Source organism: Thermobia domestica, chromosome 16 (genome assembly GCF_964235325.1).
Source record: "Thermobia domestica chromosome 16, izTheDome1.hap1.1, whole genome shotgun sequence".
Lineage (NCBI taxonomy): Eukaryota > Metazoa > Arthropoda > Insecta > Zygentoma > Lepismatidae > Thermobia > Thermobia domestica.
The window spans coordinates 42,269,715-42,413,893 of record NC_137469.1 but is presented as its reverse complement, the minus strand read 5'-3'; the positions used below and the strand labels follow the sequence as shown (position 1 = coordinate 42,413,893).

Below are 144,179 nucleotides of genomic sequence, written 5' to 3'. Positions count from 1 at the left end.
CCCATATAGCCTCAGTGCTGAGAAGCGGCACACAATACAAACAATTGTAGAACAAGTTCAAACGGTCTCATATTAAAACAGAGATCTCTCTCACAAGAGGTACGTGTTTCGGCACAGACTCCGGGCCTTTCTTCTTTACGTGACAATGAGGCCGCGATGGCTCAGTAGTAAACCGTTCAACTCTGTTGCATGGAGTTCTTGGTTCGATCCCAGCTCGCGCGAAGTGAGCTTTGTGGTGGACAAACACCGTATACGTGGGTCTTTTCGGGGTTCTCCCGTTTCCTCCCACTTTATTCATTCCATCATTTCATTAATTCATTTCTCATCATCACCGTCTCCTTTAGCCTAGCCGGTATAACCGTGGAACGTAAAACTTAAAGATTTCATTTCATTTTTTTTTTACGTAATAAGACCATTTCTTTTTGTAATTACGTACAAACAACAACACAGAATTGTTGTTGCAAATGAAGCCTTATATGTAAAATGGCGTTCTTCTTTATTATTTCATTTCAAAATCAAAAAAGAACAACTTCTTACTTATTGCTTTGACTCTTTTCTTACAAATCAAGCTTTAAAATTGGTATAATTACAAGGATTAATTCAGTGCCGGCTTATAAAATTCGTTTTTGAAACGCAACACACTAAATCACACAAGCCAAGCTTAAATTCCAAATTATAACAGGAGATAGTCTGAGAGAGAGAGGTAAAAAGCAGCTTGATAGGATGGTCAAAAACAGTCAGATCCAAATACAGCCGCCATGCCGCCAAGAAATACGTGCTTGTTACTTTGGGAATTTCGTCCTAATTCAGAGCAAAGGAACGAAAGAGAACCAAAATGGATAAGGCAAAAGAGACAGAGAGGGGTGTCTAAGATAAATCTCTCCCTTGGAACTCCCAATGTTTAGAATGAACGTGGGGGCCACTGATTAAAGTGGCCCGAAAGCTGCAACCGCAATGGTTGGTAAAGGTAGCAGACACGAGCAACTGGCACTGTGATTTTCACTGTGGTTAGACCTATAGCGCTTTAGACGACAAAAGAGGGAAATTGCAAAAGGAAATTAATTTCTGTCAACCTACAACGTCTGAAAGTAAGTAGGTTTAGCTTTTTTTCTTTTTGGAAGACATATTTTGTCGTTGTCACCGTTTTTGCTGCTGTTGTTGTTTGAGGTAGTGGTTGCACAAGATAGAAGAAGAAGAAAGTTATAAAGGTTAATTTCATTGTTAAAACAGTCCAGCAATTAACTTCAAGCAGCAATGTAAACTAATTAGACAAAAGGCCTGCTTCGAAAAATAAGTGGATTTTTTTCCTTTCTGTTGAAAGTACATGGAAAACCTAAATAAATGACGTAAAAGCTATTTTGTAACAAAGATACGAACAAACCAGAAGGAAAGTTGGTTATGGTAGTTATTAAAGTTATTTTCCTTCCTGAAAATTAACTGAATTGTAATGATCAAAGAGAATGAGAATCAACAAAATGTAAGTTTCATATTCTGAGCTTAAATTACAGTGGATTTTACGAAGGCTTTTGATACGAAATGAGATTACTATAATTATACCCAGCACAACTTCACAACTTAATTTTATATTCTGTTAGTATTTATCTTTGAAAATAAATCGTTCGATTGTGTTTATTTTATTCTTATAGTTAATGCATACGAGGGCGGGCTGAAAAGTTTTACCTGTTGGTTAATATTCCTCTTATTTCTAAGTAAAGAGATATCGGAATTCGTTGAGCGTTCCTCAATTCCTTATCTACAACAAAACGTAGAAGGAGTTGTCATCTGTCCACGTGATCAGCAGAGCCAAGATGGCTACTACCATGGACGTGCGGTTAAACCAGATAACCGTAATCGAATTTTTGTTGGCGAATTTTGCGCAAAATCGTCACATGCGAAGATTGTGGGCACACGACTATGACCCAATGGTGAAAAGACAGTCCATAGAGTACCGTCACAAAGGTTCTCCCACTCTTAAAAAAAAATCCAAGTCTGCACATCTGTGGGAAAATCATGCTGACTCTGTCTTCCGATGTGAATGGTGTTGTCCACATCTAGTTTCTTCCCAAGGGCACCACAGTAAACTTAAAGCGGTACATCCAAACCCTAAAGAAGCTAAAGACTCGACTAACACACGTCGTCTGGAGCCCTTTTTCGTTTCGACGACAACGCCAGATCTCACACCAACAGAGTGGACCACCAACGCAATATGGATACACTGTACACTCACACACTCCATACAACCCTGATCTTGCATCCAGCCACATTTTCACCTTTCTTATACTGAAGAAACACCTTAAGAGCACCCACTACTCAACAGATGAGGACATCTAGCGTGTTGTACGATCATGATGTCGCTCCAAAGGCAAGGATTTCTATCATGACGCCACGGAAGGATTGGTGTGTCGTTGTAAGAAGTGTGTGAAAGTAGATGGTGACTATGTAAAGAAGTGATGTTCCAGAATTGAAACCTAGATGTCAAGATACACATTGTTTTTAATTTCATTAAATTCTGTTTATTGCAACCCGAAATATTAATCAAGAGATAAAATTTTTCTATCTACTCTCGTATAATAATCAAGAAAGTTTTGATCATGATGCTTTTGCATCAAATTAAATTATATTTTATCGTGCAGTGACTAGTATATTATAACGATATTGTGTATTTTACATGTAATCTTAAATATCATTTCTTGTATTTACGGGCAATATGTGCTATTGAAATATATACAAGCTAGTTAAAAGAAGAAGAAGAAAATATGAAAAGAAGTAAAAATTAATTATTTTCAGATATTATTATTGATATTTTGTTAACATGGTAATCTGACGATATGTGTTATTGGTCGTCATATAAACGAGAAACATAATATATATAACAGAAGATCCATTTTGTAGAATCAACATGTATGGTTTTTAAAAGGTGTAAATGTTTAATTCCTTATGTATTATAATAAAAGGTAATATCAAAATGGTGTGTTCAAGTGAATTTCAGAAAAAGGTAGTAGACTAGATTATATTTATTCGAACTGTGGGCTAAAGTGTAACCCTGAATATACTAAATAAATATATTGATTACAATATCACCTTTTCTATTTGCAGTTCAGTGTATAATCTTTGTTGAAGATTCACAAGTATAGAATTTATCAAGAACTGTAGGTACAGCTGAAACACGATTCTCTGTATATTCGCTAGTTCGAGTCCCTGTTTTTACTCTCATGAGATTATACAGGATATGTATTTAAAGTAATACAATTCCACGTATCACAAATTCTATATTGGATTTACAGCATTTACAACAAATTTATATATCAATTACAATAGAAAATATGAAATGAATTGGGGCGCTTGAAGGAACTGAAAAACGTTTAAGTGTATATCTTGAAAAAGGGTGAGAATTCAGAACTGCAGTTGTTAATAAATACTCTACATAAGAAGTTTACGACAAAATACAAAATTCCAACTCTTTCACTCATAACCAGGCAGATAGCCAGCCCAAAAATGTAGGAAGGACGCGATAGAAATTAGAGGGTCCCGATCCAACCATCATCATATTAAAGTGCATTTGCAAGCCTGCCGTGAAAATTTTAAGGGGGCCAGTAAAAATTTAGGGGGTTCTGGCCCTCCCTAGACCCTCCCAGGATACGGGCCTACTCATAACTGCACATGGTCAGTGTTAAATCACTCATCTCTAGGAATAGATAGTAGTGTTAATCATTCTCTATAGAAAATATGTCGATGGACTTTTTCCCTTTCTCAGTACAAGACTAACCTAATAAGACATTAGTTTTACAATATTTTGGTACAATATTTTCGTGGTAGCGAGAAACTAACTAACAAGAAGATGGCTGCAGACAGTTCAATAAAAGGATTACCTGTATCTATTGTAATACAATGAAAGACGTTTAACATTCAGAGTATAGCTCCTCTTATTGAACTGTCTGCAGCCATCTTCTTATTAGTTTCTCGCTACCACGAAAATACTGCGACTTTTCCTTAAAGACAAAGAAGTCAGTGACTGCTGTTTCCACCTCCTCCTGGTTGGTGAAAAAAATCTTGATTTCAGGAAATGCGCTATGGATCGAAAAAGGTACTAATCCCCCAGGAGGTAATGTCAGAACCGTATGTTAGGTGTGGTATTACTTAGATGCCATCAACTTCCCGAATTTTTGAGCCGAGAGTGATTTTACGTTATCCTCTTGCAGCAGAGCACGCTTTTGATTCACGCACGGTTATTCATTCACTTGCCTGAATCATCTGTCTCCCTTAGGCTAACGGTCGTAGGGCGTAATCGTGGGACGTTAAACTGAAAGTTTTCATTTCATATGTAGTTCTATCGCTATTTCTTTTTGTGCTAAAAAATTTTGGGGAGCAGTGAAATCCACCCCCAACCCCCAATGATGTTATTCTTTGCTCGGTTCAATGGTTCATAGTTCTGTTCAACTAACCGTCAACAAACTGACGATACGAATTTCCTGTTTTGTGTCTTTTTGACTTAAATTTTCAATGCAATTTTCATTCATGAATAGATAGATAGATAGATAGATAGATAGATAGATAGATAGATAGATAGATAGATAGATAGATAGATAGATAGATAGATAGATAGATAGATAGATAGATAGATTAGATGTAGATATAGATATATCAACACTGAGGCTTTAACTTGATTTTAATTTTAGCGTTCTTTTCAACAGCGAGGGCTATATAAGACGTGGACCTACAACTTAAAATTAGATTCGAACTACATGAGCTCCCGCCGATCATTGAACTGGTCTCCCACGGTAAAGGCGACAGTATGCCGCTTGTATTTCAAATGGCATAACTTCGAAAAATGAAATGAAAAGATGCACTAATGCCTTCATTCACCTCTGTACTTGGATTTTATCCTTTTTGAAAAAAAAAAAATTGTAAACAGTAAATTAGTAAAAGCATAAACTACATAGTTATGATTTTGGTCGCCAACATAACAGAAATATGAATTGCTAACGAGATGCTGAAATCCAAATATCTTTCATGGAAAATTTCCATTTTAGACTTAGACCACTTTGGAACCCAACCAGACAACTTGGAATTAAATCAAACAAATATGGATTTTCTTTAGCCAATTAATTAGATCTTTACTCAGGGCCAAAGTATTACAATTTCCTATATACGATTGTCAGTGTTAGAATTTCCTATGTACACTTATGTCCAAAATAATTTTCGCATATCTACCTAGGTATTACTGTTTTCTTGTAAGAATATAATTTAATAATGATTTTGCAGGGTACTTTTAATACTGATACTATGTGTATACTCGGGAAATGTATATTTGGGGTAAATTTCATAGGAAAAGAATTATAAATATGAAAATTAGAATGAGTAAAACAAAATGTTGCTAAATGGACAAGAAAGTTTTATTTTCGTTTAGTTGTTCTTATTTACTGCTCTTTTGACATGAAATTCGCCACATATATGTATTTGCCGATTATACACATACTAACATATTATAAGAAATACCGGGCGATTTCGCTATCAAATTATATTCCTATAACAACATATTTATGGATGTGACAATAATTTGGACACGAGTGTACAATTGCAAGTATTAGAATTTCCTATGTACGATTGCTAGTATTACAATTTCCTATGTACGATTGCCAGTATTAGAATTTCCTATGTACGATTGCCAGTATTAGAATTTCCTATGTACGATTGCCAATATTAGAATTTCCTATGTATGATTATCAGTATTAGAATTTCCTAAGTACGATTGCCCTTCACAAGCAAGATAGTTGATCACGATTTTTTGAACACGATTGTACATTATCCTTAAGAACTAAGAACTATCGTTGTTGCTTGGGACGGAAATTTATCAACAGTAAGGGAATAAACTACCCGACTTAAAAAAAAAAATCGCTGTTACTTCCACTGTGCACAGCTCGACAATCCTGATTATATACATAGTGATGTAAGTTGTTAATGAGCTGTCTCTCTGCATTAAAGTAAAATCCAACCATCAGATGAGACAGTGAATATATTGGTCCGTGTTTCTCCATTCAGCATCACATTTCGAATTCAGTTGGATCTCACGTCTCTGTCGTATATGCTTTTTTAGTTGTTGATTCGACTCAGAACTTGTAGTAGATGATTAAATAGTAATGAACAACACGTGTGCGAAAGGGATGCTGTGTACACCTGAGTTGCTTGCACTTAGTTCTTGTTCTCAAAGAAGTATGCGCCAGAAATTTGGCTTTATCATATTTTAATCATGTTTAACTTGGTGTGATGCATACATAATTTCTTGAATTTGAAACTTTTCTTTCTCTTCCAAGGAACTCAGGTTATTTTTGTACGGTGCAGATAGAACTCACTAACGACAAATGTCAATTATGTATTCTACTCTATAAACAAGGAGTGAATCAATTTACAACTAATATTTTAAAAGACAATATGTAACTAAATCTCTTTTTCCGTCTGGATAATTTCCAATATCATTCGGCGTTTCATGAGTTGATTTAGATGAATATCTCTCACAGCACTTAAGTCATTATGAGTCGTGGATTTACAGATTAATATGGAATCCAAACCAAATGTTCTTAAACCGGGAATCGAAACACGCTCTCCCGTGCCGAAGGAGCGTGTGCTAATCACATAGCCACGAGGGAGTTACGCCACTATCATTCTTTCATAAAACACCACTATAAAGAATTTGTATAACACGTCTTGTAAACTCTCATGAGTTAGAATGCAGTAGATATTCTTTTCATCAACAACTTCTGCAGTCGGAACGATTATGAAGTACAAACTGAAAAGCCCGTTCTTTGCACGGGTAAAATAGGTTTATGAAAAATATTTTAGTCTCTTCCCCTTTACGATACGTATGGGGGATGAATTTGGACTTAAACGGCATCGGGAATGTCACTATTCGACTTACAAGACCAAAAACTATGTATTGGACAACAATATCGGACGTTTCCGATTACTTTTACACGTCACCCCCTTCCCATTTCCATCCTCACTTCCATTTCGATTAGGGATGAATTTGGACATAAAGATCATCAGGAGTGCCACTATTCATCTCAGAGATTCCGAAAACTATGGATTGGATGCTCATATTGGTCGTTTTCGATTACTTTTACACTTCACCCGCTTTCCAAGCCCAACTTACCTCTCATGCCAATAAGAGATGAATTTGGACTTTAACGGCACTGAGTCCAAAAACTATGGAATGGATACTAATAGCAGTCGTTTTCGATTATTTTTAAATGTCACCTCCTCACCCTAATCCCCCTTACCGAAAATGTACTAGAAACCCAAGATATGCCCAGATGCTGTTACGTACGAAACATTATTAGAATGGAAGCAGCGATCTAGTAGAAGTTAGCTAGCAAACACCTATACATTCGTTTCTATTGAACATATATAGATAGATGAAGAAATTGAAAATTAATGTATACTGGTTGAAATTTTAATACCCTAATATGTCAACAAGAAATACTCCTGAACACACATGATCTTACATGCTTATAATATCCCGTAATGGTTCCATTTTCTGAACAAGTTTTACTGGGTCAAAGCTCATAAATACACTAAAATCAGCAACTCTCATTACATCTCAGCACATTAGAAGTACCTTCCTCAGACCATTCTTCTTTCTCCTAAATAGAACTGTATGATATTCTAATTTGGATATTGTAAAATCAATGTTGGCAAATATCGAAAGTCGTCAACAATATTAAAAATATTAACATTTTGGAAACATTAATATATATCGATCTTTAAAATCGTTCTTTATCGATATTTAAAAATATACTTCGATCGATATACCGAAACATAGCAAGCCCTGTTTTCAAACTATTGAGATGTTTATAGAGCATATGGATGTTTCGAAACACAGCAGGTAAATAGTATTGTGTATCTCATAGTGGTTGAAAGTGGATTAATCTCGTTGTAAATCTTTTTATTTAGATCCTATATGCAGTCTTCGATCCTTTATATAAACGTACATTTTCTCTAAATTCAAAAAAAGAAACTTAGCTTCACTCGTTCATCCGAATCAATTCAGAAACGAACTTTTTAAAGTTTGTTGAAAATAAGTTGTACTGTATGTATTCTAAAATGGCATTATTTTTACTATTAAATTAGACAAATATTTTTTAAAAAAATGTTTTCATGAAATTATTTAATTTTCAAAATCTCCCCTTTTCTTAATCACCCTGTATAAACGTCACCATTCGGACTGTGTGTCGGCGTTCGGAGAAGTGAAATAACAATAGACACACTGCTACTCTAAAGTATACGTTTTTTTTAACCTTTACATTTAAAAAGGAGCAGTTTTAGCAGCGCCGTAATTTAGATTTTTTTCTGGGAAGTCAAGCATTAATATTTGGACCCCCTAGAAAAAGCTGTTTGGGTCCTCCCGCAAAATTCGAAAATAGGCCCCTTCTTTCCATCTTTCTCTTACTCTTTATGGGCTCCCGGAACCTGTGGGCCCTCCCGCATGGCAATCTCTGGGCCTGTTCCATACATGACAAATTAATTAAGGGGACAATATTCACAAATCTCAAAGCCATTCGAAAAAATATTGTTTCTAGGACCCCTAATAGTAGATGTGTTTTACTGAAATGGACCCACGACTCATTTCTGTTTTATTTACCTTTTGTGTGGTGTTTTGTTTATATGTAATGTAGTGAACCTCTTTAATGTTTCATTTATAATTTCATGTTTCTATCGTATATGGAGTAAGAAAAATTAGTATTGATGTGAGCTCGTGGAACGGCGGTGAGCTTCCCTAGAGAGGGACAGGCAGCTGCCCCTTCTGCCCCCACAAGTTACGGCCCTGAGTTCCAGGAGAATAAAAATTACCTATTATATTTGGCAACGAACAAATACTTTTAGAGGCATAAAAATTGGATTTTCGACTTTATTAAAAATTACACATGAGAGTTTAGCCACAAGCATCTCATTTTGTTTCACTTTGATGTCATCTGTATGTGGCTTATCTTCAGAAAATATCATAGTTAAACAAAAAGTCAAATTTTGTGCCGTAACACATATTAACCATATTGCGTACTTTCGTCTTAGTATTGGCATCTCATAATGAAGGGCTTGGTTACTGTATACTTCAGGATCAGCTTCAGCTTGATAGATGACGTAGTTATCGTTCATCATCAAGATTTTTTTTAAGTTTACAGAAAAATAATTGTTTTAATTTTCTCGAACACCACGCATGAGGATTTACACTCATCTACATATCATTGTGTTCAGCTTAACGTGATCATTCGATTCGTATTCGTCTCATTTTTGGACATCTTATCGTTAATAGGTAGCATAGTAATTGTACAGCACCATTCTCTATAGATTTACTAAACATTTCATTTTACTTTATTATTCTGGAAAGCTACGTCACGAGGCAGTGGCGGATTTAGCCCACGACTGGGGGGAGAAAGTTTTTTGAGTAACAGAAAATAATTGAAGCTATTATTTATATATTTTTGAAAGTTTAAGCCTTGCCTTCTATTCTTTATTGGGATTTCTTTTTTTTTTTTAAAAAAAAAAACATTAGATATAGTAGCTTTTCCGTTTGCAGTTTTTCTGTTATACAATGTGTAAAACAATACTTGTGGTCCACAGTATTAACATCAAACATATTCATAATATCCATAGAAACAGGGGTAAAAATGGATCTGAAAAGGTGTAGAACGCATGACGTCATGCCATCCCCCATGCCTATCTTTGCCCATTGTATTTTTTAGGAAGTAGGGGACGCCATAGATAATTTTCGGAAGGGAGGGAACGACATCAACGGTGTTCCCCGCCACTTTTACCCCCTACAACGGGAGAGAAATAAGTCGGAACTTCCACACGACCCATGAAAAACTGTAAATTCATGATATACCTATCATAGTCTGGGTACTGTAAATTTATGATATAGTCTGGGTACTGTAAATTCAGTATTATAGTCTGGGTACTGGTTGCCAACCCCCCTCCCCCCAGTTTTTACTTTCTAGATCCGTCGCTGGCATGGGGATTTACACTCAGCCATATTCTTCTCCATCAAACACTATAACATTGTTGTATTCCAAAGGAATATAATATCACCCAGACACATATTTTAGCCCAAATTTAGGGTTAATTTACGAGCACAAATTCAAAAACAAAATATTCACAGTAAAAACAAAAGAAGTAGGTTGGTTGTATGATAATATATTCGTAGAGTACAGCATACGTGACCAACAAAAAACGCTCCCTTCCTTCACTTTAGCCGATTAGATCTCAGGGATTGACAGTCATGGAGAGGCAAACCCAGTACTTATCTTTCGACAGTCAACTAAGGGTTTCACAGAGTGGCGACATGTCGATTGCACATTTACATTGCAAACACTGGCGTTCCACTTTGGAGGTCAACGCGCAGATTACAGTTTGCATGAAAACATATTAAGGAAAAAACCGAGTTTTTTTTTTCCTTAACATACATCACGCATTGCATATCTTTCCTTTTAAAAAAATAATAATAAAGCAGAGATAAAGAACCAACTCGTTACATGTCCTTGACCTTATGTTGATGGTCTGTCATTCCTTTTCTCAATGCTCATAGTATATTGTTGTATGTCTCACGACCTGTAATGATCATGTGTTTAACTATGGTTTGCCTGCGTTACTGGACAAGAACATGGCGCCGTCAGAGTGCATATATATATATATATATATATATATATATATATATATATATATATATATATATATATATATATATATATATATATATATATATATATATATATATATATATGCACTCTGACTTTACACCACACACACACACACACACATATATATATATATATATATATATATATATATATATATATATATATATATATATATATATATATATATATATTAAAATAATTAAATCAATAGTTAATTATGTTTCATTGATTTTTCCTATAAAGTCTGTCTGTCTAGACGTGAGTATGTTTTCAATATCAGCAAAAATTATCAGTATATTTATGCACTTAAATTATCATCAAAATATGGAGAAATCCAGTAGCCATGTTAATTGATCTGCCCGAACAATTTACGGTGCTAATTTTGTGGCGGACAAGTTTCTAACATTATTTGCCGCAGTAATTTCTTTTCTATTTCCCACATTTTTTTGGTTGTTAATTTCAAGTTTGAAGTTCGGTAAAATCAAGAAGTGGTAGTTTACTATTGAGAGTGTAAAAATAAGATTATATAAGGAGAAAAATTAAGATTATATAGGGAGAAAAATTACGATTGTAAAAGAAGGAAATTTAAGATTGCACAAAGAGAAAAATTAAGATTGTAAATGAAGGAAATTTAAAATTGCACAAAGAGAAAAAAAATAAGATTATATAAAGAGAAAAATTAAGATTGTAAAAGAAGGAAATTTAATATTGCACAAAGAGAAAAATTAAGATTGAAAAAGAAGGAAATTTAAGATTGCATAAAGAGAAAAATTAAGATTATATAAAGAGAAAAATTAAGATTGTAAAAGAAGTACATTTAAGATTGTATAAGGAGAAAAATTAAGATCATATAAAGAGAAAAATTAAGATTGTAAAAGGACATTTAAGATTGCACAAAGAGAAAAGCAAGATTAAATAAAGGAAAAAATAAGATTGTAAAGAAGGACATTTAAGATTGCCCAAAGAGAAAAATTAAGATTATATAGAGAGAAAAATTAAGATTGTAAAAGGACGTTTAAGATTGCACAAAGAGAAAAATAAGATTATATAAAGAGAAAAATTAAGATAGTAAAAGAAGGGCATTTAAGATTATATAAAGAAAAAAATTAAGATTGTAAAAGAAGGAAATTTAAGATTGCACAGAGATAAAGACTAAGATTGTAAAAGAAGGAAATTTAAGATTGCACAAAGAGAAAAATTAAGATTGTATAAAGAGAAAAATTAAGATTATTACCTTTTCATAAACACTGACATTCAATCAATACTCAATACCTACTTGATTAATTTTGAACGTCTGCAACAAAAACCTAGGGGAAAATGTAATATTTTAGGTTGTTATTTTATTATTTTACAGTCTGCACACCTGCCAACTGCCAACAGAATTTAAGTTCCAGTTGTGATTTGGAGTCCACGTTAATAGTAGAACCTGTTCTTCATAGCCTAGGTCTTGCATAAGACGTTGAATTATAAAATTCCAACCCCTAGTATACTGACCAAATTTCTTGTTCTTCTTAATATCGATATTAGTATTTGATGGAAACGAATCAATACGTCGAAGGACGTTCGTTTCCTACGAAGTAAGACCTTACATATGACTTAAATTAACCTTGCATAATGTTATATACACGGTTCCATGCACACATATACATTCTTGGCTGCACGATGGGCTCGCTTGCATGCTTAAAATCGAAGCAATACTCCACTAAAGTAAATTGATTCCTGAACATGCAAATGCATTATTTTTACCTGTTACAATCTGGAATGTTATAAATGGTATATTTACTAGTACGAATCTTTTGTCTTTCTTTATTAGAATTAGCGGTTTTGTAATAAGTTATTCTCCGTTAAACAGAAGAATTATATTCAAATAATACGACTCTAATGAAGACGCCAAAAATGAAAAAAAATAGCCAGAAAAATTTGAATTTGATTTTTGTGTTTTTGCGATCATATGCAACCTCAAGATTATGAACGATGGAACCTATTAATAGTCTAGGCTTCGAACCAGAGAAGTCATTCGGAGCTGCAGGAAGGGACAATTCTCAACTCCCTAGGTTTAATATACATGCCTTACTACATAACGCTACAGTCGTCATATTGTAAATTATTCATTGTAGCTTTGGAAACTTCAAGATTGATAATAAAACTCCAACTGACCAAAGCAGTATATATAATTTAAGATTATATATCTGTGTTACAGTTTCGGCTATGTAACAAAGCCTTCCTCAAACACATTATGTGAGAAATAAACACCCAATTTTGACAGGTTGTATACAATCTGAATGCAAGATCTGCCCACTTTCTCTTTACAAAACGTGAACTTTTAATTGGTTCTAAATAGTCAATTTTTAATTGGATGTTGTCACTTTCTCTTTTTGCGCACCTGTTATGAAACTTTTAAGGACAAAACTCTTAATTAGGTGTTTGTCACTTATATTTTCTGTTCACTATTATCCACTTGCTGATCTCCATTGTACACTTGTGTTAATACCTCGTGTTAATCCTTTTAACACTTTCTTTCTGTTTTGTCTATCATCCTCTCCCATAGTTCAAGTCCACTAGACCAATCCATCAGGAAATATGGGAAGGAGAAGTTGATGGCCAAGGTGGGTCAGAGGTAGTGGGTGAGGTCCCTGGTGCGTGAGGTCCCTGGTTCGATCTTTCGATCAAGTAAGTTTCTGGTGGACAACATCCTGTCTGCGGATTTTCTCGGGTACTCTCCTTTTCCTTCCACATTCTCATTCCACCATTTCTTCCATCATTCACTTACCCTAATCATCTGTCTCCCTTAGCCTCAAGGGCATAATCGTGGGACGTTAAACTGAAAGATTTCATTTTATTTTCATTCGTCCCATTAGGAACTGTATCACGGGCCGGATAGAATCTTACAGGGAGCCGCGTCTTGCTCGCGGGGGGCAGTTTGCCCATCACTTCTTAAGGTGAATCAACTAATGAATGCACAACTCAAATATACACATTTTTACAGTATAATAACAATACTACTACTACTACTACTACTACTACTACTACTACTACTAATAATAATAATAATAATAATAATAATAATAATAATAATAATAATAATAATAATAATAATAATAATAATGAAATTAGTGTGACCAAATGTTTAGCGAACCTGCATTTACGCTCATGTTCCTGGATTCAATTCCCGGTTGATGTATAGAAAATTCTCAATATTGATCCTAAGAGATGGTGAACGTTAGCTCCGAAAGCCAAAAGTAACGGAAACGAGAAGCTAAAAATAGTGAATTGACAGGAGAAATAATTCTCATAAACTGGTTTTACAAGTAGTACGTGTATCACTGGTACGAGACGACAAATACCAATTGATACAATCTATTTCGTAACACAGAGTATTTGCTGTATATAGAATGCATAAATATATATATATACAATCTGTTCCAGCAGATTAAATAAAAAATATCAAATAATTCAATACTTTTTAATGCCAAAAAATCAGTTTTTACCGATTTCCTCAAAAACTGCGCATCAGAATGTACCCATTAGTATATTCCAGCTTGTTGTCGTCTATCAATTTATATAGGTCTCATCTTTAGACAATAACATAGTTAAATAAAAAATTAAAATTTAGCACATTATCATAATTTTTAAGCTATATCTTATTAAAAAATACTGTTTACTGTTGTCTTTCTTGTGTCATAGAGTCATAAAGGAAAGATTAAAGACTGATGCTTAACTTCTCTGTAGCTTAACACGATACAGAGAATACTTTACTAACAGTGGCGCGGTTATCGTACAACTTCAATTTTGAGGTTTACAAAAGGAGTTTTATTTTATTTTACTCGGAAACTACGTATAAGGATTCATACTTACCAGTGGTGGATGTAGGCCCCCTTCCCCAGTTTTTTGAGTTACAAAAATAATTGAAGCTATTTTTTATATATATATATATATACGAAGGTGATTCATAAAATACCTCCATTACATGGCCAATAGAATCCAAACATTCTGAACTGTTTATCATTAATGTAGTGACGTGACATTTAAGCTATAGACTATCACTTGTTTGCCTTCCTATCTCTTTTCGTTCCAGAGTAATGGAACACTCCATGGTATCCAGTGGTGACGTGAGGTTGAAACGGCGCACAGTGGTCCGAATAGCGAAAAAGGTGGACAAAAAAGGAAGGAGTTTCTGAAATGTTTTGAAATTGTGTATATGATGGTTTGTAAGGTTGGTGATTACGAATTTGATATCAAAAATGAAAAATTCAAAATGGCGGATCCAATATGGCGGACCAAAAGGTGACAGATTCATGGTATGTATCTGAAATTGGGTACAGAGGGTTTTGCACTGTCACAGATTACGAAATTTGATAATATAATTGTAAACTCCAAAATGGCGGATCCAATATGGCGGAAAATGTAAGAAAATGCATGTTACGGAGCTGAAATTGGTAGAGAGAAGTACGAATTTCAGATTAGGAGTAAAATTAAATATAAAGTATCCAATATAGCGGAGCAAAAGAAGTAGTAGTTGATTATGCTAATGAGCATTCACCTGGTTACAAGCCTAACTCCTCTTCAGACGAAGTATTTGCAGATTCATCATCTTGTGTGGTTATTTTCAGTAGCACAATCACATCCTGAGGCAGTTTCTGGGTTTTCTTCTTTGGGAGTCCTACCAAGGTGGAAATTACTGGATCCGAACTCAACATCAGCCTTTGAAAGAGATCCAAATTACTGGCTACTCTTGATGTTTTTCGAGTGTTGTGTTCTCTGTATTTCCGCACATCCTTGTTTCTGGATTCAAGGGCCTCCTCTGAAAGCTCCCCAATCGGTAAAAGAGCTGCCTGTACAATTACTGACCCGTGAATAAGAACTTTGTGTACGGTGGGTGGCATGTAGTACCAGGGGTATAATCGCACAAATAACTGAGCAGTTTCGATGCAGTACGTGTCGAATTTTGCAACATCTATGTCATGTCCATAGGAAATTGTTGTCAAGATATTTCCGAAACGCGTGATTAACTGCTGATCCACTCCTGTTATCTCCGACGCTATTTGAGGATCTGCAAAGAACCTGCGGGCGGTATTACCGTCATTGGTAGTTCCATAACCAGGTTTGTGAATATCCACACTGAGGCCTAGTATACATCTGAACCTCTCTCGGATAATTTGTTTCCTGCTTTCGAACATTTGACGAGTTCCATCTTTCGTACTCGCTCTCCACTTTTGAAAATCTAATCTATAGGAAATATGAAGGATACACTCAGAAAATCGAATATGTGCATGGAGGATGGAAAGTCCGAACTCCAAATGGGATAGATCTTGTGGTACATGTGTCATTCTCTTAAGATCATTCATTTGTGAAATTTTCGCGCCACAGATGTAACATTTCAGGCTTGATGTATTGGTGATAGCATTGCATATTTTGCCATGAACCATTGATAGTATAAGGGAGTAGTGTACAGTCACGGTATTGTTTCTTAATGGCTGTAAGTTTTCTATCTGTTTGTTCGTATAGTCTCTTTCTTCTTGGGCAACAGTAGTGGTTTCGTGAATCCAACGGAGATGAATCGGTCTGCAGAAACGTCTTGATGACGGTCTTTCATTTCTCCACACGCCCTCTCCTGTTTCATTATCAACCAATCGCAAGGGAACGATCACTGTCATAAATAAGCTTACGTCACTCATTCCACTTGCAGTCCATGTCTGTTTATATTGTGAGTGACCAGAACTCCAGTCAAAACCCCGCTTGCAATGCAATATATTGTCGCTTAATGATGGCTCATTGTCCGACAAAAGTTTCAATATTCTGTTTGCAGTATGGTCTAGTAACTCTTGAACTTTCACCTCACATTCCCTTTCACTAACACTTATATTTTCCGGATATGTTGATCTTTTTGCTTGCAGAATAGCGTAGTAGCTGGGATATAGCGTGTGACCATGTTTAATTGCCATGGTTCTAATTGCCTGATATTGGTTTTTACGTAAATTCGCAGAGACAATCATCGATAACGCTTCGTCGTCTGATAGCTTCGTTGCTTCTTGTCGTTCCTTTATCCAAGTGTCACGAATTCTTTTGCCTCTGGTTGGTGTTGTTGTGGTTACTTGTTGCAACAATTTTGCAGCGTGTTCATCCCCGTCACATCGCAACTTCATCACCGTAGCATATGCAAGTTCAGGCGTACTTGTATTACTTCTTAACGATTGCGTTTTTCTTTCACTTCTGTCACACACTTCGTAAAATTCTTATTATATTGCACAACACTTTCTTCTTGCTGCACACGGGTCTTCCTTCTGTTTTCTTGTATTTTATAATGCAACTCCAGACGCGATATATGTATATCCATTTGTTACTTCCCCACACTACACAATGCTGAAACACACACTTCAAACACTCGATGGCTTTGTGATAACTACCGTACACACGGCTCTGTCGTTTTCAACTAACTCCGCGTGCTTTCACTGTTAAACAAACGCTATTGCTTACGTGTTTATCTTTTGCTCGTCTCGCCACCTCAAGCGGAGACATTCAATATCATAATTCCAAGGTCATATTTCCTGTAGTAGACGGAAGTAGACAATGAAACTTATACAGCTTATTGGCAACTATCGACTGTTATCAATGTTTAAATTTCGTGGTATACATGTGTATCCATTTTTTTAAAACTCTACAAGAAGTCTGTAGTACTCCAATACATACGAGTACTAATATATGTATTTATTATAACTACTACGATGCAATTCACATTGCTCATTCCAATTGTGTCACGTACATAATACTATACCAAGTGCATAATAATTACAATATGGCCCCTCATTCTTATAGCTGCTCGGAAAACAATTTCCCAAACTCAAGTCACACATTTGCCAATTTCCTGCAATGAAGCTTCTGTCATTTTGGGACGTCTATAATTACCGGTACTAAGAGATAATTCAGTCAATATCATGTTATTCTCATGAACTGACCCTCGATGATGACCGTTACATCTTTTTTGTGCCTGTAACTTTCATTTCGTAAAATGACTTTTGTCCACCTTTTTCGCTATTCGGACCACTGTGCGGCGGGCTGACATTGAATTTCTGATTGCGGAAGGCTCTGCGCCCAGAAACATTCATCGCCGGCGACGAGTCGTGGACACACCATTACGACGCGGAAACGAAGCGTTAGTCGATGAAGTACCGCCATAAGTACTCTCCTCTGCCAAAAAAATTCAAAATTATCCCATCTGCTGGCAAAGTATTGTTGACATTCTGCCTCATTCTGCCTATAGTTCGGATCTTGCTCCCTGCGACTTTTGGCTCTTCCCCAAACTTAAGGACCAACTCTACAGTTGTGACGCGGAGGTGGAAGAGGTAGTTGGCCAGCAACCGCCACAATTCTTCATCGACGGCATGAAAAACTTAGTTTTGCGTTGGCGCAAGTGTGTCGCCTGTAATGGAAACTATGATAAATGATGATAATGGATTGATAAATGATCCCACCATTTGTAGCTGATAATGCAAGCTTTCCACTGATACTTGTATTAGTGCTATCTGTCAAACACAAATAAAGGCTTCACCTTGGAGGCATTACTATCTGAATCACCCTCGTATATTTTTGAAAGTTTACAGTAAGCTTGGCTTTTTATTCTTTATTGGAAACTTTTGAACACACTAGATATAGTTTTAGTTGCAGTTTATTTATCATGCAATGTGCAAAACAATACTTGACATCCTCAATGTCAACATCCAAGCTATCCATCATATCCATCGGAAGAGGGTTCAGTTGGAATCTTCTGCAGGACCCACAAAAAAAAAAAAAAAAAATTGTAAATCAATTTGCAGACACTGGCAATCGACGAAATAGATCACGATTATGTGTTGTATGTCTGTGTGCTGGTAGTAAAATATAAGAAAATCAAGGATGTTATAAAAGAGAGGAAACCCTGACTGGTTCACAGTATGATTTATAACTTTGGCGAAACTAAAATTGCCGAGTAGTCACCTAGGCCGCGTTCGCTGCGAGGAGTAACGCATCGGAAATGCATTCTCGTTTAGCCATAGCCAAAATCATTCGCTGTATTGGGTAACGTCGCCCTTTTTGTCCTTGTGGTTGCGCTTCCTGTACAAGGAACAAAATCCGTAAAAGTGAATCCAGCTGTAAGATCATACTTTCATAGATCAAAATACAAGAACTTTCTCTTGAATCCTCTCCGTACATAAAACATTGTTGCTGACACGAGAAGGAAGAATCTTCGGACAAGTTATGACAGATGATATGAAAGAGCGGAAATTCATTTTTCAAACTTTTTTTCTTAATCAGGAACAAACATTTTGTAGTTACACACACGAGTAAAGGGGGAGCAGAGTGTGGTAGAAAGAGAGCAAACGGATATTCGATCCCGATACCTATCATACAAATGTATGTGTGTGTGTTAGGGAAGAGTATAGCCAATAATGTTGATAAATGGTCCCTCCGTATGGGCAGTTATCGGTTTTTGAGGTATTCGTGGGCGTCCAAATGCAGGCACACCAAACATCCCCCGCTATACCTTGTCGCTACCCTATGTTTAAAGCCACATTTGAGTTTTAATCAACCTTTAAAAAAAAAAAAGATGCAACAAAACGAAGCAAATATAGCTTCCGATGTACTTAATCGAATTTCTGTATATCTGATGCTTCTAACCTGTAAAGCTTTGATGTGTCAAAGAGCCAAATGAATGATAGGTTGGCTCGATGAATGAAGTAAATTATAAATAAGCATGGTTGCCAGATCTAATATGGGTAATATTTGCATAATTTAAAAGCAAATTTTCAGTAGTATCTATGTTGGGGTTAAAATTTCCAATCAAAACTACTTACGTACATTTTTTGATGTAGTTAATTACATTTTGACCTCTATTGTATTTATTTCTATCAACTGCGTGCGTCCATCACATTCTCTATTTCGTTTGGAGGGCCGCAGCGACTGAAAAGTGCTCAACTTATCCTTATAATAGCAAAGTCGCGTGCTCTAAATTACATTGAATCTTGATAACTTGGTCGCAGTCTCAAATACCATCCATATATAGTCAATTGGGATTTTCCTAGTTTTCTCACACTAATTTTTTGTTTTAATTTATCAATTGGGGCGTTCAGAGCACTAAGGAATCAAAGCCCAGTTACCAAGGCTGAGAGAAAAAGAGACATGAAGTGTGCATTTTCAACGGTACGATTTAAAAAAATGAAATGAAATCTTTCAGTTTTACGACCCATGGTTATGCCGGTTAGGCTAAAGGAGATGGTGATGATGAGAAATGAATGAAATGAAGAAAGTGGGAGAAAACGGGAAAACCCACGAGTACGGTGTTTGTCCACCACAAAGTCCACAGACGCGAGCTGGGATCGAACCAGGGATCCCAAGCAGCGGAGGTGAACGCTCTACCACTGAGCCACCGCGCCCCTAACTATACGATTAAGTACATGGAAGAATTGATGAGTTGATTTTTCGTTGTGTTCCTTTCAGCAGCGAGGCTATATGAGACGTGGACCTACTGATTAACGTGGAATCCGAATCACATGAGCTTCCGGTGGGAATCAAACCCCGGGTCTCCCAGATGCGAGTACGCTAACCGCTTAGCCACGAAGGAGCTCTTACATGGAAAAGTTAAAACCGTTTTCTTATATTATGAAACTTACTTACAATACCAGGATACCAATTTTTTAAGCTTTGAAAGCCTCTGTAACTCGGGATTCGATATTTTGAACTCTGAATAACTCAGACTCTTTTTGTTTTTACGGTTAATAAATTTTACTTAGCAACACCCTCACTTTACACCCTTAGTAACTCACTTAAGAAATTTACAATTTTATGTAGTCCTAGCGTAACTCATACCAGTAATAAATATACATATTTCTTGTTGGATTTGAGTTTAATTTCCCTTTCATAATTGGGCCTATTTGGAAAATGGACCAACAATTTAACATGAGATCTGAATCTGTATTCTTACTTTCAGACAGTAAGAGCAATAAAATATGAGTCATTCTGTTAGGGGCATGTTAATGGTAAGTAATCAAATACTGTCCCCTTTAGAGAGTATTCACCAGGGAATACCTCTCTAAATAGTAGCTGGTAACTACAGTATTGTGTTACGATCAATGTCTACTCTGCGCGAAATCGCCTTGAAACTTTACATATATTTACAAAATTACATCTAAATGCAAGTACTCTAGTTAGATAGCAGGAACCAGTCCTTACCTTAAGAAATTTAACTACTTTTGTTTCACATTAATACATACTGTATCTTCTATTTTAAGCCTCTATTACAATTTAGACGCCAAGTGAACTTTGTGGTGGACAAACACCGTGTGCGTGAGTTTTCTCGGAGTTCTCCCGTTTCCTCCCACTTTCTTCATTCATTTCTCGTCTTCACCGTCTCCTTTAGCCTCACCGGCATAACCGTGGGACGTTAAAAAATACAATTTAGACATGAGTTATTTACTAATTATGCTTTGTCTACTGACTCTCTCCTAGTTTTACACTGCTATAAGTTAGATCGTGATACATACGTGCTTTAGAGTAGTAGTAATTTATTCACAAATAAACCTATTATTATTACGTACAAAGTTGGAAGCTGTTCACTTACTCTACTCGGAGCAGACATTTGAGACTTTTACAGATGATAAAACAGCCTTAAGAAATCAATTTTGTTCGGTAGTCACGACTCACCTTGTCTGTCACATTTTCAATTATGTCATTGTCATACTACTAACGTAATGGTCATATATTATTCATAATATGATTACTAACCCTCAACCTCAATGTAAACGTTAACAAAAAGAATGAGTTAATTGAAGTCAATCCTCAACATACTACACCTTGTCTAGTTCATTCATTATATACAATATTTCTTTTAGTTTATCCGTTATTTAAATGTCAGACAATGGTATTAGAAACACAAAAGCTGAACTTGTGTATATGATATTATGGCTGTAGAACTGTCAATACCAAATATATGCAAGGTAAATGCATCGGTTTTCCAACTAAAGCAAGACAAGGCTGGTAAGAATCAATAATATTGAAATTTTCCTACGCTGTTATGCAATCCAACAATGCATCAGTATAATGTGTGGTTGCCTATGCCTGATAATAGCAATCTAAATTTTCAATGTTCAATCAAATTGAGAACTATTTGGGCCACTATTTCTCAAGCTCATATGTAATCAGAGACTTCTTTTATCCTAATAAATCTTGTCATTAATGTTCTCGAGTTATAAGTGTACTTACTTTCTAAACGGTTATGAAATATCTCTTAAAACATACAAATTTTGAAATAATCAAAATAACTTTAATTATTATTGATAATATTAGTTGCTTTAGTTATAACAACGGTTTTATAAATATTAGCATCTGTTGTGCAGAAACACTTTTGTGAATATTATTCAAGAGATAAGACCAACTTTCTCTTGACTATGGTCAGCACATCGGTTCTCGTGTTATAAATGAATGAAATGCAAACGTGATGCATACGAGCTGCGAGAAGCAAGTCTCAATCAACTTACCCTCTAAAAGATTTGCGAAATATGTCTTCAAACATATAAACTCTTGTAACATCAAAATAACTTTGAGTATTGTTTATATTAGATATTTGTCTCAGTATCTAATATACTGATATATATATTTGTAGATATAAGTAGATGTATGTAACATTTTTTAAGACTACCATCTGTTGTCCAAACACTTTTGTGGATATTATTTGATCGAAGAGACCAACTTCCCAGCGTGGTTTCAACGTCTATTTATGATATTCGATCCGCCATTATTCTTCATGCAACGCAACGTTCAAACTTTACGTCATTCATAAAGAACAGGAGAGAGAGAGACAGAGGGAGAGGGAGGGAAGAAACATATGACCACATAAAATTCAAAAGCCTAACTTTATTGACTAAATTTTATTGGTTTTGGAAGGGAATGGCATTCAATATGATCACACGGTTTGGCATGTAGTATTGATGTAATTGATGTATATATATGTGTGTGTGTGCTGTTATCATAACAGAGACCTTAAAAAAATAAACTTTGACATAACGACCACCCAACACGAAAAGGAGTACATGTATCGGAACGACAGGCCTTCAAGTAATAATGAAAAAGAGAACTTAATTTTCCTGTGTCAAGATCCGAATGCGATGAATTCTTTTGAACACATATGACCAATCATAAAATGTATACTGTCTCTAACAAAACTTGATTATGTACGAAAAGGATAGAGTTTAATAAAGTTATTTTCTGTTCAAAGTGAAATGACAGCACATAGAAAGTATAGCACGTGGTGAATAGAATAACAAAACTTGATTATGTACGAAAAGGATAGAGTTTAATAAAGTTATTTTCTGTTCAAAGTGAAATAACAGCACATAGAAAGTATAGCACGTGGTGAATAGAATAACAAAACTTGATTATATACTTAAAGGATAGAGTTTAATAAGGTTATTTTCTGTTCAAAGTGAAATAACAGCACATACAAAGTATAGGACGTAGTGAATGAATAACAAAACTTGAAAATGTACGTAAAGGATAGAGTTTAATCCCTTACCATATTTTGACGCGCTGGACGCGTTGCTTTTAAATTTTCACTTCCGTATTTTGACGCGTGTCACGCGTTCCGATTTTTGAGCGACTGTTTTCGTTTGCTGTCAATAGACGGCAGAAGCTTACAGGTTTTCTGTGTTTTGTGAACATCTGTTAGTTTAAGTAAGCGCCAGAAGAGACACAGATGTTTGTTTTTGTTATTTATAAGACAAATTAAACAAGTGAATGTGTCAAGTGGAATTTAAAGATGGCTACGCGCAAGAGACCATACAATAAAGCATACAGCATTGCAAAGAAATTCCGAAAAAAGTCATATGTGAAGGGGTTAATAAGGTTATTTTCTGTTCAAAGTGAAATAATAGCACATACAAAGTATAGCACGGGGTGAATGAATAACAAAACTTGATTATGTACGTAAAGGATAGAGTTTAATAAGGTTATTTTCTGTTCAAAGTGAAATAACAGCACATAGAAAGTATAGCACGTGGTGAATAGAATAACAAAACTTGATTATGTAAGTAAAGGATTGAGTTTAATAAGGTTATTTTCTGTTCAAAGTGAAATAACAGCACATAGAAAGTATAGCACGTGGTGAATAGAATAACAAAACTTGATTATATACGTAAAGGATAGAGTTTAATAAGGTTATTTTCTGTTCAAAGTGAAATAATAGCACATACGAAGTATAGCACGGGGTGAATGAATAACAAAACTTGATTATGTAAGTAAAGGATTGAGTTTAATAAGGTTATTTTGTGTTCAAAATGAAATAATAGCACATAGAAAGTATAGCACGTAGTTATTGTATAACAAAACTTGATAATGTACAAAAAGGATAGAATGAAATAAAAGGATAGAGTGAGAGATTTTAAATCTTTTTTGTTCGAAGTGAAATAACAGCACATCGTGAATGAATAACTGAACTTGATTAGGTACAAAAAGGATTTAGGTGATATGTGGTTCGTTTCTGTTCGCAGTGAACAACATATAGAAAATTGAGCAACAAAGCTTGATATACACGAAAAGGTTTGGTTATAAAAGAGTCCTTTTTTGTTCGAAGTAAAATAACAGTCTATACACCGTGGTCCTATAGTTCAATTATCTTAGAGGCAAGATGGTGTGGTAGGAAACTGCCTTTATCATTCATAATGGTCTGCGATGCACCACATTGAAGATTCGTTTGTAGTTCGGAACCCCCGCTAATAGTAGGTTCTATCCTTGATTACTTTGATGCAGAAGGACGCAAAACCAAAAATCACTTATTAAACATACATATATGAATCAAATGAAATTGGATATGCAAATATGCAACACATATTTGTAACTGGTCAATAAACATATTTTAAAGAAAGATAGATATGCAGTATATGTTATTACTAGTAGAAGTATCATTATTATTAGTTGTAGTAATAATAGTAATGGTGAACCCCTATATATCCAAGTGGTTGATCTCAAGTTCGATTCCTGGTGAAACCCTGGTGATTCCTGGTGCTAATTCGTGAGATCATTTAGAAGTTACTTGTAGTAAGACGCAGCAAAACACTCATCCACAAAGCCAGAAATTATTTTATTGTGCTTCGATGCCCTGATTTTGCAACGTCAAGTAGAATATGCCCCACCAGGGACCAGCCACAGCCCTTCGAAAGACGTAGTGTCTAAATGTTAAGCAAATAATAATAATAATAATAATAATAATAATAATAATAATAATAATAATAATAATAATAATAATAATAATAATAATAATAATAATTAGATATTATTAGCGCCTGGCGAAAAGAAATTATCCAAAGATGAATGTACCAATTAATAGATTTAATTGAGCCGAACAAAATGAAACAGGTGAGTGCAAATCCTTATGAGTAGTTTTCGAAAATAATCATTTTTCGCTTCCAAACCCAAAAAGTTCATGATGTCATCTTATCACGTCATCCTTTAAGATGAAACTTACACTGGTCAGTTTTTATTATAATACTAGCACGATATACCAGTATACAATATGATGCTAGTAAGATATATCGTATTAGAAAGGAAGATATACCAGTATGTAAAATAACATTAGCAGGACATACCAGTATACAATATGATACTTGCAGGATATATCAGTATACAATATGATACTAGCAAGATATGCCAGTATGTACTATAATACTAGCCAGTATACAAAATGATACTAGCAAGATATGTCAGTATAAAAATGATACTAACAAGATGTACTAGTATACAACATGATACAAGCAAGATATATCAGTGTACAACTTGATAGTAGGAAGATAATATAAAAGTATACAAAACGATACTAGCAAGATATACCAACATACAATATGATACCAGTAAGATATACCAGAATACAGCATGGTTAATGAGATATAGATCAAAATTATCATTAATTTTTAATCTTTAACTTTTGTTTTTAACTATAATGTTGTACAGTCAGTAACAAAAGTTCTTTCCTTTTAATGAAATTAGTTTCATAAATACTTCAAATTGGAAGGACAATTTAAGTACAGTTTTCAGTAAATTAAAAAGAATGTAAATTTCTGTGCGTTCCAGCCATACCACCTTGTACATTCTAGCCCTACCACTGTTATTCCACAAAATAAATTTTACCAAACGGAAATAACTTTTGTTGCGACTGTACAAATATAAGAACAATATAGATTACATCAAATTTAAAAAGGTAAGATAGTTAAGGGTAAAATTTTCATACAAAGTTTTCGAGAAAATAGAAAGAAAAAGTAATCTTCTTATTTATTTATTTAATATTTATTTATTTATTTATTTATTTATTTATTTGCTGTATATCAAAAAACATACATTGCAAAGTAGAAGATAATATCTACTGTTGTTTGATTGCTCTTAATAGTGACACACAAATAATATATGTAATAATAATAATAATATGCACATAAAAATAAGTAAATAATATGCACGTAAATAAGTAAATGTTCTGCCTGCAAAAAAAATCATCGATTTTCATCCTTCCATTTGTGGAACGTGGCAATGACAGGCAAATGTGAAAAAAGAAATGAAAAATGACTTCTGAAAGAATTTTTTCTTTAGTTTTCTTTTTTATTAAAAAAGAGAAAAGTTACTTTCTGGAAATAGAATTTTATACATATATATATATATATATATATATATATATATATATATATATATATATATATATATATATATATATATATATGAAACTAATAATTGATGTTGAAATATTGGCTTTTTGAACTTTAAAACTTTCATAACATGCCATTTCCCGTTGTAAGTCATGCCACCGTCTGCTTTCCTTCTCTCGCAATAAATAAGCTTACAACAAGTCTACTGTTTCTTAGTTAAAATTTATATGAAAAAAAAATATATATTTCTTGACTTATCTTTTGTATTTAAACGTAATAAGATTTAGGATTTAGATTTCTGGGCATTTGGCATCTGTGACCATTTAAGACTGTCGCATACGAGGGATGACGTCCTTCGGCGAGCACACTATCCGGCGAAAGGAAGGAACAAAGGATTGGAGAAGAAAGAAAGTGGCCTGGGATCTATAAGTGAGGTACCACCCCGACATTTGCCTGTTGTGAATGAAGAAAAGCCAGAAAAACCTCATTCAGGATGGCTGGCCTGAAAAACCTTTTTACACTTTTTTGACTGAGTACCCTCACCGGAAATCGAACCCGGGACCGCTCGCAACGAAGGCGATAGCGTTAGCGCGGCGCCACTTATACGTAATAAGAGTAGTGATTAAAATCATAAAGTAAAATTCTAGGGTTCCTAGAGAAGTCAATTCTTGGTACCAGTCGTGGAGTCTCCGAAATGTTCTGATGACTCAAAATCAACGTCCATATGTAGTTTGGTCATAGTTTGACTGGGCCTACATGACGTGTCAGACGCTAATGTCTCCAAAAGGCAGTTTGGATATTAAATTCTAAAACCTTAGGATACGATTTGAGCCCGAGTTATCATAATATGAACTATTTTAATGTCTTGACCTGTTAAGGTCTTTTTCCGAACGTATAGACCATTGCAGGCATTATTATTATTATTATTATTATTATTATTATTATTATTATTATTGGCAGATCCTAGGACTAATGATTTTTTTTAGTTTTTTTTTTTTTTTTTTTTTTTTTTTTTTTTTTTTTAGTTTTTTAGTTTTTTAGTTTTGGGCTTGGAAATGTTTCTTCCACGTTTCTCGATCTTCAGCTTTCTCTTTTAACTCCCAATATTTTCTTCTATTTTTAAAATCATCAATCAGTTGTATTCTTCTTTTTCCTATTCCTCGCTTTCCTTCTATCTTTCCCTCTATGGCGGAATGAAGAAGACAATTTCTTCGCAATATGTGTCCAATCCAGTTGGCCTTCCTACGAAGGATGGTGACTAGAAGCGTTCTCTTCTCTCCTATCCGTTTCAAAACATCTTCATTTGTTACTCTTTTTTGTCCATTTTATCTTCTCCATCTTTCTCCAACACCACATTTCGAAGCTCTCTAAATGTTTCTTCTCCAACTTTTTTTAATGTCCAAGTCTCTGAATCATACAGTCCAATGCTTCATATATAGCACCTGACCAATTTCTTCCTTACTCCAATATTAAACTTGTTAATTGAAAGTGATATTTTCTTCTTACCTCAAATAACACAATGAACGACTTCGAGATTCGCTATTAAGAGTCTTCACTACTGCGAAATTAAACTACCGCTAATTTTAGAGCTTTTCTGCAATATCTTCAAAACAAATAAAAAAATATTGGAAAAGCAGAAACGTTATGAATTAGACAATACAATTTTGCATGCGATACCATTATCACTACTCATCTATCTGATTTCGATTTGTAACGGTAGATAGACTTAGCATTTTTTGCGGGTTCTGTTAATAGCGGCATACCAAACACAGATAGGTGAATTGTAGTAAAGGTATCACATGCAAAATCACATTGTCTAGTTCACTACGTTTCTGCTTTTCGAATATTTTTATTTGTTTTGAAGATATTACAGAAGAAACTCTAAAATTAGCGGTAGTTAAATTTCGCTGTAGTGAAGACCCTTAATAGGCAACCGTAACGTTCATATGCAAATTAACGTTGATATCGATATTTCAAAGTAACGTATTAATCCTCATAGCAGTCCGATGATGTATAGAAAGTAACCTTGATCTTGATGATATGTACGTATATACAGGATTATTAAAAAAGAACGAACCTATTTCGTGAAGCTCGTACTGTATATTTTACTAAGGAAAAGTACTTGAAGCTTGCGCACAACCCGCATGTATTATTCTACTCATAATCAAGTTTTCTATGTGGCCACCACTTGCACCACGGACAATATCCAAGCGATACGTGTATTCCTCCCAAAGACGTTACAGCTTATCACGATCCACTGAGTTTATCGCTGTTGCGCGTCAGTGTCTTGAAATTGTCAAGACCACCAGCTCCCTGACACCTTAAGTTGATTATTAGTACGCATGTTTGTAGGTATATATATGAACGCAAGGTGAACTCAAGTTAGCTCCCAGAAAAATAATATCGTCCCCTTGTCTTCGTGCTTTGCCTACAGACCTGGAGTGCAATGTTGAATCGACTTCAAAATAACAAAGTACAATAAGCTAAAGATAAATTCTTGTGGTACACATTTTTTATGATTTATGGCGCGAAATATTTGCGAATAGTCCGCCATAAAAAGAAAATTTAACGGGTATTTTAATATTACACTAGAAACAGTTTGAGGGACTCATTTGGGCAAGTAGCAAAGGTGTAACTATAGTAATAAGGTAGACATTACATAAATAATGAATATGTACTACCATATATGCTTCAATAAGAGATTCACTGCAAACATTATACATATTGCAAGCAAATATGTACGTGACCAAGATATTTTTAATACTCCGTGATTTCAGACCTGCACTTTGCACACCAACCTTTTGTGCTGCTCAACTACCTTAGCTTTTTCTGGCTCTTGCACTTCTCCGTGACTTACGAAATAAATTCCATTAAAGCATACCTAGCAAAAGGAAAAAAAGTGCTACCAAAATGACAGAATCGGACTATTTAACGCATTAAGATATTACTTTTGCCAATAAAAAGACAATTTTGCAGCCATAACATGTATAATGGACAGTTCTGCACGACATTTTTTTTAAAAGTTACTTTGCCTGAAATTGGTAGAAATTATGGACGTTTGTCTATAAGAAAAGTTCCCTTAAAAAGTTCTTTGAGAAAATGTGCAAAAAGGAAAAAAAAAGATGCTGCAATTGTAACTGCATAAAAGCACGCACGGTAAGGGAATAATGACTTTGAATTTTGTGAAAAGAGTAAAGTTACTATAGCGTTAAACGCGACAAATGAGAAATGAAACCAAAATAATAACCGAGATTCGAATAATAATTTGCAGTTTCCATGTTTGGAGAATAGAAACTATGCCATCTGAAAAAAGAGTGAAAAGGGATTCCTACCTGAGTGAGAATTCTGGGATTGACAGGAATCAGTTATGAGTTATGAATTATGTATTGAGAAAACCAATCAGTAATGCTTACGAAATAGTAATGAGTAAAACATGTATGCTGTTTACAAAAGAATATTTATTTATTTATTTATTTATTTATTTATTCGTTACTATCTTCCAGATATGGCCTGTGAGGCCATTTACACCAAAATAAGCACCGCTAAAAAATGAATTGACTTGCAAAGTGGCGTATTTAGGATTGTTTTGGGGGGAGCTATGCACAACACGGGGAAGCAGGAGCGCAACTGCCCACCTAAGTTTCTGAATTAAATATATTTTAATCGATTGTCTACTAATATACTAGAAAAAACATGAAACTCGCATGTTGGTGGAGGATCCTCCCCCCCCCCCCCTCTTTCCCAGGCAAATCTGAAACGACGCTCTTGCAAAAACACGTTTAATATTTGTAATCTCATTTCAACTTAATTGATTTCATTTTAGAAAAATGTAAATATTGTTTTATCTCTGTACGTTTTACCTGAAAGAAAATGTTGAGAAAGTAGAGGCTGAAATATACTGATTGCAGTTTTAATGGCAAGAATTGCAGACTGGTGAATTTTATGTGATATGATATAAAAATTTAGCAGTGAATCTAACTTTTTATTCTATTCATAGAAAAAAAGGCAGCATCCCCTTGGCCTACCTAATTTCCCGGGCTACTTATTCCCCTCCTCCTCTTGATTTTCTTTAATTCAAACATTTACCTTTCTTTATAACTAAACGATGTAAATATTCCTTTGCTATAATAACTAAAGTCCCGTTATGTGGATTTCCGTGTAAGTTGGCGTGGACACCAGTTTCGCTTATCAGCTCCTCTTAGTTTTGGTATTACTGACGACGGCCGACTTGAATCACAACTAACAACGGTCGAAAGTATGATAGGAGAAACGAAAGAAAGTAACAACTAAGAAAAAATAACAAAAAAAAGAACAGAAGAGTAAAAGGGACGAAAGAAAGAAAAAAAAGAACGCAGTTCTTACATGAAATGAAGTTTCACAAATACAGAATTACTTCTGAACATAGAGCATAAAGAAATGGAATATGAATGAAATTCTTGGAAATGGTAAGATGGATTATTATTGTACGTGGAATGCGAAAAACTAACAAATTTATTTCGGAGAGGAGCTGGAGCCCGATAGCCCGCTCCAAATACACCACTGGGCTTGCGTTTACGATATCGATTAAGAATATTTAATCATTTTCGCCTAGATATTTATACAACCCGGAACTCTTACGTGTTTTGACGTATGCATACTAGTGTTACACGAAACATACAATTATGAATGAATGAATGGGATATGGATAGCCATCTTTAAAATCGCCGTTACCCGTGAAGAGAAAATGCTAACAGATTGGGTTCATTAACGAACTTGCCCGTAAAAAATCACTCTAGCTATCTCTTGCAAAAAAGAATTGCTTTTGCACAAGAGTTACTCAGTGGAGTAACGAACGTACGTGTGCACGTACTAAGATTTGTTTTGTAAGACCCATTAGCGTGATTCTAATAAATAACGTTAGAGAAATAACACCACCAGAGGAAGTGGAAATAAGTCCATTAGGTCCTATATTTAACGGTATTATTCTGGTATTTGCCCTGAAGGAATTGAGGAAAAGTCATAGAAAAATTTCAGTTCCGACAGACGGTCAACGGATTCAAACCTGTGATTTCTCTCTACTGTGTAAAATGAAATGAAATTAAATCTTTGAGTTTTACGTCGCACGCTTATGTCGGCTAAGCTAAAGAAGATGGTGAATATGAGAAATGAATGAAATGGTGAAATGAAGAAAGTAGGAGGAAACGGGAGAACCCCGAGAAAAAAAACCCACGCACTCAGTGTTTGTCCATCACAAAGTCCACTTGGCGCGAGCTGGGATCGAATCAGGTACCCACGCACAAGAGGTAAACGCTCTACCACAGAGACACTGCGGCATCTCTCTATTGTGGAGTAATAACCTTACAAAAAGTTAAACTACCGAACATACTTCAGTTTCCCATTAGCATGACGCAGTGAGACTTGAAACACTGTACTGTTACTATATCCGTACGATGTTATTCTACATCATAACTCTTGAAAAAAAGCAAATATTTAAAGTCTGTTTTTTTTTAATACATAGTTATTGTAATTATCTCGACCAGTTCGTTAATGGAATCAACTCGTTAAAACATTCATATCCCATTTAAAATCTATAACATTTCCTAGCTTTTACGCAACCTGCACAGCACCGACGATTTTTTTTTCTTTTCCTTAATGAAGTAATATGGAATCGCGTGATCCTCTCTCTACTATCTTAGCAGGGTTTATTTAACTTCTTCTATTTTGACTCCACCAAACTTGACTGCGACACATACCACTGAGGAATTTAAATTGGTCACGCCCTTTAGTAGGATTCGAACGCACGATGGATTTGATTTCATCTCGATCATCAGCCTTGTATAGGGTGACCCAATAAAACCCTTCCACATTTAAAAGACTAATAAAACAAAAAAGTATTACAGATAGAAACTCATATAGAAACTTTATTATTAATATATATATATATATATATATATATATATATATATATATATATATATATATATATATATATATATATATATATATATATAATGTTATTGAAAACAGTTTGTAATTACTTTGTTCTTATTTAAATTACCCTGGGGAGCACGTGGCTCAGTGGTTAGAGTGCTTACCTCTGGTGCGAGTGGTTCCTGATTCCATTCCAAGCCGAGTGAATTTGTGGTAGGCAACGTATCTTATTCCTGAGTTATCTCGAGAGTTCTCCTATTTCCTCCCGCATTCTATAAATTACTTAATAATCATTCATTTACAATAATCATTGTCTCCTTTAGCCTAAAACGTAATTATTTGTTTGTGTCTTATCATATAAACACACACACTTTGAGAACGATTAAAAATATCCATATTCTCTTTAGCAGGACTTGAGCTCACAATACGAGTAGATTTCGGTTCATAATTATTAACCTAGTGTGACGGACTTATCAATTACACAGCAACCCCTGATGTTAAAAACTCTACCACTGAGCCACCGTACCCCTGATTCGTGTATATTTAGGTTTTTCTATGTTACATCAGTCTCATGAGGTGATGAGGGTTCTTCACAAATTAAGTAATAATGGCATTGAATATCAATGTGCTGATCATATATCATCCACGATGAAAGTACGTCATCTGACCAGCCATATACTCATATAGTCCTCTTTGTAGCAATGATGATTTCGGGGGGTGGCGCACCCACAAGAGTCCACTGGGTCCGGACTTCCCCCCAAAACTTTGTAACTTAACATACATTTGCACACTTTCTCAATAAAACTATAGTAGTTTAACAGGGAAATAAATTGCTGTAGCATGAAAATTTGATCTTATACCTTATCTGTGCTCTTTCTCGTACAAAAGAAAATCTAGCTCTATCATTTTAAAAAAAAAAAAATTGGGTGAAAGTATTTTACAATTGAAGGGTACACTGGATTAACGATCTAAGTCCATTTTTTGCGAATTTCATTGTTATTACCGTTTTATACATTGAATAGTGGCCTTACATACTATAAACTGTGTATTTCGAAAACGTGACCAATGTCCCTGGAATTTAGCTTTGGAAGGATCCAAGGAGTCCTATCAGGGGGGCAAGGTGGGGCGATCTCCCCCCTAGAGGAAATTGTACTTCAGAATATCGAAAATCCAATAGAGTCTTTACATTAGTTACAGCAAAATTTGAAACTTTTTTTGAAACGTCACTTATACTACTTGTCCCCCCTTGAAAGCCACAACATGGGCGCCCTTGGAAGGATCGTGTACTTTGGAAAAACGATCAAAGTCCACAAGTGCATCGGAAAAACGATCGAAGTCCTCAGTCCTCAGTTCCATAGTCCCATTGATTCAATGCAAAGACGAGTTGAGTTCGTGTATCTGCACGTTTCGTTGTGTGTTTTCATGTTTGTGGATAACACAATATCAGCACATAATATTGGTACACCTTTGTTTTGTCAGTTGACTCCTGTACTGCTAGCGTATAACATCGAGTGCTGTGCTTTGCAAATGAACAACTCTACTTCAGATGAACATCTGCACCGAAAACTGGGCCTAGTGGAAAGAAGAAAGCATATGGGCGAGTTTCAGATGTATCAAAACGAATTCGACCCAAGAGTCACATCACTGGAGATGATTGCATGAAGTTTGATGATGAAATCCGGATGGATTTTGCTCCATGTTGTGGCATTACTGCGCGCAAGTTGTATCAAACACTGCCAGTAACTTGTACATATTCTGCGATTCCTGCCTAGGGCAGAATAAGAACTACACAATATTCCGATTTTTTCACTTTCTGTTCCACACAACGAAATGGTTTCAGAACATTCAATTTACATAAGAGGCCATTCATACTTAGAATGTGACAAGAACATGGACATAATAAATACCTGATCCAAATGTGTAATACCTAATGAATGGTGTGAGGTCATTGAACTCATACGAATAGAAAAAACAGAACCTTTCATTGTGATAGACTGTACCCGGAATTTTTCCGGCAATGGACAACAGTTCTTGGCATGAGATACAAGAAAAAAATGCCCTTTCGCACAAAGGACAATCTCACAATTCCTTGTGAAGAAGATGGATACACTGGTTCACCTTCGAAAGTCATACTTTGGTCCGTATGAAACATACAAAATCATAGAAACCTCTCAACTTTCGAGAACTGAAAACAGATCCATTGCCTTCAATAAAGCAGGGACAGTTGATTGGAATTTCCCGTCCAAAATTTGAAGACTCGCAATTCTTGAAGCAATTCTGCGGGCCAGAAGCTCAACAGTTCTTCAGTTTATAGAGAATATGCGAAAATGAGATGAACGAAGACAGTGAATAAGTTTCAGTAAAGACGCTTCCCACAAACAAGAGACAAGGTGAAGTATTATCTCTATGCATGTATTGTTTATTCAAGAAAGGTTCTGTATTTTTGTTCTGTATCTTTTATTTCTAACTGTTAATCATTGTAATTTAAATGTCTGTAGAATTCTATAAAACTGTGTATTACTTAAGAACTGAAAAACAGACATAATAGCTAATTGTCGAGAAAAAACTGAAAATGGTCCTTACACTTTTAAATCGCTTTTTCTCACAAAGTTCAAAAATGGATTTAGATCGTTATTCCTGTGTACTCTTCAATTACTTATCATCTTTTCGAGTGAGATAGTAGCTTGTAGTATTGCCCCCCCCCAAAAAAAAGTTTGGATACCTCCCAACAAAAATTTCTGGGTGCGCCTCCCCTGGGGAATATAAGCTTCAGTGCTACGAAATCTCATCGGGCCATTTCTCTGATTGTGCTCAACCTGGATTACCCTGTTTTGCAGTACTAATTTCATTCCCCCCCTTAATAAAATTCCGCCGAAGAAAATCTGAATTCATCACTGCTTTGTGGACTGTATCGCCAGGGAGTTTCGTTCTTTTATGCTACATGAAAAAAAATCTCCGTCACACAATATATAGTAAAGGGTTAAAGAACGTATACTTGAAATGTCGTTCGACGTACTTAATGTTCTCTGTCCTGGAAAAGTTAAAGACTGGAAGGCAAATTTCTCCAGGTTGGAATGTAAAAGCTAATTAATTACATTTATAGAACATTGCTTTTTAAATCTTTTCTACTGCAAAAGCCTCTGTATTAGGAAAAATAAAAATCCGAATTCCAAGGAAAATTTTTTTAAAAAAATACTACTTTGAAACTTCTTTCATAAAGCAGTAATGAAGCTTTGTCATAGTCGTTTCAAGCACGTTCGTTTAGAAAACAGGTTGGTACGTTTTTTTTTTCTTTTAATGACATTATACGAATACTCTATTTGAGATCGTTATTAGGGAGAAAAAAATTAAGTATCTTTGCTTAATTAAACATTGCTCTTTCTTTGAACGTTCTAATATGATGAAAAGCTTCATTACAAATGTTTGGATTCATATTTTTAAAAAAAGGATTCTGGCAAAATTATAAAGTTAGAAAAGCCAAATAATAGCTTGATTATATACCTATCAACATATATAATGTATAAAATATACTGTATATAGTTTCCATTTCCTTTGAAAAGAGTGCCTCTCCATTCAATGGGTTTTCTGGAATTTGACCCTCACTGTCCTTTATCACTGTTTAACAGCCTCACTTTTAACACTCCCAGTCGGTAAGTGTTAGAAACTATGGTCATTACTGCACACACACATTGAGACAAAATTTCAATTTATTATTATATATATTTAACTTTAGCTTCAATGTATATGCAGTAATAACCATAATTAGGGCCGGATCCAGGATTTTCTGACGGGGGGTGAATCAGTACATTTGATTTAATTTTTTTTTTTTTTAATGTCTTTAAGCACCTGTGGTGTGAATGAGAAATTTCTCTGGAAATGCTAAGTATCTGTTCTCGGTAAATCACTTTTCTTCAACTTTCAGAAAATTGATTTAAACTATTGCTTTTGCAAAACTCCGCTTTCTTTTAAGCCCAAAACGGAAACATGATATGAAATTTTTCGGGAAGTTTTGCTATTTTCACTACTAGTTTCTCATTTTAGATAGTGTATATTCACAACGAAGGGAGAGTGCACGTGCTCCGGTGCACCCCCCTAAATCTGTCCCTGACCATAGTTTCTAACACTGTTTCTTTAAAGGTATTATCAACTCTCACCGACTGGAATTGTTACAAGTGTGGCTACTATACGGTACCAATTTTATAAAACTCGAATGGATCGAGTCGAATCAAGTTTGCTTTCAAGCTCATTGTGAAAGCGAAGAGAAATGATATTAATTAGTCTGGTAGTCACTTTATCCAGTATATAATGAATGGTATATAGTATATATACATGTGTGTGTGTGTGTATGTATGTATGTGTATGTATGTATGTGTATGTATGTATGTATGTATGTATGTATGTATGTGTGTGTGTATGTATGTGTATGTATTATGTATGTATGTATGTGTGTGTGTGTGTGTGTGTGTGTGTATGTGTGTGTGTGTGTGTGTGTGTGTGTGTGTGTGTGTGTGTGTGTGTGTGTGTGTGTGTGTGTGTGTGTGTGTGTGTGTGTGTGTGTTAGAAACCAAAGGCATCTGGTGAGGGAAGATATAAAAGTTAAAGTTTTAACACTTCACACAAAGAGAAAAAACTTACCTAACGTACTAATTAGTGTGTACAATAACTAAAAGATTACATAACTTTTTTCCTTTAGTTTGATACTACGTAACTTTAAATTTTACCAGTGTGATTTCTGATTCTCCCCCCCCCCCCCCCCCGAGAAGCCTCGGTTAGAAATTAATCTCTCAAACAAGGTTTCTAAATGTACTCTTCTTTGTGGCGCTTTTGTATGTTGTGTTCTTTTTTTTTAATGTATAAAGAGGATCTTTTCTCTGTGTGTTTTCTTTGTAAAGGTATGAAATGGCTCTTGTGTGTTGTGTTCTTACTTCTAAAAATAGTAGGTGGCACTTTTGTGTGTGTTGTTATTCTTTGTGAAGGTATGAGGTTACACATTTGTGTGCGTTGTTATTCTTTGTAAAGGTATGAGGTGGCTCTTAGTGTGTTGTCCCCCTTTGTGAGGTATATGTGGTTCTTTGATGTGCGGTGTTATTCTTTGTAAAGATACGAGATGGTTCTTTCGTGTGTTGTGTTCTTTGTAAAGGTACCATCATCTACGACCTTAAGCCAGTTATATAAAAGGATGGCGTCCCTCGGCGAACACTCTAAGAAAGGAAGCGGCAAAGTACTGTATGTTAGGTGTCATCCCGACGTTTGCCTGGTGTGCATAAATTAAACAAAGAAAATCGCCAATTAGAATAACTGGGTGAAAAAGTAGTTACACCGAGAAAAAGCAGCTTACGACCGAGTGTCTCCACTGGAAATTATACCAGAAAAAGAACGAATCTGGTTCTCTAAAGCGAGAAAGTGATAGAGGAAGTTCGGGTATTATGGAATACCATTTTTGTTTCGCTTGTAACTCCGTTAAGAATTGCACATTGAAACAAAAAGGAAAACAAATATACGCCTTATATATTTGGCTTTATTTATGCCTATCTTGATAAAGAAGTTTCGGTACGGGGTGGGAAAAACTTGAAGAAACAACTTTGGAGGGTAATATGGAATAGTTGGGTAATATGAAATACCAAATTCTATATAGAAAAGAAATGAGTTTTCTGTTGAACATACAATGAATACAATGACAATATATGAAAATTCTGCATGCCAAGCCATAACTGAATGTGATTACTTGCAAAAGTCATAAATATAAAACTCTGCTTCAGGATCGGCACAGTCATTGTGTGCTCACATTAAACATGATGAACGTTGGATCCAAGCTCACTTCTTATATCATCAGATAATTTGCTGTAATAAAAAATACACTTAGCATTGTTGTAATCATATATGAATATTTACTTGCCCAATACCGATAGGTATTTTGTACTCGGAATACCATACGGAATACGGAACACCATGCTTTTCTTGCGGGTACTCCATATTGCCCTCCATGCCAACTTGGAAACGAAAGAGCTGTTAAACGCATTCGAAGGTGTATAGGATAATGGCGCTTATCAAACTACCACTCTGTATATCCAACGTCATAGTAAACAAATAATTGTTGTTCTCTTACATTTCAATAGGAAAATACAGGCTTAAAACACTTATCTGTAAAAGTTTTCATGAATAAGAAATCAGATTTTCACGTCTACTAACACAACGAATGTCACAATCACAAGGAGACTGACTGTAGAGCATCATGGGAACGTGAGGTAGTAGTTTCTTTCCTCTCAGCTTGGAAGCAACACATTACAGGTGAGATAATGAGATATTTCATATTATCCGACTATTCCATAATACCCGAACTTTCTCTATAGCTAGATCTAAATTTCGGGAAAAATTATAATTAGTTTCAATTTTGGTACCACGATTTTTCGTTGAAGTAAGGTGATTTAGCTACGTAACTTTCGACTGTAGAGAAAGTCGTTTAGGAATGACTACACTGGAAAAAAAGGTTTGGTCAAATTGACCAAAAAATAGATGCTGATGACCAAATCGTTTGGTCAATATAGCGCCAACCAAACGTTTGGTCACCAGCATGAAATCACTTGGTTATGATTTGTTTGGTTGTAGGAACCTAGTATTTGGTTACTACTACCAAATATGCATTTAGTACTTTTGACCAAATAAATAATATTTGGTTGGGAATAGAAAAATTTGGTTAAAATGATCCATATTTGGTTCTTGAAACTAAATAATTTGGTTGTAAATACTAAACCTGCATTTAGTGAATTTGACCAAAACATTTGGGATAAATTACCAAATACTATTGGTATAAGTACTAAACTGAAAATAATACAAGGGTTATTGTAAAAGTCATGGGAACTTTTTTCTAACGAGAATGGTAACAAAGCAAGAAATCCTTAAACATGCAAATGGAAACTTAGTTCATAGGATATGTAAATATTACGTGTAGGTTGGATGAAAATACACCAGTAGCGTAGCGTGGTATTCCGAAATGGGGATGCCAAAGTTAGTCACTTGTGCGATACAATACTACTAAAATTAGCAATACATAGCTATACCGATGGGAAAAAGGGTTATAAAAAATTTAGAAGGGAGGCCCCCTAATTTGTGGCCTAGTGGGGCATACAGAAGCAAGTGCGTGGATTACGTTAGAAGCCAATAAGCAATTGTCTCAGCTTCTTCTTGCCACTACCGTTGTGACGAGAAAACTCGGCCCCACTGTTGTATAAACATTGTTTCCAGCATAGTTCACATGGGCAGCTTCTTTCTCCCCATACCATACTTCAATCTCGTTCTTGAAAAAGTCGCCAATACAAATTTGTCACCTTGGGTCCGGAACTCAGTCCCCCATTCGTGAATATGGTCCTGAGTGTATACGTATATCATTTGAAGACGCAAATAGAAAGCACTTAAACCAACTCTGGGGGCCTGTTTCTGTGTATGTATTTCGTTGTCAGATATTCAGATACTGAAGGCAGGGGCACAAATCTGTTTTCAACATTCAGGGAACGGGTAAGACCGTTTCCATTCTTTTTAAAGCGATGTTCAAAATATTCATGAAGTTGAGAAACAATGCTGTGGAGGATCAGTAGAGCAGAGTTATCTTCAACATTGGGAGGAGGGCAGATTTGAGGGAGGAGAGCATATTTGAGACTTATTCTGGGGGAGGGGAGATGAGACTCATATTACGGTAGATGAATCTGATTTCTGAGGTGAACCTGTTGTATATTATATACCAGGCGATGTAGATGAAATTGTGATACGTATCAGTATTACAAATCAGTACCGTGAACACATTCTGAAATCTGAATACATGCATATTTACATTTGATATGTTTCTATTTACGCATCCACAATGATATGCATTAAAATTTTAGGACACTTGTTTTGTAAGAATATAAATAATGACTTCCCCAAAACTATGAAAAAAATCAACTATGTATGATGCAACAATACTCTTATTTGAGCAAAATGATGATGATCTCAGTAGCATTGTAGGAATCGTTACAGGAATTAAACAAATAGTTAAAATAGACTAACAATAATTAATGACAATGAAATATTAAAGAATACGATTCTTTTTTTAAAAATGAAACAAGTCAAGGGACCTCAATTTCATCTCACTTTCCTTTGTGGCATTCGGATACAAATCATCACAATTTCAAATCGGATGGAGAGACATGTCTCACTCATCTCTCCGGAATATGTGCCAATGACTGAAGGGCCCAAGCAATCTTTGCGAGGGGCGGGGAATGCTGGCTCTCTTGGTCTACCAGATCGGTGACTGTGATGCTTGTGTGTGTGTGAGCTCCCTCAAAGAGTTCCTGGCCACGCCACTGGACATACTATGTATTTATGATGAAGATTAATAGTTTGCCTTTAATTACGATTAAATTACGATGTGTTTAATTACGATAAAGCATAACTATTTTATACTACTATTTACATAACCGGCATGCTTCAAAAAGGCATTGAAGTAACCATTTCTGGTTTTTCTATCTCCTTGATGTTAGCGCTCGTACGTTCTGTACAGAAACTATAACTTAGTTCAAGATATATAGAGTTGGAAATACTTGAATACGCCAGCGTATATCTAAAGCAAAATGTTGAGTTGCAAGGGGTGTAGAGGAGTGGAAAGGAAGTAGTTGCGCATGCGCATTCGACAGAAAGCAGACGAAAACCCCGTTGCTTGCAGTAGGTCTAGATGCCCGAGGAACATAGCATACGACAAGAGGAAAGACAGAAAATGTGTATCTGGGTGACGCGCATGCGTAGGTTCCGCTTGTCAAAGTAAAGCGAGAGAGAACATCCAGAAGATTGCAGTGGAAGTAATTGTGATAATTACAAGTAAACAATTTATATACAATGAAATACGTATTTTTTTGTTATTAACAGGGGATGCCGGGCATACTGGCGTTCCCTTACGCTACGCCGCTGAAATACACATCCCATAATAACTTTTTTAAGGTTTACACCATTTTTTAAAGCACAAACAAGAAAACTTTAAAGCTAAAAGTCACCAATCGTCTGCACTTCATGGTACGTTTCCACTTATTTCAAACCATCTACCTGAAATGATTCCCACCAGCAAAAAGCCCTAACGTAACCTCCACAAAATGAAATGAAATCTTTGAGGTTTACGTTCCACGTTTATGCCGTGAAGGCTACAGGAGACGGAGATAATGAGAAACGAATGAAATGGTGGAATGGAGAAAGTGAGAGGAAATGGGATAACACCCGAGAAAACTCACGCACACGGTGTTTGTCTACCACAAAGTTCATTGGATTAGCTGGGAGCGAATCAGGGACCTCATGTACTAGAGGTGAACGCTTTACCATTGTATCACCGCTGCCCCTCTCCACAAAATAATTCGTTTCATGAGCTACGTTTGTACCCTTTATGTCAAAGGTGACGGGTTATTAATGGAAGAGAATGGTTGTAAAAAATGGTGGAATGTGAATGTGTGAGAAAGCGGGAGAATCTCGAGAAAACTCACGGAAATGATAATGCCCACTACAAACAATGAAAGAACCTATATTGGTCAGTGGAACACTAATTTGAAAAATACTAGTTAATTATATTTGTTGATTATTTATCACAAACGTAACCCGACAGATTCTTACAATTCTGTAATTTGAACCTAAAAGTTATTTTTTTTTAATTTCAATAATTTCTGACATTGTTCGTTTTGGTCCAATCCAGAGAATTATTTTTTGCAGGTAATACAACATTCTCCGAATATTTTGAAGAATGTAATATTTTCCGTATACCTAAGAGAAGTTAAAGTATACAATTGAATGCTTTTCTTTTGGTACTGATTCAGTTTACGGAACCACAATTTTGTAAAATTTACAGAAATATGACACAGTGTACAGAAGTTGAATTGTACGTTCTACAAGTGGAGTGTTACTAGTATGAAACCATGACAAGTGATATTGAAACTCGTATCAATATCACTTGTCATGGTTTCATACTAGTAACACTCCACTTGTAAACTCGTATCATTGCAAAAACCCACTTCTTTTCACTATCCTTGTTTTTGCGTATACCCGCCATCACTGATACGCCTGCTCTCATTAGACACCTTCTGCGTTACCGACGGGCTCACAAACTTTGCCCTGTCCTGACTCGGTTAGTTAGCATTAGTGCTTTTAAGTGGGACCGTTTTTTTTTTCTCACTTTAGATTTATCCCATAATCTAAAAGTTGTATCTATACGCAAATCGTAAAAGAATTGTGATTTTTCAATTACTTCTGGTAGCCACGTTGAAGTTCACCTATACCAAGTGAGATACAGATGTCATCCAGCGCAAATCTTTTATTGTCAGTACGAAGTAAATTAGTGAAAATTATATTTTTTCAACAATTATTTCGAGTGGTATGCCAAACGTAAACTTGCACGCTTTTACTAATGTATTTCTCAGGAAATATCAATCTCACAGGTAAAGACTCCCATATTTGCATTCCATATGAAATGTTCTTTCAAAATTTTACTTTATATTTCGGATGACATTTAGTATCTCCCCCAAATCTATCGACAGCTCCGGAGCCGGTAGTGTGCCTTAAAGTGAGTTGTTGTTAACTACCTTGTTTATACGAATGCCCACTGTCGCTGACGCCTCTGCTCCCTACGGACGCATCCCGTTCCTAACGCTCGGGTACCCTGCGTGCTCCTGTCCTTAGATAGAGCATTCGTGCTTTTTATTGGCCACTTTGCACAAATTGGTTCATGTTTTATGCACCATAGTTTTTATGCCATACGTTAACACTGAATTTATACCCATGATTACATCATAGTTACAAATAACGAATGGTAACTATCAAGTGAGCCAGAGTCCATACCATAAGTGATCTGGAGGAGAAACTAAATAATACCCTTAATTTCTTCCGTATATTTTAGATTTTGTGCATCTGTAAACTGTGAATGCACCAATTTATTTTGCAAACTTCTGATGTTAGTGTCTTTATTTACCCCTTTTCCGAAAGTTTGTAGTGGGGAATAGAAAATGCCCCAATAATTTGCTCTCTGTCCTAACGTCGTCAATAGAACTTGCCCGCTTCATCTGTATATAAAGGTCTAATTGTATAAATTTACTGCCACTAAAGTAACCAATACACTACAGTGAAATACTATATACGAAAAAGTAAGCTTACCTCGATTTTCGCAATTAATCACATACACTTAGAATATACATTTTCTGCTGCTTAAATAGTCACATTTATTTGTGTTTTTCATGCGCTCAAACTGCTGATTACTGTCATAAAGAATACCCAGAAGTCAAGTCGGTGCACGTGACTTTGTAACTAAACACTTTGTTCAGGAAAAACAAATCTTTACCTAATCACTTCAGATTTAGTTTTGATAACCAAATTAATCAACCAAATGTTCTGACCAAAAAAATAGAGTGTTCATGACCAAACACGTTTGGCATAAATGACCAAATATTGGTTAAACTAACCAAATAAAATGACCAAATGCCTTGACCAAACAAATTTGGTATTCCTGACAAAGTCATTTTTTTTAGTGTATCATAAACATGGGTGTTGTTGAACGTCCGATAATTCGAACTCCTGTTAACAAGTCTTCCGATGAGAAAACAAAGGATAGTGGTGTATACAAAATGGAGACAAGCCCGTATCCACAGGGGGGCTAGAGGCTCCCCTAAATTTTCAGTGCCTCCCCCCTAAAATTGTCACGGTAGGCTTGCAAATGAACTATAATATGGTGATGAATTATAATATGGTTGGGTCTGGCCCCTCCTAACTTCTACTGGCCACCTACATTTTTGGGATGGTTACGGGCCTGAATGGAGAGTGACTGGGTTTAATCTGCTCCCTTCCAGCAGGATATTATCGATAAGTATGAAAAGAAAAAAAAAGAACTAAGCATGTGATGAAGCTATATGAACTTGAATACTTGACACCTTCATTTTGATGACATTTTGCACATGATACTGCAAAAGTTTGTAACTTTCCCATATTTTCAATTAATATTTTATCAGCTACGGGTCAAAGAAAAGCTGTTTCAACAAGTTCAAAAATTGCAAAATAACAGTGATCAATCTGTGGTAGTTTTTACAAACGCGTACAGCACGTAGTAGTTTTCAATCTATATCCAGCATGCGACGAGGAAGTCCGTGATTTTTTTTTAAAATAAGCATTATCTACACGATTATTTTAACATTGTTGTAAAATATTTCATCACACTATAATTAGCTCGAGTAGGCAAAATGCACCTAGAAGTACTCAAATACAGTCTTAGAACAGTTTTCTCTCCTTCAAAGTCTGTATTTGGAAGAAATTCATTTTTGAGCACTTATACCCTACCATATACCCGGGAACAGTGGCATAGTCTTCTAATCTAGATCTCTTGAAGGAGAGATAGTATGGTGGGGAATGTCTTATTATGTGAGGATTGATCTTGCATGATGATCTGTGCATCCGCCAACTAAATCTTATCTAAGTCCAATCTTGATAACCTCGGTACTGCATAAGGATGCACGAAAAACTATTAAAAGAACCTAACCTACTTCTTTTAGTTAAAAAGATTTTTACTAAAACGAATTATTCATAAACTGTTACCATCCCATTGTTATTAACTTACGATGATATTTAACGCTGGGAATAAGGAACGTTTGGTAATACCAATAATTAAACTTTATTATCGTTGTTTTACTATCAATCACCAAGAGTTAAGTTTTTCATTCTAATAACTGACAGCGATTCGCTGTAATTTTACGGTGCGATTGAACCGAAAATAGGTTCAGAGATTCAGATTTAAACGTTTGACTTTTTTTAAAATATATACCTGCTAAACCTACGTCATTTACACAGCGCACAATTCTAATATGAGTATGAATCTTCTTATTTATCACTATATCTGTGCAAGTTCCTTTACGAACACAAGGAAAGAGCAGGAGCACTTTCAAAGGGAGTTAATTGCAATAGACAAGCATATAAATGTAGTATTTTAATATGTAGAATGTTGGGGGAGGGATAGTTCGTGGCAAACTTGGATAAGTAATAGATGATACCAAATGCAAATATTTTTTTTTCTTATAATTCCATATCCGAGTACACGTCATTGTGGGTTCACAAGTCTTCCAAGTTACCAGCTTGCAATATCTAGGTTTTATCATTCACATTAGAGCAAAGCGTCTGAAATGTCCATCAATCCCCTATATGTAGCTCCTCTATTGGTTGCCTTTCATAAGGTTATCAACCTAGTTGAAATATTAAATTAACAGGGCCAAAATGACGCCAAAATGTGGAATAGAAAAATAAAGACTTTTTTTTTTAATTTTAAAAGAGAACTGGCATATTTACACAAAATTTGGAATCTACAGCAAAAATGCCACGTTTCTAGCACTTGTGGTTTTCGAGATTTCATTGTCGAAAGGATTGGCCACAAACATATAAACTTTTCTAGCATTTGAATATATAGATACTCCCAGTGTACCCCTAAAAATGTGATAAAGAAATAACAGCCATTTAAAAAAAAAACATTAAACTAGAACTGAAGAATCTACACAAAATTTGCAATCGATCAGTGAAAACGGCAGCTTTCTAGAGTTTGTGGTTTCCGAGATATTATTGTCAAAAGTATTAGCCACAAACATATAAACTTTTCTTGACCACAAACATAGAAACCTAACATTTTAATATATAGATGCCTAGACACACTTGTATACAGAAAGAAGATTAATGATTCATTAAATAAATAAAGATTTTTTATATTTATTTCGAAGTATTCCATTATTATTATTATTATTATGTAATATACTTCAACGAATGCGAAGTTACAGATCCTACACTTTAAATATTCACTCAAGTGCAAAAAAAAAAAAAAAAAAAAAAAAAAAAGAGCGATGTAAAAAATGCACAATTGCACAGTCACGGAATCAAAGGCAGCAGCCGGGCCTGCTAAACAATCGTATAAAAAGTGCATAATTTACACAAAAACAAAACTTTTAATTATGACCGTACTTGGTGAAGTCACAAGTTTAAAGCACTCGTAAAGATTAATATGGTTCCGTAAGGATTAATAGGGGATGGAGCATGGACCACGAGATGATTGGCACTCTTGTTACTATGATCTACTTAGTTTAGTTTTGCTTTTGTTTAATTTTTGATGATTTTGATATCTGATATGAAAGTGTTCTTAGTCGAAAAAATAAAACTGATGAATAATTGACTTACATAGATAGATAGATAGATAGATAGATATACACTGTATATACAGGGTGGTTCAGTAATGTTGGACAGCCCTGAATAAATCGGAAACCAGAAGAGATATTAGCAAGAATTTGGTGGATCCAGATACTTGTGGAAGGGGGACGTCTTTCGAGGTACCACACAATGTTACCAGGTCAACAGTGTTGCCAGCTCAGTACAAAGTTGTATTTTTTTAAATGGAACATATAGAAGTTTATGCCATCAAAAGAATTAGTACAGAATGTGAATACCAAGAAGCGAAAGCGCATCTGTCAGTGTTGCCAAATAAGGAAGTTATAAAGCTTCAAAGATCAAGACATTAAAGTGTCCGTAGAGCAAAACTAGCAAAAAGGCAAGAAAAATAATACTACGGAATGAAAAGGAGTAACAGAAAGAGTAAACCAAAGAACGCACAGCATCCAGTGAGTAACAGGGTTGCCACAGCAAATGGGGAAAAAATTGAAAATTTTGCAGTTGCTATAGGAGGAAAAGTGCCCATATGACATAATGCAGGAAACACCATAGAAAGTCTATGTAAGAGTCAGGAATCCTAATAGCGTTTATTCGAAAGCGATATCTCTAACCGTTTTCGAGATACACCAAAGGTGTGCGGGGTTTGCAACACTGCATAATTGATTTGACGATTAGACCCGTGTAGTTCTTACATTTTGTTGGGCGTATCATTTTCATTACTCGTTCCTGTAGTTTGGAGGGCGAGGGAATTATTATGCAGTGTTGCAAACTCCGCACACCTTTGGTGTATCTCGGAAACTGTTAGAGATATTGCTTTCGAACAAACGCTATTAGGATTCCTGACTCTTACATAGACTTTCTATGGTGTTTCCTGCATTATGTCATATGGGCACTTTTCCTCCTATAGCAACTGCAAAATTTTCAAATTTTTCCTCCTTTGCTGTGGCAACCCTGTTACTCACTGGATGCTGTGCGTTCTTTGGTTTACTCTTTCGGTTACTTCTTTTCATTCCGTAGTATTATTTTTCTTGCCTTTTTGCTAGTTTTGCTCTACGGACACTTTAATGTCTTGATCTTTGAAGCTTTATAACTTCCTTATTTGGCAACACTGACAGATGCGCTTTCGCTTGTTGGTATTCACATTCTGTACTAATTCCTTTGATGGCATAAAATTCTATATGTTCCATTTAAAAAAATACAACTTTGTACTGAGCTGGCAACACTGTTGACCTGGTAACGTTGTGTGCTACCTCAAAAGACGTTCCCCTTCCACAAGTATCTGAGTCCACCAAATTCTTGCTAATATCTCTTCTGGTTTCCGATTTATTCAGGGCTGTCCAACATTACTGAATCACCCTGTATATAGAGAGAAAGAGAGAGAGAGAGAGGGAGGGAGGGAGGAAGAGAAAGAGAGAGAGAGAGAGAGAGAGAGAGAGAGAGAGAGAGAGTTAGCAGTGCATGATATGCATTATGCACGTCACCAAAGCTGATTAAACCAGCCTGAGGTGAAATACCTGCAGTACACAATTTCTGTAATGAACATATCAATCAAATGCTTCAGTAATTCGAGATGCATTATTTTTGTTCAGGTATCTAATTCGTAGAAGAGATGGATTAATTATAGTTGAATTGGATTGGATAATTTTTAATGTTAAATATTTAACATATATATACACAAAAATAAAAAATTGTTATTAAACCTTCATATACAGTTCGAAATATAAAGCCATAAAAAAATATAATTTGTTGCATTACAAAATAATTCTGGGAAGGTAATCGAAAACATATAACTGAAAATCCTCAATTTTTATACAAGGAGCGATTGTTTGAGAATCGACTACAAAATGGGTTAAAAAAACGTGCCACTGGTATTGTGAAGTCTGTTCCCGGTACACAAGTGTTGCGCTTTCTGTTGAAAAATGAAAAATCTTTGAGTTTTACGTCCCATGTTCATGCCGGTTAAGCTAAAGGAGACGGTGATGATGAAAAATGAATGCAATGGAGGAATGAATAAAGTGGGAGGAAACTGGATAAGCCTGAGGAAACCCACGTACACGGTGTTTGTCCACCACAAAGTCCACGTGGCGGGAGCTGTGTTCGAACCAGGGACTCCACGCATCAAAGATGAACGCTCTACCACTGAGCCACCGCGGCCCGCACTCTCTGTTGAAGAAGTTGAAGATAACAGGTTTAAGGTTGAAGATACCGTTTAATGTTCAGGTATTGAAAGTACGCAATTTGAACGACGAAAGACGGAAAATTGGTGTAAAACAAAACAATAATATATTTTATTTACAATATGATATGGCAGTTTTAATTTGGACAATGAAATGTTGCGAAGAAACACGAAAAAAAAAACGGTATGTGGTATTTTCTTGGCAATAGTGCCTGTACATCTCAATGATGAAAGCAATAAAGAAGTACAGTGTAGGAATAAGTTTGATGTATGATGTGTCCAGTGACTTGGCGCCTGGGGGGCGAACGGGACGACGTACCGGGGCGATGAAGTAAGGGGAGCAAAATTCGGGAGGCAAAAAGGACAAAAAAGAGAAAGAAAAAAATATTACTCATGTTAGGAAGATACATGTAAATTATTTATTGTAGCTTTGGAAAATTCAAGATTACTAATAAAACTCCAACTGACCAAAGAAATATATATAATCTTAAGATACAAGTACGCCTATATAAAATGGAAGGAAAAAGTAATAAAAAGTGCTGAAAATCAACGAAAAGTAAGATTTATTTTTGAAATTATCATTGTTATTGTTGAAATTATAATAATAATTATCATTGTTATTATGCTTCGTGCCAACCATGGTGGTGTTTCATGCAGGGGCGTCATTTAGGGGCGCAGAGAGGGGCATTTGCCCCCCTGAGTTTGAGATGTATATAGATTTTATCAATAGAATAGTAATAAATCAGTGAAAAACGCGAAATTTTACTTATATCAAGGGGTCTTGCCCCCCCCCCCACAAGCAAAATCTGAAATGACGATCCTGGTTTCATGGTTGGTCTGTCGACCGCACTCATATATACGGGAACGTCGTTGTATACTCTCGCCGTAGGAGCAGATTTTCCGCGGCACGGCACTGGATATATATCAATAATTTGTTTAGAACTTAAAACATTTCAGACAGAAGAGAGATCCTAAAGTATATTAAGACATTTTTTTAAAAAAATCAGATTAATGGATTTGATTTTAAGTTTTGAGTCCGGAAAAAGATTGCAGCAAGGCTATATGAGATGTGAACCTACAGTTTTAACGTGGGATCCAAACCACATGAGTACCCGCCTGGAATCAGATTAAAATGAATCACTGACAAATATGATGTTATAATATCATTGTTAAATGATTATGCAACACCGTAAAGTAAAGAATAACGTTGATATTGAAGCGTCTAACAAATTGATCGTTATTTTAACATTGCTATTTATATAAGCTACATTCTCACTATTCCTATCAACTACGATGGATCGTTGTATTAATATCAATCGCTATTCATTTCAGCTATATTATCGCTATTCATATCATATCAGTTAGAATTGATCGTTATTTTAATAATTATGACTATTCATATCAGCTATATATTATCGGTGTCCATATCAGATTCGATGGACCGTTATTTTAATATCAATTACTATCCATATCAGCGACGATCGATATCAGTCACTATTCGTATCACTAATCGCTTTTCATATGAACCATATTTCACGTCTTACAGTGGCTTCTAATTTAACAACGACTTTATGGAACGGAGAGTTTTCAAAGAACGTATTTCACTTGTTTTCAAATATATTATAGATTTGGAAATTGGATACTACCAGTAAGTGAAACAGTCATTTACCGTCTTGAAAGTGCACAGCGAAACATGGAAAGATGTATGTTACGAATGAAGGGAGAGATATACGTGAATCAGCAAGATGACACGGATGTCAGAAATTATCGTGAGAATAAAAGAATTGAAGTGGCATATTGCAACAATAAATGATGAACGATGGACAAACGGAATTGATTTATTGTAGATCTTATCGTCCCTATCCAGTAACAAGCTGACACGAGATAGACCCTATCACTTAGAGAGGTATCCTAACTACCACTTGAGTGTATCTGAGGCAAGCAACCTTACGGAGAATGAACCCAAAACTGCGTGCACTGGAAACACACACGTTAACTACTTGGCCACAAAAGAAATTTTTCAGTGGGTTCCAAGAGACAAAGAGCGACCTAGAACTGCAATATGTAGAAAGCAGAAAGCACTGCGAAATAACGAGGAAAAGATTTGGACATGATTAATGGTTATGGAGAAAAGCTGGGAAAACCTTCATCCGGCAGTGGTTGATGAGAGCTGTTGAAGATTTTAGTAATAATGATGCCTGTTTCATAACGTTTTCGTTTGGTTGGAGTTTAAGGCCCCCTTTCAGTACCAAGGCCATATGAGACCGAACATAGTTTAAGATGGCATGTGTTCAAATTTTAAGGCTCCCCAACCGGGAATCAAAATCAGAATTCCGTGCACCAGAGGCGCGAGCATTAACAACTAGAAAACCGGGAAGTGCGGATGTTTCTCAAATTATAATTGAAATTCAAGTATTTATATCTCTTGCGTACAGAAATACTTCAAACGCTAAACTAAATTTTATCGGTTAGAGGCTTTAGTATTTAGTCAGGCTATCAGAACATCGAATCCTATTTTCAATATTATTGGATTTCGAAACCAGAGTGTGCCATATTTTATACGATGAATACAGGAAAGTATGTGTCCTCCCGGAAATCATGCGTCATGGAATGCCTGAATCCGAAACTGTGTCTATAGCTACCAGGGCCGGTCTTAGGCAATTTCTAGCCCCGTGCTATGACATCATTCGACCCCCTTCTTTCTCCAGAAAAAAAAAATCTTAAAAGAACAACAAAGCGGAAGGAAAGGGCATTCGCACTTAGAAAGGCCTAAACACTACAAATACAATCTCTTTGTGTCTGTTTTTATTTTTCTTTAAATAATAATCTATTATGTTAGTGAAAGATAAAGCAAACACACCTGCAGAGGAAAGATGGTAATCCTTTGTTATAGAATTCAATATCGAGCTCCAATTCCAATATATCAGTTTGCAATTCCAGTGCAACTAGCTCTTTTATCTTTATTTCTTGATTTTCCTTCTACATCTGTCATTTTTATAAAAAAACTTGTTTTCACCTTCAATGATAAGGAACTTGTTTGTGATAAAGACAAGACTAGTTTTCATATCAAAACTGTGATAACTAATTAAATGGAACAGGCAGAGCCAAATTTAGGTTTGATGAGCGCCTAAGATATTGAAAGTAATAGGGCCTTTTATATACGTATTCAACTCCCCTTTGTCAACGACAAACTGTCGCTGTTTTTCATATTGAATATATACTGTCATGCCCCCAAGAGAATGGGGCCCTAAGCTATAGTTTGCTTACCTTATACATACACATCCGACACTGGGAAAAGGTACCGGTATATGCTACTGTTCCAGAATTGAGTTCTTGTATTTGACAACAGACAAGCAATTCATGCTGGGATTTGTTTGACCATTTGCTTTAGCACAATGTCTATGTGACGTCAAACTAATGCAATCTAAATATGATTTATGAATGTAGCATTCAAATAGAAGGTCGGTTTAGTAAATTTAACTACCATTATCATGAAGTCTGTTTCCAGCAAGAAATATTTATTTTAAATAATCTAATAATTATGACAGGTTTTACCGCCCCGTGCAAATGCACGTGTTGTACATATGGTAGAACCGGTTCTACTAGCTACAAAATAAGTAAACGAATTCAGCCTAATTATACACTAAATGGTCGTCTACTATTATTATACTTTGATTCTTGCAAGGCGGAAAGTCTTACCACTGTGTTCCTAACGATTGTTCAAGGACACAGAGTGTTAAATAATGTATTTTTTTTTTTTTAAGAATCTAAAGAAATGATTGTTTCAACAACTTCAGTTATCACAATATTACTACTACAACACAATCACCAATTCAGCTTAACGAGCCTTTAAAATTCCGAAAAATCTTTGGTAAATAATTGTTATGCATATCTAACAAAAGTTGGGAAGATTAGCAATTAGTCCAAGTAAAGTATAAAATCTTGGAAAATTTATGAAACCCCCAAATAACTATCGAAAATGTTCGTCTATTTGTTTTCTTGTCGGGGAGGTTAAAATTATCGCTTTTAGGACCGAGACTAAGAAGTGGACCTAACTTTAGTGTGGAAACAGAACTCTATATCAGAGATCAAACTCTACCCCGTACCAAAAGCAGGAATATTATGAATTCATCAACTAGAAAACTTAGTATCAAAGTTTGAATAAAGTTCAAGGCCTCATACCGTGCAGTCTTCGCAAAATTTGCGGATCCCAATTCAATGCAACTAGTGTTCCCATTATCGCAAACTCAAATTCTAAATTTGTGTTGCGTTGACGTAAACTACTACGGAATGAGATTCCCAGCGCAATAAGATACTCTTCATCCCTTTAACTATATGTTCTCCAACAGCACACTCCGTGGATTCTACGTAGACCGGAGGGTCGGTATGATTAGAAATTGTCAGAATTAAGTTGGCCAACCAACAATATGCGGTCATTTAGCCAAAAATGTCGGACTCACAACTTCAAATTTCAATTTTACTTCTTTTGTTGGACTTACAGTGACAATTGATTTGGTTGGCAAATGCTCGGCAAAACCATCAGTTACAATACAGAGCCAACATTGGCAGTTGGTCACCCTACTATTTCTCATAGTTGGGCCTACTGTCCATATGGCTAAGGTTGATAAATTAACTCACTGCAGACACGGAGAGAAAAATCGAGCGCATTTTTGAAGGAAAATGCGTAGATTCCGGCTATGGGCGTTTATCCTGTCGCTGCTGCTGCCACGGCAGCAAAATATGATGCAGATTTTGTGCACCGCGTTGAAAAAAAGTAGAGCCACGTCAGCCTAGATGGTGCATACGTACTCCTTATCTTAATACATATGTTCCGTACAGATTTTGTAGATGCTGTTACGTATTTAATTCTTTCCCCATACATTTATTTCCGGCCAGAACGTACAACAATAATGGGACTGTATAATGTCTGTATACAGTACAAACAGATAATGTTTATCAAAGTTCATAACCATGGATTTCTGTACACTCCACGAGCCGACGGAGGCCATGGTTTATGTCTATTTGCGACTGTGCAGTTTCGTTCTGGCTAAGCAACAATCTTGTATGTAGCCAGGTACAGAAAATCTTGAGTGATATACAGAATCCTGCTAAATTTTGCCCCTCTGAATTTTCTAGGCCAAAAATCAGCTTTTTATCACACACTCTCTCAGTTCACTAGCGTGGCAATAATCATATATAAATTAAGATAAAGCGATCTTAAAAGCCAAAGACGATTATGACGAATGACGAGTGAGGAAATAGAACAATAATAAGAGAAAGAATAAGCAATCAAGAATAATCAGAAGAAAACAACACACAACGTGTTTCTTTGGATCAAAGTCTACAAATGGGATGAAAGTTTGGAATCGAACACTGCGGTTCTGATCTCGGGAGCTGAGCGATTCACGATCAACCCATATTGATCCCCTTATTCTGAATTATTCTTTTAGCCATTTTCAACAGTCACGGTAATTAATGAACGCTTTTAAAGTTTTATTTATCATTCTGTTCCTTGTAGTATACGATATTTTGAAAGTACCAGCTAATATAACATTTCAAATTTATAATGAAGTAGCCTCAATTATCCGCTTCACTGTGTTAAAGTAAAAAAAAAATAGTAATATGTTACGTTAGTCATTCACTTTTTACGATTACTAAAGCGGTCTCCGATAGTGGTCATTTTCGATCATTTATATGTATCTCCCCCTGCTCCTCCCTCAAGTTTCGGGGTTGAATTTGGATTTAAACGGAATAAGAAGTGTCACGGTTCATCTCAACGACTCCGAAAACTACGGATTCGACACTAATATCGGTCATTTTCGATCATTTATATATATATCAACCTTTTCCCTAAGTTCCACCGTCAAAGTGAAATGATACAAAAAACCATTGCAGGCTCGAAATTCATCTATGTTGAAAATTTGATCGAGATCAGTAGCGTGGTTCAAGAGTTATTAAGTCACATACATAGTCACTTCATTTCTATTTATATAGATAATAACTAGCAAAATATGCTGTAATGGCATTAAACCCATTTTGCGCCGATTCCTTGGAATTTCACTGAAGAAATCTTTTCGTTTATATGAGACGTCCAGGGACGTACGCAAGGGGTGAGTCATGGAGGTCCGGACCCTCCCCGAAATTTCGACTTTTGTGTAAATTTAGTCTAATTTTAAGGGGCAATTATAGGAATTTTAATATAAAATATCATCATATTGAATTTGGACCCCTCCCGAAATAAATTCCTGCGTACGCTCAGACATCCATATTTTCGCCTTCAAATTTCAGCATCAATATAGTTTCCTTATAAATATTGATACAATAGATCTTTGAGATTTTCTTTACAAGAGGTGTTCGAATTGTAATATATTTTTAATAACTAGCTGAACCTGCGCTCTCTACACAGTGTATCATGCAGATATGAGCATGAATCTCCTTGTCATTACTCACGACATCTGTACATGTCCCTTTACAGACACAAGTGAAAGACATCTTGATTTTAAAAAAATCGTCAAGGAGTACCATAAAGAAGAGATCTTTTCGATTATATTTGCAATATCTCGCACCGTTTGCAAGATTTGAGCCTACTTCCGGTTGGAGTTTCTAATTCATGTATGATCAGTGCTTTCTTCTTGCTTGCATGCAGTATGTAATAATACTTTACACACACAATTAATTATAATGTCAGTGATATATAGCGTTCATTGGGCAAAACACTCCAAACAATAAAAATTCATCTTAGACCGGAGAAATAGTCATCCTTAGTTATCCTTGAAACAAACACCTGAGAGATATACTACTCCCGTTTACAATTATGTGGTGCAGGAATGTATAACTCGTAGAATACGATGCTTTACTTTTTTTGAAATTTCAACATTTCCAATTTTCATTTCCAATTACACTTAGTGTACCCCTAAAAAATGTAACAAAGAAGTAACGGCCATGTTTTTTTAAATATTCAACTATAACTGGACAATCTACACAAAATTTGGAATCGACCGCTGAGAACGGCACGTTTGTTTCTAGCACTTGTGGTTTTCGAGATCCCATTGTCCAAAGAATTGGAGACTAAACATGTAAACTTTTCTTTGGAGACAAATATATAAGCCTAGCGTTTTAATATATAGCTTCACACCAATGGTTAGCTAAGCGGATTTAGATCTATTATTGTAGGGTACACATTTTTGTGTTGACTGAGCTTCGTTAGGCAACTGTACAACTGCTTGAATTAAGAAGAAGTGAACTCTGGTCTTGCTTCGTTTCACGTACTTGAACATGCATCATCTGGCTGGCTATAGTTCTTCACAGATTGTTGATTGAATTTGAAATAGAGTTTCACGTTTCTATTCAGCACTGAGACTATATGAGACACGGCCTCTGACTTAAAGGGAGATCCGAACCACTACTCAGGTATATATTCAAACCCGGTATCCCCGCAGGGAATCTAACCGAGAATGACGCTCAAAGGAAAGTGAGCTTGACCACGAAGAAGTATTATCCATGAATTGTAACACGCTACATTTATTAATACGTATGTAGGAGACTAAAATTAAATAAAAGCTTTTATCATATTAATCGATTTTAATGTTTATATTCGTTTGGCAGCAAAAAGTGCTATTTGAGATATATTTCCTTTAGTGTCCAATGTTTAGACCCCATAACCAGTGGCGGTGATAATAACCTCGCAAACCTCACGGCGCAAGGAGGTCCCGACTTTAGAGCCATCCTCTAGTAATTGGTTCCGTACTATGATCATTAGAGAATCTTTGTCCACATCATATATGACGAAATGTTTAACATTTCCATACTCAATGGAGAAAATATTGTATATATATATATATATAGTGCTTTTTGGGGTAAAACAAATAAGAAAAAAGAAACACAACGGCATTGTTACAGGTTTTCGCTTCCTAATTTTATTAAACTGACCTATTAACAATTTTACACATTATTCGTAGTAAGAAGGAGTGAACTTAAGCCAGGCTTATGAATTTATTGGTTATCTACTTCATCACCTCCAAAACTACTTTTCTCTTTCTACGGAAAAGGAAAACATTTTACAATCGGTATATTTAAAAATAAGTGAAAAATTGTCATGCACTCAAAGAAGGAAAAGTAAACCAAAAAAATTAAAGAATTTACATAACTTTGATTTGAATCTTGAAAATGGAAAATATGTAATGCTTATGCCTCACATCAGGATTATATAATGCCTTCAAAGCGAAAAGTCACTGCTGGAGGCCTCAAAGTTGGGGGAAGGGGGTGGGAGTTGGACCCAGAATCGGTACGCCGCCTCTGCCCGTAAACTAAGAAAGACGAATCATAAGAAACAAGAGAACCCATGAATATGATCCTAGTTAACACAAACTTGCATATTTACGAATCTGACCAAGGACCTTTCACAACAGAGGAAACCGCGAATTCATAGTAAGCACTGTGTCCTTCGCAGCGAAGCACAAAAAAGAAAAGTATTTAAATTTATTAATCAAAAGTTTTTAAAAAGAGTAAAGTAAGTAACATCTTACCTTGATCTGGCGTTATGAAATGTCGATCCGTAGGTAAATATCCACACTAACACATCAGGAACAAGTGTCACACAAGTTTTCTTTTTTTCACATATCACGAATTTGTATAATACATATCACCAAAGAAAGACAATAATTATAGGTTTCGTTAAAACAGCACACTTGAAGCGAGAAAAAAAATTGACCGCACTAATATTCAAATAGAATCAAGCATCAAAATGTATGTATAATACTAAATATATTTTTAAAAATATTTCAAGCTTGAATATGATTTAATAGCATTCTGAAAACACCACAAATTTTGTCAAAACTTTTCACAGATACATTAAAACGCACTAACTACACTTTTCCTTCTTCTAAATTCTTTTAGACTACGATTATCGATGAGCAATCGGGAAGAAGTGTTTTTTTTTTTTTTTTTTTTTTTTTAGAGAAACATTTGAAAGAATGAAATTATTCAAATATGAATGAACAAGAATTTAGGATCCAACTTATTTTGTTTCGTTTTGTTTTGTTGTTGGAGGTTGTTTCCAGAAAAAAAGGCACTTGTAACTTTCTTTTATGTATATAGCAGTGGATATAGTGTTCTCTAAAAAAAACAATAACAAAAATGGATGCACACTTTTTTTTTCGTCACTTTCAAGATCGATAATCGTTTTGGAATGCTCTCACATACACCTTTTCTTTATTTTCCCGATAAATGTTGCTCCGCATCATTAGCAACCGTCAAATCACGAATTCTTTGCGATAATAAAGTTCATTCAAAACAGAAGCACACACTTCATCAACATAAAACATTACTGTTATTCATCAGAACACTGTTGGCAGATCATAGGCACTCAAAAAACATCAGTGTAACAACATGATTTTTTCTTCTTCTTTGTAAAAACAAAAAAAAAATCAAAAATCCGAATTTTTAAGTAATTTGGTAGATGACAAAGAAATACTGAAAGAGATATGGGAAACAGCTAATATTTTATTTTATGTTCTGTACTGAAACCTTGTTGGATATCACTTATCAGCTGTCAAATGAAGTTTACACTATTTTTTTGTAGTGTACACTTAGGAAGCGAAAAAATCGCATTATTAATAGTCCTCCGAAATATAAAACATGTGTTCACACTTCACACACACACTAATTCGCGTCTATATTAATGCACTTCCTAAATTAAACGGAGCGGGGGGCAAGGGGAGGGGGAATATAACATAAAATTATAATATAACAATAATAATAATTGGTGATAATATTGTTCTTCCCGGGGCGTCACCAACAACACGTGCAAAACAAAGATTTGCTCTTTTCGGTCGCTATTGACCGGGACTTGTGTGTTATATATGTGTGTGTTCGTCACAGAACTAGATCCTGGTTGCCGATTTGGTGGGGTGAAAGCGCGGAAAAAAGGTTCACGATAAAACCGAAGTCAAACGCTAAACGTCGCCTACCCGCGGCTACTAGTTTTGACGCAAACAACTCTCTGCTTTCGTTAGGAGGTCCAGATCTGCGCGCTCGCTATTCTCCCGTAGTAGTTTGATTTTTCCGTGAATCACCGCTAGAGGACTCTGACAAGTTGCGCTAGAAACGTGCGATGAGCGGCGTCGCGACGGCGCCTACTGCAAGCCAACTCCATCTACGTAATTTTAAGGGAATTACGAAGAAATTCCTCTTGTCTTACTTGCTGTGATCCGTTTCCGTCTTGAAATGTTTCGCTTTTTTTTTTACGTACTTTTTTTGTTCAAGTAAGGAGAGAAAAAACTTGCTTCACTCCATTTCACCTTTTCTAAGCGATCGAAAAGTTATTTCGGACCAATGACTGAACACCGGGGAGCCTTTCTACTCAAGTTAAACTTTTTTTTCTAGTCTTTTTTGTTATTATGCTTTTAACCTTCAGAATAGTTGCAAAACGATGCAACAAACCGAATGATACCTATATATCGCATTTTGATAAACGGTTCGTAAACACGAGCTGGTCACTGAAGGAAATTGCTGTTTATCAGATCAATTTTGCCGTTTCTGGTGCGAAGCGGCGGTAGCTGGATATACAACACATTGCGCTATTTCCACACTTCAAAAACTGAACTTAACCTATGCCAACTTAGAACTCACGTTATTGTTTGTCTTGCTGAGAAATCTGTTGAGTTATATGCTATTTATTTTTTGTGCAGTGTTATTTTTTCACCTAAATACTGATATTGAAGAAAATTATTGTAGATAACAAAACTGTAGCAATCGGTGTACAAGGCCTGTTGAAGAAACTGTGACGCCATCATCGGTAGAGCTTTTGTATTCTAATGGAGTAAATATTGAAAACCTGTTATTTTGAAAATGGCTCTAGCAATTTTCATGGAATTTAGCGAGAAAACGTTCATGAATACGAAAAATTGATTTAGTTCGGTCTCAACTTTCGAGAAGAGAAACTCGTTTAGCGGTGTTTTTGGACATCATTTTGGGGTCGCCTCACTTCTATTCCATGAACAACTAAGGATATTCACGAAATTTTGCGAAAATGCCTTTTCGCCTAAAAGAAAGTGATTAAGTTAAGGCTCAACTACCACAAATCAGTTTAGTGTCGTTTCTGGCGCTTCATCTTAGAAGCAAGGGCGCCGATTTCTCTGTAAATTTGGGGGGGGGGCATTCAGATGCAGAAGGCATATATAAGAATTTTAAGGCAAATTATGCATTCAAATTATGTCAAATATTGTATATTCATAAATACAATGTGGAAGCGCACATGAGCTTTAGGGGGCCCGGGCCCCCGGCCCCCCTTCAATCGGCGACCTTGCTTTGAAGTACCATATTTACATATCAAAAACAACACAACATCTTCACGAAATTTTCTACAAAAGCATTTTTATGTGTCCTTAGAATCATAAGTGCCGTACCATCCATCAATACTTTTGTTCAATAATGGCGCAAAAATAATTAAATGAGAAGCAAAAGATTAAAATATAGACCAACTTTCTTTCACACTGTAACAAGGGAATTTCGTAGACGGAAAATTATACTACTCAGCACTGAAACTCTGAACTTCATTCCGAAGAGCAAAGCTATCGTGGATTCGAACCTAAGTACGAAACACACAAAATCTTATCAGGCCTCTTCTGTCATAAAATTATTATAAAAATTGGCTGCAGTATTACGGTTTTTTGTTTCTAAACATTGTTTCACAGATTTATGAAACAATCCATGAAAAGTATATGTCGAATACATGAATAGCAAACTTCTGTAACTGCCTTCTTATATAAACTAACAAATCAGCCATGACATCAATTGAACAAAATAGTCAAAGAATAAAGTAACTAGAAAGCGGAATTAATACAACCAACGCTCGGACAGACCTGAAAACAAGGACATTTTCGGACAGACCTGAAAACAAGAACATTTTCGGACAGACCTGAAAACAAGAACATTTAAAGAATGACACAATGTTATCAGACATACTATGGAACAACTTGATTCATATGAAAGATAATGGTTTGGACGAAACAACATCTGTTAATCTTTGCCAGAAGTTGAACTATAGGCAAGTAATCAATTTCTGAGCCTTGAATACACTTCTCATTCCTTGAAACGCCGTTTTTTCATTGAACTGCACGAATTGAAAAAAAAAAAAGGCTAGAAGTGTAACGTATTTTTACACAAGCCATAACAATTTAAAATTAATAATATTCAAGTGTCGAGGTCGGTTAGTTGGATAGTTTGGCGTTTAACGTCCCTCTCACCACCGATGTTATATTAGGCGTGGGCCTATAGCTGAATATGGAATCAGAACCACATAAGAATCAAATATGGTTCATATTCTAACCATGCAGTCAACGAAGAGACCACAGTAAAAAAGAAATTGTAGGCTTTTTTTTTTTTTTTTTTTTTTTTTTGTATGTGTATCCTAAGGAGAAAGTAAAAGGAATCAAAGAAAAAGAGTTGGCTTATTTTCTATATGAAATGAGTTTGTTTGTCTGGAATACAAATTCGCACTGTTTACTTGGCATTCTTTTAAGTAACTTAATCGAAGAGAGAAATTTTTGGATGCGTTTCCTAATGGAGAAGGAACGGAACTCGAAGAGAAAGGTAGTTTATCTTATATAAAATTTAATGTTTCTTTGCTTGTCCGGTATAACAAACCACATCGATTGTTTGGTATACATCTAAATACTTATAACAAAAAGGCCATAGGTTACTTAAAATTATTTGATGCGGAGTAGAAGAGATTTAAAAAGGAAAAGGTAGTTTAAGAGTTATGCCAAAAATCACTTAAGAAGATGAAACACACAAGTTCACGAACTCCTCAAGTTGAGATGAAACTCGGTTTTGTAAACTCATTTTTAAAAACAAGTGGACATATACATATGGCTTACAATCTGAAAAAAAAAATACAGCGTGGGTACGACTTCCATAGCATCAAGGGAAGGGGGAAAGATGTAAGGTAAAAAATAATATAGAACGACTGATAGCGGAAATTTCATTAACGACGAACTACATAATTTATACGGTCTATCGAACATTGTTAAGGTCTTCAAATCTAGGAGGCTCAGGTGGACAGGTCATGTAGCCAGAACGGAACAAAATAGGAACGCTTTCAAAGTTTTAACTGGAAGTCTAATCGGAAAACGACCATTAAGAAAACACAGGCGCACATGGGAGGATAATATTAAGATGGATCTCGCAGAAATATAGTGTAGCCACGAGATGAGACAGAACCCTTTGAGGCGACACGAGACAAGAAGAGACGTCTCGTGAAATGTCTCGTCTCGTCTCGTGGCTCGAAAATGCAAACACAGTTTTTGAATTTGTTTTAAAAATTTATTAACTCGGAATAAATTATTTGCTTTCTAAATGTATACTAGCGTTTATTATTTCAAATGAGGACTATCCTACAAAGAACAGGAAAATACCTAAAGTTATTTTTCTAAATCGATTCTTACAAACAGCTTTCATTTCCATTTTTCAATTGATTCAAGTTTAATTATTTTTTGATAATGTTCCAGATTCAAGTACAATGTTAAAGCATTCGTCGAGATCAGTATTTCAGAAGATTTCATTCCGGGGACTGGTGAGGATATCTATGTGTAAAAACCCTGTTATAGAAGTACAAGTTTTCTTAATGGCAAGTTTATCCGTAACTAACCATTGTTTCATAGTCTTTCTCGTTCCGAACAAAGACAAAAACATGTCGGTCGTTTTCGGTACTGAGTTTTGAAAGGATGTTGGTTTGACAATAAAATTTAGTTTTTTATTATTATTGTTTTATGATGTTATTCGAACCAAAGCCATTTTTGAAATCGAAAAGTCACATAGGCCTCGTTATTTGTTGAAATGGCGTCAGAAGTTCTTAAAAAAGGATTTCAGAATGAATGGGGAAGGCTTACTTTTCGACTGTACCGACGGTATTGACAAATATTCCTGTCGTAGTAATTCATTACTGGTTCAGTCGAAACTAAGCTTTCGTTGTTGGAAGATTGTAGCCGTGTTATGTGTTGTGCTCTGTTAGCCAAACCAAAGTTTGCTAAAAGCTCTAATTTTAACCACTTGGCATAACAGCTCTTTTTGTGGGCCTCAGCCGCACTAGTGTTACCATTAAACATTTCTCATGTCTCGTCTCGCCTACGAGACGAGACGAGACAACCTGAAGTCTCGTCTCGTGGCAACACTATAGAAATAGGAATACAAACTAGATATAGGCCATAGAGTTAGTTAGTTGTTAGATATTAGCGTCTAATTTATACTTTTCTGAATTTCTAAGGTGAACAATGACACTATCGATGACACTTAAGTCTAGTTCAGCCCTATCTGTACGGAGAATAAGAAGGAGTGAAAAATAAAATCTCCGAGATCAGTGCCGAATTCATAGTTTTCGGGATCTGTAAGCTGATTGGGATCTCGATTAAATTTAAGTCCAAAGTTAACAAAGAACGTGCATGTCAGCTGGCCGGACAATTAGCAGAAGCAATGCCGTTCGTCGCTAGTTACTCTGCTCAATTCTTTAGTTTCAAATTTTGTGCATAAACACTGTTCTTCCCCTACGAAACCGGTCCTTTTACTACTACAGGCTATGTATGATTTTCAAGTGCATATAAGTTACACTACAAACATTTTACTGTTGAAAAATAGCTAAAAATAGCTACAGAAGAACTAAACGTTACAACTGTAATATTTATGGTCTTTAAACTTTCATCTGAATATACTCCAATGGCCTATGGAACCCGGAGGTTCAATGCCGCGTTCACAAAAGCTCTCCACTGACTTCTATCCTTAGCCAACTGGATCCAGTTTCTACTTTGTATTTCTGTTTCTGCGAGATCCATCTTAATATTGTCCTCCCATCTGCGCCTAAGTCTTCCTAATGGTCGTTTTCCGATTGGTAATAATAATAATAATAATAATAATAATAATAATAATAATAATAATAATAATAATAATAATAATAATAATAATAATAATAATAATAATAATAATATAAGATATTGCAACTTTTACTCAAAAATAACTGATTCTGCGGGTAAAAACAGTTCTAAGAATTCTTTATGTAGATTTTCATAAATTACATTTTTTATCAAAACAATATTTCTCGACAAATTAACTCAGGTAATTTTCAAGATAATTAAAAAAACTAGAATTATGGCCCTGTCGTTTCCCCCCTCGAAATAAAAAAGCAGTACAAATTAGGGGCTACTTTTCAGGACATGTTAAAAGGACATCAAAATATCTTCACGAAAATTCATCTTGGTCTGAATTATTTAGTTTTGCCTAATGAATTTTACTAGACTAGGAGGCTTCCTACTCAAGAAAGTTTAATGAAACTATTTTCACTGATTACAGTGCCATCTAGGAACGTTTCGAATAAGATTTATTAATTTTCTCTTTGTAGAATCCGAATCTGCAATAAGAAATGGGGTCCCCATTTGAGTTTTATATGTTGTCCCTATCCCATTCCCAGGGGGCGCAGGAGCCGGCCAATTTGATCACAGATGAATTTCCTCCTCCCAAAATATTAACTTTTCATTTCGAACATATTTCCGTCCGGTGGTAATTAACTAGATATTTTGCAGTCTCAAGTTTAAAATTATTTCAGTTCAGACATAATTCAGCCTTTATCTTTAAAACAAATTGATTCTACGAAACGAAGTCTAAAGATTTTTTTGTGTAGATTTTTATGAACTACAATTTTCCTCGAAAAAAATGTATAATTTTCGGGATAATTGCAAAAACCTAGAATTCCTCACTTTCCTCCCCCGAAAATAAAACACCATGGCTATAATCAAGGGCACTTTCGGGAATATGCTAAAGAAGTCACAATAAAGGTATCAAAAATCCAACTTATTCGGAATTATACATATATCCAGGGGCGCAAATCTGTCTTCAACATTGGGGGGACGGGTAAGACCGTTCCCATAAGCTTTTCTTTTTTTTAAGCGATGTTCAAAATATTTATGAAGTTGAAAAACAATGCTGTGGAAGATCTGGGGAGTAGAGTTGTCTTCAGCATTGGGAGGTGGGCAGATTTGAGGCTTATTCTGGGGGAGGGGGAGATGAGACTCATTACGGTAGAAGAGTCTGATTTCTGAGGTAAACCTGTTGTTGAATTATTATAGATTACGTGCTCATCGGCACGCGTGCTGATCGGCATAGTCCCATTTTCGTGCACATCCCCACGGTATTTTCATCTTCGAATCTCATCGTGCTCATCCCCACGCTACCACCTGTCAAGTGCGTACACCTGGCTTCGTGCCTTGAAGGGTAGGGGCGGAAGCCTTGTTGTCATCTCGATGTTCCCAGAGGCCAGGTGTGCACACCTGATTCCGTGGCCTTGGTGCTGGGGGTGGGGGTGAAGAAACCTATAAAAGGCCAAAACATGATACTGGGAAAACATTACCACATTGATCTGCAATGGAGTTCACAAGTACCGTTATGGGCAAAGAACTGTTGCTGCATGAAGGATATCAGTATCATTTCCAGAGGAAGAATAGACATTCTACAACATGGGTAAGTGAAAATTATTAATATTTCCATAAACCAATTTTGAAAGTTGTAAACAGAAGGCTTGAAAGTTTATAGTATGCCTGAAAGTTGTAATTACATTTATTTTGGAGAACTTTATTAATCAAATCCATATATTATTATTATTATTATTATTATTATTATTATTATTATTATTATTATTATTATTATTATTATTATTATTATTATTATTATTATTATTTGGGTTTCCTCTTCTGAAAAGCCTAACAGCTGGAAAGATTGTGGAATGGTCCTCTGGACCCGAAGAGCCTAATAGCTTTACCAGATTGTCGAAGGACAGTATTTCCATTTGTATTATTAATATTATTATTATTATTATTATTATTATTATTATTATTATTATTATTATTATTATTATTATTATTATTATTATTTGGTACATTTATGAAGTAAAACGTAATTAATCAAATCTGCATCTTTCTTTCAATTGTGTGTGAAGAGAAGGACTTCGAACTGTCCTGTCAAAGTGAAGTTGGTTGAAGAAACAGCAGTTGTAGAGAGAAATCACACATGTATGCCAGACGTCGCTGCTTGCGAGTTAAGAAAACGACTCGGAAGTTGCAAAAGAAGAGCAGAGGAAGAAATATTTACACCGGTAAGTCAAATCTTCAAACACGAAATGAATGACAGTAGGCCTACCAGTAAACAAAGGTTTAGATTTGGTGACAACAATTCCAATGTACAGCGACAAGAAAGGCTATTTGAACAAAGTAAGGAGAAAAGCTCTCGGCTTGAAACAGGACACACCAACACCTAGCAAAATCTCCTTCCCTGACGATATTTTCCTATTTGAGGATGGATCCTCATTCTTGCAATACGACAGATTAGAAGATGACAAAAGGATTTTGTGTTTCGGTTATGATGGTTTAAGACGAGCACTGAAAAACAGTAAGGAATGGTTCTTGGATGGAACTTTTAAGAGTTCCTGTAAACATTTTGCACAACTATATACCTTACATGCTGATATTGGAAGTATACATAGCAGTACATCGGTCGTGCCTGTTCTTTATGCATTGCTGCCCGACAAACGTGACGTCACGTACAGACATCTGTTTTCATTTGTAAAAACATGGTGTGGAGCTAACCCAAAATTGCTGAAAGTCGACTTCGAAGCAGCAGCTGTGAATGCTCTGAAGGCTGTATTCCCCGCTGCTCAGATCTCAGGGTGCAACTATCACTTTAACCAGGCAATTTGGCGGAAGGTACAGGCTCTCGGCATGGTGGAGGAGTACACAAAATACGAAGATATACTACGCAACCATGTGCGGATGTGTGCTTCTCTGGCACTTGTGCCTCTGGAGTGCGTTGACGATGGTTGGTTGGTCATCATGGAGGACTGTCCAACAGGAGAAAAGGTTGAGGCGTTCAATGAATATTTTATTGAACAATGGCTGGAGAATGCTAACGTACCTAGAAAAATGTGGAACTGCAGTGGGCAAAGGCACAGGACGAACAACGTCGTTGAAGGTTGGCATCATCGATTGAACAGCACCATATCAAGAAATTCACCGCAGCTCTTCTCTCTTATAAAGGTGTTGAAAGCAGATGCCACATCCAATTTCCATGTCCTTAAAAAGACAGGAAATATTTGGCAACAGCCAGAAGAGGAGAAGGTTGACATATATGAAGCTGGATGACAGGATAAATCATATACTGGAAAATTTTGGAGAAGACGGTGACTTGAAGAGGTGTCTCAGCAAATTGAGGTACGTGCATAAACTCGAGTAGGCTAGATATTGTAATGTGTAAATATTCATAAGTTTGTAGCTATGTATTATTTTTTCGACGAGGTGCAGTTAGTATGGATATACTCGACAAGGCTCCTATCGGAGCCGCCTAGGTGTATGGATCGAATGTGATGTAGTTATGTAGTCATTGCTTTTTTCCATGCTCTTGAGCGGCAACTATACATTACACTTCACAAAATGGACATCGTCGACATTCACGAAATGTTCAAAACAAACCATTAACTTGCACCATGAACACCGAATGAAAAATGACGTGCCACAGTGATCACAAACGTTCTCACCATCAAGATCGAAGGCGAACTCCTTGGGAGTTACAAACCGTTCAGGACTTTCAGTTAGGTATCCACTTTTAAGGAATGCATATAGAATCATGTTGGTATAACAGATAGATAAAAACTGATGGAATATGATGGCACCCGTTACATCAATATGATTCTACAAACATTATTTAAGAGTGGATACCTAACTGAAAGTCCTGAACGGTTTGTAACTCCCAAAGAGTTTGCCTTCGATCTTGATTGTAAGAACGTTTGTGATCACTGTGGCACGTCATTTTTCATTCGGTGTTCATGGTGCAAGTTAATGGTTTGTTTTGAACATTTCTTGAATGTCGACGATGTCCATTTTGTGAAGTGTAATACATACATCCCATAGATCGTTGATCTCTGCGGCTCTCGGACACGTATCTTCTGTTGCCCTCCTGATGCATATGGTGAGTCACTAACGAAACGAACTCGAGCTATTTCTGAAACGGTTGATCTCGACCGTGACCTTCTCTCAGTCTGTGGCAAAGCCCTCTGATGCCCAGGAAGATTGTGCTGTGAGTTTGATAGGGTTGAAAGAGCACCATGCATCACTAGCTACTGCCGCCAGATAGAACGATAAACTTGGATCTGTACTGTCGACAATTAGGGTGCGTGCACCTAACAATTCAAAAGAAACGGCCGGAACAGGGCATCAGAATGGGTGTCGTACCGCGCTAACAAAGCCAGACCGCATATATATATATATATATATATATATATATATATATATATATATATATATATATATATATATATATATATATATATATATATATATCTTTAACAGCCCGTCGAAACTGAGACAACTTGGCTGGGAAGTTTTTAATACATCCATCGTACAAGTCGGATTTGTCACCGTCAAGCTATAAATTGTTTCACTTTCTGCAGAACTCCCTGAATGGTGTTAAGTTACGAGTAGTTTAAAATGAGGCATGTCAAAACCACGTGTCACAATGTTGAGACCAGAAACAACAGAAGTTCTGTAGCGACGGAATGGTGGTGTTGCCGAAGAAAAGGCAGAATGTCTCGGACAAAACGGTGCATATGTGGTTTCATAATCTTATTTCAAATAAAAAAATGTATTCTCGATTTTGACCTCCAAAGGCTCATTTTTTTTAGACTACCTGATATTTCAGTAATAGCACTATAGCATGGTCTGGTTTATTATTCAATTTACGAAATTAGAGAGAAATAGTTTAGTGCTATAATCTGTATTATTTAAAAGTTATTTTCTTCTCGGCCTTAATTTTCTTCCAATCCTGAATCTCATTAATATTTTACACTTATAAATTAATTTTCTACTTTATTGTTTAAAAGTTGGTCCAATCAGAAAGCAGTTTGTTTACATTTGTTTGTAAGGTTAGTATAAGACAGTGTGGAAATTGAAGCACTTCGAGGTGGGAGGGGGGAATTAGTGTGGGCCAAATATATACTTGTACTAAGAGTGTACTCTTGCGAAGGGGAATGCTCTGATACGATTCTTACTGTAGTAGCTAGAAAGTGATTTCTGCTGCGTTGTCATATTGAAAACTCTTAAGTTCGCGAGACAGGCTGCGTGCAAAGAATTCAGTGGATCTTTCTAAATACATACAATTCTCAGAAACTTTTATCATTGAAAGAAGATACTAAAGTATAAAATTAATATAATTTATTTCATATTATAACTTTATCTTGTAATATTCTAGGGCTGCTGCCGGTAGTCCACAAAATACGCCACTGTCTTTGAAGACTGTGTTAATTTCTCAACACATTCCAAAAGAAATTTGTACTCGCAGGAAAATACCTCTGTACAATATGGAATAGGTTATAATTTCTCAGTTCACAATATTTTTCTCACAAAAGACTTGACAACTCAGTTTTTCTAATGTACAAAGTGTATAAAGGATCTTGGGTATCCTCTGTGAGAGTGTCTCCATAAAGTGTGCTCATAATTGTAATTTGTGTAATCACTAGAATACCAGTTAAATTTAAGTTACAAATATGCATAACCGCAATTATTATGAATATTCATTCAAAGTAGTTAACCTTCTAGTTTAAAAGAGGTGTATTATACAAAAAAAAGATAGAACAGATATTTGTTAAAGACTGTTTTATATCCATTGTTCACAGTAAAATAGCTTCCAACGAAACATAGAACTAAACCTGAAAGACTGAAACACACTTTAATCTGTTCACTGTTTAGGAGATGTTACTTTTCAGTGTTTCGGATAACTCACTGTACCAGTGGCGTATTTAGGATTTTGTTTCGGGGAGGGCTATGCACAATACAGGGAAGAAGGGTGGGGGGCAATTACGCACCTGAGTTTGAGAATTAATATTTTAATCAATTGTCTACTAATTCTGTACTAGGAAAAAACGTAAAACTCGTATGTCGGTGGAGGATCTTACCTCCCATGTAAATTCGAAATGACATTCCTACAAATACACGTTGAAGATTTGTAATTTCATTTCAACTTAACTGATTTCAATTTAGAAAAAATGGAAATATTCAGTTTTATCTGTGTGAGTTTTTACCTGAAAGAAAATGTTGAGACAAGTTGAAGCTAAAATATACTGATTGCAGTTTTAATGGCAAGAATTGTAGACTGGTGAATCTTATGTGATATAATATACATAAAAATTTAACAATCAAACCTTTTATTCTATTCATAGAAGAAAAAGGAAGCATCTTGACGTACCTAATTTCCCGGGCTACTTATTTCCCCTCTCTTGATTTTCTTGAATTCAAACATTTACCTTTCTTTATAACTAAACGATGTAAATAACTAAAGTCCCGTTATGTTGATATCCGTGCAAGTTGGTGTGGAACATCAGTTTGGCTTATCACCTCTTAGTTTTCGTGTTACTGACTACGGCCGACTCAAATCACAACCAACAACGGTCGAAACTATGATAGGGAAAGCGAAAGAAAGTAACAACCAAGAAAGAAAAAAAAAACAGAAGAGTAGAATGGACGAAAGATAGAAAGAAAAAACAGTTCTTACATGGAATGAAATTGGACAAATACAGTATCATTTGTGAACAAAGAGTATAAGAAAATGGAAAGTCAATGAAATTCTTAGAAATGGTGAGAAGGATTAATGTTGCAGCCCTACGTGGAATGCGAAAAACCATCAAATTTATTTCGGGAGGAGCTTGAGCCTGATAACCCTCCCCCTAAATACGCCACTGGACTGTACTAAAATTTCTCGAAGTAGATTCTATTTCGACACAGATTCCTTATTAGTAATTTGAAAACAGATGATTTTTATTTGTATATAAATTTAATTGTTGTAATTACACATGAAGGTTGGGGTCATTACCAAGTCCCCCCCCCCTAGAAAGCACAAAGGGAACGAGGTTCCGGGGAAGTGTTCAGAAGTGCCTGGAAATTCCCCCCTTCCCCCTTCAATTACCACACTGGTATAAGATCAACTTTCTTTAAAGAATCACTAACCAAATCTTTGTTTGATAGCTTTCTAATTGGACAAGCTTCCCAATTAGTCAGAATGGAACCAGTAGTGAAGAATGATCTCTCACTAATTTCATTCTGTTCCTGAAGTTTCCTTGAAACAAAATGTGTCATATGCAAGCTCTTGAAATACTAGACATACGTTTTCTTTCGTCTACCTTACTTTTTTTAAAAAAAAAAATTAGGATATCAAGCTTTGAAAAAATCTTCGACCCATCACCTATGCCGATATCTCAGCTTAGCGCTATCCTCTATGGATGCTTCTCACATATGCTAATACTGATCTTATTTCTACATTGATTTCATTTCTAAAACCTCTCATTTCTCTAAATCACCAATGATCCCCTTACTTTCGCTGCTCTTTTCGACCAACTTCCTGAGGCTTTAGGGCCAAAATAACAATACCTCTAGGCGAGTACTTCCTATTACACCTATTGTTCAACGTCTACCTTTTGTGGTCCTTGGCAATGGAACTGTGAGTAAACCCCTTTGAACTGGAGTTTGCAAATAGTATTTAGACAATGTTAGCATCGCTTACGTGTGATTCTCAATTGGATTTCTAAATGAAATTTCTAGAGTAAAGTCATACGATAATGTTCTTTAGCCTAAAGGAGACGGGTAATTAACGAAAGTGAATGGTTGTGAAAGAATGTGTGGAATGAAAATGTGAGAGGAAACGAGATAACCGGAGAAAAACACACAAACTTGATGTCCATCACAAACTCACTTTCCCTGGGGTCGAACTTTGGATCGCCAGAAGCAAGGGCGCCGATTTCTCTGTAATTTTTTCTGGGGGGGGGGGGACATTCAGATGCAGAAGGTATGTATGTGAAGATTTAAAGACAAATTGCACTCAAATTATGCCAAATATTGTATATTCATAAATACAATAGGGGGGCCCACATGAGCTTTGGGGTCCCGGGTCCCCTTGGCCCCCCAGCCGGCGCCTTTGGCCAGAAGTGTGCGCTCTGCCAATAATTCACAGTGTCGCCCAATTACATTTCCAATACTATTTCAGGGTCGTCACGAAATTTTTAAAATCATTTTCCATGACTTTCCAGCTGTTTTGTACTTATTTTCCATGACCGCTAGATGAAAAATTAAAATAATACATATTTTTTTCGGCCTCCACCATCCTCATAGCCACCCAACGGATACCGTCTTTCTTTTGTACACTTTGCAAAATATATTTACATGCATATTGTGGTAGAAATCACAGTCGAAAAAAAAAAGTTATATATTTTTAAATATTTTTCATACAGGTTGAAAAACCAGAGATTGATTTATTTTTCTATGTTCATTGAGTTAGAAGAGAAGTTTCCACCTAATAGTAAAATTCTAAATAATATTATATGCTACGTGACTTCTGTAGATGAGTGGGTCACAACAGAAATAGGTTAAGAGGAATTTAACCACAGGAACACGAGTGATATAAAAAAAACTGCCGTAAATTTGCTTCGGGGCCCAGTTGGTACAGTGGAGAGGCAAGGCAGTTGTTTTGAAGAAGTCTCCATCGTTCGAAACATAGAGATGGATCTCTCCTGCCCATCAAAGGTTGGATCTTCTGGTCTCTTCTACCAAATAGTATTGTAAGTGACTATCCTTTTACTTATTCCATAATATGGATAAATGTTGAATTGTGATTTTTCAATAGGAAATGTCTCCCATCTAATTCTCACTTTCGTAATATTCAATTAATTAGCTTTCACTTTTGTTACCACCATTAATTAGTTATTAATTTTGTAACTTCATTTAATTTGTCTTATCATATTTCAATAAATCATTGTAAATATACTAGCAACCCTTTTTTACATCATTTAAATATTCACGTTTCCATAATTTAACTAAAGGTGTATCTTATTTAGTAGTGACAGGCATTTTGATTAGCCAATGCTCTTGCCAAAATAATTTGTTTACATTTGCTAATGACGTTATGGCTAACAGAATTAAATATTATACCCCAAAAGAAAATTACACCACAATATAACATTTGGATATAATATGTTTTGTGTGAGAGAAAGAAAACGATCACTATGCAGTCTAAATGATTCGTTAAGTATGTGTTTTAACATGCGTTTTAAGAATAACAAAGATTTACTTTTCTGGATACAATAAGTTTTGTGTGAGAGCAAGAAATTCTTGTCTTGAATGTTCACTATGAAGTCTAAATGATTTGTTATGTGTTAACAAGTGATTTGTTATGTATAAGAGTGGTTCACTTTTTTCCTTCATTCTCCAACCGTAGGATTTTCTCTGCAACTGCTTCCTCTTCTATCTGGGCTTTCATCCTAATGACCTTTCTCTCTTCTTGCAGTTTCTGTAGTTCCTTTGCAATCCTAAGTTTGTCATTTTTTTTTATTTTCTTCTCCTTTCATGCCTCTTCTAAAAACTTTCATACCTCTGTCTTGCTGCTCGAACAGATCGCAACATTTTACTTGTAATGGTTACATGTTCCTTGCCACCGTGAAACTGGATGGTCTCTTAAACAGTTCTCTGTGCTGTGATGCTGAACTCACTCTGATTCTCAACCATGAAGTCTTTGTTGATCGAAAATCCAGACTCCACAGATGCATTACCATGCAAAACAATCAACACTAGCTTTACAACTTGCCACAGTTCAGCATACTATTATCCTGAAGAATACGTACATAAAAATAATCTAACCGCTGTGGTTTATTAGCATGTTCTTCAAAAAACCGTTTGCCTCAAAACATAGTTGAAAATATTGATGCTTTGCCTTCTCTACAACACTTCCACTTATTCTGTTTAAACTTAAGTCTCTTAAAGGAGAACACTTGTTCTATTATTTCTTCTATCATCACTGGGTTGTTCGTATGTTGTAATTTCAAGACAACTTATTATTATTATTGTCACACAAACAAAAACTATGTACTACTATCATTACTAAGATACCCACTTTATGAAAAAGTATTAAAACAGCAAAATAATTTAAAACATATATCTTCATACAATTTTCCATGACTTTCCCTGACTTTCATCCCTTTTGACCTTGTTTCCACGACTTTCTCTGACTTTCCAGGTCTGTGGCAACCCTGTATTTTCTCTTGTTATCTGCATTCTGCCATATTTGCTTTAACGTTGCTTGTTTCAGCAAAAAAAAAAAAAAAAAAAAAAAAAGTATGTGAAATGAGGACCTACAGGATGTATACCTGCCTGGTGTAGTGGTTAAACAGCCATATTTTGATCAAACCAAGGTACTATCACTGGGAATCGAATCTGGTCTCCCTACGAAAGGCAAGAATTATAAGTTAGTCTCCACGAAGAACAACAGATTAATGTTTCTCATATCGAATGTGATTTAAGAGTTTTAAAATCGAGATTTTTACAACCTTGCTACTTCTCTCCAGAAACTGTTTAACCCTTTTAAATTATGGCTTTTTTGAGGTATTTTGTAGACTTTCACTCAATCATCTATTGCGTCAAGACTATTTATCGTAGGATCATAGTAAAGCAGTGTTTCCAACTGCGTCCGTAAAATTTCACTAAAGTGTACCAAATGCGGGAAATTTCCGCTCAAAGTAGGAAAAAGGGATTTTCTTTTTTAAAAATCCCTTTTTTATCGCGAATAGCTCCCCTTTTGTATAGGATACGATCATGCGACTGCTACTGAAAAAAAAAAAAAAAACTTTGCTTTATGGCGAAAAGAATGAGATACAAATAGTGGCCCTGGGATGAACAGTTTTGATGCTACAGCCGATTTACATATTTTCCCTTGATAATACCTTTTTAGTGAATTTCTATACTATCATCATCATCATTAAGACTGTTCACTGTGGGAACATGAATTGTACCTCGTTTTCTTTGCCATGAAGCAGTCTTTCAAACGGTACCACTCACATGTCTCTAGCATGTACCATAGTGAAGAAAATTCGCGAAAAAGGGAAACTTTTGTCAAAAAATCCCTTTTCCCCCGATTTTGGGCCCCTCTGGCCGGCCCCTGTGTCAACCCACAGAGCCCCCCCCCAAAAAAATCCCCAACATACTACATACTATGTTTAATAACTGTACAAAATTTCAATATTATATCTTGAAAAATAAGAGAGGAAAAAAAATATTGTCCCATGTGCAAACAGTATCAGCTTTCCCCTATGTGAGCAATGGATAACCCATTTTTATATAAAAATTTCCTGACTCATCCCTAGTTATCGTAGAGACACGATTGATACACCGTTTTGTTTGGCCAAAACCAGCCTTTCAAACGGTACCACTTGCATGTCTCTAGCATGTACCATAGTGGAGAAAATTCGCGAAAAAGGGAAATTTTTGTCAAAAAATCCCTTTTTCCCCGATTTTGGGCCCCTCCACTATGATACATACTAGAGACATTCGAGTGGTTCCGTTTGAAAGACTGGTTCATGCCAAAGAAAACGAGGCACATATCATGACTTTAGAATAAATAGTGATAATACTGTAGACACTTTACTAAAGTAATTGACGAAAAATGTGTAAAAAATTAAAAAAAAAAATAAAGAAATCGAGATTTTTTTGACACACGTCTGTTAACTCTAGCAACATGAGTCATACCTTATTTTCTTCAGCGTGAGGCAGCCTTTGAAATGGTACCACTCAAATTTCGCTATCGTGTACCTGTGAAGAGAAAAATGGGGAAAAGGAATTTTTCTTAAAAAATCCCCTTTTTTCCATTTTGGACGAGATTTTCCCGCTTCTGGTACACGATAGGGAAATTTGAGTGGTACATTTCAAAAGCCTGTCTCATAACGAAGCCAACGAGGCACAAACCATGATTCTAGGGTAAATAGTAATGTGTCAGGGATTTTTTGAAAAAATCCATCCTCCATGTTTGTGATGTCATAGCCCCCAGACAGAGCACGCGAGGCTGCAAAATGCCCATAAAATATGTTCTATGATGCTTCCATATTTGAATGAATGCAAAAAACCCCGGTCTAAAAAGCTTTACTACAGACTTATAAAGCAAATTCCGAAGGTCGACGCCATGGCACAGGTGTTGTGCTATCATAATTTAAAAGGGTTAACAACATTATAGGTCGTGCTAAAATAAATCATAGTAAAATAACTTTTCATTTTAAATATTTATACCATCACAAAAAAATATAACAAAACAGGAAACAATTACTTAAAAACACACATGTTTCTGGCCTTAACATTTAAATGATTAAATGATGTTACATTGTTTTCATCTGATAAAAAGATAAGGAAAACATACGTGATATATGAAACAAATAATGACAGCACAACTGATATGAAACAGAAATTTTCATAGGTCTGCTGCTAATTAATAATATCTTACAAAGACATTATTTCACAAAAAAAAAAAGCAATAGGCACAATGTCACTGCAAAAATAAGTTTCCTATATAAGTAAATACATAAATAAAAAATCACAGAAAGTACTCCTAATATGAATACAGGTTTATATGATATAACTAAAGTTTTCACAAACATACACTTATTTAGGTACAAAACTTCACGAACTTCCTTTCGAATATCTTTTCCAAAAACGTTTCACATCCTCGTGTCCACTCTTTGTAACCACCATGGTCCTTTTTTGTTCATTCTGCCACATTAACACGCCACAGTCTTGCGCATGATTCCTGAGCACTTCAAAGTCCACCTGAGATAGAAACTGGTTGTAGAGAACCCCTTCGGAGAATACAAAACGATCTCTCTCCATCTCCCACAGTCTAACTTGATCGACCACCGTCGGAGGTAGCGTTGGTGGCTCCTTCAACATTTCAGGATGAGCGTGCATGCGTAAGAAACTTATGATTTGTTCTGCTGTGATGCCACTTTTAAGAGCCTGCCTTACAGAATCTCTTGTTAGAATTCCAACGGCCAAATTAGGAAACCTGTAAAAGAAAAAAAAATATATCTAATATAAGTGATTACACATCTCTCCTAATCATTAAGCTGAAAGAGAATTGGTACTATTCAGAATGGGTCCCCAATGTTCTTGTAGCTCAGTGAGAGTTCAGAGTCAAAGAGTATTGATCAGTCTGAATATAAATATTCGATAGTTATTTTTTTCCTAGGTTAATACGAAGCCGGAATTTTAGACGTGTAAATTTATTGTTAATGTACGAAGAAGAATACCAGAAAATAGATGAGGGGTTGCTGAAAATATTGTAGCCCAACCCAGAAGGAGTGGAAGTGAAATGATGAATTTTTTAGTTATTCTACATACTCCCCACGAAGTTCAATACATTCTCGAGTGCTCTAATTTTTGCAGACGAGTTTTTTTAAAAAAAATATGAAGACTGTTACTCGCACCACTATTCCATAGCACTAACCACCTTCTTACCAAATCCAAAATGGCGTCCTTTCTAATGTTCCGAGTTCCGGGTACAAATAATAGTATGACGGAGCTAGATCTGGGGAATAAGGAGGATGATTTAGACATTGAAACCCTAGATCATACAATGTCAGTTGTGTTTGCAGTGCTCGATGAACAGGGGTTTATTTTATTTTTTTATTTATTTATTTATTTTTTATTATTATTTTTTTTTTTTAAGTTTTCGCGGAGCTGCAGTTTTAATTTGACTTTCAGTTTTGTGAATAATGAAGAGTAATACTCCGTATTAAATGTCTGGCAGGTAGTCTATGAGAATGATTCCATTCTTATCATAAAAGAATGTTGCAAATATTTTGTCAGTTGACTTCTGTCTCGAACTTCTTGGGGTGAGGGACCCTGAGTGCCGCAACTCCCTTGACTGCTGTTTTGCTTCAGGATCGTAGTGATACAACCATATATCGTCCACGGTTACTATTCGTGACAGTAATTGGCCACCGTTACGGTCAAAATGGAAGAGGACTTCTCTTGATGCCCTCACTCTTTCAGGCTTTTGGCCTACTGACAGATTTTTGGAACCTTCTGTCGAGAGCTTGGGCATGCCCAAGTAATTATGAATTATGCTACCAACGCATTCTCGACAAATCCCCCCAATCTGTCACACGTTTTGCTGAGATTTTTCTAGAATAATGTAGTGAATTTCATCCACAATTTCGTCGTCACGTTTAAACTGTGTCACCTACTTCTTCACCACTACATAAGACGGAAGTCCAATAATGTTTCATTGATTTCCTCATGAATTTGCTTCGGTGACTTTCCTGGGTGGAACAAAAATTTGATGTCAGCTCTGATCTCGATGTTCATGAAATTTGCTGGTTGAGCACACATGATCACTTCAGAAGCCTCAAAAACACAATAAGAATTCCATTATTAATATGAAAATTTGTTTTTTTGTACATACATACATAAATGTGTGCCTGTACTGATATATTACGAGTGCCTGTTCTGGTAAATTAAATAAAAAAGTTAGATCGAAAGCTTGTTTATCTTATTAAATATCACTGGGCAAATAATACTTAAGTAACTGGTTCCTTATTTACTTGGACAATGGAAATAGCACACTGCACAAAGTCTTTGTTTTGTTTAAGATAAATAACAACTAGTGAAATTTATCTAAATCACTATTCAACGATAAAAACAAAGGCAAAAATAAACATCTACACATTTCGAATCAAATCATACAAAGCATTACCTGTTTTTCTCAACTTTGCTACTTTCGAGTTCACTAACACTAGTTGTGCCCAAGTCTTCGGCTCGCTGCAAGCTAGAGGTAAAAATCGCACGTCTCTCATTGATCTTTTTTTTTTTTTTGTTTGTTTGTTTGTTTGTTTTTTTGTTTGCCCATCATCGTTAGACAATTATTAATATTGAAATCTAAATATGTTTAAAGCCCTTGTCCTATTAATAAACAATTACCACCACTGTCCCTTTTAAAATAATGAAATTGAAATTATACAGTTTTTAAGTTGCAACTAATTTGTTCCAATAGTTTTAAATCGGCAAATTGCCTGCACGCCATCTATTGGCGTCAGGTAGTCAGCCCAGGTTGTAACAACTATTAGCGCGACTCTTACCTATTAAGAATTAGCGTTACGAACAGTCTAAAACTTTTCCTTATATAAATAGCATACAGTGAAGTAAGCCCTTAGCATAAGTGAAATAATAATTATCGTGAAGTTTAAAATTTTCAGATGAACTGTCACGCTATATTTCATTCACCACCATTTTGTTAACTATTAAACAGTGCAAAACTGTATTTTGAATTTAACCCTTTTAAACCTGTGCGTTTTTTGGGGAAAATGTTAACATTTCATTTACTTTCAATTAAGCAGCTACTACTTGCTACTGACCAGGGTTATATAGCCTTTAATAACCGATCTTCTGCAGCCGTTCCATTGGGAAGTGTTTGACCATCCACCGTATAGCCCGGATTTTGCTCCGAGAGCTCTTTATGTCTTCTTTACACCTCAACAAACACATAATTAGGTAAGCACTTTAATTGTAATGAACAATTGGAGATGTATCTCATACACTGGTTCTACTGACATTTACATCAAAATACAAAAGCTGATTCCTTGTTATGACAAGTGTCTGAATTCCGGAGATGAATATGCTGAAAAGTAGCGTCACCTGTGCTGTATGTTCCAAGGTCACTGTGTCTTCTTTGTGTTTACAGCCGTAAAGAAACTTAGTTTCCGGACGCACCTCGTAATTCGACCACCAGAGGAAATTATAAAAATCTGTTCAGTAGTTTTTGTTTCATGTTACAGACACATGATTACTTACATTTTATTTCTATAAATAAATAAGTTCCTATCTTATCTTTTCGTATAGAGAGCCATTTTACAAGATAGGAATTATTTAGCTACAATTGAATTAGTACTATACGTATGGTTGTAATAGCTATTTTCTCCTCGTTTCTCATACAGACTAAAGTACAGAGCTTTTAAATATGTTCGAGGCAACTGAAAATTACTATATTTAAAAATTTATATTCAAAATATCTCACAACTATCAGACTTACCTATACATCATTTCGCAAAATAATCCCAGCAAAGCAACATCCAAATTAGAGTCTGTGTACGCATAGATTCTGTAATTAGTTTCGACTACGATGTACCCTGTTCTGTTGATATCTATTGAAGATTTAGTTAACCCTGAAGCAATATTCAATGCCAATCTTGTGGGATAAAAGCGTCCAGCCTTCCTCTGCAAACAACAACATACGAAAAGAATCAGTTTATGATCGAAAATAACGTTCTAGAAGGATTAAAAATGGTGCATAGGTAACACTAGTATTGGTAAGTACATACAACTTAAAAAAAAGTATCATTCAATATGGACCCTATTGTAACGGTAGAAGTCCCCCTTCGTGGCCAATCAATTGCCGTTACCTGTATTTGTTTCGCGTACAAACCCGAGTACTGATTTGAATCCAGTTTAGGCAGTAGACAGCGATGTAAATATGCTAGTTGTCGTCCGGGTCAAGAACTCACCTAAGCGCCTCTCTGACCAACCAAACCAAAACGCTCTCCCAAATATTTTCCCAATTTTGCGTCCTCCCAATCCGGCGCCCGGGGCACAAGCCTCGTTGCCCCCCTAGTTACGTCACGGCCAGTAGATCCTGCTTGGTACAGTTTCGATGCTGGAAAGAACCATTAAGTTCTAATGCACCAATCAATCTAGCTATCAGTTAACGACAGAAATAGAAACCACCGGCATGGAAATCATACTTGAGTGGGTTCTTTGTAAAAAGGCTTTTATCTAACATACAATACTAAACGTAGCTTCCTAGTTTCTGCTAGAAAATAACTTCTTCGAGGATCACTGATCAATGACTTCAGTTCCAATCGCTTTTACGGTTAAGATTTTCTATGCCTTAAGATAAACTGACATAGATATGTAAAATAGCTTCAGAAATACTTCTTCAAAAATTTGATTTAACAGAAATCAGCATTTCGAAAGGTAAATGCAGATTGGTGGTTTCCTTTTTTTTTTTTTTTTAATCGACTCCAAAAAAGAAGGGGGTTCTCAGTTTGACCTGTATGTGTGTATGTATATATATGGCTGTACGCAATTATCTCGAGAACCAATGATCATATTTCAATGTGATTTTTACTAATTGAATAAGCTATTTCCAAGGTTTATACATATTTAAAAAAAATTAAAAAGTAATGCTTAATTTTTAAAAAATCTAGCAATTCCTGCAACGCCTGAGAAAAGTATATCCTAAAATATGCTGCAATCATATATTCAACAAAGTAAGGCGGGTTGCATGCAATCAAGGTATAAGAACCCTTTCAAGTCAGCTTTGTCCGAAAGATTTAACATTATGATTGTTCAGGTCACTACCGAGGTCATGACTGTTTACATGTCGGTTTTGCTTAACTTTTGCCAGATTATCATGCACTTTTTCTGTGATTTGGCTGCCCGCTGCGAGAAGCGTCTTGGAGATCGAGATTTCCAGAAGGAAAGCGACTGTTTTACTGACTTTTGTGGCTGTTTCTTATTTGAAGTGCCTAAATATCCGCAGCCTATTACGAACAAACTATTGGGAGTCACGATGGCCATTGGTGGAGGCTTATATCTGGTTTCAAGAATCGAACGTTTGATCAAAGGCCCTGTGAGTTTGTGGCGGACGACATTGAGAGAGAGGGAGAGAGATTCAAATGTGGGGACAGAGACACATACATTCACATATGCAAGGTTAGAATAGAAGAAACAATGTATGTTCTCCTAAACATATGCTTGTGTACTTTAACTCCTGGCTCCTTTCTTTTCTCTACATAATAAGATTTGTTATTCCTCATAAGTTTAACATTTGTTTACATTTTCGCATACAATGCCGACAAAGAAATACGTATGTTCTCCTAATCATATATTTGTCTACTTTCACCCCTTATCCACTCATAATTATGTACGTACTTATAAAGTTTATCATACCAACTATTATTTCAGCACTTTATATCATATCAACTATTATATCAGCACTTTACTACTCTAGTATCACTATCTACTATTATGACTATATCACAAAACAAAAGAGTGGTGGTGGTCTGCCATAAGAAATACATTTGTACAGATAGATCCGTAAGTAACTACGGGTACCAATTTTTCTTTTTTTTTTTAAAAAAAAAAAAAAAAAAAGTTTCGCTTCGGTTGTACACCTTGCTATTTACAATACATCCTAGACTCCCGATAATTTTGGCTTTATATCATCATCAGGGTTTCGATTCATTTAGTTGGCTGGTGTTTCGCTCTTCTTCGCCAAGTAAATATGATACGTAAATCTGCAGCTTTGTGTAAAATCTAAAATATTTTAGCTACCATCTGAAACTAAATTGCGTTTCTCAGAGGAAGAGACGGTTAACCTTTTACTCATAACAGAGAATGTGAATGGGATTAGAGGTTTGGGTCATTTTTGTTACAATTTTGACTTCCTCTATACAGACAGAAAGTTGATGGGGTTATATCCGACCGATTTTTCAAAGTGAACTTACCCTACGAAAAGCCAGGTCGTCACCACCGATTGTTCTGTAAGATCACCAGCACTATGGACTATCACTTGACATGGCAATTTCCACTGCAAGAAATTACGTTGGACCAATGTATAAAAATTCCAGTTCATTCTTCCCTCTAATTTTTCCATAGGACAGTGAGGGCAACATTATAGACGTCATTTAAACAGTCTACCGTAAATGTAGAGAAATCTATTAGACCAGAGTCAGAATTTTTGACATGAAATGGAATAACACGTATTCCTGTTTCCTCCTTCATGTCTGGATAGAATTGGATGGTATAGGTGACGTCTTGTCCACGTGGATCCCCATATCGTCATTTAAGATGTGATACCTTGTATGTCCAAGTTTTGCAATTATGAGTTTTTGGCAAAAACCTGATGAGAACACCATAACCCAGTTCTACCAAACCCTTGTACGTTACAAGAAATCGACTGCTGAGAAACAATCGATTATAATGTTGGCTTTCATGTCGATTGTTGGTAACTTCAGGCAATGAGTTCATTGCACTATAGCTATTTGTATTGTGATGAGAGAAGCTGTGTCAGTTTTTTTTTTCTTTTTTTAAAAACAAAAGATAACTCACTTTATAGAAAGTCTGAAATATCATTATTGTGAATAGATATAATTCGTGTTGTAAAATTTCCGGAAATTTTGAAACGGCTGGTAAAAAACCGTTTTTTCCGTTTCTTTTTCCGGAAAAATTGGAAAAAACAAAAATCTTTGTATTAGGTAAGTTTTACTAGTAATGGAACCGTTTTTTCTTTTTTTTTTTCGAAGGCGTGAAAAATGTAAATTGAGAAATTTCAATATTGTGAATATTTAAAAAAAAAAAAAAAAGGAGCATTCGAAAATAAAACGGTTGTAATTATTCTTGAAAATTAATAGTCTGCTCTCATTTCCTTTATGTGTCTTTTAGTCGTATACTCCTGGTTGTGCATTAATTACAGAAATTTTACAATTGCATACACATCTACCATCATGAAGCGTTTCTGTTGCAATAGGGCTCTTGAATGAAACTGAGTTCTTAATGTACTATTTGATCTGGTGAAATTTTGTTAATTTTAACCAAATTACTTCTTAAAAGAAAGAGCAGTAGGCAAATTTCACTAATACTTATGCACTAACAATATTACATGTTGTAAGACATATAATTACTATTATTTAATATTCAAATACAGACTTTAATATAAAGTTTATGTACAACATTTTGTATGTAAACAAATACTTGTTTTCTAATACGACAATTTATCTACATATGGTATATAAAATGAAAGTGACTATATTTGTAACTTAACAACTCTTGAGCCACCAGATTGATCTCGATAAAAATTTTCAACAGATGAGGTTCGGGCCTGGGGTGGATTTTACCATTTCACTTTGAAAGTGTAACTTGGAGGAAGGAAGTGTGGATATATATTGAAAATTACCGATCTATACTGTAAACTAGTAAATATAAAATAGTTTTTATTTTAAAAGCATAATGTAGTAAAATATTCGAAAATTTCAATTTTTCCCAATTTTTCCGTTTTTTTTTTTTTTTTTTAAGTTCGGGGAAAAAATTGTAAAAAAACTGTTTTTTTACTCAAAATTTCCGGTTTTTTTCCGGGCCTTTACAACACTAGATATCGTTAAGTGATTTTCTGAAAAATTAACAAATTGTACACACGAGGGATCTCTTCCCGACAGATACGGTCATGATGGACACCTTCAAGTTTTTGTCCACTTTACGTATCTCCAACTTCTTGTAACCGTATCTGACAGCAATCACGATTTCCTGCGTAAAACTTTTTCTGTTATTGGCAGTAAAACTCGGAACGTTCCTTCCAGAGGTGTCGATGTATGTAACTGCCCAAATTTTATCATTATGTTTGAGAAATGTAAGCCTCGTCCAACATGACAACAGTTTTCCATTTTGACCTCGCCAAATGTCTTTCGTACAGTGCACGGCAGTTTGTCTTACGCTTAGATATATTGCGCGTGAGGAGGTTCTGAATCCGCATTTATGTACGCACCACCGACACAAGACGCCAACAAATGAAAAGGCTGATAGTGAACTGCGCCAGATTGAAGCTCTGGGCCATGTCGCGTAGAGTGATGGATTTTCCTGGCCTGCCAGTCACGAATTCCACGAAGCGCCTGCCAGTCACCTTGAACGGGCCGCTTTTGTAGGCGAATGTTTTCTATATGGACTCCATTTGTGTTTGGCTAACTACGATCTCTTTAGCTGTCACTTCGATGGCTAAATATTTTCCTGACACTATTTCATTATTCGGTTGTGAAAAAAAGTGCATGGAAAACAGTTATAATGACGGTTCACTTTCAGAGGCATTTCATTAGCACCAACAATAATAATGATACCGGTTTCATGTTTCTGGCATAACTACATAGGCAATGGAGCGTTGCTAGATAGATCGGATATAAACCTACCAACAACCTTCTGTATATGTCTTCTTTTACTGCCGCAAATATTCTGATACTTCTCAAATGCCGTGGCATATTGGCTGGGAATCTACAGCACACAATAATAAAAGTATGATATAATAAAGAAATGCCAATGTAAATAACAAACCTTTCTCTGATAAACGAGTCCAAACTCTCTTAGATGTTGAAGAAACACGAGCAATCCTTCACTCATTCCTTCTGTACTGTAATCCTTAAAAAAACAATTAAAATCATTAAGATTTCAGATATGATCAACGCTGTTATCACTGGATACATTCACAATGAAAAATTTACAATATTATCAAAAAAGGGGAACAAATTGTTGGAAGTCGGCTAGCACATAAGGAAAGAAAACTGATAAGTCTTAATGGAGTTCGGAAAGTAAGAATATGTTTTGAGGAATTCTTGAGTTAATGTATATTATTAACACAAATATACAAAATTACAAAAAACACTAAACTTTTACTGTAAAATGAAGTCTTACGTATTACATTTTCCCAGAAGTACACAGTGCGAAAAGCAAGTGATCACCTACAATAATTAATATGATATAAAGTATTTTCTTCATAACATTATCCACGTTAAAAACTGTTCTGTTTCATGTTGGAAAAATCTGCATACACATTCAAGTGGTTCAGGATACAAGTTTAGTAAGAGCAGTTTCAACTGCCCACAGTATAATTACTGAATGTTACATTAAATGTTTCATAGTTTTGGTTTTTGCGCGAGAAGACACAATAACTCAGAAACAGAGCGCTAACTTTTAGTGTAAAAAATACCTATGTCGATCTTATACTAAAAGGTTGATTTAATTATACTGATCCGAAGTCAATATGTAACAATACCGCGCATGCGCAACCCATCGCCGAAAATTGCCACGAGGCAAGCAACAGTATCTCATTAGTCACGCAGTACAGCAGTGTGGTCGATCGTAGTTTGAAGCAGACAACAACCAACCGCGCAATTCGTACGAATTTATGACTCGCGGTCGTTCGCAAGAGCAGTGTGCACGCCTTGAAAGCATGTCATATGGCTGAGCGAAAAAGGAACTGCAAGAAGCTGTACGAACATTATCACGCGGGTGATTGGTGCAAGTTTGCTGCTACCCTTGTTGAGGCGTGGATTTATATGATTGTGACCGGTTTCTCGTACAAGGGCACACTGAGTGCCCGAAAGGTGGAGCGAAACGTCGAAATCACTGCTGCGTACTACCAGACTCATGTCCTGACTGAAATGTACCAGCATGAAATCCCAGCATTGTATGGGCAAGATGTGAACCAGACTGAACTGCACCAAAACAAGGCATGCAGCCACACGGTGAAAATATCACTGGGATTTTTCACCGTATGGAACAGGAAACTGGAATTGGGGCAATTCCCTTCTCTGACATCTCTATCAAGAGTACACATCCCACTCCGATGGACTATTGTGCTTTCGGACTCCTTCAGCGGCACCTGTTTCATCATCGAATTTGCACCATCTCTGCCCTGTGGAAAACCTGTAAAGAGGAGTGGGATGCATTACCCATAGCCCAGCTGCAACGCAGTCTACTTCAATGGAAACTCCGATGCCAGGCAATAGTAAAGGTGACCTGCAGATTGAACACAACCAATGGTGGAAACACAGCATTTTCTAGGTAAGTGGCACATTCACATTCGGCTCAATATAAATGAATCAACCTCTGTATGTGAGCTTATAGTGGCCAACATTCTATTCACAAGCGTCTCCCAATTCTCCTGTTTCCTTCGTTACATAAATTCTTTTTTCAATGAATCATTTCCATTCATCACCCACCCTCTTTATCCTACCGCAATTAAAATAAGAACATTATTTGTCCTACGCAAGAGCACAAACTTATCTTTCCTTCCAAGTATTTCGAAGCAATCAAAGCAATGAATAAGATTTAAACAACGGAACTAACATATCCCTATGCAACCCTGAAGTTACGAAAGACGAGTCTTTCTATTAAGTGGCATTTACTCCCACCACGGTTTAAACTTGTGAACACATACACTGAAGTAACCGTAAGAATACGGGCAGACTAACTACTACAAAAAGATACAACGAGTAATACAATATTCAGTATGGAGTGCGTAGGCAATTTACCTTTCCAAGAGTGCTAAAACTGAGTTGAAACAGAAATGTAAGGCATTCGACTAAGTCCAGACCTCTCGCTTCAACTGTGTCCAGATACTGCAGAATGAAATACCAAACTTGCGACGATGTATCCAGCAACAAAAACTGAAAACCTTCCTTTGTAATTACACGACCTCCTTCCTCCTCGTCCCTGCAAAATAGTGGAAAGTAATTATCAATAACATACATCAACCCAACATTCAATATACATTAAAATCTACTAATGTACTTCAACAGTACTTACACTATATTTCGGTCGATTTCTGTTATCTTTGTAACAGAGTTTAGGTTATAAACTGTGTGAGTAACGTAATATGCAGGATATCTGAAAAGTCCTAACTGTTACATCACAAGCCGTCGTCACACAGACTTATTTGAACTATCACATACTTTGGCAACCATTCCTGCCTGAACATCTACGTTATGTATATGACCGTCTTAACCGGGGCAAATCCGAAACAGAATCCACACTTCTGAATTTCTCCAGCAATCGTTCCACAGTGCCATTGATTAAACTCACTGGCAATCTCTGTGTGAATAAGCTTCACTTCCACGCAGTAGTACTAGTTCCACACTTTGTCCTGCGACAGCATCATTCACTACAGCAAAAGAACTTTCTTTTTTTATCTTTGGACCCAGATGCATATTGGTCAGACGACAGGAATCAAACACGAGCACATGGATGCACTCATTAGTTCAATACCAGGATAGTTTTTAAAAACTTGTTTCAAAGAAAGGTTAATTAAAGGTTTGGACTTATTCTTTAGGTTTGCATTTATCTTCTGCATTTTGAATAGCTATAGATCATAGCTAAGTATTTTATTTGTTTAACTCATATTTTTGAATACAAAGGATCACTGTCAGTGAACATAAAGGATCATTGTCTGTGAACATAACCTCAAATCTTATTTTCTTTTAGAGGAATAAAGATCGCTATATTTGACTGCTGGGTTCAGCCGGGGATAGGCTCGGCTTGGCTTGTATGTGGTATTTTATTTGTCGGTAAGTACTACCCGTATCTGAACCGAAAGAAAAAAAAAATAAATGAATTTTTTGAGTTTTACATCCCACGGTTATGCCGGCTAGGTTAAAGGATACGGTGATGATGAAAAATTAATGAAATGGTAGAATTAAGAAAGAGGGAGGAAACGGGAGAACCCCGAGAAAATTTACGCACACGGTATTTGTCCACCACAAAGTTGACTTGGCGAGAGCTGGGATTGAACCAGGAGCCCCAAGCTCCAGAGGTGAACGCTCTACCACTGAGCCACAGCGGCCCCAAATCTGAACCGAATCCGATGAGCGAGAGCCCATCAAATAAAGAATGAATATCGCAATATTTGTGGCAAAGTTCGGCAGGGACAGGTTCGGCCTGCATATGGACTTTTATTTCTCAGTAATTACTAGCCGGATCTGTACGAAATTTGGTGGGCACGTATCCCATTGCTTAAGTAATAATGATTGCTGTACATATTTACTGACAGATCTCGGCTTCAGTTCTCATTTACAACTGAAGATTTTTCTACAGTTTTTATATGTTTAAAAGGATTTTCTGGATTATTTTTGTTTACAAATACATAAAAAAACCATGAACACTTACTTTTTCATCAACCCTGCGTGTAACAAAATCCTGACGGCATCGGCTGAAATGCCCTCTTGTTGATGAGATCCTACCATATAATGCAGAACGCACTGCCATCTTTCCAAAGCATAACTATCCAAGAATGGTATATCGCGAGGCTTCGAGTCAGGTTCCAATCGTGCCGACATTGTCCATGGAGCACCTCTATTAGGAGATATTTGAATTAGTGTCATTAATGTAATCCGTGAACATCTCTGAGTAAATTATTATATTGCACAAAATTATCCTTGGAATTTCGAAATGATAACACTTACACAGATATGAAAAAGACAAATGTTATCACGTTACCATTAAAAATATTAATGAATTAACTACCTGTCTACTCAATAGGGAAACTATAATTAAATTAGTATATAGTTTGCGCACAAACAAAACCAACTTTTTCCTCATAGTTCAAGATCTAAAATGTAAAACTATTTAATGTGAGAGCTAATTAATCTTCTTAGTATCTACTAGTGACAATGGCAAATGGCTAACCCTTGTAAAGGTGGCAAAATTGACTCATTGACAGTGCGCATGTGAACACTTTTTAACAGTTTTACTGCTAAGAAAACTTGATTAAATTTATAATTTCACTATACAAATAAACGCTCACGTGTGAAGGGCAATATTTTGGAGCCTCTTTTCCTTTTACTGTGCTCTTTCCCTCTGCCTCCTCCATATTGAAGTCGAACAAGTGAACCAAATATCCGTATTCTGTGTATCAAAAATTGATTTAACTTTAAAATATACGCTCCAGTTCGTCTTCATAGGTATCGAAAAGTAGGACTCGTTTGCAACTATTTTCCGACAGATAGTGTTGGTGCAACTGATGGTTAGCTTAGTACCGTGTCGTCATTCTGTTAAGGTTGTAACATAAATTTATATATTATTTTTCATCTCTCCGAAAGATGGCGTTAGTACAACTCACGGTCTGTTTTTCGCATCTGATGGAATTCATGCAAATACTGGTTAACTGGATAGCATGTTTTTGCTTTTCGTGGAACTTTTTTTGAGTATTCGAAGTTCACAGTACAGCAAATTGTGCATTTTATATTTCTGCGGTATTTTGTTAAATGGTAGGCAGTTTTATTGAGTATGAGCTTGACTATTCATCTCGGACGGTTGCTGACTGAAGTGCAAGATATTTTGTTTGCTGTTGCAGATTTGTATAAAGCTCAATTTTAATATTCTGGTAACATATATTTTACCAGATTTACATACGGTAACCAGATTTTAACAGGTAACATACATATATTTTATAAAATAGTATTATAATTAAGGGAAGGGTAGGGCGGGGTTTATGGAGCTGACCTCTCAAAATTGTGAAGTTAATTATGTGATTTCTACTCATTTTTAAAAAAGCGAGCTGTTGATACATTCTTTTGTTCTTTTTAGGTAGTTGTACTACTTTCAGTTTCTGTACAACCATACCAGCTACACCGGCGTTAATAGTCGGAGCAGGCTTTGTAAAGCTGAAATGAAATGAAATCTTTGAGTTTTACGTCCCACGGTTATGCCGGTTAGGCTAAAGGAGAAGGTGATGATGAGAGATGAGTGAAATGGTGGAATGAAGAAAGTGGGAGGAAACGGGAGAACCCCGAGAAAACCCACGAGCACGGTGTTTGTCCACCACAAAGTTCACTTGGCGGGGGCTGGGATCGAACCCAGGACCCCAAGCACCAGAGGTGAACGCTCTACTACTGAGCCACCGCGCTCCCCTTTGTAAAGCTGACTTCAAAAGGTCTCTTGCATCCAAATTTTGTGCCTATACACACAACCGTTAAAAAAATACTCCCTGTCCGTCATATTGCATGTGCTCTACTGTCAACCCTTTAGTGTCGATTGGCGTGGAAGACCCGGGTTCAATTCCCGGCGGGAGCTCATGCGGTTCGGATTCCACGTTAATTAGTAGGTCCACGTCTCATATAGCCTCGTTGCTGAATGGTACATTAAACTCAAAATCAACTCAACTTTAGTGCTGAATTTCGAAAATTCTTGCAAGTGAATTAGATGTTCCTAATGTGGATGCCAAACAATACGCACATTCCAAGTTGCGTGCCCTTTGTTCAACAATTCAAAACAAATATATAATAATTTTGAAAAATACAAGTCAAGTGAAGCGCCTATACATATTATAACGTATATTGATAAGACGCTATATTTAACACGTTTTCTGAAGTAAGGATGACTTCATTTGTTTTTTTTTTCTTTTTTAAAGTTTCCACAGAATAGCAGGATCCTAAGATGCCACAGATCATTGAAACAATTTGCAGACATTTTTGCACCCCGGATAACACTTTTTTTTTTTTTTTTTTTTTTTTTTTTTTTTAGTTATTTCTGATTTATCCCATGCCCTGTCTGGGGTACTTTATCTATGTTTAAAAGATTCTTTGTCTTTATGTAATATGAGTCATAGGCATTTCTTTCAATTTGTGATTCTGAGCGAAATTCCGACATATTGGAAATTGTTTTATTTACATGCAGATGTTTTGAAACTACAACATTTAACATGTTGATATAGTTGGAATCAACATATGCTGCTTGATCCATACGTCCTCTTACCAGACGGGAAGTACAGTTAAAAATTAAATCATTCGCTTTAAATGAATGGAAGCTAATTCTTTTTAATCTAAAGCCACATTTTCTTGTTTTAGAACAAGGCTTACCCTCCTAGTAAAGCGATCTTCATATTTTTCTTGAACACGTCGTTTAAAATCCAGCCGGGAAGGCCTCCAGGCATCAATGCTTCTTGCCATACTCGAAGCTCGGTTAACACTTTACTTGCTGCAGCATGTTCCCTACAAATGAAAGAAAGAAAGAAAATTAATAATAACATGTAAATGCAATAGCAGAGGGATTTATATTTGGAACACTAAGCTCCGGGTAACAACGATCAAGCTATAATTTTTGAGTTTTAAAGCAAATATAAAACACAGGAATACTATAGAACACACATTGTACTGTGTGCCAGTAGGACGGGAAAGGAATGAGAAAGTGTTGGAAAAAGTAATGGAAAGAAGAGCAATATTGAAGACTTAGACAAAGAGAGAAACTTGGTTAGTGTACGGTTGGTAAGAAATTTATTCTGGGGAACGCGCGTATCTGTCTGTCCGCTTGAAGAATTAACCATTAACATTACACGTATGCCAAAAACTGCTTACGTAATAAGACGCACAAGCGTCCAGGGAACAGATAATCAATTAGATATCTGCGCATGCGCCAACTAGATAATAGAACATCATGTATAGTGGCACGCATGTTTGTACGCAGATTATCTAAGCGTATAAACAGGCTCCAGAAGTTGACATGGAAGACCTCAAGAATCATTAAACTAGATTACTGTACAAAATGAAGCGTTAAACTAAAGTTAGAAGGCTACCTTTAAGATCCATGGGTCTTTGGCTGCATAACCAACTACGTTAATTTTAAAGAGTTGCTTACCGGAATCAAATGTGTGTGTTTGCATTGTAATGTGAACAGCTTAAAATACAATCTTATTACTAAACTCAACTAATCTTACTTTTGCTGCTCAAAATGCTTATAGATCGTTTACAACTTTATATTGAAGGTCGGACTTCCACTGACAACTGCCAACATTATCAAGGAACGATGTTCTGGTAGGGATAATGTATGTGTGGAAATTAAATGTTTATATTCATAAATATAGAACATGTTTAGAATAATTTCCTTCCGAACCCTGTGCAGCAGCTAGATGTTTTTATATATTAGGGTAAACATTCCATTTCCATACACCCTACCCTTATCAAACAGCCGTTAGCGAAACTTCGACGTTCGATACATTTATTAAACAATCTATAAAATTTACAGGAGCAAGCTTAGGTTACTCTCACAACGTTAACTTCTTCTCCTTCCCGTAGAATAGTTCACATTAACTGCCAAGTAACACTATTATGATGTATAAAATTTCAATTTACTAAAATAAGCTTTTTTCAAAAAAAAAAATATCTAATTTAGTTCTAATTTCTCGATAACTTTGAAGATTTCCGGAAAAGAAACACCAATGAACAATAAATCATTTTTATCGATGCGCTTTCATATCACTGCGCATGGGAATGGCGATGATATAAAGGGAACAACGTAGTATATTTTACAAAATGTTAATAATTCTTACCCTTCAATGTGTATATATAGTTTGTTTGAAGTTACTAACGAAGAAAGTGACGTTTGACGGTACATACTTGTGATTACAATAGTTGACTACAATGGTTAGGGCAATTTGAGAAGCCAACAGACGTGAAACCGTAAGTATTCTGTTCACTCTAACTTGCTACAAACAATGATGACAAAGAGAATCCTAAATAAGCGAACACTTTCAATACAGAAGTGGCTCACAATACTATAAATATGGCAAGAATATCAACACACACACACACAGCTGAGAATGACACAAATTTAGTAAATACTTCTTCTACTTACACTTATTACTTTCCCTTACACATGAGAAAGCTTAAGAAGTTAATGAGCTTTTAATTTTATGTTTTTAAAACAAGACAATAAACACACAGTAATTTTAAATGAATAATCGATTGGCAAACTCACACTGAATACATCTAACAAAGGCTGGGAATTTAGCAGTGAATTGTATTATAATATGTAACAAAAAGGTCCGTCACAAAGAGAACGGAATTTAGATAACAGGTTGAAGTGTTACAGGTGGCTACTATGTGAAGAGTTCGGTTAGATACAGTATACATAACGTGAAAAATGAAGTCTGAATAATTGCTATTTCTCTCACCCTTTATTCCCCATTCAGAAACTTGGATAAGTTGAATGAATATTTGAAAACAGAAAATGTTTAACATTTTAGATTTGTCCAGTAGAAAGGCGTTTAGCCTCATTTTAGCGGTGTATTTCCAGATATTATTAATATTTCTCCTCGTGGTCAAGCTGTTAGCATACGTGCCTTTGGGGTGGGAGACTCGGGTTCGATTCCCGGCGGGAGCTCACGTGGTTCGGATTTCACATTAACGGCTGTGGACCAACGTCTCATATAGCCTCGCTGCTCAATAGGACGCTAAAATCAAATGAAATCAAAATAAAATTAGTATTTCGCATCCTGATTATGATATTAACCCGTTGATCTCAACAGCACTGCGGGTAGTCTAGCAATCAAGGATAATATATATAATTGCTTCCATATGGGGAACCGATTTTTGATTGTTCATACCTTGAGATCAACTGGATGGATGATCTTGATTCCAAGCTTTTGATGCTCTACATTCAGGTTAAAATTGATGGCGATACATCAAGTGGTTCTTACGATTTTGTATTTTTTCGGATGGACAGACAAAGTAAATATATAAAGGAGATTTTAGTAAAACAAACTCATTAAAAACTGAGATTTTTTTCATAGTTGTGGCGAAACAATTGAATATTCACTTATCACATTGTAAGGGACACTGCCTGACAGCTTTCAGGTTTATTTGCACGGCATAACTCATTTTCGACGAAAACGTCACATAGCGGTTCCTCGAGGCGCAGCGACGATATCTTGTTTTTCTGAAAATGAAAATGCTCAACAGTGTTCTAAGAATAGCTGGACCTGGGGAAATGTAATGTACAGTACTGGACGGCGAATGTTCATCATTGTTTGTCTTTTAACCTATAATATTTTTGTTTATGCTTTGGACAAATTGGTTAAGTGAATTCTTCGTAGGCAGTGATTATACTTTGTTTTCTTATGAGGATATTATTTCTGTGCACCTGACTTACTTGTTAGTTGTGTGAGTTCTTGGCGTAAGTTTTTTCTACAGACTCGTGACAACTAAACCGAACAGTAAAGTTATTCAAATTACGAACTCTCGAATAACAGTGAATTAATATACTCGTATATATGCATAAAAATACCACCTTTATTATTACCTAAATTATATTACGTATAATCTTACTTTTCATTTGTTTTCGACACCCAAGATGCAACCACTGCTTGCGGGACTGGTTGCTCCACAAAAAGAATTCTAAGAACATAGTGTTTGGCAATCTCTGGCAGCTCTCTGCAAAAGAGATAAAAGAAAAAAAACAACATTAATTTCATCCAGTATAACCTCTAAAAGTTAAAAATTACTGCTAAACCATTATTCCTAACACAATTTCTATCTTCTAAATAGTCAAGCTTCCATGATTAAAACTAGTAAGAACGTTCAATTTGCTTTGATCATGTCCTAAATACAACTAGTGGCAAGGATCTGAGAATAATCTGTAAGTAGAAATTAAGAGTGTTAGCTACATTTAGATTGTTTTATATATATATATATATATATATATTTTATTTTATTAACTGAATCGGTTAGTACAAAAAGAACACATGTTATAAGATCAAGTTTTCGAAATAAACTCAAACTGGTTATTTTTTATTGTGTAAGTTTATCCAAATGTCAACTGTAATGGCTTGAGACGGATGTTTCATCTGCTTCTACGGACATGAACCCTTCTCGTTCAGAATGGTAGATCTACACTTATAGATCACGAATCACCAATTACGCGCTATTTTGTCCAAAGTGTTACTTGTATCCTTTTAGCAATGACCGATTTAATTGTTTATTTTACGCACCTATATGGCTGCTTGTACTGATTTTTTTCTTTTACGTAGCAGCAGGATTACCTCCAACAAGAGGAATATCTATGTATGTTTATAGTTGTCTTACGCTCAATATTCACTTATATAACGCTCGACATCAAGGTAATTTGAATATTCTTCATATTAGGGTAAGTATAACACAAAAGTGTTACACATATACTTGCATGAAACTATACAATACAGTACCGGTATACATACGAATGATGTGTCACAGCGATTTCTGGACATCTTATAAATGAATGGCTCCGCCGAACAACGTTGCAAGTGACAACAATCCAAGTTTACAGAAATCATATAAAAGGCGATCAACTGAAACCCGTTCGTTTTATGTATTATTGGTATAGTGTGTAGGAGGACATTGTTTGTTTAATAGTATGTAATGGCTAATGTCCCTGTGTTGGGTGTAGAAATGTTGTTGATACGTGTTTCCGTTTTGCAGGTATAACGAGTGAAAGATGGCGTTCAAGATCCCCAATCCGTTCAAATAGGACCAGCGTGCCGTCATCCAGTTTCTGAGTGCCGAAGGTTGTCAACCAGCTGAAGTGTTCCGGCGTATGAAAGACGTGTATGGTGATGCATGCGTCTCCAAAACAACAGTGGTGGACTGGGCCAGAATGTTTCGGAAGAGGCGTGAACAAACCATTGATTATCCCCGTCCTGGTCAACCCCATGTTGTTCAATTCAAGTGGGAAATGTTGCGACACACGCCCTACAGCCCTGGCCTTTCACCTTGTGACTTTCACATCTTTGGGCCTCTAAAGAAGGCATTGAAAGGTCAGAGATTTCAATCTGATGCTGAGGTTCAAGACGTTGTGCGTGATTGGTTTGATAGTCAGCCGTCCAAATTTTACATGGACGGCATTTGTAAGTTAGTGACACAGTGGGACAAGTGTCTCAATGCCCATGGTGACTTCTGAACAGGGTTGGGAAAAAACATGGTTTTTATTTTTAAAAAAAACAGTTTTTTTTTGTTTAAACCCGGTTTTTTTGGTTTAAATAATTTGCTCTATGTATTTATATCACATATCGATAGAAATAAGCTTATTTCGCCTTGGTGTTAGTATGCAACAACTGGGTCACATAAGCTTAAAGCGGAATCCAAACCGCTTCTCAGCTTACATGTAAGAGAAATTGTCCTCTATTTGAACTCGAAACCGGGACTAATTGGCCACAATTGCGATACGTCTGCCGACTCACTCACGAAGGATTCCTGATAAAAATACGTTGGGCAAATCTTTACATATTTGTTAATATAATCGTCAACAGTCACTTCAGAAGGACAAAAAGATAAACAATTGCACAAGTGGAACCATTATACAGAATTACATATGGACAATTTCAAAGTACTACAGAGTACAGAAGAACTAATTTAGTCCAAGTCAGTTTACTACGACTTTTATTAGTCCAAGTTAAAGAAATATAACGACTTACTTTGCATATCAGTAAGAAAAATGAATAAAGATACGAATTATTTGAGTCCACTTTGGCTCTGACCAATTTATACATAATTAGTTACCAAAGATTCTTATGATTTCAATAATTGCCTCTCGTGGGGTTTGTATGACCCCCTCCCATAAAAGTACGGCATTTCGATGTATTTTATCAATAGTAAACATTATTAAAACGAAACAATATTTAGAATTTTTCTTTGGTTGCATAACAATAATAAACTATTAAAAAAATTTACAAAAGAAACACCCATAAGTTACATAAAAAAAAAAGGTTGATTTTGTAATATAATCTCTTTGAGTAATGAATGTGGAATTTAAGTCTGAATATAGTACGAGTAATATATGGAAATGAAACGTGATAACCCACAAATGTGTGTTCATTAAGATTTTACGAATAGTTACACTTTTACGAACATTTTTCGTTTTTTTGGTTTAAACCACCACCTTGGTTTAAACCAGCCAACCCTGCTTCTGAACAATATTTTCACTGCACGCTACCCATAGACGCCTCTAGAAGTGTACAAGTTTCCGCTCGAAAGAAAATTTATTTCATGAATTATGACCACTGAACGGGTTTCAGTTGATCGCCCCTTATATATATGCTGATTATGTATAGGCTTTAAATTTACTTTTTCAGTTTCAAACTATGCCTTTATATCAAATAATGATGTAAGATAGAATTGGAACTTCTATTACAGTAGCGTTGTTCTGTTAAAATCTCAAAGTGAAAGAAATTGTATCTTGCAACGTTGTTCGGCGGAGCTATTGAAATAATGACCTGTTAAAATATATTTGCTGCTATGGTAATAATCTATAACAGGGGTGGGTTCAATCATTATTTTTAAAAATTCCGGAAGAAATATGCAATAATGCTTCGATTGAGAAGTTGTACTTCAACTATGTGAGGGTGATATGGGTAGTTATGGGAAAACAAGGGAAGGAAAATAGGTGTCAACCATACGGAATCCTCCAGAAAAAATCATTGTGCATGTAATGCGAATGTGAAGGCAGTGTATTAACTGGCGTAGCCACGGAAGTGCACGTGAAAATTTGAGTGATGAGGAAATCAAGAGACGTCATGTACCTGTATGATAATAGATTGAAGGGAAACTTGGCAGAAACTGGAATACAACTGGTAAATCCAAGAAGAAAAAATACCATTGTTTACCCACCATTCAACTACAAGAGAAGGTTGACTGAGAAAAAACTCAATTAAACGAGGCACAAGGTAAGCCACTTTTTTATGAATACATACCCTATAGTTCTGAACTAAAAAGAAAAATGGCGAAAACAAAGATGGTTACCAGAGGAAGGGGGGGGGGGCGATCAAATCAGGCCGCACCACATGAATTGTTTTATAGAAGTAAAACAAATAATAATATAAAATTAACAAGAGGTAACATTACATTCAAACAATGTAAAACATCAAGAGCTCTTAGGAAACACTCCTTCCCTTGGTATTTCTACGGTTAATCAAGTTTGTTATCACCTAAGGATTAACTTTGTTAATCCTTACCTCTGCTTAGGTGGGAATAAACTTCATTAATATTCGCCAGGAATCCTATCATATCACTGAGTAAACCGCAGTTCAACATAGAAAAAGGATATACAAATCTAGATTAAAGGGGTTACCTTGGCTTTTTCTTTGAGGGGGGGGGGGCACTTTTAGATCAAATGAAATGAAATCTTTAAGTTTTACGTCCGACGGTTATGCCAGTTAGGCTAAAGGAGATGGTGATGATGAGATGAGTGAAATGGTGGAATGAAGTGGGAGGAAACGGGAGAACCCCTATAAAACCCAAGAGCACGGTGTTTGTCCAGCGCGAGCTGGGATCGAACCAGGGACCTCAAGCACCGGAGGTGAACGCTCTACCACTGAGCCACTGCGCCCCCAACTTTTAGATCAATCCAACAACACTACAATTGACTTCTGGAACCGACCATTTCTACGTCATATTGGAGGTCACAAATCAGAAAATTCTCGCTCTGCATACCGCGCAAAACCGTAGGGAAGTGCTGAAGCGGAAAAGCAGACACTCAATGAGCAAACCACATGACTTGGTAAGTTTTTAACTAGTGAGTGAAAACGAATTTTAAAAAAAATCATTTTAAAAACTTTTATTCTGAAAATAATAAATTACTGAAAAGTAAAAAAAAAAAAAATGTTGTAAACCTATAAAATATCACGTATGTTTATTAATATAACCTAATATATTGACAGTCTTCCTCTGAAGGGACAGGACGAAGAAATTCATATAAGGACGACAGATATGTCTATTTTATAGTCGCAGCTCACTCAAGCGCAGGTACTTTTCCTCAATGAGATTCACGCTTAGAAATCTCAATTGAGGAAAATGTACAGAGACGCTCCATTTGGTATCCTTATTAATTTTACCAAAATGGGTCAAACTTTGCTAAGCTAATCCGACCCGACCGTACCCTATCCTACTTATCCTAGCTTACTCTACTCTAGCCTACCCTACTCTATTACACTCCCAACTTGTTTAACCTAGCCGGCATAAGCGTTGGACGTAAAACTCAACGATTTCATTTCATTTCTATTATACCCTTTTAAAGCGGTTCTAAAAATTGATGATTTTTAAATTATTGTAGGTCTAATTACGCTTTTTGTCGAAACCAAACGGACGACCAACTTTGTAATAAATGCCTTCCCATTACTTCTGGTGGTCCCTTGAACTTCATCTGTGCTAAGCATGGTATTCTAATGTTGTCCAGCGCAAATCTTTTACAGGACAGGGAAATTAGTGAGAAAAAAAAAATTATAATTTCTCAACAAATATTCGAGTGGTGTGCCTAGACTTCACCTGTACACATAGAAAGGTGTTTCTCGAGCAGACGGTTCTACCAAACAATAAATTTCTGGGTAAAATACGGTGTGAAACATTTTCGTGAAGGAATGAGAGTGTGAATATAAGTAATTACAGTCGATGCACAGAATATTGGAATGAATTTCAAGTGATAGTAAAAGTATTGTATATGTAAATGTGCTCTTCCACTATCCACGTTTATACGTATATCTCCGTCGCTGACGCTCCTGCTCCCTATGACGCACCGCTCGCTGCGCTCCAAACCTGACTCGGTTAGTAGCATTCATGCTTTTCAGTAGACACCTAGTACAAATTGTTTCGTTTTAGGCACAAGTGTCTATGCCATACGTCCACACTATATTTATACTGAGGCCTCGTGAAGTCAATCTGCAAGTAGTAATGGAGCTTCTAATTTAATGTATGGTCTGCTAAAGAAATACAAAGCTCTAACCTAACCTGAAAAAGTAAGAAACTTCAAAATTTCGTAGAACCGCCAGATTGAGTAATGCAAAAAAAATAATAATAAATAAATAAATAAAATAAAAAAAATAAATAAATAAATAAAAATAAAATTAAAAAATGGGGGGTTAAGTGCCGTATCGCCGGACCAATTTTAGAAAATTTACCAAGTCAATTGGAGAATTTATGTAAGTTTGTGAGAAGGAATGAGTGAAAGTGTGATAAGTTAAATAGTAAAAGTGAAGAAAGTTGTTTTCGATGTTGTAAGCGGCACAGTATGTGGAGGCGGAAGGACTATTTCGCGGAGAGGTACATTTCTTATGATATAGTAGCACGAAAGGCATGGCGTTGGGAAGAGCATTTCGAGGGCTATTTAGCGAAGTATTTATTTAAGGAAAAGAAACCCGAGGAATTGTTGTACACAATTTTCTTCCTGAAATTGGAAAAGTTTACAAGCCTAAGTTCCGAAGGTAAGTGCTCTCTAACTGAACGGGAATGTATTTTTGCACAGTGTACAGAAGCTGTATTGTATGTTAACAGTGAAACGTTGCAAGCATGAAAGCATGATAAGTGCTATTGAAATTCTTATGACCGCCAAAACCCAAATATTGTCACTAACCTCGCTTAAGCGTGTACCCACCGTCCTTGACGCGCCTGCTTACCTCGGGCGCACCCACCCCGGGCCCCCTGCTGCGCTCCTGCCCTGCCTCGGTTATATAGCGTTCGTGCTTTTAGTGATCATCTAGCACAGGTTGGTTTGTTTTGGACTAGTTTATATGTCCCTAACGTAAAGTAACGTCGTCTAACGTAACTTAATGCAACCCGACAAAATACAACCGAATGGAGTGCATTTTGGTGATTTTTTTTTGTTTTCAAAGTAGTCCGGAGATATTCCACTAATGCAAAAAAAAAAAAAAAAAGAAAAGAAATTATTCGATTTTTCGGAAAATGGCAAGGTATATCAAATGAATATGTAATGGAACTGATACTATAAACCTGCATGCAAGTTTTTACGAGTAATGCTACTACTACAAAGATGATTTTAAGAACTATTAAATGCAAGCCTTACCTAAACACAGCAAGGCATGTTGTAGGATGATTGTACAGCCTACTCAGCAAAGTAGCTGGTAGAGTTTTTAAATAATCGTGTAGATTTTTGCATTGTAAGTTCTTAGACTGAGATATAAGTTTAAACGTTTTACCGGTGTCCGAATTCATCACAAATATACATAATCATTCGCAACACATTTAAACTATGCAATTTGTTCAAATGCATAAAAAAGAATATTATAACGTTGTAGTTGCATTAACTTAGTTTCTCTCTAATTCTGTACTTTAAATATTACTCTTAGAAACATCCACATTAACCTTCGCCGCACATCTACAATTCAATCACTTCGTCTTTCAGACGATTAAAACAACAGTAATAGTCTGTGAGAAAAAAAAAAAAAAAACACTCATAATTTTACTTTTTGCTAAACCATAGACAGGGAAAATGGTAATATCTCTCTCTCTCTCTCTCTCTCTCTCTCTCTGTCTATGTGTCTTCCTGTCTAATACAGCTACGAAACGGTACTTTTTGTCATCACAAGGAATTTGTCTATATGTCATAACAATGAATATCAAGGAAATTGAAAATCCATTTCTGTCAATAGGTGTAATACTACACATAGTCCACAGCGTAGAGTGATTATTGTACTCACTCTACGGTCCACAGAATATTTTGAACTTTGGTACAAGATTGGAAATTATACTACCATTATTGCACGTATAAAGTAATTTCGGTAAATGTATGGTATACTGGCACAATTCTGCGTACAGCAACGCAAAAAAAAAAAAAAAAAAAAAAGTTATTGCACTGATTTAGTCTGCGGAGTCGTTTTTAGCTGATTCTACAATATTAAGAGCTTGGTAAACATGAGATGCTAACTTTCGTATCTAGCAACACGTAAGTGAATTTATAATTGATATCGAAAAAGGCCAACGTCGACTTTTTTTGAAACAGGGTTGTCCAAAAACTTTTGAAGAAATCAAGTGAATGTATGTGTAGCCCAGTGTAAGTCATTTCGAGCAAATAAGAAGAAAATTAGGGAAAGAATAATAATTTTTAAATAATATTTCTTGTGGTATTCCTAGTCTTAAAAGTCCACACGATTTCGTACCAGTCCTTGCAAAATTATGGAGCGTAATGCAACATAAACATGCAAAAATTGATTATAGCTATCGCCAGGAGCGGATTAAGGGTGGAGTCAATAGAGCCCAGGCTCCGGGACCCCCCAAGATCCCTGTCTTTAATACTAAAATAAATCTATCAAGTTATTATATTATAGGCTTCAGACACATGCTATTTTCTTTTTTTTCGCTCACGGAATCTCTAGAGTTAAGTCTTCTCAAAACAGCGTTTTCACGATATTACAAAATTAGCCTGTGAATTTGACTTTGAAGCTGTAGCCATTAAATTACCAAGTGTTAACATTTGTATTATATGCATTTATAGGTCGCCATCCGGCATATTTACTGTTTTCTTAAAGAAACTCGAAAGTCTTTTGGACTTCATAAGAAAAGACTTTGAAAAAATGATCATCTGTGGTGATATTAATGTAAATTGGATAGTGGAAGCAAAAAAGAAATCCAATCTACGAGATCTGCTGAATGTGTACAATCTCCAAGCGCTAGTGGATGTACCGACACGTCATAATAAAAGTGCGCTAGATCAGTTCCTCATTTAAAAATCAATTTGTCTATAACCTTGAAGTATTTGATCCCGGTTTCTCTGATCATGATGCGATTATTTTAAAAATCACTTTAAACAATACCACTGTTCTTAAGTCTAAAGTATACACAGTTACAAAGAGAATTTTCTCCAGTCATAATATGGAATATCTAAATTTCTTGCTTTCTCACGAGTCTTGGAATGGCATATATAATACGTCTAACACTGAATATAAGTTTAAATACTTCTTTGAAACTTTCTTACATTACTTCAATATGGCGTTTCCAAAAGTTACTCGTAAAATCCGGACGTTGTCCTCTAAATCGTGGTTAACTAAAGGCATTAAAATTTCTAAAAGTAACCTATTTAAATATAATAGATTACTCAAAATAAATATATCACTTCCTCACAGCTTTCGAAATTATATTTTTAAGTACAGGAAAATATACAGAAGAGTAATTAAAACAGCTAAATTACTATCAAATAGCTCCACAATACTTAATTCTACTAATAAAGCTAAAACTATGTGGAAAATCTTAAATGGTAGAACAAACAACAAAAAGAGCGACTTTGAGTATGTTAAAGTTGGGGACGAAATTATTAAAGAACCTAAGCGGATTGCAGATGTCTTCAATGATTATTTTCTAGATAGTGTACCATTACCTGACCACATACAAGCGAGTTATGACGACTCGATGAAATTTCCAATGCATTCACATACGATCTTTTTAATTCCAGCAACAGTAGAGGAGTTATGGAAAATATTGAGTAAGATGTCTAATTCGGGATCTTCAGGTTTTGATGAAGTTCCAGTGACTGTTATTAAATTTTGTTTTCCTTTCATTGTAAATCATCTCTGTTATTCAGTGAACCTATCTCTTGAGAAAGGATGTTTTCCATCAGTGTTAAAAGTGGCAAAAGTAATTCCTCTCCATAAAAAGGGAGTATGCATGATGTAAGAAATTATCGCCCAGTCTCCATTCTTTCCACGTTTTCAAAAATTTTTGAATATGTGATGAAGTCACGACTCTGCAATTTTTTGAAGTCATGTAACTTACTATCACAATCACAACATGGCTTCCAAAATAAGAAAAGTATTGAAACAGCCTTGTTTGATTACATGTCCAATATAGCTCTTGAATTGAAAAATAGTAAATATGTTGTTGGCCTATTCATCGACTTATCCAAAGCTTTTGATACAATTGATCATGCTATTCTTTTAAGCAAGTTGTATGCTTATGGTATTAAAGGAGTAGCTCACAACTGGTTTCTCTCTTATTTATCCAGTAGGCAACAAGCGGTACAAATATCAAAATTAGCTGCAGATGGGTTTCAAACAACTTGTTCGTCTTTATCAACAGTAGTCAGAGGTGTTCCTCAAGATTCCATTTTGGGTCCTATTCTCTTCCTGATATATATAAATGACTTGTTAGAATTTATGCATCCAGCGAAATGTATTCTATATGCTGATGACATCAGTATGATAATATCAGGAAAAATCAATAGAAGAAGTTGAGAGGAAATCTGACATTTTACGGACAAATTAGTAAAATGGCTAACAGCGAATAGGTTAATTATAAATCATGATAAATCGATTCTCTTATATTTTCATTTTCCAGGAAAACCGCGTATATCACCTAGAATAAAAATATCTTCTAACTTACTCCAATATTCTTGCATAACAAAGCTTTTAGGTGTAATCATAAGTGATGTTCTTTCATGGTCTGCTCATATCTCCACTTTAAACAAGAAACTAAGTAGCGTGTGTTTTGCCTTATACAAACTTCAAGGTACTGAATCGAAAGAAGCACTTCTTAGCTTTTACTACGCCAAGTTTAATTCATTAATTAACTTCGGCATAATACACTGGGGATCTGCTGAAAATAGTTTAAGCACTTTCCGATTGCAAAAGAAAGCGATTAGAATAATTTTTGGGTTACCCACAAAATCGTCATGTAAAAAGGTTTTCATAGAAGCAAAAATTTTAACACTCCCCAGCTTATACATCCATAAATCTATTCTTTTTACTGTGATCTTTTTATCTTTAATAAAAATGTTCATAGGCATAATACAAGACAAGGTAGTGACATATTTGTGATGCATCAAAAATATGCTAATATAAGCAAAACCGTGTACATGAATTGTGTCAGATTGTATAATAAACTTCCTCTGTACTTGAAAAATATGACCAATGTTTCCATTCTTGGTAAGACTTTATATAATCTACTCACTGAAAAGTGCTATTACACAATTAAAGAATATTTAAATGACTCATTAACTGAAGAGTTGGAAACAGATACTTACCCGTGAGTACATGCCTGGTGTGGTACAAACATGTCAAACTAATTAGAGGTAAATTGTCATGTTTTTATACTTAATATATCCTATTATGTGGTTTTGTATTTTTAGAAAGATTGCATGATGTATACTTCTGGTACTTGACAATATTGTATGTTTTTTTTTTTTTTTTTTCTGACAACTGTAATGCTTACATGAGAATTTCTCATGCTTTGTAAGCTAATGAAACAGGCAAATAAATGAAATGATACTTATTTTGTGATGGAGTGAGCTATTTTGGGCATCTATTACTAGCCAAATTATTAGCTTGTGGTGACAATTCGTTTGAAATAGTCGGCTCTAGGACACCAAAAACCTTAATCCGCCCCTACCTACCGCAAATGCTCAATCTATTATGGAATGGGGGCTATGGTTGTTTTCTTCCCTCTGTAAGATATTTGCGATAATTTCCAACCCTGATTTATGTTTCATTTAGGAAGGTGTGAAGTTTGTAAGTAAATAGTGTTTTTTAATTAGAAATAGATATGTGTCTCAATATTGATATTATTTGTTCAATTCACGTATTATGTGTTGCAAAAATGAACATGGATTCAGATTATACCAATGCTTATGCAGTATACCTGATCATATCGTAATTAATGTATTCTACTAATATTTCCCTTTTAACAGTAAGACGGTGCAGATTGAAAGTATTCACGTTAGAAAATTATTTTTTGTAGATACAATATAGATACTACTGGATGAAGAAAGAATGCTATTTTTCTTTATGGATACATAAATTTGTAAAATTTACATCAGAAATACTTAGGAATGTGTAAGGGCATTTGTTCCGCTAAGTCCAGAGAACTTTGAGCAGAAGGAACATCAAAAATCACGGGTAGCTTTTAGTTTCTCCCCCGATTTTGCACATATAAGATCTCCAATCTTACTTACGGATGACATTTAGTATTTCCCTCAACTCGCTTCATTGTTCCAGAACTAAGTACCTTGTTTTTGTCTACATTGTGATAAAGGTAGACGTAAAAGGGCCCTGGGGGCTTCTGACTCCCTTCGCTAGCTGTTCCTAGCTCAGCTATATTTTGTAAAGTAAGTAACACACTGTAAATCTTGTATATGCAAGATTAGGAAAGATACTAAATATGAGCCTTACTTACTTAACACAAAATGTAGCTTAGTGAGCGAAGGGGTTTAGAAGCCCAGCAGGGCTCGCTGTTTTCTATCTTTATCACAGTGTAGGTACAAAAAGGTACTTAATTCTCGAGCCATGAAGCGAGTTGGGGTAGATTCTAAATGTCATTCAAAATTACAAATCGCCAGCTGAAGACATTGCCCATTTTGGTACTGCTCAAAAATTGGTGATAAGGTGATTCATTCTTTTTCTGAAATTATACAATGCTTGCTGCTGATTATGATTAGACACGCCACATTTTGCAAAATTCGAGGTAAAATTCAGTACTCTGCATGGAATGAGGTGTTTATAAGAAACAAATCACCCAAATCGTGCAGTTTCCTATACAGATCCGTAGTATAAGTAGTAATAGGAGTAGGAATCTGTTAGAAGTCCCGCAGGGGTTCGTTGGGTTCTATTCTCAACATAAAATACGCAAATTAAAGACTTTCCCAATTTTTTTCGTACATTTTACAATCTATAGATCCGTATAGTAAACTGCACCCGTTGTTCATTAAAAGTGCGTTACAACTGTTAAAATACGGTAAGTGAATAGAATAGAATATTTATTGCCATTAAACATTTGTTGCAATTGACAATGTCAGCATATAAATATATTCAAAGAAAGAAAAAAAGTTACAATTTACACTTTTGTTCAAATTCGTTGTTACTAATGGTACGCATAGTGACTGCATGAAATATTAGGTACTATTTTCCACTGGCGGAGTATTTCTGCACAGTGTACAAAGGCTGTATTTTATTTTTAAAGGTTTAGCATTACAAGAGTAAAACCGTTAAAAGTATTATTAAAACTCGTATCATTTCAAAAACCCACGTACGTTCGTTATGCTCGCTTACGCGTATACTCACCATCACTGACTCGCTTACTCCTAAGTGGCCACCTAGGACAGGATAGTTTTTTTCTTTTTTCTTCACTGTAGTTTTTGTGCCCTACGGCTGGACGTTGTATTTATATGCAAATCATAAGGGAACTAATTTTTTAACAAATACTTCTTGTGACCCGCTTAAATTTCATCCATGGTAAATTGCGTAATGTCATGTCGCCTAGCTTAAATTTTTTGGTTGATAATTAGGGAATTAGTGAAAGAATTATAAATTTTCAACAATTATTTCAAGGAGTACGGTATGCCTAAACTTGACTAGCACGCCGCACGCCAGTTTTGTCTGATAGCTTAGGCAAGTTTATGCTTTGTTTTGTTCACGGAATTATCCCGTTTTAGTGACACACGTAGGTTCATAAAATCTTAGAAAGGTTTCTTAAGGTAGGTGTTACATTACCTGGTGCAGATTAACTTTAGGAAAGCTGAGTATAAAACGAACCAGCTAAAAAAGCAATAACTTGTATTATGTGGCTTCTAAAAGGCACGAACACTGTCTAACCGAGTGAGAGTAGAAACGCAGCAGTGGAGCCCGAATGGTGTGTGCATAGGGAGGACTGGTGATATGAGGGTAAGTTTACGCAGTGGCTTAGTGGTAAAACGCTCACCTCTGGTGCGTGGTGTTCCTACTTCGATTCTAGCTCCTACCATGTGCGGTTTTTTCTCTGGTTTTCCTGTTTCACCCCACCCCTACTTCCATGATTATCATCCATCCCATAATCTCGATACTTAAATGTGGATCGTTGAACTCAATAATAATAATAAAAGCGTGAGGTTGAATGAGTGTCGGTTTGTTCAAGTATATCTAGGAGGTGTGAGTTTGTAAGGCGTTATGAGTCGAATTTTTCAGATACTCTGTCTCTACAGGAATAACAGAATTATCCTAAAATATACATTAAATGATGGGAAGAGTATAAGAATCACATTATTATATGAGCTTTTATGGCATTGTTTCCATAGTGTGTTGATCTCTTGCCAAGGGTCTGTATATTAAAGGGTATGAAAATTGTGAACGTGCTAATAGTACGAGCTTTTAATAGATTAGTAACTGATTTTTGAAAGAAAACTGGTGACCTGTATATCTTCAACCTGCACGAAATATTCAGTTTCGTGTCACGTCCTTGCTCAGTTCTTGTGGATCTAAAATTGCAATTCCAATGTCTACGAAAACGTATCACCTTTCCTTTTTAAACTGAACTTCGCATTTTTATTTATTTTATTTATTTATTTATTTTTTTTTTTCCTCCTCAGATTGAATTTTCCTTGAGCCGAAGAATTACATACTTGCGAGCCAAATGGCTGATGTACGGGATATATTGGAATTGGAAAGGCCACCAACGCCAGAAATAACAAAAGAAGCTATCCTTGGAAATAATGAGAAAATTAAAAAGAAGCCCAGACGAGTTAATGAGGTAATCAAACGACCAGAAGGAATGCATCGTGAATTGTATGCCTTGCTCTATACAGACAATAAGGATGCACCACCCTTGTTTCCAACCGATACCGGTGAGTATGCAATAATTTAAGCAGGTGTTTAATACTTAACAAATTGGAAATAATAGTGGGAACCCTTGTTCATTGCTACAGCAAAATGCAAGATGCGTTTTAACGCAGTAATTTTAAGTAATAAATATCAAAACGTTACCTGTGAATGCATTCGCAATTTGATATTCTCTGTTATATTTCATTAACTAGCTTCTAGGTCATTCCACGTCAGTTGAACCAAAATTTTGGGGAAATTTAACCCACTATCGCAGATTTGGATGAAATTTGGTAGTGTTATAAAACTTTTTATGCTGATTGAAAGTATGTGAATTTTATTGCAATAACAACAGCGGTTCAGAAGTTATTGCATTTCAAAAATGAGAAGAAAATCCATTTTTAGCAGTCGCGACATGATATTTTCCGTTTTGTAAGAACACTAAAAAAAATAATATTTCGATTCCTATTAATGCCAGAAACATGATTCTTTTTTTATTTGGGTTGTCTTGAAGTTGTTTATCACAAAAAAATGAAAGCTTTCCGTAGAGCTGATAGAGAATTTATAAAGTCATTTGAAAGGTAACATTTTGAGAAAAAACCTGGAACGCCATTTCGTAAACTTAAACCGTTGTTTCTCAAAATCCCCGTCATGGATTTCAATGAATTTGTTTTTCTTTGAAAGCTTATTACATCTAGTTTCACATATACAAAAATTGTAATGGGCCATCCAAGCACTGAGGAGATATTCCAGTTCGTGTTGCCAACTGATTGCGAAATAAATTTTTTCCAATAACTTGGATACGATTAAATATATCCCTCCCAAAATTGGTATTAAGAAATTAAGATCTTAATTAAGACTTCGAATATTAATCTCAAATAATATGTGTGAATTAACTTACATATTAGAGGTATTCTTAGTCCTCTTATGTACAAGATAAATTTTGTTACTTTATCTGAAAATCATTATTATGTAACCTTAAAGCAATTATTTATTATAGGACAAGGATATAAACAGATGAAAGCAAAGTTAGGGATGAGGCGTGTAAGGCCATGGAAGTGGATGCCTTTCACAAATCCAGCTCGTAAAGATGGAGCAGTATTTTACCATTGGCGTAGAATAGCTGATGAAGGGAAGGAATATCCGTTTGCGAAATTTAACAAAGTAAGTAAAGAGGTACATGAGTTTTGGCCGCTAAATTTATTCCCCTTGAAACCTATCTTGAAAATATTAGTAAAAAATCGCAGGTAAATCAAACTTTTGAACGTTCCGTTTGGATAATTCGAAGTAATTACAGTACAAGAATTTTTAGTGTTGTATAGTGTCAACACAAGGATGCAGTTTCAACAGTGTTCTGTTATCCATAGCCTGCCATTGGGAAGAGTGATACAAAAGCACAATCCATGTGGTGATGGTGGTGACAAAGGATCAAGACCGGGACATACGATTAAAGAGGGAAAAACCTTGATTCTCGGAGGATTAAGTTAGGATTGCATTTTATTATAACACTAATTTCTCCAGCGCAAAAATAACCATGTAACCAAGCGACAATTTTGATGTCACACATCTTAGTCCTGCTATATAATAGTTATGTGGAAAATTAGTTGGTGTTTTAAGAATATGAAAGGACTTTAAAGTGAATGGAAAATACAAAAATCCCTGTACTATCGTTCCAATTCAATATTAAGAATTTCCAGATGTTTCACAGCTCTTGATAGGATGAAAGTAAGTGAGGGGGAAGCAAAAACTGAAAATTAAATAAGGTTATATACAAGAACCGTCTTGTGAAGTATTGTCTGATAAAAGAGAGGGTGTTACGAACCAAATCGAATTTAAGCTTTGAAACAAGTCAGCACTTTTTGTATCCTTTGCATCAAGATGTGTATTATCGACGTTCTATGCCAAGTTTCTTTAATCTGTCGTTTTAAGTTATCATAAACTTCCGTGATAAATTTTTAGATGGTTAAAAAGTCCTGAAATATGATATTCATTTTTAACTTGCCTAAGGTTGAGTTTTTAAAAATGGTATTATTGTAAGACAAATAAAACAGAAAGCGATAATTGGTTATAGCGGTTAATATTCAATTCGATTCATAACGTCATCTGTTTTATTACAAGATACTAAAAATAAGGCTCTTGTAGATAAATAAAGACAACTTCCATACAACGTACAGTTCTTCGTCAGGTTAATTTTATTGTTTTTATTTTCTGTAATGCTGTCGATTTATTCCTTTGCTTCGAAACAGTTTGAAGCTGAGAGTTTGGATTGTAACGGTGGCTGCAGGTATTTTGCTTACGTGATTGAACACTTCTGCGCAATGCTACAAATGTGAGTGAAATAGAAATGTTCACTGTACTTTGCCTTTTGTTACCAACTTAAGTTACTCGACTTAATTACAGTTTTTGAAGTAAATTATTTTCCATTTTGTGTGGATGTTTCAATTTCCTTTTTTGCCGGTAACTTTGGAAATAAGTTGTAAATTTATCTCACTTAGTGTTTTTCATGTTTCTACAGCAAGTTCCAGTCCCTACGTACACTGATGCAGAATACCAGCATCTTCATGCGGATGGATGGAGTCGCCAAGAAACGGATCACTTATTTGATTTGTGTCGCCGTTTTGATTTGCGCTTCATTGTGATCCATGATCGATGGGATAGAACCAAATTCCAAACTAGGAGTGTCGAGGATTTGAAAGAGAGATACTATGAAGTCTGCAATGCGCTAAATCGGGTTAGTTTCAGTTTAAGTAAAAGACAGTTTTAAAATAACATTGTTTAAAACTAGGTGTGTTTATAGTTGCTAAACTGTGCTCTTGGGTGCATATTTTAAAACTCAAAATCTTACTTTTACCCCTAATTTCCATTCGTATCATTCGTATTTAAGTCATTATCTTCAGAGTATTTCGGTCCTCTCTGGGATCGTCCTCAAGCGCGGACGTGATGCTAGCCCGAATATTCTTTTTGACTACATTATATCACTTGAAAACGCGTAAGTAGAAAAATCGACACCAAATGTTCCGCCGTACACTTTTGTAAATTTTGTTTACCACTGCTGAGGTTTTGTGCAAATGAACTGTTACTTAAGCATGTTTACGAGCGTGCAAAATAAAAGTTACTCAATTGACATTTTCAGCGCTCTCAGTACACAAAGGGTAAGTGATATTTATTCTATTATTTTGTAAACCCGTTAACAGATTTAATCAAGAACGGTGGTGAAGACTAAGAATTTACCGAAGTTAAGGGCACAGTTTGTTTGCACAAAAATTCAGAAGAGTGAATAGAATTTACAGAAGTGTACCGCGGAACACTTGGTGCCGATTTTTCTATTTACAAGTTTAGAAGTGATATAATTATGTAATAAAAAAAAATAGATTCCGTCTAGCATCACGTCTGTACTTCAGGATGATTCCAGAGAGGATCGAAATGTAGTAAGAATAATGACTTACACACGAATGGAAGTTAGAGGTATAAGATAAGATTTTGAATAGTTACTTTTATAAAATTATGTAAGCGCATGAGAGGATAATCCAAATTAACAAAAAATTAATTACTTACCAATAAATCCTCCCGTGGGAAAACGAAATATTCTCCAGACGTATTGGAACAACAAGCTAGTTCTGTCTTCAGTGGTAAAGTAACAAGATTACAAGCCGATGAGAGAAATATTCTGTGGGAAAAGGAATATCTACCACAAAAATAAATATAACGTAAGAAATGGATACTTAAAACACCGAGTAGAGCACAGTGGACGATTCTTTCTTCATGAACAAGACGATTTTGTAGTCACTGTATTGCGAGCGGTGAAAATAATTAGAAATAACGTAAGTAAAAGGTTAATAGTCACCGCAATACAATAGAGGATTTTGTACCTGTATTAAATGAAAGTGAGATAGAAGTGATATAAATCATGTAATTATTATTATTAAAAAAAAATAAATAAAACGGAAATGGATCAAAAATAATATAAATGAAATCGTTATTGCTGCAAATTCTGAAATACAGTGATTTTAATGTGTTTGAATAAAACAGTAGCTTTGTATGGATATTACGCAGGAGCGGCTAAAAATCTTTTGAAAATATTTTGAGACGTCTTTAGATATGAGAAAACAATACTTTTTCCCTTGTTTGAATCTCTGTGACTAGTAGACAAGTGTAGCTTTAAATACTGCTTCATTTACGGGATAGTCTAGATCAATTCATGCAGGCAAATTAAAAATCTTACTTTGATAGGCTCAGATGTTATTGAATTTATCATATGTTAAAATTCAAGACAAAATAAGAAACATGCGTTTTTTTTTTTTTTTTGTTTGTTTGTTTGTTGGTTTGTTTTGTCAAAGAAAATCTTGTCCCGAGACATAGGCTGCTAAAGATGGCGCTTCGGGCGCCATTTCTCACGTGCAAATTCGTTCAAAATGTTAAAATGCTCTACCTCTAAGACGGTTCAAGATATTTTGTTGCTACAAATAAAACAGAAAGCAACAAAATATCTTGAACCGTTTCAGAAGTAGAACATTTAGTATTTTGCCGGAATTCGCACGTGATAAATGGCGCCTCGTATGCCGTCTTTGCTGGCCTATATTTCGGATCAGGAATTTTTTGTTAAGAGTTTCTTACTTTGTCGTGAATTTCAGCATCTGTTAAATTCAATAACATGTGAGACTATATCAAGGTAACCCGTGTGTATGAATTGATATGGACTATGCCTTACACACACTGCAGATGTCTAAAGGACAAGAACTCATTTGTTTCTGTAATTTGAGATAATTTTGTCCGCGATTTTGGTTTCTTGGATGTCAACAATAGCCAGTTTGTAGTTCTATAAAAAAAACTTATATTTAAACGTAATCTTCATCGAATTTCTGATTTTTGATCACCGTATAATTTACTTAATACGAAAACTATGAATACGATTAATCCAATAGTACCAACATCTGAGAATTGAGTTATGGAGAACAAGATGGGTTTTGGAGAAGGACGCCTAATGTATCGATTCCCCAAATTATTGTCAGTCTATCGCTGATTCTTCACTAGTTTCAGGATATGCAGAACAGTACTCATAGTTTTATTACAGTGACTTGTAGCTCCTTTAGTTCAATTTATTATTATTATTATTATTATTATTATTATTATTATTATTATCATTCATTGAATTAAAGGCGTGATTGAATGTTCCCAAATACCTTTTTTTTTTTTTTTAGTATATGTAAGATACTATACATTGTTTGTAATGGCACGTGACTATCTATTCGAATTCAAAAGTTCAAAATAATTTCAAATATATTATTTACTACTTTTCTTTTTAGTTAAGAGCTAGTCCTGGTCAAGAATCGAAGATGTATGTCTTCGATGCTGATCATGAGAAGAGGAGAAAGGAGCAATTGAAGCGATTATTCGAAAGGACGCAAGATCAGGTCAGTATTAAATAATAATAATAATAATTGCTGTATAATTACCAAAAATGACGAAAACATCTCTCACAACATTTTTCGAAAATGTAAGGGATCATTTTGCAAGCTTTTTGCGAGTGATCTTTTTTATAACACTTTTTTTTTTCTTTTTTCCCTCGTTGGAAGCACTCCGTGGTAGAGCGTTCATTTTTGGAGCGAGGGTGCCTGGGGTTTGATCCCGGACAACATCGTGTCCGTGAGTTTTCTCTGGTTTCCCGTTTCCTCCCACATTCTTATTCCATCAATTCTTACAGAATTATTCATTTTCTTTAAGCGTCCGTCTTCTTCTTTATTCCCACGGGTATAACTATGGGATATAAAACTAGAAATTTCCTTCAATTTATTCTTCTTGTCTGAAAATCTTTGCGAAAGCTTTCAATGGTATTTTTCTTTATTTGTGTTGTGTGATAATGTTCTTACCATTTGCAGGTAAATATATATATATATTTTTAATTCTCGCTTCAACATTCATTTATTCATTTTGTCTCTGGGATTATTTTGTTCCACCTATATAAAAGGTAACCATTAAAGTACTTCTCTTTCCTGATTGTCAGAAACAGACAGATATACAGTACATGGTACTCAGCGTTAGGTCTCGAAATAATCTCCATCAGCAACCAGCACACTTTGACGACGTTCTTGGAGCTGCGCGTTTTCCTGGCGATAAAATTCGGTGGTCTTGGACGCAATGAAGTCCATGAGTGTTCCCCGCATGTCTCCTTCATTGTCGAAGGATTTCCTAAGGAGTTGGTTGTCCAAGAAATGAAACAGACGGTAATCTGATGGCGCTAGGTCCAGCGAGTATAATGGATGGCAGTGTCTCCCAGGCAAGTCGTTGAGTGGTATCTCTTGTCTCAGTGAAGTCCATGAGTGTGTGCCACATGTCTGCTTTATTGCCGAAGGATTTCCCAAGGAGTTTGTTGTCCAGGGAATGAAAAAAACTGTAATCTGGTGGCGCTAGGTCCGGCGAGTATAATGGATGGCAGTGTCTCCCTGGCAAGTCGTTGAGTGTATCTCTTGTCGTCCTTGCCACTTGTAATCTCGTATTGTCAGCTTATCCTTGCGATTAACCAACGTTGGCTCCTTGTGCTGCAATTTACGTTGCAAAAATTGCAACTGGTGCTAGTACAGATCCCCAGTGATGGTGTGGTCTCCGTTAGCCTAGCTGGCATAACCGTGGGACACAAAACTTTTTTTCTTTTTAGTTTACTAGACACGGAGCGTAATCTTGCGTGGATACAGAGGTGATCTTGAGATATGAGGGGTACAGGGTCACGTAGTGACAACCACTGTCTGGTACGCTTTAGAGTATCTCTGGTGCTTGGGGTCCCGAGTTCGATCCCAGCCCCCGCCAAGTGAACTTTGTGGTGGACAAACACCGTGTGCGTGGGTTTTCTCGGGGTTCTCCCGTTTCCTCCCACTTCCTTCATTCCACCATTTCATTCATTACTCATCATCACCGTCTCCTTTAGCCTAACCGGCATAACCGTGGAAAATTTAGCAAGCTCGAGAAAGAAAATGGATAGTGTTTACTGGACCTTAATTAAAAATAGTCAGATCACAACCTGAGAATGTGGTCTTTTAACTTATTTTATATGCAGTTTGCAATCATTTAATATTTATGAAGCGTCAGAACAGTAGCATATCTAAATATATAAGCATGAATGTTAAACATGTTAATCTTCGAGTTAATGTAGTTTTAATAAGTTTAAAATTTCATTATTCAGATTTTAGAGAGTACGCGCCTTTGGCGTGGGAGACCCGGGTTCGATTCCCGGCGGGAGCTCATGTGGTTCGGATTCCACGTTAATCAGTAGGTCCACGTCTCATATAGCCTCGCTGCTGAACGGGACGTAAAACTCAAAATCAATCAATCAATCAGATTTTAGAGAAAAACTATATGCTATTGTATGATTTTGGGTTGAAGGGGGATATGATGGCTCAATCATAGAGCGCTCACCTGTTAATGGTCCCTGGTTCAGGCCGAGAACAAGTGAGTTTGTGACTGACATCGTATCCTCCCGTTTCCTTCCACATTTCATTCTTCCATTATACTTCACTCTCATTAATCATCTGTCACCTTTAGCCGAAAGAACCTTACCGTGGGACGTTTAAGAAATTTTATTTTATTTTCTTTTAGATTGAAGAGGAACAGACGTTGTTGAACGAGCTGAGGAAGATAGAAGCTCGAAAGAAGGAGAGAGAGAAGAAAACACAAGATCTGCAGAAGCTTATTACCGCAGCAGATAACCAAGGTGATAACAGGAAAGCAGAGAAAAAAATTACGAAGAAAAAGCTACAGCATCAAACACGGCCTAGAACTGACGGCACGGTAAGAATTTACTATCATTTACTGCTCGTAAGTAAAAACAAATCTCATATACCGTAGTACCTCGATTTACGGGATTAATTTACTAGAGAAAGCTATTCATATCGTGGAAATCTCGAATCTAAGTTTCCTTTATAAAATAATGAAGATCTTTGTAACTCTTGAAGTTGTTGATAGGATGCATATTAAATACTAACTAAAGTAGTACGTACCAAAAACATCAAGATTCTCCGTGTAACTATATCGATCTCCTAGATCCTGTGAATGAACCTCTTTCCTTTAATTCTAGTGATGAATAATTAATGAGAGATTGATTTCAAGTCTTGTATTCCATTTCCACTTCACTGGTAAATCAGACTTGGGTTAAAAAATGCGGCGAAGTTTAAAAAATCTATCTTGAAGACTTCAGTGTCTTCAAACCGATAAATTTTAAATCTGTGCCTTTAAAAAAATTAAGACTTAGCATTACCTTTAGTCAGTAGAAGGCAATTGCGTGTATTGTTTTCCTTAATTAAATAAAGCAAACTTGTGCTGTACGGATGCTCAAATTAACATATTACTATTTACAATTTCACACTACTTCTCCCACAGTTTCGAATTTGACTTGATCTCTGTTCTGGGAATATATAAATTATCTTTTTACAGTAAAGGATGGTTAATAGTAGTACGGTTTATTTAGCAACGTTAATTCTCTGAAAGAATCTGTGTTGAAGAAGGAACTCTTTGCGTACACGTTCAGTGTCAGATTTACTACTTGGGTGTTTTAGTACAGTTTTAGTTAGTATTCTTCTGATCCGTTTCACTAAAATCAATTCACATGGTATGTGATGCAGAAGAAAGGCAATTTTTCTTACTAATAATAATGATTGATACAGTGCAATAATAAGAAAGGTAAATCAATGACATTCGCTTAATATATTTGTCCATTTAGTACATATTTTTCATTTAATAAAGGAAGGTTGGTTAGGATTTTTCAGCATTGAGGCAATATAAAAGGTTGATCTACATCATGACGTAAGACCTGAACTGCGTAAATTCCAACCGGTAATTGAACCCTGGTCTCTGGCGGTACACAAAGGCACGTATTCAAATCTTATAGCTACAAGAGAGCGCTTAATAAAATTATATATATATATATATATATAGTGGATCGTTGCGACTGAAGGAGGAATAATGGCAATGCACACTAAATAAAAGTGAGCAATGATGTGAGGAAAGTTTCTGTGCACACACAAAATTAACCGCTCATAATTATAGATTTTAGTTGAGTCGAATATTTGGTGCATTTGGGCTCACTTTTAGGGAACATTTTTCTCTTGTAATTTGGGTTGCTCGCAACAGGGGGTACACATGGGTCGATATATCACTGTAGGTATGTCTTGATTCCTCATAATGTTTTATTAACAAGACACTGTTTGTGTGTGTATATGGTTAGATTATGTGCTCCTTTGTCTCTTGGCGGAAGACATAAGTGGCAGAGAAAAACAAAACAATTTACAATATGTACAATGCTCTGGCTGTTTATTATTATTGTTTATTTTTAGAAAACTTTACGTCTCCAGTTTCGAAGACCTTTCAAATGGCTTATTGGCTTTCTGTAAATGGCTTATTGCAAAATCAAAACATACTTTGTTACACCGGAAAATATAGATTAATCCTTTTTCCATGGCAGTTGTTAACTTAAGAAATGATGTTTCCATGGTCTCCCGTAAATGTCGTTTCCCAGAGTCTGTACCTAGCTCATATGCGGAAACAGTTGCTTCACTATTTCAAGAAAAATCTTTAGGTAATCAAAATAATTAAAAGAAAAAATTCTTACGTAGTCATAAGAATTTAAAAAAAAAAAAAAAAAAAAAAAAAGAATATTCTGTAATGACAAGAATTAAATGAAAGAAAAGTCTTTTAAGTAAACAAAATAATTAAACAACAACAGTTAACCGAAAGAGAAAAATACGTATATAATCAAGACAGTTAAACGAAAGATTTTTTTTTTAGGTAATCAAGAAAGTTAAACGAAAAAAATAGGTAATTAAGACAATTAAACGAAAGAAAAATCTCTAGGCAATCAAAGAATTAAACGTAAACAGGTAGTTTTTTTTTCATATACTTTGCCCTGCTATACAATCCCCCGAGGAGACTCTTCTGAAATCATCACTGCTTATAAAGAGTTTTGATTACAAATCAGAGGATAATAATGGAATATTAAACATAATATTTTGTTATCAGCTATGGATTTTAGATTTGCAGTTCATATAATGTCCCGTTCTAATCGAATTTGAAAGAAAAATAGTTGCCAAAGAATTATTCAAAGAAATGTTCTCAGTCTTCTAATGAAAATAGGAACAGAGTTTGAAAAAAGAAAGAAAAAAAAAACAAAGACTTCCTATGGGGTTCGTTCGAACTTATAAACTCCTGATTGATAAACTATTGACGAAACCGCTCGACCATTTCGTATTCCTTCGCAAAGGCTCTTTTGACTTTTGTGTAAAGTGGTTTTCTCTTCCACACTCGTTTTTGTTTATTTCGGTACGACTATGGTTTGCGGTGAATATTTGAGCGTTACAGGTCTTGCAATGTATAAAAGTATTTTCCGAATAAATCACATTCAATTTTACGTCCTAATAACGTATAAAAAACAGTTTAAATCATTAAAATGATTGTAGTTGGAGTGGTCTTAATGTTTTCGTAGTTAGGATATGCAAACTCGCTTAACGTGGAGATTTACGTACGTGAAATATTGTACTTTGAAGTTAGTCACTGGTTTTCCTATAAAACATATTTCTGAAACGTACTGGAGCATTTGATAAATTAATAAGAGTACTATTTCGTATATAGTGTGAATATTATTCGGAGTTTTAAGCTTTGCGCATGTGCACGTATGGACGCACTGTATAGAAACAGGTCTACTAAGTATCATGACTGAAAGGGGGCTACTTCAAATATACCAGTATCTATCTCGCGCCAGTTTACTGCGTATGTGTTTATGCGACTAATATTTAAAAAAAAAAAAAAAAAAAAAAAAAAAGTACCGAAAAAAATTCAAAAGAATTTACATTCAATAACTCGAATTTTTTCCTACTTAAAAATTTATATCATTTGGTCGTAAATTGGTGGTAAATATGAGAAATTAAGATCAGAGTGTCAGTCATACATTACGCAGACTTCGTTGTTAACAGGTTGCACTTCTGAAAAGAACTTTATTGCAAGTGGACATATACCTGTATATCTTTCGTAGTTCTTCGTTCCCATTCTACTGTAAGTTTACCGTAATCTCTCATACTCACATTTATTTATTTATTTATTTCGTAATTATGTATGTATATATTTGTTTACGTTTACCTTAATACTTTTTTCGCTTCCGAAGACATTGACAACATTTGATTTACTGAAGTGATTAGAACTAGTGCAATGGAGAAATTTTAGTTCATCATCATATTTGTGGATCATTACATGAATACTGAACTGACATGCTGCCATTGACTATTTAAAAAATTATATTGTACTTTTAGAGTATTGGAAAAATTGCTGAGAAAATAATTTCGTTCCACATGTTTTCCTTGTCGTTACTGGCTATGGTTAAATAGTGTATTGCACTAGTCAATATTTTTGAGCGATTTTAAATTTTGTAATTTCCATTGAAGAGACAACTCTTTATTATAACTCTATACCTACTTTGCTTACCCCGCTTTCTGAACTAGAAGCAAGTATTACATGGATGTTCGTTTGACAGAGTCGTTGACGGAATTAGTAAACGTTTCTTTATTTGTCTATCATGTGCTTTGCGCTTCTTCTTTTTTGTTTGTTTTGTTTTGTTTTGTTTTTCGTATAGTTACCATTATATTATTATTATTGATAGTAAATAACAATTTGATCTGTGAGTTTTATTTCTTACAGAACCAAGTACTAACTTTGAAATCAAATGTACTTTCAGGTATTGATAGTTGTGCATTTTGTTACTTACAGCTTGTTGAGACTGCGGGTATCAAGTTTGCTGACTTCAAAGGAAGCGGAGTGTCTGTACGTTCGCAGAGAATGAAACTGCCGACAAGCGTAGGTCAGAAGAAGATAAAGGCTATTGAACAGTTACTTCAAGAGCTTGGTATAGGTAAGAAACAACGCTTGTGTTTAGCTGTAGTTTTAAACTTTCATCCTATGCCACGCATAAGTATGGGAAGTCTTATAAGAACGGGAGCTTCGTGTGGCTATATGGTTAGCATACGTGTTTTCAGCACAAGAGAGACAAGATTCGATTCCCGGTGGAAGTTCGTGTGGTTCGGAACCCGCGTTAAGCTGTAGTTCCACGTCTCATATAGATTCCCAGGAATTAATTCTATGTCCTCAATTAACTCTATCCAAACTGGAAGTGGTGCGAATCTACGAGGGAGGATCAGAAACTAAGGTTACAAGGCCGATATTTCTGATGTTTTGTCTGTTACAGAGGAATGAGGAGTGTGCGGTAATTTTAATACATAGTGATAACAACTGTGCAGAGTTTCAGCCACCCGCCACCTACCGCGCTAGTCGTAGGTAAACACAAATGACGATTCGTTTGGAAAACTGGTCTCGCGAAGAAGTGCGCTCAATTATTCGATTTCTGTTGGTGTAACATCTAACAGCGGCTAAAATCCACCGACAACTGGTAGAGGCCGTACTGTAATGTCTCGTCAGCATAATGTCGAAAGTTTGCGGCTGGTAGAAAAAATGTCACGGACGAGAAGTGCAGTGCCTGATCCAGCACGTCATCAACAGATTTGAACACAGCTCACGTAGAGCTGATTCAGGACAACAGGAGGATCACATTACGCCATCTGGTGGTAGAATTGAGAATGTCGTTCCGGAGAGTTCGTCACATTGTACACGGATATTCTGCAGACAAGAAGGTGAAACACTTCGTAACAACGTGGCTGAACACGCAAGGTCTGGATTTTTACCAGGAGGACATCTTCAGTCTCATCCTATGATGCGACAAGTGTCTCAACCGATATAGGGACTAAGTTAAAAAATAACCTAATGTATGTACTATCAGTTGGCTGTATTGGTTCTATGAAATAATATGTACACGTTTCAGTGCAACCTTTGTAACCTTACTTTCTGATCACTCCTCAAAATATATATAGAGCTTCCCAAACTTCATTTCCCTATCACAGCCGGAACTGGCAGAAATTAGTACCGCTTCGTTTTAATTGTTTATCTTCATAGAACAAAAACTATAAGAAATAGCGAGAAATGGCTTTTTGATGTGGCCTCAACATCCCAAGAATAAGTTTCTTCTCGGCTTTAGTCTCTCTATTGAAGCCAGAAATGGTGAAAATTACGATATCCTGATCGTTGTTGTAAGAACGGTAATAGATAGCGAGAAGCAATTTTTTGATATGGATTAATACCGTATGGATATGTTCCATCTCCCAGCGTATTTCTTTATTGTAATCGGAAATGTTAGAAATTATCATTTCTGGTTTCAGTATTGATTCCTACAGACTAAAAATGTTTAAAAAAAATGAGAAAATGTCTTTTAACTTTCATTATAATGAGAAAGTCTTTATTATTATCAGGGTTGGCTGGTTTAAACCAAGGTGGTTTAAACCATGGTTTAAACCAAGGTTTAAACCAGCTGGTTTTTTCAAAAAAACCAACTGGTTTAAACCAAACAACAAAAAAATGTTCGTAAAAGTGTGTTTGTAAAATCTTGAACACACATTTGTGGGTTATCACGTTTCACTCCCGTATATTATTCGTATTATATTCAGACCTAAATTCCCCATTCATTACTCCAAAAGATTATACTAGAAAAGCAACTTTTTTTTATAGCAACTTTTTTTTATAAGTTTATAAATGTTTATTTTGTGATTTTTTGTAGTTGTTATTATTGTTATGTAATTGCAATCGAAGAAAAATTCTAAATGTTGTTGCGTTTCAATGTTTGCTATTGATTTAAAAAAATCGAAAATGTCGTACTTTTTTTGTGTGTGTGGGGGGGGAGGGTCATACAGACCCCACGAGAGGCATTTAGTGAAATAAGTATCTTTGGTATCTATTTATGTATAAATGAGTCTGAGCCAAATAATTCTCAAATAATATTTGGTCTAGGAATTAATTCGTGCGGTTTTACAAAAGATGGCGTAACTAGCTTATTGTCCCATAGTTTCGTTGATCCAAACATGCATTGAAAACTACTGTCATTGAGCATCTTGTTTAGTATATGTCAGTTGCTTGAAGCGGAAACAACAACATTTTTTCTTCAACTGAAAATGGCGCATTTTGTGCCTGATAAAGTGTTTTTGCGGGGAGTTATTCTTCATTGCTTTAACATGAAGAAAAGTGCTACCGCAAGTCATCATATTTTAGTGGAAGTGTTTGGTGACCATGCTCTAGCTGAGCGAACGTGTCAGAAGTGGTTTGCACGGCTTAAAGGTGGTGATTTCAGCTTGGAAGACCAAAAGCAATTTGGACAGCCAAAAGAATTTGAAGATGAAGAATTGAGAGCATTGCTTGATCAGGATTCGTGTCAAACGCAGGACGAACTTGCAGAAGCATTTGGAGTTGAGAAAACAACAGTTTCCAAACGTCTCAAAGCCATAGGAATGATTCAAAAGATGTCTTATTGGGTTTCACATGAATTGAAAAGAAAGACGTTGAAAGAAGAAAGACCGTTTGCGAATTGCTGCTTCAAAGACAGAAAAGGAAGGGATTTTTGCATCGAATTGTAACTGGTGATGAGAAATGGATTCATTACGAGAATCCTAAACGAAAAAAGGCCTGGGTGAAGCAAGGTGAACCAGGTCCTTCACAACCGAAACGAGATATTCATTGTGCAAAGATTATGCTGTATATATGGTGGGATTTGAAACGTGTGGTGTACTATGAACTTCTGAAACTTGGTGAAACTATTAATGGACACCGCTATCGACAACAATTAATGCGTTTGAAGCAAGCTCTGGCCTGAAAACGACCAGAATGGAATAACAGGCATAAGAAACTTATTTATCAAGATGATAACGCTCGACCACATGTCGCAAAACCGGTCAAAACCTATTTGGAAAATGTCGGATGGAAAGTGTTACTCCACCCGCGATATTCACCAGACACTGCTCCGTCTGACTACTACTTGATCGATTGCATGAATAACGATTTGATTGGACAGCGGTTTACTTCTTCAGAAAATATCGAAAAATGGATCTTTGATTAGATTGCGTCAAAAGATGAGGAATTCTTTCGACACGGAATACGTAAATTGCCTGAAAGATGGGAGAAAGTAGTGGCTAGCGATGGACAATATTTTTGTTAACGTATTCATTTACTTTGTTTTTGAAATAAAGCTTCAATTTTTATTAAAAACCGCACGAATTAATTCCTAGACCAAATAATTCGTATCTTTACTCACTTTTCTTATTGATATGCAGATTAAGTCGGTGTATTTCTTTAATTTGGACCAATAAAAGTCGTTGTTAACTAACTTGAACTAAATTAGTTCTTCTGTACTCCGTAGTAGTACTTTGAAATTGTTCATATGTAATTCTGTGTAATGGTTTCACTTGTGCAACTGTTTATCTTTTTGTCCTTCTGAAATGACTCTTGACAGTTATATTAAGAAGCATGTAAAGATCAGTACAACGTATTTTTTTTTATCAGGATTCCTTCATGAGTGAGTCGGCAGACGTATCGCATTTGTGGCCAATTAGTCCTGGTTCCAAGTTCAAATGGAGGACAATTTCTCTCGGATGTAACTCGAGAAGCGGTTTTTATTCCGCTTTAAGCTTATGTGACCCCTTCCAGCATAACCCGGTTGTTGCATAATAACATCAAGGCGAAACAAACTTATTTCTGTCCATATATGATACGAATATATAGAGCAAATTATTTAAACCATAAAAACCTGGTTTAAACCAAAAAAACCGGTTTATTTGGTTTTTTTAATAAAAACCATGGTTTTTGCCAACCCTGATTATTATTATTATTATTATTATTATTATTATTATTATTATTATTATTATTATTATTATTATTATTATTATTATTATTATTAATTCAACACAGAATGTTCATATATCCTTAGATGTTTGTATCTTCTGTCAAACTTAGGGAAAATTAATAAACTTGAAAGAAGATTAACGTAAAGGAATCTCTGGAATAGACTTACACCCTCGATGTGTCCAAGTAGGTAGTTTATAATCAAATAATAGATAGTCAGTATCTATAGAGCAGGTACTAGAAAATATATGCAGTAGTCTGCATTTGGCATTTCTTAGTGCATTAAGTGTCCTCAGTATATGATGAATTAAGTAGTTCATTTCTCTTTTGTTGATTATTTGCGTGTATATATAGTTATTAATGCATTTATTTCTTGTTTCAGAGGTGAATCCAATGCCGACTGAAGAAATATGTCAACATTTCAATGAGCTTAGAAGCGATATGGTCTTATTGTATGAACTCAAAATGGCGCTAGCAACTTGTGAATTTGAATTACAAACGCTTCGGCATCAATACGAGGCTCTTAATCCAGGGAAGGTAAGAACTATGTATAGATTTGTTTTTTAAGTATTCTGATTAAAAAAAAAGAGAAAAATATTATTTCCTAAACTACAAGAGTTTGAATTACGATATGCCATTGAGCTAAAAATGAATTGTTTCAAGTATAACCGTGGAAGGAATACAAAACGCGCTTTTCTCTCTCATGTGGTGATGGTTTGTTATTAATGCGAAAACAAGTAAATGAATGACCTTGGTCTGTTATGTTATTTAATCGCCTTCTTTCAGTATCTCCTTTCTCTGTTAAGGAATGATTGGCTAAACAATGATATATGGAAACTCACACCAAAGTTTTAGGTATAACACATAAACAGACATCTCAACCCTAACTTAACCAGCAGACTCCATATAGCAAGAACAAACATTCAAACAAAGCCGTTTATCCATTTCACGTTTCCCGGCAAAACTAACGCTTCAATGATGTGTACTGTCAGAGGCTACAAATTTCTTGAATATACTTCAAATAAAATACTTGTTACCAAAGGGTAAAGTAACAAGGATGATACATTTAGCCCCTTTGAGACTGGTAAACTGACAATTACTATTACTACTACAAGCAAGGATTATACAGGGATTCTGTAATGGGTAAAAAGTGAAATAGTTGGGTTAAGCACGACATACTTCCGCCAGTATTCCGGACATCATTGATTTCTGGTTGGTCCCACACAAAAGTGTCATCGTATGTTCTGCGTTGATCTATAAACATCATAAAGAAAGGAAGAATTGTAATTTCGGTTTGAACTTCCGAAACAATAAGCTTCAGAAAGTGAATAGATTAAAGGTGAAAAAGATAACGAATAATATTAAAAGTAAATGTGGATTATACACTGGCTAATGTTTTCTGTATCTAGAAGTCGTGCTGTTTAGAATTTAAAATACAACTTTTTGGACCTTGCACTTTCGTTGTTATCGGAAGTGATGAAATTACTTGAGTCATTTATAGCCTGGCCTTACCAGTGATGTTCCGGTGTGGTAGGTTTTCCTCCAGCATTAATTATCCAGACGGCTATAATAATGATAATTTGAAGGGTAAGAAAAAAAGAAAAAAAAAACAAGGAATGTCCATGTGTGTGCTTTAACGAGTGCTTTTTATCTATCTGTTAGTGAGTCTTTGTACTATTTCACTGCGTACAATAACGAATGGACAATAAACTCGAACTTTATTAAGTGATCGTTTGAGTAATTCAACCTTATTCATTTTGTACGCGCTTTTCAATATTAAAAAGCCGTTTTCTCGAAAATGTAGTTTTGTGACATTCCTTCTTTTTTCCCCTTACCCTTCATTTATTTTTATAAAGGCAATCCACTATTCTGTTGATGTTTAAATGAACTTTTTGTTCTGTTGTAAAACTGAATTATGTATAATTTTATAAGTTATTTAATTTTCTAATATTACCAGTGCGTATGGAACCATATTCTTAAAACATAAAAGTCTTATCTCAAAAAGTTGACTGAGGATTGAATTTCAGTTACACTATCATTGAACTTCCTTTATTTTAGGATTACATTATATTACGTATTATCGTTATATACTAACCAGTTAAAACATTATGACCACCTACCTAATACCTAATATGTCCACCATTGGTTTGCAGGATAGCAGCCATACGATTTGGCATGAAAGCAATGAAACAATTTTCCCCTTTATTAAGATGCGAGTACGCAACTTTTCCGCACTATTAGAATTCGATATTCGAAAATTCACTTTCTTTTTCGAACGAACCCTAATGGATTGCCACCTTTAAAGCCAGTAAAATGATACGAAATCTTTAAGTTTTACGTCCCACGGTTATGCCGGTTAGGCTAAAGGAGACATTGATTATGAGAAATGAATGAAGAATGCGGGAGGAAACGGGAGAACCCCGAGAAAACCCACGAACACGGTGTTTGTCCACCACAAAGTCCACACCGCGCGAGCTGGGATCGAACCAAGGACCCCAAGCACCGGACGTTAAAGTCAGTATTACCCATAAGGATGTTAATGAATTGATTTCATTAGCGAACTCGTCTAGATAATCAGTTTAGCTATCTATTGCAAAAACAAGAGGTAGAAAATTCGCTTTCGTTCGATAGATATCGTGTTGAGTAATGGCGGTACTAACATTACAATAAGGTCCACTAGCGTGATCCCAATAAATTAAGAGATCGTATACTGTATGGGAAAGGGTTTAATAATAAAAATTATAAGTAAATGGAGAAATTAGCAATAAACAAACAAATAGTAATAGCTAACAGCAAAACTAAGCTACCCCAAACGTAAGTTAAACCCGCTCTGATGAAAACACAGTTGCCAGAAATGGAATTGTAGTTATGTTTAGAAGAAAAGGGGTGGGGGGGAGAAAAGAAAAGAAAACTACCTATCTCTATTAGTGCAGTATTTTAGTAGCGAGACGTACAGTAAAGATCTACAGGAAATAAAGATATGAATGAGAGTATTTGTAATTTCAGTAAGAAGGAAAATAAAATACTTGTCAAATAGAGGCGCGTTGCAGTTCTATTTTCTTTCTTTCAAATAAATATATCTAGAATTTTTATACAAGTAGACAATCATAGAATAAGGCAGAAGAATTCTACCAGTACTGTACACTAATGGGCGGGAAGTTAAATAACGATCTCTTATTTGCTAACCGAGAGCCGAGCAATAGTTGAGCCACCAGCGATACGACTAGTTTCCCGTATAGTTGGCTCTTTATTCGTCTTTGGTGTGTATACATTGATGTCAAATGTTGGTTACTCAGGGCTTGAGGAGTAAAACAAGAAAAACAAAGCTGTTGTGTCACTGTAAGTTAATAGATACAGCATCCGCTGGGTAAGCAAGAGATGAGGGTTTGAGTCCCGGTGTCTATTATTAACTTACGAGGACGGATCAATAAGTAACATACATTTTTTTTTTTTTTTTTTTCGATATTATGCTGATCCGGGACGTGAAAATTGAAAGAGAAATAATGTGAAGTTCTATCAAGTGTATCTCTAGCGGTAGAAGCATGAACTACTGAATTAAGATATTATGTAAGTTATAGGCGTCTACTTGTAAAGAGCAGAGAGTGTGTGTATGTAGCCCTGTGTATGGATCGTAACAACAACTTTTCGAAGAGGGACATGTTAACCAATGGGAATTTGCCACGTACTGGGCTTAGAGTAACAACAACGTGTGAGCAGAATGTCACAGCCATTGAAGAGGCAAGTTGTAATGCCCGACGAGTCCATCTTCGAACAAAATATTCAACATTTTGTACGGTATATTTCAGTTCCGATGACTTGAAAGTCATATATGCGTAGATGGCTATATTTGCAAACGGCGAACTTCTACGATCATGGTATTTGTAAACTTTTGCGAGGATGGGAGAAATCTGTTGAGAGATTTGACAACTGTTAAAAATTAGCTTTATTATGAGTCTTTACTTCTTATGTATTCTTGATGTATTACTTATTACAGTTTCTTCTACATAAATTATTGTGCGTTATTTATTGATCCGTGCCAGCATCCTAGCTGCACTGGAATACAGCTTCTCATGAAATGAGTGAAGTCAAGCAGTGCTGGATCTGGTTAGAATATAGATGGGTGACCATTTGTACTTACCAGATAGTGTTGGTATTGCGGAGTCCGCTCAGTATTGTGAGGACAAATGGGGGCTACATGAAAGAAAGAAATACCGAATTGCTGTTTAGAAAACCATCATTAATAATAGCGAGTGGTACCGATGTGCTAATCACAAATCATCCCAAGGGCATTAGTGCCACAAGTTGGACGCAAGGAATAGTACATAATGATCCGCTCTCATATTTACATTCTTTTCTTTCTTGGTGACATTTGTTACATTTTAGTACGTGTTTAGACAGAAAAAATCAAAACCTTATGAGGTTTTTATTTTGTATTAATTTTCTCTGCAGTCACTGGAGATTCCAAGTGCAGTATCTCTTGGTACAGAAGGACTTGGAGGCCAGGCCTCAGACAGCAGTTCTCCAAAATCCAAGACGATAGCTGAAATAATTGATGTTGTAGGAGGCTCACCTGGTACTCCTGGGGTAAGTAAAAATAGGTTGATAAAACAAATGTTTCGTCAATAATACATTATTTACTCAATAGCTACGCAAAGAAATTTTTCTTTCCCAAATACCTCATAGGTCATAAATCGTTTGATACTAGTAGCTATTCAGTTCTCAATATTGACTAGATTAGCAGTAGCTTATCAACGTAAACAATACATTATGGCGTGGCTGGTGTCAGTACGTGGTCCGTAATTGGGTTCTCTCCGACCTATGAAACCTAGAGAAATCAGGGAATTCAGTTTACTCGTAAAATGTGCGGGAAAAGTCATGAGAATTTTAAACTAAAACACAATAACACAGTGAGCAAGGCTATGTGATAATATGTGAAAAACACAATCACGTAACAGTTTTAACACAATAACTGTCTTTATCAAACTTCCACTCCTTCTCTTTCTGATCTGTGATGAAGACACAGTTATTGTGTTGAAAATGTTACGTGATAGTGTTTTTTTTTTTTTTACATATTATCACATAGCCTTGCTCAGTGTGTTATTGTTTTAGTACAAAATGGAAACAAGGCCTGATAGAATAGTTATGAAGAGAATTTTAAGTATGGATTTTTGCTTCCCAGAACTCATTTCTCTGTTTGCTTTTTCCAAGCTATTTTGTAGAGCATTTTTATAAAATAAATTTGCTTTACAAAACCTCTCTGAAACCTGGAAGTTCGTAAATCGTGTCCTGGGAAACCTGGAAAAGTCAAGAAATGTGTGCTTACCAAATAAGTGGGAACCCAGATAATAAATTGTAACAAGTCACGTTATAAAGTATTTAAACCGTGCTACATTTGTCATTAAGTACACTGACAATGAATAGAAAGTTATCAAAGGATGAACGTGTGTTCGTATTTCAAAAGTGGTGGTTATGTGACCACAGTTACCAAGATCTGATTGAGTTATTTATGCAGCGTTTTCCGTACACTGCACCTTCATCTCGACATGCAATCCATAACTTGAATAAAAGATATTTAAAAGAATGTTTTACTTCTGAATTTTATAAATTATTGTCTAACAACAATAATGATGGAATATTTTCTTCTGCTTATAAGATGTAATTTATAAATTGAAAGAGATAGAGGGTACTTTGAACACTTGCTTTAAGTCGCCTAAAATAATGTTATGATACACCTTATAACAGTTGCATAGTCGATAAATAATTCATTTCAAATGCAGTTTTGTCATGTGATCTACTGGTAATTCACCTTGTGTATTCGACTGGTAATTCATTCTTCTTCCATTGGATGATTTAAAGGATAAGGCCAACTTTTTATTTACTTATTTATTTATTTATTTAGTCAGTCAGTCCATTCGTCTTTGTTTCCCCTTTAATTATCCGACAAAAAAAGACTGAATGGTCGGATGTATTCGGGAAAGAAAACTTCCTGTGCTGCAGAGTTGTGAGTACTTGTAGTAAAAATAAGATACGTTGATTAACTACAAAGCAATAATAATATCCATAGGCTTGTAAGTGAGAGAGAAAGGGAAATATACGAAATTTGGTCCGAACATAATGTATTCCGTTCAAATGTACATTCGTCACATCGGGCGGGACATCACATCACCTTGATGTTTTTAGTATCAGCTTAAAGGAGCCACGAAACTTAGTAGAGTCAACTAACTCAAGTGTGAATCTATTCAACTAGTAAATAAGATATAAAGTCATTTCAGTGGATGACGTTAATTCTTCGTATCATGACAAGTTATCACTTGCATCATGTGGTGACTTTATCTATTGAATATTCGAAAATTCAATCCCGTTAAGTACGCGGTGGAGTGTTTGAAGTGTTTAAGTTAATGAGCTGTTCTTGTTACACTAAATCTACTTTCTGGATCGCAATTTTTTATATGACAACTCGTTAATTTTTCAAGTTTCCATTATCTCGAAATTTTATTGTTAGTATTAGTTCCGCAGATATCTGCACGAAACTCAGCATTAGGTACTTCTTGCTATACAAATATTTTGTTTTCTTCGACACGATTTCTGGACTGTTGGACGTATAGACTAAAAATTTCGTATGCGAGGAATTTTATATTATATTATATTATATTATATTATATTATATTATATTATATTATATTATATATATATATATATAAGGTTAATGCGAATGAAATGACCCAAGTCCGTCATTTCCAAAGGAAAAAAAACTACAATATTTAGTTAATCAAATAGTCGCCGTATGTAACGCCGTTTGCCACCGCTCAGCCGACGTTTGAATTCCGTGGCGAAAAAAGTCGGGAGTCTACGATGCGAGTAAGTCCGCAACTACTACTGCCCGATCATCAAGGAAGATCTTCCCTCCGAAGGAATGCTCAAGATGCCGAAGAGATTGTAGTCGGTGAAAGAGACGTCTGGAGAATACGGTGGATGAAGTTTATACTTCAACTCATGGACAGTCTGCAGCGTATTTCGAGCAACATTTGCGCATCTGAAACGTAATGACGCAATGCTTTTAACATTTCTGAATACTTACGAGCAAAGTTGCGGTGCATTTAACATTATCGATCCGCAGTGATGGTTTCGCCACGACAGAGAATACTATGATGCATCATCCTCATCATAGATCACCATACCAGCAGTATCTAGGGGTTTCGGAGGCCCATCTTGGACTTCGATCTAAATCTAACCATTAGGATCGTAGGTTTATATATATATATACACTCAAAGAACTAACAGCGATTCTTGCTGGCCGGTTTTAACTCTACACTTTTGAGTCCAACTTTTTCACCGTACTGATTGCACGGAGTTGTCGAACAACAGTGGTATGGTGTATGCCTAACTCGTCTGCAGTGGTGCGAACACATGTCCAAGGGTCCGCTTCCATGGTGTTCCTGAGGAGATTATTCAAACATGATGTTCAGTGCCTACAGAGCTTAGTTTGCAATCCTGTCACCGGAACGAAATTTGACAAACCCACGCACTCTATTTCTCTGCCACAAATTCCCTTGGTAAGAGCTAGAATCGAACCAGGGACCCCATGTACTGGAAATGAGCTTTCTACCACCAAGCCACCGCGGCCCCATGAAGTAGATTTAGTTACATTAGAAATTTGGGCTCCATGACTCTTCAATCATATAAATATTGACGCAGAAAATTGCGAATAAACATAATCTCTCTCGAGTAATATGTTACTTTTTAATATATATAATATTTTAACTGTTGTCAATACTTACGATGAATCGAAAATTACCTTATACAAAAACCCTAAAATCAAGTCAAAACATTTAAAGCAATGTTGTTCCTATGAGTTTTCGTTAAATAAATCTAATTTCAATCATTTTGTTTTCAGCGGAAACGAAAGGCTGCTTTGGAACAGTGCAATATATTGAAGAAAATCAAGAACCGAATGTAAAATTGCAAACCAGGAAAATAAAGTGAATGATTGTTGTGCTTCGGTGTAAGAATGTGAAGATTATGATGTTGATTTAGTGACCGAATCAGTTGAGCAGAGTGAGAGAGGAAACAAAATGTTTCTGTATGCTTATGTGTCGATGTAAAATATTCTGCTTTGTACAGATGCTACAATGATTTTTTTTAAAATAAAAAATAACTGTTTATATATTAAGTGTGTCTTTATTTGTCTTCACAACCCTGGAATTATCTCATGAAATTATTAGGTGGCCGAAATTTAGTTTTTTTTTTAAATATTTTTTCGTAAACTTTAAAGCATGTTTTGAAGCTAACTGAATTGAAGAGGGAGAAGACGAAGTAATAAGAAAATGAAAGTAATTTCAGATGAGGTATTCTGGATAGTAAGGGCGAACCAACGAAAGTTACGTGCAGTCTGAATGCTCGAAAATTACATTTGAGATGTTCAAGTAATTAGTTATAACCAAATTGGTCTGTAGCAGTCATTTCTCTTGCCTATATGTACAGTTTGTAGAAGTTGTCTTTCTTTCCCGTAGAAAATACAGTTTCAAACTAATGAAAGAATATTTTGACCGTTCAGAGTGCATTTTCAAGAAACAACCATTTGTTGAGTTCGACTTTACTGTCCGGACCGTTTCAAATGCCGAAATAAACGTTGTATAACTTATACGTTCCCATCGAAGTATCCAATACTCATTCATTACTCTACACAGATGTTTCAGCGGTGATTTTTCACTTTCTTCAAATGAATGGAACACCGCTGAAATATTTGTGAAGAGTACTGCGTTTTGAATGCTTCGATGAGTGTTGTTATTAAATATGCATCCTATCAGTGCATTAACTTACTCAAGCCGTTGTGACGTGTGTCAGTGTCACGATGTAGCACATTTATCGTTTACATTGACCGCTTTCTGTTTTCACTGGTGTGATTTTGACTTCACTTTCAAAATTGAAATGGACTGAAGAGTTTTCATCCCGGCGAAATTAAAATACTGCTAATTTTACAGTAATTATGTGGTATCTTCAAATAGATAAAAGATAATCGAAATGTGGAACAAGAGCGCCCTAGACAATATTATTTTACATAACAAACCGTTATCACGACTTACTTATCTGCTTTCGATTTCGAACCATTTTGAAAATAGGCATTTATTTTCGCATTTCTAAACAGCTGAAAACGGAAAACCACTAGGTGACTTGTGATAACGGTATCTGACGCAAAATAATATTGTCTAGGGCGCTCTTGTTCCATATTTTAATTATCTTTTATCTATTTGAAGATATCACATAATTACTGTAAAATTAGCGGTATTTTAATTTCGCCGGGATGAAGACTCTGAAGGAGTTTAAAATACCCGCTGCGGGATCGCGAGCAGGTGACAAAAGCAACCACTTGAGTGCTTAAATAATTCCCTCTATGTCCTCATATCTCTGCTTGTGTTTTGAAGCTTAATATTTATCCCTACAGTTCTTTCCAGAGAAAAAGTTTTAGGGAAAAGAGAAGAGGAAAGATAGTTACATGAATATTAAAATAACTGAAATAACAATTATCACAACTATTATCCTATATTGAAGCTATAATTATTTTTCTCTAGTAAGGATTTATTTGTAACATGAAGAAAATAAAGAATAAAGCAACAAAAAGGTGAAACACGTGTAGAAGTGACAGTACAAAAGAGCAAAATACAAAATGTGTTATATATGTTGTACACAATAGCAATTCTTTTTAACCTCGCCTTATCGTTCATTAATTTACTATACTAACACAAGGCATTCCTTTAATGGTCTTTGTATAGTTTCATTATGACCTTTCTAATTATGAAAATCAAGGTGCGAGTGCACACATTTGTCATAGACAGTAATTAGAAATTACTAGGAGAAACACGCTTGATTGTACAGTCACCAGCTAAAGTTCGATACTCTATATTTAGTTTATCGCTAAATTCAGAATTGAGTAAATGATATGAGTACATATTTGGTCTAGGAATTAATTCGTGCGGGTGGACAAGAGATGGCGCAACGAACGGAGCGTCCCACAGTTCCGTGTATCCACACATGTGTTGCAAACCCCTGTCATCGCGTATCGTTTGTAGTATAGGGCAGTGGATTAAAGCGTCAACAACACCAGTTTGTAGTTAAGTGAACATGGCGCAATTTGTGCCTGATAAAGTGTTTTTGCGGGGTGTCCTGCTGCATTACTTTAACATGCAGAAAAGTGCGACTGAAAGTCATCGTATTTTGGTGGAAGTGTATGGTGACCATGCTCTAGCTGAGCGAACGTGTCAGAAGTGGTTTGCACGGTTTAGAAGTGGTGATTTCGGCTTGGCAGACCAAGAGCGAGCTGGACAGCCAAAAAAATTTCAAGGCGAAGAATTGACAGCATTGCTCGAGCAGGATTCGTGTCAAACGCAGGAACAACTTGCAGCAGCATTAGGCGTTGATCAAACAACAGTCTCCAAACGCTTGAAAGCCATGGAAATGATTCAAAAGATGTCACATTGGGTTCCACATGAATTGAAAGATAGAGACGTTGAAAGACGAAAAACCATTTGCGAATTGCTGCTTCAACGACAGAGCAGAAAGGGGTTTCTGCATCGAATTATTACGGGTGATGAGAAGTGGATCCGTTACGAGAACCCTAAACGAAAAAAGGCCTGGGTGAAACCAGGTGAACCAGGTCCATCACAACCAAAACGAGATATGCACTATGCAAAGGTTATGCTGTGCATATGGTGGGATATGAAAGGTGTGGTGTACTATGAGCTGCTGCAACCGGGTAAAACTATGAATGGAGAACGTTATCGACGACAATTAATGCGTTTGAAGCAAGCTCTGGCCAGAACACGACCAGAATGGGAGAACAGACATGATAAACTTATTGTTCAACATGATAACGCTCGCCCACATGTCGCAAAACCGGTCAAAACCTATTTAGAAAATGTCGGATGGGAAGTTTTACCCCACCCGCCGTATTCACCAGACGTTGCTCCTTCGGACTACTACTTGTTCGATTGCATGAACAACGATTTGATTGGACAGCGGTTTACTTCTTCAGAAGATATCGAAACATGGGTCTCTGACTGGATCGCTTCCAAGGATGAGGACTTCTTTCGCCACGGAATCCGTACATTGCCTGACAGATGGGCGAAAGTGGTGGCTAGCGATGGACAATATTTTTCTTAAGATATTTATGTATTTTGTGTTTGTACTACAGCTTCAATGTGTGCGTACCAACCGCACGAATTAATTCCTAGACCAAATATTTCTAAAATCTAAATAGAATTTAATGGTCAAAATTGAGTACAATTTTCTTTACGGTACACAGGCCTTTTTTGATAATAATAGCGCTCTGGGAAAGCATGATTGTCCCGCCATACCGTAAAGCGCCAGTTTGTTTTGGCAGAGATTTCTCCATTAAGCTTCAGTGGAACGCGTATTTTACTGAACTTTTCAACTTCATCGACGGAGAATAACAATTTGGTGTTTTCTTCAATATGTAATGTTGCTGTACTAAGAGAGAGAGAGAAATATAGTTATTTTCGTTAACGTGGGAGAAAGCTATTATAGTGGGCAAAAATCCGTTCGAGAAAACTTTATCTTTGTCAATACAGCCGCCGACTCCAATTCCTGTGCATACGAAGTGTGGCAATTAATTAACGAGACTGGTGTCATAAATGTGATGTATTGCAAAGAAAATTACAATTGACTGTTATTCCCTTCCCTATCTATACACCGCTGCATACGTGCCTTCCGTTGTTCAAAGCAATGCTGTAGGTCATCAGATGTCACACTGTTCAACAACTCTGCCGTTTTTCGTTTCACCTCTTCCACAGACTGAAAATGTGTTCCCTCCAATGCACTTTTCACTTTTGAGAATAGATAAAAGTCAGAGGGAACCAGGTCTGGGGAATACGGAGGGTGATCGAGCACAGGAATGTGCTTGGTTGCTAAAAAATGCTTCACAGAAAGGGCATGATGGGCAGGCGAATTGTCTTGGTGGAGGATCCATGCATCTTCCACAAATCTGGTCTCCTCTTCTTTATTCTTTCCCTCAGCTTGATTAGGACTTCTTTGTAGTAGGTCTGATTCACCGTTTGACCCTGAGGCACCCATTCAGTACAGATGAGCATTGCCTTCACTTTCGACTTGCTCATTCATGCTTTTTTCATTCTTGGTGATGTGGGAGTCTTCCAGTGTATGGATTGACGCTTAGTCTCGGCGTCATACTGGAAAATCCCTTTCAGTGGTGGTAAACAGTGGATAGTTTTAGTTTTCCTTAATATAAGAGAGACCCACAAGATGTAATTACCAGCAGAGAAGTGTTTTTTCTGAGAATAGCTACCCGACGAAGTTACTAGCGAGAAAATGAAATATCATAGTGAGAGGATATAATTTAATGGTTCCAAGGTAAATTATTTTAATAATTCTAATTAACTTCATTATATACAGATGGTGATCAGAAAAATGGAAACACCTGAACGAAATTGCAACTTACCAGATTAATATGGTGTCGGGCCACCTTTCGCCTTCAGAACAGCCTTGATGCGACGTGGGATGGAGGCATAGAGGTCGTGAATGGTAGCAAGTGGAATTTTACACCATTCCTCGTGCAGGACATCGGCCAATTCTGTGAGAGAGGATGGAGGTGGAAATCGTCGCCGGAGTCGTGTTTTCAAGACGGACCACAGATGTTCAATTATGTTGAGATCTGGGAATTGGGCGGGCCAGGAGAGGTGTTGAACTTCATCCCGATGTTCCTCAAACCACGCTGCAACAACGCCAGCTGTGTGAATGGGTGCATTATCATCCTGGAAGATGGCGTCATTGTCCGGAAACAACATCCGGACCATAGGATGCAAGTGGTCTCCTAAAATTGCGACATAATCGTTGGCAGTGATTCGTCCGCTAAGTGTGATCACAGGACCCAATGAAAACCATGATATGGCGGCCCACAGCATCACCGAGCCGCCGCCATGTTTCACAGTTGGGCGGAGACACTGCAGATCATAAGCTTCTTTGGGCGTTCTTCACACATAAACACGGCCCTTGGTTGGGAATAGGGTGAAGGATGAATCATCCGACCATATCACACGTTGCCAGTCCTGAAAGGTCCAAGTTGCACGGTCGCGGCACCATTTGCGGCGTGCGAAAGCGTTATGGTCCCTGATGAGCGGTTTGGCCCGTGCAACACGACCCCGTAAGTTCATGTCATGTAATTCGCGGCGAACTGTGATTGTCGAAACAGGGTGGGGGAGGTGCTGATTGAGTTCCTCCATCACTTGCTCCGCAATGGCACAACGGTTCTGCGTAACAATGCGCTTTAATACCCGGCGTGACCTGTCACTCATGATTTTCTTCCGCCCACTGTAATGTACCATTACAGTTGAAAGTAATGGCAATTTTTTTTTTACGCACCCTGTACCTAGTAATTTTTTTAATTCAATTTCGGTTTAGTTACACAATTTATTCACTCTCTCTACTTCGAATTAAATATAATGAACCCAAAGGTTTCGTTAGTAACCCTATTCCCACTGTATAATATATTTATTTATATTTTGATTAAGTGTAAATCCCATTTCCGGATATTTAATTTGAATAGTTACAAGGTTTACCATTCTGACGTCATACCGAAACATAGTTCCGTTATTGGATATAAATTTCCTTAATTTCAGACCAATGTAGATTTTGGCCAGGTACCTAATCTTTCCCTCACCCCCTCTCACTAGTCCATAGTCACTTTCAGATCCGGTTATATCTGGATTTGCCAAATTTCTATTTGCTTTGTAATTTCCGCGGCTAAAGTTTTCGTTCTGATTGGAGGAATTCTCCTACCTCTGGCTTTTTCGGCGCAATATTATCAGAACAATCGAAGACACCTTACAAGGAGCAGCTTGTGAATTTTGTGCTACATATTTTTCGGGAAGAATTCCAATTTCCAAGGACAACTAAGGTAACATATAATGTAATTCAATAGTTAAAGATTTACAACGGAATAGGAGCCCGGAAAATCCACAAATTTTGGTAAAGAAGCTGCAATTCAGTGAAACAACAAATTCCAGTTCTGCTTACTAGGAAGCCATGTTTGCTGCCTATCGAGAATAGACAACAGTGAAAGAGTGACTTTACTTTTTTTTATTTCAAACTCAAGTAGGGATTAGGGAAATTACGACCTGTTAGTGCATGTTGTTCGTGTATTAAGTAAAAGTGACTTTCTATTATTTATTCAGTAATCGCATGTACTTAGGTTTGATGATTGTAAAGTGAATAATCATAATGGCAGCTTAAGTTAGCTTAAAAGGGCTCCTATCCCCTTTTCCAAATTGAACCGGTTCTAGCGGGGGAATGGGTTAGTTATTGTTCGTTTTAGGGCCTTTTCCCCTTTCAGGGGAAGGGTCCCTCCATAAACCTCGTTAAGGTGCCCCCAGGGCATCAATTTTTGGCAATCATTATGTAAACAATTGGTCAGGTCAATTAGACCTAGTGTTACCTTTCTCATTTTTGACCCCCTTTAAATTAAATAGAGCCGACTGTATATATATCGACGAGGGAGTAATGTATTTTAAATCTAATGTGTTAGGTTATTTTCGTCAACATGCATGTAACTAAATGGTGCATGTTTAGTTTAGTTAGTTGTCTTTATGTATAGTACTAACAGTGGTGTATGTAGTTAGTAGTTTTGTGTGAGTGTGTGAATTTTCGATTTGGACAGTGTATAAATATGCTTTAATTTAGTACCATTTTTCTAACATAAATAAACCAGAGTAAATATTAAATTTCTGATTAATGAGTACAAGTATACATTTCAGTACACGGTAAATTATGCCTCCACTACAGCGCCATAGCGTCAGTTTTCGGTAGTCAATTGTTTGTTGACAGTACGACATCGCATGACTTAGTGATTTAGATTGTTTGATTTTGGACAGTTATTCTCAAATTACTTCCCGTGGACATGGTTTTCGGTTCGGATGAGTATACCTTCGTATAAAATAGCATGAGATCTTACTGTACTGAAAATTTCAGCTTGCTAGGTCCAGTAGTTAATGAATAATCCGCTGAAATAAAGAACACCTATTTTCTTAATAGAAGTAAAGCCCATATGCTGTTACTGTTTGTTTAAAAATGTAGTATTAAATTCTCTTTTCCCGTGGCTGTAGAAAATTCCATTGTTGCTTCAGTTTTATCAACAAATCAGAAATAGATTAATCGTTGACAATTTAACTTTCCGTAAATACATGTATGATTTTTTTAAACCTGCAAGGTAAATACAATTTGGGTGCTTCGAAATAAAGAGTACGTGGTTCGATGAATGTGATCGTGTGGTGGTTTGAGCGTGATAGATTGTGATATATATATATATATATTTATTACTGCGTAATGTAAATATGTGTATGGCCTGCGTGTAAAATGTATGAAATAGGGTGTTTATAAAATATTACTTCGCGCGAAAATTAGTAGATAATGAATGAATGTAATGATATGTTAATAATATGATATATAATACGAATGAGATGATGACCCCTATATTTAAATGGATAGGCCTAGTGAATTTTATATAGTGAAAATATGAATATGTTTACGAAGAAAAAAAAAATCTCTCGCGTTTTGACTTCCACACCAGTGCATTCATCCAACCGAGTTTGCTACTTGGATAGTAAATTATAGTTGGGAATTGTGTGTTACTTTGCATTTATGTACCTCATAATAACAGCCCCAGATCTTAAGCCTTTCAATAGATAGAGTAGCATCATGTGGGAATTACTTCTAAAGGATGACAGAAATGATAATTAAGAAAACCAACTGCTATATCCTGTGATCATCGAAAAGTACAGGTTTCGGTCATTTGTACCTTTAGCATTCATAGCCTCTCCGAGATTTTTTTTTTGTTGCTTACCTTATTTATTTATTGTGCAGTGTTCATATAACTCAGTTCGGACTATCCGATTAAATTAACTGCTACTAAATTAATATTTATGTTATAGCGTACCCGGATGTCGACCCCTAGTCCCTTTAAGTATTTTCATTTCTTTTCTTAGTTTAATTAGACGAGGGAAATTAACGACATCCCAGACTGTGGCGTGTCTGCGCAGGGTAGCTATCGGCGATGTTTTGGTTATTGAAATCACCGATTCAAAATTCAGTTTATTTAAATTTCTTTTATTTTGGCAAATTCTCATTAGGGATATCTTAGCTATTACTTTAATTTCATTACTATTCTGGAATCTTCTAGTTTCCAAGTGGTCGGATGATTTTTTTTTTCTTTTGAAATTCTAAATTAAGACTCTACTCCAACCTTCCGGACGATTTCCGGGACCCTGTTGGTTTGGGCCGGATACGGTTACTAGATAATAATTTTACAAGCAATAACTTGTGAAGTTATTATTTACAAGACACAGACTTGCTCCTTGGCAGCAGGGCGCTCCTTGAGTCTACGTATTTGAGTAGACCACCCTTTTGGCATTTTAATAATATTTTGGCTAAGGATTTGTTGAGAGTGAAATTCGACTTCTGTCTTTGTAGCGTTAGTTATTTCTCACTTAAGTCTTTGGCGCCCCTATTCTTCGTCTTCTTTCTTTTCTATCTCTCTCTCTGTCTTCATTACTTAGAGATTTTTTTTTTTAATTTTTCAACCTTGCCCCCCCCCCCCGGTTTCTGAAACTCATAAAACATACAATATTCATTTCACTTATTTCGATCGTATGTACTAACTGAGACATCGAGGGATGCAATTCGTGGAGGTATTGCAGCACATCTCGGGACCATTTTCGCGATATTCAATCCACCACGGGAGAAATTGACGGGAAGGTACACTATGCTTTCGGATTCCTAGAAACATTTGTTATTCATGGATCATACAAATTATATCCATTGACAACTGATTACTGGTTTTTATTTCTATTGATTGGTCATATAGTGTGTATGTATTAGTAGTTTGGGCCCACTAGTTTCGAATAACATTGATTTTTTTTGTATATACATATATATATGTACTTACATAGTTTTAAGAGTTACGTGCCTGCTCTATTTGTTGCATTTTCCACCTATTATGTCAACTCATTAAATAACACCAGCTATTTTTTTTTGTATATATACGCGGATCTTTAGTAAATTGAAAATGATTATTGATTATCGGGTTTATTCATATGAAATACAATGTTGCAACCTTATGAAGGAAAAAAAATGAATGTTGATAGTCAGGGCTTTTGTTTTGTCTTTGAGCCAAATAAATATAAATATTTATAAAATATGAATACTTGTCGAATATGAACGGTGATGTAGAATTTAAACGTCGATGAAATATTAAGATAGATATTAAAGTGAAATTTATTGTATTGATTAATATGAATACATATATATATATGAGAGTATGTATGTAATGGGCTCGATATTTACCCTGGTCTTGTTAGGTTGCCATAGATTTTTGACACCCGGTATTAACTAACTATTTGTGATATATAGTATTCCCGCGTAAATTGTCATAAATTACTTTTTTGTTGAGTTGTTATTAATTTTTGTAACTATTAAAGTGGAATATAATGTTAACTACTGCATGTGAATAAAACAAGTAGCGGGTCGTAAGATAAATAAGAATAACCCTAATCCTTACCCAAATTTACTTTGCGAGTGAAATTAGCAACCTACGAAACAGTGCGCCCCTCCAACGAATCTTTCCATCAGTAAACCATGAAACAAATCCTTCCCCTACGATTGGAAACCAAACTATTCAATATTTAGAATCTTTTGACTACAAGATCTATACTAGAAAAAAAAAATAGTGATCTCAAATTCAACGAACTGAAATCTGTTTGATAAGTTAATGTGAATACCGGAATATGGAAATATGTTCCCAATATCTGTGACTGGATTTGATAAATTTTCTTTAATATTGACAAACTTTGAAATTTTAGATCAAGTGCGTCGAGTGACGAAATGAGAAATATAGATATACATATATGTGATATGAAGCAATTAGTTGTCTATAGTTAAAACAAAAACAATTGAATACTCTCATGGACACAAACCACAGTGCGTAAAAAGAGAGTTGGAAAAAGGAGCTATTATCGACGTAAAAACAAAGACTCATAAAACTGTCGATATGTCTCCTATTGAGACAAAGACTCAATAAAATATTGCTAAAGTGTTTTTTTTTTTTTTGAATGATTAACCAATTATTTTTTCTCTTCTGCCTGCAACGATATGTATTCATTGCACTGAATTTTAAATATATCTTGACCCTTGAAGTTTTTTTTTCTTGTTTCGTCTTTGGTTTAATTCTTTTTTTTCATGTAATTCAACTTTTAATATATATATATATAAAAGGGAAATGTGTTATTTGATCTTGTTGCAAGTAGCGAATTTCTGTGCATGTTTATGAAATATTCTTTTCATGTATTAAATTTTTTTTTGTTATGTCAAACTAAATCTTCTTCTATTGAAATGTAATAAATGTCTATAGCAATGTAGTTAGGTTAGTTTAATTCAACCAAATACAACCCGAAGTATACATTGTCCTGTATGAATGTGTGTGTGAGTGAAATGTAGGTTTAGTATTAAGTGCATCCATTATTTTGACATATATGTGTGATTTATTATAATTATTGGTAGTTATCAATTGAACTCATTGAATGTTAATACTAACTTAAGTTGGCTCTATGAAGGAAGTAAAAAGGACTGAAGTAGCCTGAACGAATGATCATCATGAGAGAACTGTGAAAGTAAAAAATCTTCGACACATATGTGATACTCTGATTTTTTTTTTTTTTTGGTGGTCGTTTCTAACATGCCATCAACTTCGTCGTTCATTTTTCAAATATTGAATATTAGTCTAAAACTTCTGGAAATATTGAATAAACGGTAAAATTAAACTTTCTCATCTATCTCCGAGCTAGATTGGGATAATTCAGTAGTTGGGGTCAAATGGATCTAGATCGGGGAAGTATGGGTTAACATGTGTCTACCTTTGATCACCCTAATACCAGACATTCACCCAATAGCTATTGGAAATGATCACAATTAGATAATTATTCACTTTCCTTTACCATATTCCTCAAAATATCCAGTAACAGTTTCCTCTTTATCACCTTCTTACTTTACCTCTTTCCTCTTCTATCCTCCTCTTCCTTTCTTCATCTTCTTCTTCTATTTTTAATAAAACTGAAAGGGGGGTCGTGACTGGGAATTCTATATGTAATAAACACGGTCATGTATTTATTTATTTGATTTTATTTTCTTTAGAAGTCCGATAAAAGGTTTTCTCTTTTCGATCGAACCTAGTATGTTCGAAATTAAGAAATTAAGAAATGGAAATTATATTCCAATATAATTAGGCATAAGCTGATAGCTTCATGAACATCCCCACCAGGGGGTGAAGGGTTCCCACTCACGACTTATTCTGTGCATCACATTTGTTGCAGCTTCCTTTTTCCTCAATCAGTTTTAGATTGACGAGCGGTGACAGGATTCGTTGTTATGGCAACAGTGGTTGCTGTGGCAACGGCCCCCTTTTTCCAGTTTTAGAATGGCGACACGTGACAAGATTGTTGCCATGGTAACCATGTTTACTGTGGTAACGGATCTGAAAATGCTTATTGAATAATACCAGTTATCATGCCAATTAGTTTGAATTGGTGAACCGCGACAAGAATGTTTGTCATGGCAACGCTTGTTCCCATGGCAACGGATCTCCGTTTAAATGGCGACCGATAGATCTGAAATTTTTTTAAGAATGTCAAAGAGTGAGGTTGAAGGCATGTTGAATTGATTACAACATTGAAATTAATACGAGAAATTTTATAGTCAAGTGAAACAAGTAGAGTAGTTGGCTACTTTGTCATTTTTGTTTCCTTTTCTAAGGGGGAAAAAGAGAAGGAGTGTCAAAATTTTTCTAAAATAGAACTAAACGCTAGAAGGGTTTCAAGGAAGGAAAGAGAATGGGAGTCCTTTAATTTATGAATAATACTTGTCTGGATAGCGAATAAGTATTTTATAGTATATGTGTATTTCTGATATATATCTTGTCTTTTGTAAAGTGTAAAGTGTCTCAAAGCTATGGCAACAAAAAAGGTTGTTGTGTCACAGGACGAGTGTGAAGTCACGTGCACTCAATGCACGTTAGACGAAAAAGAGAAAAGATCTCGCGCCCCGCGGAGACTTATAAGATGTACCGGTTGTGGACTAAAATGGATCCACTTTGCTTGCTCCAATTTGGACGATACTGCTGAAAATGCAGAAAAAGTTCAAACCGGCGAAATAATGAAATACTGTGAGGAGTGTGAAAAGGACCAAGGCCAAATATCTCCAGCGGAGATATCTGACCTCGACGATGAGGAAAAGAGTGGAAAT

General features: G+C 35.7%; 3 protein-coding genes across 4 annotated transcripts; 2 read left to right on the top strand and 1 right to left on the bottom strand.

Moving 5' to 3' along the window:
* The first annotated feature begins 65,776 nt into the window (after positions 1–65,776).
* LOC145672457 (uncharacterized) lies at positions 65,777–66,790 on the top strand. Its single transcript, XM_081741614.1, has one exon. It carries the CDS (start codon positions 65,777–65,779, stop codon positions 66,788–66,790), a length of 1,014 nt encoding a protein of 337 aa, XP_081597740.1.
* An 8,920-nt stretch (positions 66,791–75,710) lies between these two features.
* On the bottom strand, positions 75,711–101,232 carry mrn (general transcription factor IIH subunit 4 marionette). The gene is made up of 8 exons (XM_081742389.1): positions 100,634–101,232; positions 94,138–94,242; positions 90,895–91,026; positions 88,205–88,390; positions 86,575–86,755; positions 84,596–84,679; positions 79,530–79,714; positions 75,711–76,505 (listed from the first exon to the last, which is right to left on the bottom strand). The coding sequence occupies exons 1-8, from the start codon at positions 100,780–100,782 to the stop codon at positions 76,124–76,126; spliced, it is 1,404 nt and encodes a 467-aa protein (XP_081598515.1). The 5' UTR covers positions 100,783–101,232; the 3' UTR covers positions 75,711–76,123.
* A 3,681-nt stretch (positions 101,233–104,913) lies between these two features.
* On the top strand, positions 104,914–132,032 carry DMAP1 (DNA methyltransferase 1 associated protein 1). Of its 2 annotated transcripts, none has more exons than XM_081742387.1 (10): positions 104,914–105,065; positions 107,894–108,148; positions 109,123–109,286; positions 110,638–110,853; positions 113,426–113,533; positions 115,710–115,901; positions 119,862–120,003; positions 124,249–124,403; positions 128,316–128,450; positions 131,761–132,032. In XM_081742387.1, the coding sequence occupies exons 2-10, from the start codon at positions 107,938–107,940 to the stop codon at positions 131,821–131,823; spliced, it is 1,386 nt and encodes a 461-aa protein (XP_081598513.1). In that variant the 5' UTR covers positions 104,914–105,065; positions 107,894–107,937; the 3' UTR covers positions 131,824–132,032. The 2 variants fall into 2 exon arrangements, with proteins under 2 accessions (XP_081598513.1, XP_081598514.1); XM_081742388.1 differs by lacking the exon at positions 104,914–105,065 and adding an exon at positions 105,188–105,206.
* The last annotated feature ends 12,147 nt before the right edge of the window (positions 132,033–144,179 follow it).

What these genes read in the sequence shown, in the direction of transcription:
- LOC145672457 (XM_081741614.1), top strand. Translation starts at nt 65,777, where the DNA reads ATGACAGTAGGCCTACCAGTAAACAAAGGTTTAGATTTGGTGACAACA.
- mrn (XM_081742389.1), bottom strand. Translation starts at nt 100,782, where the DNA reads ATGAATTCGGACACCGGTAAAACGTTTAAACTTATATCTCAGTCTAAG. An exon ending in GTGTCGAAAACAAATGAAAA is followed by an intron (nt 91,027 to 94,137) that starts GTAAGATTATAC and finishes TTTCATTTGTAG; the next exon opens with GGAACATGCTGCAGCAAGTA. An exon ending in CACGCAGGGTTGATGAAAAA is followed by an intron (nt 86,756 to 88,204) that starts GTAAGTGTTCAT and finishes ACTATTTTGCAG; the next exon opens with GGACGAGGAGGAAGGAGGTC.
- DMAP1 (XM_081742387.1), top strand. Translation starts at nt 107,938, where the DNA reads ATGGCTGATGTACGGGATATATTGGAATTGGAAAGGCCACCAACGCCA. An exon ending in CGTTTGCGAAATTTAACAAA is followed by an intron (nt 109,287 to 110,637) that starts GTAAGTAAAGAG and finishes ATGTTTCTACAG; the next exon opens with CAAGTTCCAGTCCCTACGTA. An exon ending in GGCCTAGAACTGACGGCACG is followed by an intron (nt 115,902 to 119,861) that starts GTAAGAATTTAC and finishes TGTTACTTACAG; the next exon opens with CTTGTTGAGACTGCGGGTAT.